The 132,001-nt window shown below is 43.6% G+C and overlaps 1 protein-coding gene across 2 annotated transcripts; it reads right to left on the bottom strand.

Annotated features, from left to right (window-relative positions):
- Positions 1-10,367: 10,367 nt before the first annotated feature.
- Positions 10,368-105,282, bottom strand: fndc3a (fibronectin type III domain containing 3A). 2 transcript variants are annotated; one of them, XM_080459893.1, is made up of 26 exons: positions 105,144-105,282; positions 99,623-99,766; positions 60,047-60,122; positions 40,722-40,798; positions 40,390-40,636; positions 39,798-40,097; positions 38,647-38,705; positions 35,736-35,902; positions 35,585-35,644; positions 35,360-35,498; positions 34,106-34,159; positions 33,770-33,894; positions 33,402-33,576; positions 32,208-32,294; positions 28,598-28,736; positions 24,901-24,969; positions 24,687-24,805; positions 23,547-23,652; positions 23,184-23,359; positions 22,972-23,085; positions 20,475-20,624; positions 18,490-18,839; positions 17,872-18,084; positions 17,513-17,679; positions 15,599-15,723; positions 10,368-12,645 (listed from the first exon to the last, which is right to left on the bottom strand). In XM_080459893.1, exons 2-26 carry the CDS (start codon positions 99,731-99,733, stop codon positions 12,319-12,321), a joined length of 3,732 nt encoding a protein of 1,243 aa, XP_080316019.1. In that variant the 5' UTR covers positions 99,734-99,766; positions 105,144-105,282; the 3' UTR covers positions 10,368-12,318. The 2 variants fall into 2 exon arrangements, with proteins under 2 accessions (XP_080316019.1, XP_080316020.1); XM_080459894.1 differs by having other exon boundaries at positions 99,623-99,763; positions 105,144-105,277.
- Between the last annotated feature and the right edge of the window lie 26,719 nt (positions 105,283-132,001).

The following is a 132,001-nucleotide window of genomic DNA, read 5'->3' as shown; positions in this document are numbered from 1 at the left end:
TACCCATAAACATCTACACACCTTAGACCTTATTCTAACTTATGGTTTGAATATAGAGCATCTGACCATCTCTGACATAGATTATTTAGCCTGGAAGGATAGCTTCAAAACGTATAAGAAAGCTCTGAGTAGAAGTAGAACTAATTACTACTCATCCTTAATAGAGGAAAACAAAAACAACCCCCGGTTTCTTTTCAGTACTGTAGCCAAACTGACCAAGAACCAAAATAGCGTTGAGCCCACCATTCCTATCAATATATGTAGTGAGGACTTCATGAAGTTCTTTCAAAATAAAATTACAACGCTTAGGGATAACATCCATCAAACCCTACCGTCCGTTAGCCCCATAACAGAGGAACTGGTTAAACCTAACAGTCATCTGGAATGCTTTCAGCAAATACAACTAGTCGAACTAAATTCCCTTATTTCTTCTGCTAAACCAACTACTAGCCTGTTGGACCCAATTCCTACTAGAATTCTGAAAGAGGCACTGCCACTAATCAATAATTCTATACTCGCAATTATTAACCAGTCTCTAACAATAGGCTATGTGCCACAATCCTTTAAACTAGCAGTTATTAAACCTCTCATTAAAAAGCCAAACTTAGACACAAGCCTTCTCTCAAACTACAGGCCGATCTCCAACCTTCCTTTCCTGTCAAAGGTTCTGGAGAAAGTAGTCGCTAAACAACTCCAGGATTACCTGCACGAGAATAATCTGTTAGAGGACTTTCAGTCCAGCTTCAGAATGAACCACAGTACAGAGACTGCACTGCTAAAAGTTACTAATGACCTTCTAATGGCCTCAGATAGAGGTCTTCTATCTGTTTTAGTTCTTCTGGACCTTAGTGCCGCATTTGATACTGTCGATCATAATATACTTTTAAGGAGATTAGAAGATGCCGTCGGCATTAAAAACTTAGCCTTAAACTGGTTTAAATCATATTTATCTGACCGGTTTCAATTTGTTCATGTAAATAACAAATCTTCAATGCATGAACGGGTCCTGTGTGGAGTACCACAAGGCTCCGTCCTCGGACCGATATTGTTTAATCTCTATATATTACCACTCGGAAATATTATTAGGAAACACAACATTAACTTTCATTGTTATGCAGATGATACTCAGCTATATTTATCAATTAAAGCCAATCAGGCCGACCAACTTGTTAAATTAGAGTCCTGCCTCAGTTAAGTCCTGGATGTCTATCAACTTCTTAATGCTCAACACATCCAAGACTGAGATTATAATCGTAGGTCCTAAAAAGCTCAGGGATAACTTTTCAGATTGTCTGATTACCTTAGATAATATTACCTTAACCTCTAACAGTGATATTAGGAACCTGGGTGTTATTTTTGATCAGGATCTGTCCTTTATTTCCCATGTTAAACATGTCTCCAGGACAGCCTTCTTCCATCTAAGGAATATTGCAAAAATTAGAAACTTCTTGTCCTTCAAAGATGCAGAAAAAATGATTCATGCCTTTGTGACTTCAAGATTAGATTATTGTAACTCCCTAATGTCAGGCTGTCCAAACTCCTCTGTTAGGATCTTACAGCTAGTGCAGAACGCTGCTGCACGTTTACTAACCAGAACTGGAAGAAGAGAGCACATCTCCCCAGTCTTAGCATCCTTACACTGGCTTCCAATTAAATCTAGAATAGAATTCAAGATCCTTCTGATCACATATAAAACTCTTCATCAGAAGGCTCCGTCCTATATGGAGAAACTTCTAGAAGTTTATCACCCTCCACGAGCCCTTCGCTCTGAGGATGCAGAACTGTTGGTAATCCCTAAAGTCCATCAAAGTAAAACAGGAGGCAGGAGTTTCAGCCATATGGCTCCTTTACTCTGGAATCAACTAGCAGCCTCGGTCCGAAGGGCCGACACCATTAGTTTATTTAAGAGTAGACTAAAAACCTTTCTCTTTGATAAAGCTTATCCTTAGGAATAAAATAGGACCACTAGGTTGAGCTGCTATAGGCCTGGACTGCTGAGGGGATTTTCTCTCTCCTGTTAAAGGGAGTAACTCTACATTTGGAGGTTCTGTTTCTTGTCTTTCTTTCTCTCTCTCTGTGTGTAACAACATTACTGTAGCCACCAGATACTGCCAGCGTCTTTTTTTCTCCCTGACAGGAGGGGAGCAGGATCCAGGGGATCAGACCCAAGACTCAGAGTGGAGTTACGACGGTCCTACTACCCGACCCCACCACAGCACCGTGACCCCACCGCAACGGCACGGCCCTTAAACTCCAGACTGAGATTGGTTCATCATCAGACCAACGCTCATCATAGACTTTTCTTAGTATTTGTACTTATCTGGCCTGTCTGCCACTCTCTCTCTCCCTCTTCTATTCCTCTCTCCCTGTCCTATCCCATGTACTTCTCCCCCCAACCGGTCAAGGCGGATGGCCGCCCTTCCAGAGTCTAGGGTCCGCTCCACGGTTTCTTGCTGAAGAGGGAGTTCTTATGAACTTCTCTCCATGCGAGGGAGTTTTTCCTGGCCACTGTTGCTTGTTACACCTGCTTGCTTTGGAAGGGTTTAGTTGGGTTCTGTTGTACTCTATCATTGTAAGAGCGCTTTGAGATGTTTGTTGATGTAATTTAGCGCTTTACAAATAAAATTGAATTGAAAAAAAAATTGAACTCTCAGCTCTGTGGGTTCACAGAGGTTAAAATAGCACTGCAGAGACTATGTCAGATGTATCTGTGAAGGTTTATAACCGTCGTGGTGTTAGTCTTGAAAAATTGCTCAACCCAGGTTAGTGGAGCTAAGTAAGGTGGTTCTACCTGTACTGAAGCTGCTTTACAAGAGGAGCTCATCTCCCTACGATCTCTTGTGAGATCTCTGACTACACACAGGGGTTATTTCTCTTAAACAATACTCGACAAAGTCTAAGGCATGCTAAGTGGTGTTAATAGAGCTGGATATGAGTTTACAGTGACTATATTTCCCTGAACGGTTCAACTCAAGCTTTGTAACTGCTCAGGTTGCCAAAGGAAGAAGCTAGCTGGTACTGGTTAGCGGGGTCCACTTTCGTGGTCCAGAACCGCTTTACCACGTATGCAACTAGGAGTATGTGCTGGTGTACAAAAGATGGCAGTGCCTTTGGGTCAGTGGGGACGCGCACCGGGGGGAGGTCTGCGAGTCCCGTGCGAAGATCGTGTGATAATTGCGGAAGACCTCAATGAATGCATCTCCTCGTTTCCGCGGTGTTAAAGCGTTAGCTTTAGCAGAATGTGGCTCGGTCTTGGACTCGAAACTTGAATAAGGTTCTTCTGGTCCAGACGTGGTCTGTTTACCTGAAGTGTCTGTATTCTCTAGTTGAGTCACCAGAGCGTACACAACCATGTCACCTTCGGTGCTCGGTTTTGTTCCATTGAGAACCTGTTCGAGGTAAACATGGCGAGCGCTGGTGATGGTTTTGGTTGTGACAATGAGGAGAGCAGTGTCGTGCGGGTCGTCACTGGTGAGGGACTACGGCAGGTTGTTAATGACAGGCACCATCAGTTCAAGGTGGTGACATGAACTGCCAGTTAACATCTCTAATGGTGGACATGCGGTCACTTTGGTCTGACCTTGTGTCAGATTTTGGACCTGCGGGTTGGCTGAACGATTGTTCAGCTCAAGAAGAGATGTGTCGCAGATCGTTTGGTCGAGATCTGGACTGTGAGGCGAGGAGGCGCGTGAATCAGGGACCTTGGTTAAGGTCTGAAGTGACTCTGCTGAAAGTGAGCGGTGGCTCGGAACTTTGACCAGGTCGGCGTTGGTGACAGATTTCTCTGACCAGGGCGACAAAGGTGCCTCGGGAACTGAGGTTCCATTGATGTGTGCACCCCCCACGATGTGGTGGGCGCACAAAGAAGTACTCATGTACAAAGAAGAACTCACGTCCTTCAGTGACAAGAGTAAAGAGAGGTGTGCTTGAAGCGGGTTTTGGCTTGTCACCTGCAGCGTTTGCTGGCTGTCAGGGAGCTTGGAACTGGATCGGTGTGGGTCGGACTTTGGAAGAGACCCAAATATTGGAAGGGAACCTCTGGACTGGATGGCAGCGACTCTGCTGTTGGAAGCTAGGTGGCCTGGTTCTGGGCCAAAGGGAGTCGGGCTGGTGACTTGGGACCAAAGGCGCCGTTGGTGGAAGTCAATCAGCACAGCCAGTCAGTTCAGGAGGTCCTGACCAATAAGCAGTTCCTCTGTGTTCAGAGAAGTGACGTAGATGGGATGCGTCACTGACATGTCCTGGAAAGCGACGTTGACCCAGACACGTTTAGTGATGGGTGACTCGTCCTGAGTGAAGCTTCTGATGTTCATGCTACACTCTTCCTCCTGAAGTGGCTTTCCTAGGTCACGCATGGTTCTAGCAACCTGTGTGAAGGTGGCTGAACACATGACGGTTATTTCTGACCCAGAATCAAGCAGGGCGAGGGTGTCGACACCCCCTACCACTACTGAGGTGTATAAGCAGTTGGCATAGCCAACGCTCACAAGATTACCCAAGAATGTCAGAGGGGGCCTCTCTGTTGGTTCTGGGGTTCTCTTTGACTTCCGGGATCTCCTCCTTCTCCTCCTTACAAAGTGGACTTTGTGTGCGGAGCGGAGGGGCATCCGGCCTAGTCATGCGGTCAGGGGCTGGGAGTCCGGTTCCTCGGGGGAGCCGGGTCCCTTCTGTCCAGGTCGGTTCAAGTCCTGCACCACCTGTTTGATGCAGGTTTTAATCCACTGTGGGACGTCTGCGTCCCAGTGGGTTTTGGTCTGACCTCGGCCTTGGTTGTTAGACTTACTACTGCGTTGGGAGTGGTGAGGTCTTGGCCTACCTGATCTCTTACCTCTGTGCGGTTGTCCACCTCGTGGTCGAGGTTGTGGACGTCTAACGGGCCCCCCATCCGCAGCAGGTGTGGGGGAGGGGATCTCGTGACCTACATGTGCCGGGTTCGTGTTTCCAGTCGCCTGCGTTCTCAGGATCCCGGCGTCACCATCATGGTTCTCACCTGAATGGTGGCGCAGCTCCCACACCATCTGCGTGCGTTTGCGGAGTTCTTTCATGGTGGGGTTTGTGGTCCTGCAGAACAGGGCGACATCGAACCGCACATTGCCGTGGAGGTTGTTGACGAAGAGGGACTTGAAAGTCTGGTCTTCGTCCAACCCCGGTGCATTGCGGCCTTGGAAGTAGGCGGCCCTTAGGCGCCCGTAATACTCTCTGGGAGGCTCCGCCCCCTTCTGAGGGATTGCAAGTGCACCAAGAGTCTTCCAGAGAAGCTTCAGCTTCTCCCGTGACGAAGGATGAGGCAGGTCGAGGAGGCAGCGTTCAACTTCCCGGAGGTAGTCCTCTATACTGACCTCCGTGAGTGTGTGGAGAGGGTCCACTCCTTCCGATTTCTTTGCGTCCTCATCTCCAACAACATCTCCTGGACAGAGAACATCACTGCAATCACCAAGAAGGCTGAGCAGCGGCTGCACTTCCTGAGAGTTCTCAAGAAGTACAACCTGGACTCCAACCTGCTGCTGACCTTCTACCGCTCATCTATCGAGAGCCTGCTGACATACTGTATTACAGTATGGTACGGCAGCGGCACCGTTGCAGACAGGGAGAGGCTCCAGAGAGTGGTAAAGGCAGCACAGAGGATCATCGGCTGCTCTCTCCCCTCCCTGATGGACATTTACACCTCACTAGAAGTAATTTATGAAAAATCTTAATTATTAATGGAAGTAAACGGCCATTTACTCATTAACAACTCCTAAAGTAATTGAGTAAAAAAAAGAATAAATTATCAAAAATAATTTATTAATAAAAAAAATAATTTGCATAAATTTGTTATATATGTATTAATAATCAATTGGGGCACCACCAGATAAACAGGAAATAGCTAATACCAAAATATCAGTCTCGTTTGTAAAAGGTTTATTTAAGTTAGTTATTATTTCTGAGTAAAATAAAACAATCTTAAATAGAATGGAAGGTGTGAGATCCGAGCACAGACTGTTACAAACCAGTGAATTGTCAACAATAAATACACAATAATCACCAAGAAGCGTTCAATTCTGCTAACAGGCCTTTATTAATAAAAATGTATTAATCCATAAAGAATTCTGAAATCATCTCATAAATCAACACATTCAAATAGCAAACGACATCTAACATGGAGATCTAATCTATTAAACAGCAAACACTATGTACAAAGAATGTGTGTGTGTGTGTGTGTGTGTGTGTGTGTGTGTGTGTGTGTGTGTGTGTGTGTGTGTGTGTGTGTGTGTGTGTGTGTGTGTGTGTGTGTGTGTGTGTGTGTGGATTGATGAGTGTGTAATGACCTCGAACGTCCACCAGGTGGAGGCAAACGTTGGCGAGTCAGTGTGGTGACCCCTTGACAATCATTCTCAGTAAGCCGAAGCTTCATGCTTGTGAGCAGAGATGGGTGGCGAAACTGGCTCCGAATGACTTTGGATTTAATTACATTCCTGGCCCTAAAAATGTAGTGGCAGAAGCCCTCAGCCGTGAGCCATTTGTGCGACCTAGTGTGCTGCAGCGCCTCACAAGAGTCCCTTATGGTGCGCTCCTGGAGGAAGCGAGAGCCTTGGACCTCGACTGTGTGCAGGACATTTTCCGTCTTTCCTGTGACCCACTGAGTCGACTGCAGGTGAACCATCCCTTGACTACAGCCCCAGACAACAGCGTAGCGGTGCCCCAGAATCATTCTATCTCTGCACATGCCGTGTCTGCTGTTCTGGAGCAGTCTTTGGATCGGGAGTGCCTACCTCCTCATGCCATGCTCTTACCTCAACTCAACCAGTCCATTCAACCACCTAAGCTGTCTGATTTCCAGCCTCTGTCCAAAGACGAGCTGATGGCCAGGCAACGTGCTGATCCCTGCTTGGGTCGCGTGCTTCATTTTGTGGAACGGCAGAGACGGCCATCAAGAGGAGAACGTCGACATGAGCCTATGGATTTTCTGCTGCTCCTCAGGCACTGGGAGAAGCTAACCATTAGAGCGGGCGGGCTGTATCGCACTTCTAAGGATGGTGTGACAAAGAGTAAAACTTACCAATACGTTGTACCCCCTGCTCTAAAAGGGAGCGTTCTCAAAGGTGTCCATGACGAGCTGGGTCATCAGGGGCAGAAGCGGACACTCTACCTGGTCAGACAGCGGTTCTATGGGCATGGAATGAGGGAGATGTGAAGGAGTATGTACGGTGCTGTCGTCGCTGTGTGTTCAGCAAGTCTCATGAACCTGAAGCCAGAGCACCACTTGAGAGTGTCAAGACCTCCAGGCCTCTTGAGTTGGTTTGCATAGACTTTTGGTCAGCGGAGGACTCTTCCAACAAGCCCCTTGATGTGCTTGTGGTGACTGATCATTTTACTAAACTGGCCCAGGCCTATCTCTGTCCCAACCAGTCGGCTGAAGTTGTTGCTCAGCAAATCTGGAACAACTTCTTTTACGTCTATGGCTTTCCAGAGCAGGTGCACTCAGACCAAGGGGCCAACTTTGAGAATCAGTTGATTGAAGAGTTGCCCCAGGTTGCTGGGGTGGAGAAATCCCATACAACTCCTTACCACCCCATGGGCAATGGCGCAGTTGAGAGGTTCAATCGCACACCTGGCAATATGGTCAGAGCGCTTCCACTCAAAGCCAAACACAGATGGCCACAGTGGTTGAAATCTCTCACCTTTTCCTATAATGCCACCGTCTATGAGACACAGGCTTTGCTCCTTTTCAGCTGATGTTTGTCAGGACCCCAAGGCTGCCTGTAGACCTGATTTTTGAATGTGTGCTTTTGAATGATCAGGTGGTGGATTATGATTCCTCTGTGCACCGCCTCAGGAAGGACTTGGCAGATGCTCTGAGGATTGCCCAAATCTCGACTGAGAAGCAACAGGAGAGACAAACTGACCTTTACAACCACAAGGTGAAAGGTGCACCGGTGGATGTTGGAGATAGAGTCCTTTTGGCCAACAAAGGAGAACGCGGAAAGAAGAAGCTTGCTGATCGCTGGGACAACCACCTCTACACTGTTGTTGAAAAATTTGACAACACTCATACCTTCAGGCTCAAGAACTGTGACACAGACCAAGAGAAAGTGGTCCACAGGAACCTTATTCTCCCCGTGAATTTCCTGCCTGTTCCTCTCAACCCAGAGAACTGTGGCTCCTTTGTTGATCTTCATTTAGCCTTTATTTATTCAGGAGAAAACACATTGAGATTAACAATCTCTTTTGCAAGTGTGTCCTGGTAGGTTTGTCAGTGATCTGACAAACTACCAGGTTCTGACGAGGGTGGACGAATCCTTGCTGGATATGGGCATTGAGGGCTCTTCTGTACTGCCTGGCTGTGGACCTGGAGACAGAACTGCATCATGAATCTCCCGACTACCTGCCACCTCTGGGGAGCAGTCGACTCCAGAGGTTGACGTTCCTGCTACTGATGACTTAGTGGAGGCTGTTGTTGCAACTGACGAGTCCAGTCTTCGTAGTTTGACTGTTGGTACAGTCTGTTCCGGAGACATGACTGACTCTCGACCTCCTGTCCTGACATCCTCGGTTGACACATTACCCTCTGGTGCCGGTTCTGCAGTTGCATCTCGGGCAGACCGCAATGGAGTCAGGGACAGAACACTAGGTGTGAGAACGAGGTGTGGAAGTGTTGTTAGACCTGTTGTTAGACTTATCCAAAACATGCACCAGAAAGTTCTTGCTGGTCACTGATGTTCGGTTCTGTGTTGACGTTTTGCATAGGTAAATGCATTTGAGTTTCTTCAACCTTGAGGAGGATTTGTTTTTTTTGTGTAATGACACCTGTGTGTGACTACTCATGTAGGTCTGGGTTGTTTATGGTGATACTGCATGCAATACTGATATTTGAGTTACCTAACATGTAAATGGGATTTTTCTTTCCTATGGGTGGTGGAAAGCTTTGCAACCCTTCCTCATTCGAATTCTTTGAGAATAGTCTTGTGACTGGAATACTTGGTATCAGCAATATTAGCAGTACTGTACACTTTTTTGAAAAAAAAAAAGGGTTTTATTTTACTACTTTTCCTCGTCTTGGTGTGGTGTTCTTGGTACATGGTATGTTTATATTTTATGTAATCTCACAGTCCAGTCGAATTTCTGTCTATTTTTGCTTTGTTTGTGTGGGCAAGTGGAGATCAGTGGGGGGAGGGGGTGTGTGTAATGGTTGTTTAGTGGTGATTCCACCTGCCATCATGTTATATTTTAGTTTTACATTTGGTTTATTATTTTTTTGTGGCCCTGTATAATAAGTTTTTCACCATTTTATTTTGTTTCTTTTTATTATGATTTCTAAGTTTTCAATTGGGCACTTGAATGCAACACTGGCGAGCCCCCTACAGACAGCACGGTGTATCCCGTGCAGCGTTAGTCTGCTACAGGGAGGGCTCATGGTAAGTTGGCTAAAACTAAGCTCCCATAAACTAACTTGTAAAAGTGGGAAAATTGTCTTTTATTTGCCACACTTGCTATGGTGTGTGCTATCCAACTGTTGCTGCTGTTTTGTGTTGATTTTGCTTGTGTTATATTGTGTAAGAAGTTGCTGTGTGGCTTTGCTACCTGATAATTTAACGACTAATGCTAGCGGCTAATGCTAGCGGCTAATGCTAGCGGCGTGGCCTTTGTCAGTGACTCTGTTAATTTTATTTTATTTCAGTTCATTCTATTCGTGGACTTGGCTGTGAGATCGTTGGTGAAAGTGTATTTTATTTGTTCTTCATCAGGTACCTGTACCTTGCTCATTAAAGATCTTCAATTCGACGCCGACGACTTGTTCTCAATAAACACAACGCACCAGAGAGTACGAAACCGCTACACTAAAATGCTAATTAATTAATTGCAAATTAATCACAGCTGTAACTGGTTGATTATATCATTACTTTAAATACAACATCCTTAAAAGGCTTTAAAGTTTAGTGTTATTGAGGTGAAGGTCCCGTAAACAAGAGGTTAGGGAAAAAGTCACCTAAAACTAACAGTCGCTAATGCAAACAACTACTTAGGGAATTGGACAGATGGAAGCTCCGTTTACACGTTTCAAGGGGGAAAGTATCATTTGAGAAACTTTTGTTTAAATGGTAACATTTTGAAAACGATGTCGTTAGCATGTTGTGTCACTCGGTCGCACATGTGCAGAACTATTTACTACGGCCGTGGTGCGCGTGTGCAGTAGCCGCATTTCAACCAGAGTGTTGCTGAAAAGGATGAGTCAAAACAGACAAACATGAAGAATTATAAATCTTTTATTGTGCATGGATCCTTTGTAGATATCATGGCTATACAGACACTTTTGATACATATCTATGATTATACATTTTTCCCATAACGAACATTGTAAAGTGATATGTCAGGTAGTATGTATAGTATAACAAATTTCTAATTTTGGAATGTACGGTGTATGAGGTAACTGCAAACATTAAAATTACATAAAAATGGTCTATTTTGTGCATTTTTTTTTTTTTTACTCATTTTTGTAGCATTTTGTTAATCCCCCCATCCAAAAGGTGGTGAGTCTGGGGTGAAGAGGTGTTAAAATGGCACAATCGCTATCAAAAATAGGAATTTGAACTCTCGAAATGACAAAGAGAAGAAGACATTTGCAGAATGTCTGGAGGACCAAATCATGTAATTATTCAGGACGTTTTTGCAAGGTACCTGTCATTTTTGTTTGAACTTCTTAACATTTGCAACAGCAGTTAGTTTGTTTTTTTTTCTTTTTTTAATCTGCCCAGAACCAAACAACACTACAGCACTGAAAACCTCAGCCCTCGCAATCTGTCACAAATACTCAACAGAGAGAGAGAGAGAGAGAGAGAGAGAGAGAGAGAGAGAGAGAGAGAGAGAGAGAGAGAGAGAGAGAGAGAGAGAGAGAAGTACATAACACATTTTTTTATCCGCCACTCGCGCGCCCTGATTCATGACTACTAAGGATTTATTATCTTCTGGTGCAGAGTATTAACTTATATTACTTCAGTATTATATAAAAAAATATACTTCACACATGTATGACCTGACAAAGGAAACAAAAACAAATCTCAATACATCGAACTACTTTCCATTTCTCGCACGATTACGTAGGTTTACTAGCATCAAATGAACGTTTGCAAAAGTAAAATGAAATAAAAGTTATTTTTAATTGTTTTATGAGCACTAAAAGAAAAACATCAAAACTTAAGAAATTAAAAAAACTGAAAAAAGTCTCCCGAGATTTTTTATTTTCCTCTCCAATTAAGGCCTTTGAAACAACTGGTACGTACTTTAATCACTCCCCTCCATTACTTTTTATTTCTTCATCTTTTTCTGCGGACAGATTCGCTGTTTCAGTGACACATCGTGTGATACGACAACTTTTAAAACACCCAAAAACACAAGTAGGGCTTGCACAATCTCAAAGTGTGTTTCTTTAAAATGCATCACAAGACCCAAGACCCAAGACGCAGTTGGTCCAGGTTTCTTTCACTAAGGTGTAAAAAAAATGTAATAATAAAAAAAAAAAATAATAATTAATTACTGGGTAAGAAAGTAAAACAGAAACATAGGAGAGCGCATACATTTTTTTTGTGCTGAACAACAATATCTCAGAGTAAAGCAGCTGCATGATTGTAAAAACAAGCTACAGTATAATTATATGATAGTAAAAATAATTAGAATTGACTGTTAGGTTGGTTTTTTGTTTGTTTTCTACCTTTAATGCCGAGCATTTCCCCCTCCAGCTCACGGATCCTCTTTACTGTACAAAAATATACTAACATTTTTCCAGTCCCAGTCATTTTTGCATCCTTAAACATTCTGAAAGTGCTAAATGAACGCTCTGATGTGGATCACCAACTCCGGCGTCGGGGAGGTTTTTTTTGGGGGTGGGGGTTTGAGTCCCTTCATGTGGCCCTTCCCAGCTGTGTGGCACACACGCACAAACACACATACACGGGCTAATTACACACCTACATACCATCTGTGGGGGGGTTTTTTTGGGCGGGGGGGGGGCACATCTATCAAAAACATACTGGACACATAATAAACGGAATATAAATAATGACTATTTCTATACAGTTGGTATATGCGCCATTTCCCTCAGTGAAACCCTCTCCCCGAAAACCCCCCAACATTGAACGCGACGCTTTCTCGGAGGATTATATCCCAAACTCGGGAGAGACAGGAAGGTGGAAATGAGAGATTACATCCAGCTCTCACTGACCGGCCCGTCCTCCTGCTCGGGCTTGGGCAAAACAGGAAGTACAAAACAAAACAAAAAAACCCATGAAGAGAGAAGGGGGAGAATATAAAGCTATAACCCTGAAGCTGGGTGGCGCAGGCTGCTCATTTGATGACAAAGTACTGGATGACAAAAGCGATGAGGATGGCGATGACCGCGAATACCATGAGGAGGAGGAAGGCGCACTGCTCGTCTGTCAGGCTCTGCCGGGCCCGGCCGGACTCAAAGCCGGTCCTGGGCCCTGAGCTGGCCATGCCAGAACTCAGGACCGCCGCATCGCTGCGTTGGGGCGACAGGGTCACTGTGGGGCTGTAGGGCCCGCTCAGCTCCGGCGCATCCTGGCACTGCCTGATGGCGCACACCCGGAAACGGTAGTCGCTGCTGGGCTGCAAGTTCTGCACGTGGAACAAGGTGGACGAACCTTTGTATGCCTGCAGAGGATGAGACGAGTGTAAAGGCACCTCCATGCTACCAAAGTCTGCGCGAGTATGCGCGTATCCGCGGGGCGCACACGATTGCATCCATACTCCATTCTTGGTTCACTTCCGTGAGCATTCAATAACGTAACGTTCCCGAAAATCTCTCTACTTCTGCTGCCCAGCGTTCTCCACCTTTCCTAAAGTACATTATGTTTCACTTCAGGAGTTCTGAGCCGTCTGGATATCTTTATTTGCTCTGAAATTGTGATTGTTCAGACGGGGAGACGGAGGATCTCGTCCGGTAGCTCTGGCGCATGCGCAGTCAGCGTGTACAGAGCCGCACATTTTGCAAGGTCACAAAATTTGGACTGCGCGCGGCCCACCGCCGCGGGGTCGGAGGGGTCACTCGTGCACGGGGGCGGATGATGATTTTGACGTCACTAGTGCCGCGCGTACGTGCGGAAACGCGTGGACATTGGTAGCATGAAGGGGCCTTGAGTCCAACACGGCTCCGTCACAATCACACTGAACTGTAAACTCATGGTGTGTTCCATTTTCTCATGATGGTTTTAAAATCAGTAAGGCAGAGCTGCCGGTTCTCGCACATGAAAAACAAAACTCACGTGAAACCTCATTAAATAAACTAATAATGAATCAACAACACTAACAATAAGCACTAATGTTAATCCACTAATCAGGTCTGATTCACTTCTACCACCAGATTTAAATAAAAAACTTCATAATGTTGATAAACAAGTTGATGGATATATTGGTTATGTAATCTCAAATAATCCCTTTTTTTTGGTTTTTGCTCTGTAAAGCACCTTTGAGTGTATAAAAAACACTATAAGTTTGATTATTATTATTCTTGTGCCTGCCTCTTTGAGGGGCGAGGTGCTAAGATTACTATTCTTTCGACAGCGTTTAATTTGATTATTTTTCTTCCGCCAGTACTTCGGAGCCAAGGAAAATAAATAAACAAAAAAGCTCACTTTTCAACGCCAGGTGGTGTTGCCATACTTTCAGCTGGAGACTTGATTTCACTTTTAAAACATTTGTGCTCAAGTGAAAACATTTTCTCGCTCAAACCCCAAACTTGTCTCAACTCGTCCAGGGGAGACGGAACATTGTTAAAACATGAGAAGCTCACTATGGGTCCATGAACTTTTTCCGAAGCTCACGGTGAAAAAAGTTTTCAACCAAGTGTCATGGTTCTCGAACCATTATCAGTTGTTGAGGACAAGCGCATCACATTGTGATACTGTTTGACCGGCAGCTCTGCTCATCAGCACTCAAGTGTGTGTGTGCCTCCTGCACGCACGCACGCACGCACGCACGCACGCACGCACGCACGCACGCACGCACGCACGCACGCACGCACGCACGCACGCACACACGCACACACGCACGCACACACACACACGTTAGTATCGCTGGGTAGCATACTTTTTAATGCTAGGCTAGTTAGCTTAGCAGATTAGCATGTGAGGTCAGGGACACCTGGGGAGTAACCTGTGTGATTTTCAGGTAGATAACATGTACTAGCCTAGCATGCTACTTAGCATGCTAACAAAATTTGTTCAATTGAGCTGATATTTGGGGGATGGCTTAAAGCGGCGGCTTGGTTTACGGATCAGTAGCTAATTAGCCCACTTTTGACCCCACCCTAGGGTTAGGGTTACAAGACCAACCCTTGCTAAAAAATGCTTATGTATATCATGTTCCAAGCTAACATGCTAACTCGCGCTATATGAATGTGCTGTAACGTCGGTCGACAGCAGGAGGCAGGCACAAAAAATTTCCTCTGGAATTTTCTGGTTATTATTATTATTATTATTGACGATTTCAAGTGAAAATGCTAAACTTAAAAACAAAATTTAACTTTCCGAAAATGCTCTGACTCCGTTGCTGCGTAAACGGACCCTGAGTCCCGTTTAAAATACTAAACATAGCCCGAGTGGGAGCAAACCTGCTGCCAGCTCACTGTGTGACCTACAGAGTGAGATACCAGCACTTAAAAGCATCATCATGAATGCAGGGAGCATCACAGGAATTGCCAATGAAGTGTCTGTTTACGTTCAGTCTGATGTTAAAAAGCCAGGCTGAACGAACGTTATTGAAATTGGCAGATTCCAGAAAATAAATGAATAAAGCCAATTCTTGGTTTTCTCGAGTGTCGGTCATAATGGGAATGTCTATCGATCCTCTTATTTCACGATTGTTTTGAAATGACCAGCCTATGTTTTGATTCACGAGGGGAGTTATGGCGCGGCCATCTGCCTGAGCCGTTCGGCCAGCTGACACACCCACAAGTTCTCAGAGACACTTTGTGAGGAGAATCTTTAAAAAAAAAGTGTCCCTCCAGAAACCAAATTGATATACGAGTTTGATTGGACTCAAGGGGCTAAATCACCTTTTCTACTTTTTAAACGATGTAGAAAGATAAGCACTGTGGGAGATGAAAGCCGGTTTTTAAAACAAGAAAAATTATTGAGCTGCAGACTCCAGCTTTCAAACAACAATCCTTAGAAATGGATGAATCCGAGGTGTTTTTTTTTTTTTTTTTAATGCCGGCCAGTGAGGCTGACAGAAAGACAAGGAAACAAACGAGACAGCCACCACATATTCCTACTTCCTGCTTCAATTGCCCTGTATGCTGTGGTGGGATTAGCATACGCCTGCTGTGGCCATTATTTCGTGTTAACATGGCTTGAGGCCGCTAAGAGGGATGCATGTCCTGGCAAGGGCCAGACACCTGGGATACCTCACAGATCAATGACCTTTACATAATGGGCAATTTAAAGCCAGCGGTGACTCATACAAGACCGGCACCAAAAACATTAAGGCCCCAGATCTCATCTGCATAAAAAGGCCGCGGGATGAATGGCAGGTCAGCCAGAGGCAATGGGGAAGGACATAAAATACAAAGTGGGAGCGCTAAACCTTCAGAGGATGGTATCAGTACCTGTTTGAACTCTGAATTTCCCATCATGCACTGCAGGGTGTAGATGACCGAGTCTCCCTTCATGGGCGGGAAGGCCTCCCATGTGACGTTGCAAGAGTTGTCGTCCAGACGCTCCACTTTAGGAACTGTGGGGTTAAAAACGGAGAGGTAGGGTTAAAATAAAGGTGTGTTCTGCAGAACAAATCAACCATCCATAGTTAGTGTGTTGTCCTCTATGTGTGCGTTCATTACAAAAACAAACAACAGCATCAACTCGTGGCCCAACATGAAAACTACATCAGTTTCAAAACGTTGCTGTAAAAACTTGAAACTTTTCTGAAAGGAAAACGCAAAACGATTCGTTTTCACATTGTGTAAATGGTGCAAAAGACATAACATAATTCCTTGTTGCCCTTTAAATTTTTAATCCTTCACACAAACATTGAAAAAAAACTAGAAAGTATAAAGTCACTTAATTCAAATAGTCCAACTTATTTTAATATATAAATATATATGTATATATAACATTAAAGAAAGATATCAAGCCTTTATGTTTTATGCCCAACAGTTTTGGTTTACATGCCATTAGCTGACATTTATTTTTCTGAAATTTATTGTATTGTGTTATTTCACATGTGTATTACAATTCAACACTATGTGGTTCTTTTAACAGGCTTTGATAAAAATGAAAAGAACAATATAAATTCTTCCTGTTTTTTCCCACCTGATTTCATAATCAACAGAATTAGAATACAATAAAACTGTGTTTTGGAAAATTCAAAGCTTGTTTATTTCATTGAAAACTATTTCCAACCAAAAAAATGTTTTTGAAAGGAGTCAAAAACTAAAAAGCAATCAATGATGTGAAGAAACAGCAGCCACATTATATTTCTCTGCCCCTCGATGCAAGACTTCAGCAGCTCAATCAATGACAACAGAAACGTCATTGCCAAGGGAATTTCTCTTCAATTCTTCAGCAACAATATCTTCATTTTCTAAGTTGTTCCACAAATCGCAAAGGTCTGTCAGGTCTCGTCTAACACTGGAGAGGTCAGAGGATGAAGAGAAAACACTTTGGATGAAACATCAAAAAAACATGAAACCTGTTAAAGTGCTTCACTCCGAGCCGAAGCTCCGGGGACCATTTGAATGTGGTGCTGCTATAGAAACCATTAGCTTTAATGCTTAAACAGATTTAGTATGAACAGTGACTCAGCTGAAGGATTAAGCGTTGGCTCGAGACAACTACATGAGACTTTTTCGCCCCATTAGCAGAGTACCATCACTGTGAGTCATGCTCTTCTTTAGGTGGGTGGCACTTTTAGCTAAAAACAATAAAGAAATATGTGGTTGGACTGAACTAGCAAAGTGCTCTGTAATCTAAAAAAAAAAATCTGAAAAAAATACTGTGACAGAGAAAGGCTTGAGTCCTTTTTGTCATTTATGGTTATTAGACTTGAAATGGTGAGAGTTCACTTCACGTTGCGTGGGAAGACAAACAGGGTTTAGTAACGCTGACAATCTGGCCCACGACTGCCTGTTTAAACGAAGGGAAGAAAAGACTATGTCCTCATTACTGACTTTAACGCCGAGGGTCAAACAAGCTGTGCAGATGCGGGCGAAGACCAGATCACACTGATCAACAACCCACTGCACTCCAGTCAACCTGCTGCCGCCGCACCGATTCCTCAAGCAGCGGGTCGCAGCGAAGGTTCAAAACCCAGAGTGGTTGTAAACAAGAACAACAAAAACAACAGCAGTGTTGGCGATGAGAGTGAGAGAGGAACTATAATAACCAAGGAAAGTAAAAGTTCAAAAGACAGAATATAGTTGAGAAAACGAAAGTAAAAAGGAGCAATAAGAAAGAATGGTGAGAAAGACAGCACGAAAGACAGACAGAGAGTGAGCGAGAGCGAGAGAGAGAGGCCAGTGTACCTTTGACGGGGGCTGGGGGAGAGCGCGTTGTGGTGAATGTGTAAACTTTGGAGAAGGGCCCTTCGCCCGCCTCATTAAAGGCCTGGATGCGGAACGTGTAAGAGGTAGACTCATTAAGCCTCTGGACTTTGTGTGTGTGGCACGGCCCTTTATACAAGGATAGAAATCTGCAATGAGAGGAATGGGGGGAAAAAAAAAGAGAAAGGATTTAATGAGCAAATGGTAAATATGACAAAAAGCAAATTGGACGAGAGACTCCTCAGTCAGGAAATACACTGTGGCAAGAAGCGGACCATGACTTCCTGTCTCCATATAAGGAAATACGTCTGCTGCATTAATTTCTGTGCGGGAACACTAACCTGCCGCTCCTGTCCCCCATCTGCAGCTGGTACTGGAGGGCGTCTGAGGTGGCAGATTTGGCTGGGCCCTCGCCCCACTTGAGCCTGAGGGTCTGGTGGCTGAAGGCGGTGCACTCAAGGCGCGGGGGCTGTGGAGGAAGGGGCTTCGTCTTCAGCTTAAAGGTGTGACTAAATGGGCCGGCGCCCAGGCTATTCAGGGCTTGGATTCGGATCCTGAGGGGAAAGAAGAAGAGATACATCAGAGAGCTGCAGGGACCAGCTTTTTTACCACTTATTTTTTCTTCTTTTAAAGGACAAGTTTAAATACTAATGTTATATATTTGTGTTTTGTTGATACTTTATTTTAACTGTAAATATTTCATCTATCTTGTGACATTCATCATTCAAACTGGACTTTGTTATAGATGTTCTGATACCTACAGAAAAACTGCAAAACAAACTATTTTCGATCACTTCGGTAAACACTGGCAGAATTGTGTTGACGAGTATCACATTTTTATCTATCGCGAGCTCTGAGAACGGACACATTTTGAAACTGTTGGCTCTGGTTCTTGTCTGGAAGGTTTAGAGTAGCTTTACGCAGACAAGCTGCCGCATCTACGATGAGGAAACGCTGACCTGTAGCTGGTGTCGGGCTGCAGATGCTGGATGATGTGTTTGGTGATGGGGCCGACGGCAACGGGCTGCCGCTCCCCGAGGTCGATCAGGTAAGACGTGATGGTGGAGCCGTGGTCACAGGGGGTATCCCAGCAGATCCCCAGGCAAGTGGAGGGCGAGTACACGGGCAGAGGCTGAGCATCGCCGCCTTCCTCCTCCTCTTCATCTTCGTCCCCCTCCACTGGATTCTCATACCTGTGCAGCTCTGACTCCTTCAGCATGTAGATGTTGCTGACGGCTGCAGGCACCGAGCAGGGCGTCTGGCACAGCACAGCCTCGCTAAAGGGTCCCACGCCGGCCACGTTCACCGCCTGCACGGGGATACGGCAGACGTCAGATCCCCATCGTGACGCGGTAGGACACGTGTGTAACATCCGAGTCTCACCACAAGGTGGTGTTATATGTATAAATTACATGTAAATACATGATAGAAACAAAACAAAAGGAGAATTATGGAAAATGCATGATAATTCCTGCCCGTTCACTGTGAAAATTAATTAGGCAGAAATGAAAATATATTAGGCAAAAATATCAGGAAGTATAATCAAATGCATGATGAATTAAAAAGCACAAATGCTTTCACTGATATCTTCCCACATTTGGAGAATACTTTAATTTCCTAATTGTACTTTATTCATTTCACACTCTTCATAATAATCATCTAAAAACAGCTGCACTGGCTGCCATGAAGTCACTTATCAAGGAACAATCATTACAGACACAGTAGTAATAAATAAGGTTTTATGAGTAATATCATTAATACTGAGGATAACATGAGCCTTTGTATGCATGAACCCACTTAAGGATTAAGCCTTCAAGATCAGGGCAACTAAGGAAAACCAGTTTTGTTTTTTTCTAATTTATGCCCACAAACCCACAAGGGGAATGTCCTTTGGCATTAATATGAAACGAGCTCTGGTTAAGAGAACGTGTGTAGCTTCAGAAACAAAATTGTTAAATTGACTTATTCTGCTTTGGGAGTCCCCTGGAAGTCTTCACAGAGTCCATCACACAAGATTAGTTTTAAAGATGAATGCTTTGTATTCATTCTGAGGAGATAACACGTTTCAAGTTTTTCCAGATAGCAAAGAATAAAGCAGCGAATGGCCTCAGCTTTAATAAAAGGGTGCTGTGTCAAATGTAAATCATGGCTCTGTACATTGGGGCGGTGTTGAGTCACTTTAGCGTTAGTATTTCAGTTCGTCTTTTTGCAACTAGCATGAAGATTTAAAGCCATTGTGGTGTTACTTTTCTTCATGTTTCTTTCAGTGCTTGACTCAATACACCATCTTGTGGTGATGTGGGATTTAGCAGGTTAGAAAACGGGTCCTTTGGGGACCTGTTTACACAACGATGTTCCAAGTGAAAACATTCTTTACGTTTTCATTTCGGAAAAGGTCCGTTTACACTGCAGTATTTTGAGAACGATGTGTTTCCATGGAAATGGCAGAAACGCTGCAAACCATGGAGTTCTCATGTTGGGCACTAATGGGTGCTGTGGTTGTTTTTGTTAATGAAATCACACACACACAATATGATATAAACATTAACACGGACATTCATATGGACAGATTGGATTGTTAATACAGGTGACTCTGAACTATCATGACACTCTGGAGGCCACCAAAATTGATAGTCCATCTGGTCGCACATGTGCAGAGAACTTATTTACTGCAGCCGTCGTGCACATGTCTACACGGTAACAAAGTCCAAATGTTTTCAAAAAGTTGCGTTTTTCCCCGTTTTCACAGGCGTTTTCGAAAAGTTCCATATTGGGATAGGTTTTCAAAAATCTTTGTTTTCAGTGGTTCTGAGGATTGTTGTCATGTAAACAGGTCCCCAAAAACGCAACAAGTTTTCAGTTTCCACTTGAAAACAATTTAAGTTCTATTATTTTATACATCCAGTGTGATCAGAAAGTAATCAAAGTGTTTGCGAATGCTCACCTGCACCCGACAGAAGTAGTGGGTTGCAGGCAGCAGGCCCTTCATTTCATGGCTGACACCTGCTCCGCTGTAGCAGACCTGCATGGAGCCCTCAGCTGCCCCCCACTCCAGACGAAACTCCGTCACCGGAGCCCCATTGCAACTAGGAGACTGCAAGACAAACACCAATAAGCAATCATCAGGAGCTAATAATCCTTTTTTACGTGTACAGTGGTGTGAAAGTGTTTGCCCCCTTCTTGATTTTTTACTTTTTTGCATATTTTCCATACTTAAATGTTTCAGATCATCAAACACATTTAAACAGTCAAGGATAATGCAAGTAAACACAAAATGCAGTTTTTAAATGAAGGGTTTTATTAATGAGGAAGAAAAGAATCAAAAGCATCATGGCCCTGTGTGAAAAAGGGTTTGCCCCCTAAACCTAATAACTGGTTGGGCCACCCTGAGCAGCAATTCTTGCAATCAAGCGTTTGTGATAACTTGAGTCTTTTACAATGCTGTGGAGGAATTCTGGCCCACTCATCTTTGCAGAATTGTTGTAATTCAGGAACATTGGAGGGTTTTCGAGCATGAACCGCCTTTTAAAGGTCATGCCACAGCATCTGAATAGTATTGCGTCAGGACATTGACTCGGCTACTCCAATGTATTCACTTTGTTTTTCTTCAGCCATTCAGTGGACTTGCTGATGTGTATTGGATCATTGTCCTGATGTAGAACCCAAGTTCGCTTCAGATTGAGGTCACGAACAGATGGCCGGACATTCTTCTTCAGGATATTTTGGTAGACAGCAGAATTCATGCTTCCATTTATCACGGCAAGTCTTCCAGTTCCTGAAGGAGCAAAACAGCCCCAGACCATCACACTGCCACCACCAGATTTTACTGTTGGTATGATGTTCTTTTTCTGAAGTGCGGTGTTACTTTTATGGCAGATGTAATGGGACAAAGACCTTCCAAAAAGTTCAACTTTTGTCTGGTCAGTCCACAGAATATTTTCCCAAAAGTCTTGAGGATCATCAAGATGTTTTCTGGCAAAAATGAGACAAGCAGTGGCTGTCGTCTTGGAACTCTGCCATGCAGACCATTTTTGCCCAGTCTCTTTCTCATGGTGGAGTCATAAACACTAGGCCTGTCGCGATAATCAATAAATCAATTATTTGCACGATAATTAAAAATGAGCTTGATAAGTTTGCCAGGCTCGATAATTTTTCATTTACCAAAGACGTCACTGTGAGCGGCGCTCATTCTGGTGTTAGTGAACGGCGCTCTCACAGTTTAATGTTGTTTAGAGAGTTGCCAGATTTCTGAACCTTCCAGTGGATAAACCCAGGTAAGGCACACCGTAAACGGGCCTTAACATATAGGGGGAAAACAGCCAATCTGGCAACAGCAGCCATCAGAGTGGCACTGCTGCATATGTCATCAAAAGGCGAAGCATCACGACAAAAACAAGTAGAAGACAGCAGCACCACCTCAGACTCTGCCTCCACCATTAATACTTCATCTTCGTATGGTTACCGTACTTTCCGGACGACAAGCCGCTACTTTTCTTTTTTACATGCTTTGAACCCTGCGGCGGACGACTCAGCTTTTTAAGGGTTAACAAGCTTCATGCTGCTGATAGTGAGTGATGCGTTCAGGTGCATCACGTAACTCCAAAGCTCGCAGCAAAATATTGAAAAAAAAAAGAATTATAAACTAGTTCATTTTTGGAACTATGAATTTATAACTATGAACTGAACGAGTTCATATTAAAATTTGTGAACCGAACTTTGAACTCGTTCATGTAGAAACTGAACTTTCCCAACACTGCCTGTCAATCACTCTTGTTTGGGGAGGCGAGGCACCTGGCACACCTGAGAGCAGCATGAGTCGTCGCTGCACTCTTGGGGTAATTTTGGTCGGCCGGCCACTCCTGGGAAAGTTCACCACTGTTCCGTGTTTTCGCCATTTGTGGATAATGGCTCTCAATGTGGTTCTCTGGAGTCCCAAAGCTTTAGAAATGGCTTTACAACCTTTTCCAGACTGATAGATTTCAATTACTTTTGTTTGTCATTTGTTCCTGAATTTCTTTGGATCTCGGCATGATGTCTATAGCTTAAGAAGATCTCTTGGTCTACTTCACTTTGTCAGATAGGTCCTATTTAAGTGATTTCTAGATTGAGAACAGGTGTGCAGTAATCAGGCCTGGGTGTGGCTACAGGAATTGAACTCATGTGTGATCAAGCACAGTTATGTTTTAACAGGAGCTGGGGGGCAAACCCTTTTTCACACAGGGCCATGTAGCTTTGGATTTTTTTCTTCCTCATTATTAAAACTCCTCATTTAAAAACTGCCTTTTGTGTTCACTTGTGTTATCTTTGACTAATGTCTAAATTTGTTTGATGATCTGAAACACTAAAGTGTGGAAAACATGCAACAAAGTAAGAAATCAGGAAGGGGGTAAACACTTTTTCACACCACTGTATGTGATTATGATTGTGTAAATGAGACTCACCTCCCAGCTTATTACAACACAGCTGGGGGATTTGCATGTGGTGGAGGGGGCCTTGCACTGCTCCGGGGCACCGGGACCAGTGGTGACTTCACAGCGCTCCGAGAGAGGACCGTACTATTTGACGCAAAACAAAAACATAAAAGCTGCTTAGTACAGCGGACCGAAAATATACAATCCATTCCTCATCAGGTAGTTTCAACAGTCTCTCTCACCCCAGCCTTGTTTGCTGCTTTGAGCCGGAAAGTGTAAATTTTCCCAGGCAATAAGCCTCCCACAGAGCAGTCCAGCTCTGTGCCCTGGTAAACCTCCCTGCTCTCCTCAGACTGCGGCCCACTCACTTCTACACTGTAGCAGGCCACCAGGCTTCCTCCGTCAACCTGAGGCGGACCTGGGAGACGAACGTCGACAAGAAGCATGAGTTTTCCAAAAAAGACAAAACACAAAAATACACAACACTAACAGCTAAGTGATCCAAACTGCATAATCAAAGCTCATCCCTTTGAGCTAATTTCAAGAGACAAACAATAAGCATAAACAGATGCATCCCACACAAATCTAAGAGAGGAATGACTCACCCCAGCGCAGTTGCACCTCCCTGGCTTTGGGCTTGCCCACCAGCCGTGGGGGTTGGCAGGGCCCTGGGGGCACTGCGGGAGTCTGGACCTGCAGTGTTTCTGACAGCTTGCAAAAGAAGACAACACACCAATTAAGACCCACAGAAAAAAACCCCAACAAATTGGCAATTTCTCTCCTTCCTCTCACACTGGGTACAGATTGTCATTTCATCTAGCTTATCAGGCTGATTCAGGGCATAACGGACCAGAGAGGAGACAAATGTGGGAACATTTTGTTCAAAGATGCACAATTACACGGAGAAATTCACTGTATTTTTCTGAGTGAATTTTCCGTGCAACAGAAAAAAAAATAGACTCAACTTCAATGACAAAAGGAAAATGTGAGTGTTATGTCACAATGTGCTGCACCGAAAAGCCGGAACTCGCTGCTGTGACTCATGTTTCTTTGCAAGCCTCGTCATGAATAAATGCATGCGCAAACAGCTGATGAAGAAATTAACAAAAGAGCGTCTGTGAACTGAACTAATTAAGAAAAACATCCTCTGACACAAGCAGCAAGGGTTAATTGATTAGCAGACTTTGTCTTGTACTTTGACACCGGCAAGCAGTCTAATCTCCCAACATGGGAGACTGACTGAATGACAATTTCCTATTAAAACTTGGCATAAATAGAAAGCATATCTAGCGTGATTTGTGTTGAAAAACAAGAAACAATCAGATTAACATGGGCTGCCCGCCCTGACAATTTCCGTTTAAGTAACAGCCGAGAAATGCATCAATAATATATGAGCCAACAGGAAAGCAGTACACAAAACTCAGGTTTTATATAGCTACGGTGTTGTGTGGACTGTAGGAGACAACGTAGGAATACAGTCTGCATAGCAGATTTTCCAGAAAATTAAAAAAAAAAAAAAAAAAAGAGCACAGGCAATATTATGATCTAGGACAGAGGTTTTAATATTAATAGAAATTGTGGTATTTCTGTGGGTGTATATTCAAAACCAGGTGTGATTTTGTGTTTCCTTCCTCCCTGCAACCCAACAATATTGTTACTGATCAAACTCTTTGAATTCCTGCGGCGAAAACACAAGGCTGTGTGCACAGCCGTGTGTGCACGTGGACTGACGCGGAATGACTCACCGGGCTCTGTCCCCCCTCGCTGATGCAGTAAACTCGCGTCTGGTAGGAGCAGCCTGGCTTCAAACTCTCACACACATGCTCTGTCGCCGGCCCCGAGTACACCAGCCCCCACGACAAGCCTGAGCACAAAATACATCAATTAGCTCAATAAAAAGGTGCTTTTCAGTGTCCGAGGCATAACTCTCTGCAGTTTAATTCTAACCTTGTGACTTACCACTTAAGCCCTCAGACAGCTCCACAACGTATTTCGTGACTTCTGCTCCACCGTTCTCTTTTGGGGGCTCTGAAATTTAAGTACAGATAAAATCATTGTCATTACACGAGAAACATGAGTAAGTTCAGCTTAAACCGTTTGAATAAACCGTCGGCTTGGAACCAATTAAGTTAATCAATTGAAAATTATTTTTCATCAAGTAGACATGTATTTCTTGTCAAGTTAGGTTTGATAAAGGAGGTTAATTACAACCAACTAAAAGCGCCGTCTCCACGGCAATGATTTCAAGTGAAAATGCAAAACCTTCGTCAGATTTGGGGCTTGTTAACATGACGACAATGCTCAGAGCCCCTGAAAACACAAATAAAGTAGAACCTCTAATGAGCGGACCTGGTAAGAGCGGACACCCTGTAGTGGGCCGACACGTCACTGTGCACGGACACATATCTAACTGTTAACACAGCTTAATGAGCAACAACCTGCCTGACGAGGACAACGGACAGGTTTTCCTGGCAAATTTCAAGCTGAGCGGACATTAAGGCCCTGTTTACACGACAATGTTTCACGTGACAACACCTAATCCGCTAAAAAAAAGGAGTGTGTTTACACTGCAGCAGCGGCCACAGAGACAGCGATGTAGTTAGTATGCCAGGCCACTGGTGGGCGCCGTTGCTTGATTTTGTAATGAAACTACACAGACGTGTGCAGAGAACAAAACACTATAAACGTGAAGAAAATGGAGAGAACCCGACATCCGCATGGACTGATGACGCATCGGATGCTATCAGGGGAGAGTCTCAACTATTAAACTACTGATCTGGACGATAAAACTAGAATATGGACCGCGGGTCGTACCACTACGCCACCGCCATGTTTGTTTACAACTGAATGAGCAGGAGGGAGGGAGAGATGTGCATGCGCAGTAACAGGCTCTGTAGCCTCCATCAGTCTCTGCAGGAGGGATTTTCCCTGTGAAAGAATCTTTCCACCTTGGGAGCCGGATTAAAAACTTTGCGGATACAGTGCATCCGCACACTGGTGCCGTGTAAACGGACCCCCCAAAAGTGAAGAAAGTTTTGTGGATACACTCAAATTCATTGTCGTGTAAACGGGGCCTAAAACGGCATAAACACTTGGGCTGGACCCGATAATTCGAATATTCAGACGTTGTGGTGGTGTCAAGAGATTAGTTTTGACATCTGAATAATCGCGGCTTCCCCGCAGCACGCTGTTGCTGTGAAGCTCCTCTCCGTCAGGCCCTCTATGCTTTCCGCATTACGCGTGCGTGGGCTGTGGGTGCTACACGATTGCATCCATACTACACTACAGGCTCACTTCTGTGCGCGTTCCATAACGTAACGTAACAATCCCGAAAATATCTCCACTTCTGCTGCCTGGCGTTGTCCACCGTTCGTAAAGTAGTTTGTGTTTCACTTCAGGAGTTCTGAGCCATCTGGTTCTTTATTTGCTTTTATATTGTGATTGTTCAGACAGGAGGAGGATGATCTTGGAGGAAGATAGTGCATGCGCAGTGGGTGCACAGGTCGCACGGTCACAAAATTTGGGCTGTGCGTTTGACCTCAGAGGGGTCGGCGCGGACCCTAAGATCACAGGGGCGGATGACGATTTTGACGTCAAGTGCGAACATGCAGATGCAGAAAGAATGGATGGGCCTTTAGTTTCCCTTTCAGCAGAGAACATAAGGCCCATGAGCCAAAACCGACCCGCAAGAGGCTCCAATCTGGTCTGACAAACCCACCAAGCAAGGAGGTTTTAAAGGATTTATCCAAGTTTTATTTTGACATTTCATTATATTTTGCACCAGAATGTTTCATTAAAATTGACTTTATGTTGAGCTTGTAATCATTTTCAGTACTAACTGTTTGAGCTTGCAAAAATATAGACAATTTCATTACATACAGTGTGACCACATGACCACAACAAAGAAAAACTTTCAAGTGTAAATTTAAAGGTTATTATAGCAATGTTTTACCAGTCTGGTCAACTCAAGATGAAACTGGACTGTATGTGGTCCCTGAAGTAAATTGAATCTTATTTAATTATTATTTTGTGTTCATCTTATATACGTGTGTGTGTATATACGTTCAATATCAACTGGTCCTACAATTTGTCCTTGTGACCCGTCCCTCCGAAGAGAGGACACCTGTCTTCACGGGACACTTGTCCTTGGATTTTTGGGCGTCCCTACATCAGAGGCTTTAATGTACTCCAAAAACCTAAAGTTTAGGAACAAATCACGTCTCTGCTCATCGTTGATCCAAGGCCCTGTTTATGCCACAATGTCTTCGAGTGAAAACGCAAAATTTTTCTTGCATGTTGAGGGTCCATTTACCTGATGTTAGGAGCCACTAAAAACAGAAACTTCTCCACTATGGGAACGGGGGAATGCAAGACTTTCTCGTTACTTTTTCCTAACCTGCTGTTTACAGGAGCTTTGGCTCGTTCATCCTAAACTAACTATGGGTCAGTTTATATGGCAACAATTTCAAGTGAAAACACAAAACTTTTTTTGCGTTTTGGATTCTGTTCACTTGTTTCAATAGAAAAACAGCAACTAATAGTGGCCATACATGGAATCTACCTTGTTTTCAGCGTTTCTGCCCTTTCCATGTGAATGGAAATCATTTTCAAAACGTGAAACTTTTCTGAAACAAAAACAATGAGTCTTCCATTGTAACCTTGTCGTGTGAACGGGGCCTGAAATGCATTAAGGGGATCATTTGAAATGAGATGGGCATCGTTAATCATTGTTAGGGCTGCAAAGGTTTCATCCTGACTATTGGCTATTTTAATTTTTTTTAATTGGTTTAAAGCAGACTCAGTAAAAGGATAAATCTCAATTGCTAATAGGATCAAGTATGCTTCACATAACCATGACCCTTCTCATTAAATGTGAAATAAATTATTAAGTTTTGGAAATTGCCATGTGGCCCGCAGACCGCCAGCTACCCAAGTGTGAAATAAATAAAGTGATACAAGTGAAGTAATCCATTCTCATTTTTATGCCTTTCTTAATCGGTTTGTTTTACTGTATTTCATAATCTTAATTGCTTAAGACTCTTAATCACCTTGTTTCAGTGTATTTCCTTGTAAAGCACTGTGAATTGCCTCATGTCCAAACGGTGCTGTAGAAACAAATTTGCCTCATTTCAAGCAATTTATTGTGCTAGATGCTAAATATTCACAACAAAAACATATACTCCATCAATGAAGTTAATACAGTTAAATAAATACGATGAAACAGATTAGCATACTATAAAAAGCCGAGTGATTCAATGACTTAACTTCCTGCATCTTAAAAATGTGTCTGATTGTTTGTTGAGTAGGTGAAACATGCAAACACTAAAGAAATTGGACTTTGTGACCTTTAATGTCATTTTCTTCTGGAACTCAATTTGCTGCAAAAGGAAAATGTCTTCATAAGTGGGAGTTTTTATTTATTTTTTGATACGTTCAGAAATTGGACTTGGATACCAAGTACAGCCGTCCAGTGGGGATATCGCTGAAGTCAGGACAGCCTGAGAACCGCCACTCATTTATTTTACAGACTACACGGGACATCATTCACCTCAGCCACAACGAAGCAGCGCTAAATGAGAAAAGTTATACTGCACTTTCCAGACTGTCAGCTGGATGAAGAAGTGTAAAGTTTTAATAGGAGAGATGACAAACTCACCCCAGACTATCTTGAAGCTGTTGGGGAGGACTCTGCCTCTGACGACGGGCCTGCAGGGGCAGCTGGGTCTGTCTGGGTTCGTAATGAACTCCACCACTTGGCTGGGGTTACTCTTCCCCTCCGAGTTGTAAGCCGCCACCTGGAAGAAGTGCAAAACACAAGCAGTGAGGAATCCTATGATTCATATTATCATTAAACCCTTTGTCAAAACTGATGCATTCAGAACTTTTGCAGATGAGCAACATATTGTATATCTCTTTAAACTCGAGACAAAATTCCTACTGGGCCTTGCATTTTTTCACATTTACTGTGCATAACATCTTTATCCTTTAATTTCTCTACAGTGAACATTTTTTTCCAGTGTGAATATTAACTGTAAGAAGCAGTGCTATAATTTTATATTGTACAATGATAATGAAAGCCTCCTATTCATTCTTAATGTTGCTGTGGGCCATTAACGAGTGGGGAAATGTACGTTTAAATTATAGTCTTCGGTAAACGAGCCCTCCATAGACTCACACGATTATACAAAAGTCAAGAACACATTATACAAAAATTCTTAATTCTTCAAACACATTTCAACTAAAGTGTTTGCCACAACAAGCGCTTCAATAACAGAATGAGCCAATGAGCCAAAAAGATTTAGTGCGTTTGGATTTCATTGCGTTGTGAAAATGCGGCACATCTAAGGAGCATCCTTCAACGCGAGGTTACACGACACCGTGCCTTCCCACACAATGTGCAGCCGGATGATAGGAAATCCATCTCCAACCACACGTCTTACTTGGTTTGATTAAAGCAGTACTCATCAAACGGCTGCAGGGGATATTCTTTCAGGTATGCACGCATTACTATGTATGCATTAATATAATTCCACGTTCTTGGGGCAGTGGGCTACGGTTACTGTCACTGACTGCAGGAAAATAACAGGTACGTTAAACACTCACTTCCTTCAAGGCATGAAACTGCAGATTATAAATGCGATCTAAAAAGGTTTTTTGGGGGGTTTTCTTTTTTTAAATCCTTTAATGCTGTAGTTTTCACATCAATCAAAAAGGAATAAATATGAGTATTTTAACATTCATTAGAAATTCACAAGCATTTTTTTTGCAGACATTAATATTCACCAAACAACAATTAGTCAGTATTTAGGGCAGGATGGCAGGACATGAAAAATCCAAATGTTGTGGCTGTGTTCAATATAGCAGATGTCACCTGGTGCAAAATTTGAGATTAGATTACATTTTAATGGTTTTAGGACAGCAGTGAAGATGTGGGGTGGCGCATACATCTCACAAAATGTCAAAGTCAGAGCAGGCCTTCCAAAAAACAGCCGGGTTGATGAATACCCTGGAAACTGACCCATTAAGTTAACTTTGAAATGAGTCCAGTTCTGTGTTATGCTGGCATCCCACTGGACCAATTCAATGCAGCCTGAACGACGTTTTCAACACAATCTACTTGCACCTGGTCGTGGCTTTGTTTCTATTGACATGCGTTAGGATGTTTTTGATGATGTGGTTCAGCCAGGCCAACATTTACTGCGTTAAAGTCCGACCCAAGTCTGACTCGCTTTCGACCCTGCTGCATTTCCACCGTGGACACACCATGAGGGGTTAGGGCAGGGGTGTCAAACATAAGACCCATGAGACAAAACTGGCCAGCAAGAGGTTCCACTCCGGCCCAGCAAAGCACCAAGCAAATTGTAAACATTTCAAAGAAAACACAGATATTGTAAAAAAAATTTCTTGCGAGTAGTGGACACAACACTGAGACCCAAGCTGAGGTTGCGGTGATGCTGCCATGAAAGATAGCAAACTAGCATTAGCCTCAAAGCCATGCTGTCAGGGTGAGTTTGTAAAAACATGCCTAATGCAAGTAGGAGAAGTTTTTTTTGAAATTTCACTGCACTTTGCACAAGAAGGTTTCAATAATATTTGCTTTATGTTGGGATTGTAGTAATTTTTTGTAGTATTTGTTTGGTTTTGCAAAACTATAGACATTTCCATCGTGTATACTCTGCACCACAACAAAGACATTTTATATTACAAGGTCATTATGTTTTACTGGTCCGGCCCACTCAAGATGATTTTGTCTGTTTATGGCCCCTGAACTAAAATGTGTTTGACACCCTCGGTTCAGGGTTTGTGTATAAGAAGAAATGTTTTAAACAATCAGCTCGGGTTTCAGCATGTTTCCAAATGACTTTGGCACATATTCTGTGCAGAGAGGCATCAAACTTCTCACAGTAGAAATGATGGACTGCCCACTCTACCAACTGAGATGCAGCTGCCGGTTAGATTTTCTTTAATGAATCAAACCATCAATTACCATATTCTAGATTTTCATAAAGATCCTGATTAACATGCATACTGTACAGACTATGTTACTTACCCTATAGCAATTTTCCCAACTAATTTAGTTTTATTAGACTTTTTAATCAAGCTTAATTTTTTGTGAAGTGGTTTCTGTCAATAACATGTAAAATACATTTACATGCACGCACCCACACACCTGTGGAATCACAGGATTGCCAAAATTAAAAGGAAATAAATGTGGAAAATAAAGAGAATCAATATTACAAAAAATATACAAAGGTAGTCATATTCTTTTTCTGTCTTGTCTTTTCTTATTCCATTTTGTCAATGCTTCTCCTGTTTTGTCTTTGTCTTTTCCATTTGATTTTTGTCATTGGCTTTACTCGATGAGTCAAGCCGTCTGGAAAAGACAAAAGCAATACATTGCAAATCAGCAAGGGCTGTGGGCGGGTCTTTCTGTTCAGGTGACTAGTCGATACCTGATCACATAATTCCTGCTTGCAGTGGCTATGTAGTAGCAGGAAGTAGACGCATATGCACGTTTATTTGACGTAAAAGAGGGAAAGTTAAATATGACGGACGTGGACGAATTGAGAAGAGGCTAATACATAGCCACGGTATATCCAGCCTTAGTCACACAGCGAATACATGTTTCCTCTCAAGTCCCAAATGCCGTCACTCGTTCATCGGTAAGAAAAGTGGACACGCCCACATTACACCAAAAAGCAACATAACCAGAGAATTCTTAATCAAACAAAATACTTTTGTTACCAAAACAAAGAAATGACATTTACAATATTGTACAAGAAATAAATGTGTTAAAGGAAAAATAAATTAAATACTTCAAACTTATTCTTAATGCAACAGTGCCATCTATTGGCATGAACAGAAATTGCTCAACACGACGTCCTTCAAGCAGGAACATTGTGATCAGGTATAGTCACCTGAACAGAAAGACCCGCCCACAGCCCTTGCTGATTTGCATTGTATTGTTTTTGTCTTTTCGAGACGGCTTGGCTCATCGAGTAAAGGCAATGACAAAAAGCAAATACAAAAGACAAAGACAAAACAGGAGAAGCATTGACAAAATGGAATAAGCAAAGACAAGGTAGAAAAGAATATGACTACCTTTGTATATTTTTTGTATTATTGATTCTCTTTATATTTCCACATTTATTTCATTTTAATTTTGGCACTCCTGTGATTCCATAGACAGTCACCCTCCGCTTCAAACCAAAATGAAAACTCTGGATCTCCACTTGTTGCTGCAGACACCACAGAAGCTGCCGTACCCTGAATTTGTACTTGGTGCTCCTGTGGAGATTCCTGACCGTGCAGGAAAGCTCGTCGCCGTCGTAGCTTGGCTGGAAGCCATATCCCTGGGACAATGACAAATGACGAGTGGAGAAAAGAATACAGTGGTGTGACAATGACTTACAAGACAACCATTGTGGGCCAGAAAACAAAGTGGTCTGCAAAAGAAACAGCTGCAGAAGATAGAGGGGTTTTTGTGTTCCCTGACAGGGATGACGTCTACAGGTAGCTGCTCAAGGTGCTGCAGGCAGCGGAGACAATAGCTACAAATGTCAGGAGCAGAACTGTTTTTTGGGGCTATTTATTTAGAACCTGTTTATATAGCAATGATTTTAAGTAAGAACACAAAACCTTTGTTTCGTTTTGGGTGTCTGTTTACATGACAACAATGCCTGGAGCCACTGAAAATGCAAGTTCCAACACGAGCTCAATCACTGTGTAGGCAACGGAAGTATTGCTATTTTGCATGTGCACCACAACCACAGTAAATAGTTCTGCCTGCACATGCACGAGTAGATAAGACAATAACAACGATACTTGTCTCTAAAATGTCATGACTCCCAGTCCATAATCTCCTCGGACTTTGTAGTTTTATAGTTGACAGTCACCGTAATAACAACCCAACTTGGTCGTCTGTCCATAAGCCTGTTCATGTACTCGCCATTGTAGAGTTTCAAACTGTTTCATTCTCTGCGCATGTGAGTGGCTTCATTACAAAAACAATGAACACCACCCACTAGTGGTCTGGTCTGCTAACTACATCCTTTTCAGCATTACTGCCATTGTAAATGAAAATTGTTTTCAGAACGTTGCTGTGTAATTACGAAATAACATTGCATTTTTACTCTAAAACTCCTCCCTGTCAAGTTTTTGTTTTTAGCCCTGTATATATTAATTACCGTATCTAAATTTACTCTGCCATATTGATATTTTAACGTCTATTTATTTAGTGTGCTTTTCTGTGAGGAGCTAATACAAGCATTTCTACCTGTGAATAATGAATTATTCCTATTCTATTTTAGCTGTGTTGGAACAAAAAAAAACAACAAACTGAACAGGATCATTATAAATTGGAAAATTTCGTGTGAAAACTGCCATTTGCTACAACTTATTTGTCTATTAATACAGTTCAGTCTTAAATGAGCCTTTTCTATGTAAGCACAGAGACATACCGAGCCTTCCTCTTCCATTTCCAATATATAGTAGATGTCATCCTCCTTTGGAGAGCTACTTGGTCTCTGCCACTTTACACATAGCCAGGTCACTCCTGCCATCTCCAGCTCTGGAGGGAAGGGTGGCAATGGCACACTGCATGAGGTGAACAGGTCCACCACTTCACTGAACTCGCTGGGGGGGTGAGAGAGAGAGAGAGAGAGAGAGAGAGACAGAGAGAGACAGAGAGAGAGAGAGAGAGAGAGAGAGAGAGAGAGAGAGATGCACATATACAAGCAGACGGAGACAGTGAATGGAAGAAAAAGTAACATAAACAGACAACAGGGAGGAGGCCATCCGGGTGATGGTCGAGCATTTGCGCGCCTACCTTGCTCCCATGTCATTTTTAGCTGCAAGGCGGAAGGAGTATCTGGAAGCTGGGGAAAGCTTGGTCACTCTGTACTGCTTCTGAGGTCCATAGTAGCACTGTTCATACAGACCGGTGCCCTTCCCCTTAACAGAAAGGATATGTTAAGCACAACAACCCACAGCGGGGGAACTCACATGAAAGCGTATTAAGAGTAGGGATGCACCAATACTGCATAGAGTACTTGTAATCGGGGTGGGGGATCCCCAATAAAACCCAGCGAGTAATACGTGATGCCATGCGTCAGTAATATCGGTACATCCCTAATCAAAAGTGAGAAAGTTGTATTAAAGTTACCTCGTCCCACTGGAGATTGTAGTTTTGAATTTTGGAACCGTTGTCACATGGAGGCTGTAAATGAACCATGCTGTTTAGTTTTACTACAGTCTCATTCTCATAAATATCTGCATTTCACTGTGCTGAACCAGTGCTAAACAATCTGATAATTACCACCAACACCACAAGTGTGATCATCAACGCTGCTCAGTAAAAACCTTTTATAGTGCCCTGAAGAATGAAAACTATAACAGCGAGACTGTTAATATAGGCACTTTCAAAAATCATAAATACGGTGAATGTAATTTATATTTTTATTATACAGTATGTAGTATAATTAACATTGACTTACAATAAAATGCATTATTTGACATGACTCAAATTGGATTTTCTGTGCTGTTTTATGTGCATCAAACACAAACTTTCTTATATGCAAACAATTATGAACAGACTTACACTGACTAGCCGTAAATTTAATTATATAATATTCAAAATATAAATGTGCTAAAATTGGGCTGAAATTACTAATCAATGATATTGAAGTTAAACAGGATTCTTGTACAAAATTTCTGGGTATTTTAGTTGATGAGACACGGACAAGTGGGAAAACCACACAGAATATCTGCAACAAAGTGATCAAGTCCTCTGATATTATGAGGAGCGACATCATTTATGGCATGTTTACATGACAACGATTTCCAGTCAAAATGGAAAACTTTCATTGAGTCGGGTGTCTAGTTACATTTTAACAGCAGATACACTGCTACTGTGCAAGCACACCAAAAATGTGACACAAATGAAAGCTGAGCAGTTCTGGATTGTTAATGGAAGTGGATCATTCAAACAAATGAAAGAAATCCTTCACAAACAACTCATAATTAATATTTATGACAGTTAATTGTGCATGATTGCTTGATTACATTGCAAATCATCATGTATTCAGTATGATTGATTTGAGAGAAACAGGAAGAAACAGTAAAGTCAGTGAACAGAAAAAATGTTGAATTATCATTGGTCTCTTTGCCAGCTAGATGCTTTTGAACTTGGTGTCCTTTCAGTCATTCTCTGTTAAATGTGTGCAGGTGTTATGGTGGCGAACACTAACAATATTCACGAAATACAACTATCCTTCACAAAAGACAACCAAGGTCTAAATGTTTGCCTGTAAACAGAACATTTCTATAAAACCTGAGATAACATGGCGTCCAACCCATTAAACAGTGGCTGTAAATCTCAGCTCCATCAATCACCCTGCTACGCTTTCTGTTTTCTTACCTTCCACTGGAGGACAAGGGTGTTTTTGGTCCCACTGGCCTTCCTGGGAGGATTGGGAGGATCTGGCTCACAGCTTAAAGTGGTAAAGCTCACAGCCTCGGAAGGGCTTCCCTGTAAACAGTTACACATCGCCTGGACCCTGAGGGGAGAAAACATGTGTACAGAATACTCTTCTGTGTCTGGACATTGTAGCAGAAACCCGAGCTGGTAGAGGGGTGTGCTAACCGGACGTGATAGTCTGTTGCTGGTCGAAGGTCTTCTAAAGTTGCACTTAATTCTTCCCCGCTGCGGCCAAAAGGTAATAAAAGAACACACATTTTCAGGCAACTGCTATTGTAAACCAACTGTAATGCAGAAACTTGTTGCTTGTACTCACCAGTAAATACTCTGGTACTTCCCATCTTTGCCACTAACTGAGATAGAGACCTCAAAGCTGAAGGGTTCTGGGGGCCTGCTGTTGTCCTCCACACTGCCATTCTCACTCTCGGGCCTGGTGGGAATGCTCCAGCTGACGACTGCTCCCCTGGCTTCAATATCAGACACCTGTTAAAAAAAAAAACAAAAAAAAAAAAAAAAAACCAAAACATCAGTTACAAATATCCAACAATCAAAACACTGAAATCACAAATGTATTAATCTTCGCAATACATTAATAGTCTATAAATGTATTGATATTGGAGCGGACTGATCAGCGAAGAAGGTCTTCACACAGTCAAAATAATTCCAACTCTTTGAATTTTCAGCTTTGGTTTCTTACAAGTCAAAGTCAAATTTATTAGCAATACTTCAATATGTACAGGACATACAGAGTTTTGAAATGCCGTTTCTCTCTGGCCCGTGGTGTAAACATAAAAGCATAATAAATAAATAAAAACAGCAAAATAAAAACAGCAAACAGCAGCAAAACAGGTCCCTGACTTAATTTCCTATGTAAAAGAGGGTGATAGGGTACAGTGTAGAAAGATGGATGGTGGATATTTGGGGGAGTCCAGGGTGTGTGTGAGTGTTTGAGTGTGTGTCTGTCAAGATCCAGCTTTCTTGTGTGAGAGAGGCAAAGGGGGCAGAGCAGGGAGGGAGTTGAGTGTCCTGACAGCTTGGTGGATGGAGACCTCAAAGTGGCAAAGATGGGAAGCAGTACAAACTATTTTTGTTCCATTTGGACAATGTGGGGGTCTGCGTGATGTCATCATCTCATAATAAACTAGTTCTATCTTTAAAACCTCAGAATCACTTTACTAATCCCTGGGGAAATTCTTTAGCAACGCAGCACAAAGAGCACAAAGAGAATGTTTTCAGCTCTAACACAGCTACAACCATTGGAACCATTTTCAGGGAGTTTTGCGGAGTGTAGGATCATTGTTTTGATGCTGCGGTCAGTGCTGTTCTCCTCGGCGAGCTGGCGGTGACGTCTGGCGGCAGAGCGACCGCCTCGCTGTACAACGGCTTTGCAAACAATCACGTCAATGCTTTGAGTGTAAAATCCATCCAAACAGCAACATGTTGTCATGAAAAGTTGGATAGCACAGTGCTACTTCCCTAGCCTGCTCGCTGGCTGCAAACTGTGGAATGGATTTAATGACTCATTACTCTTCGTCTCATTGAGACCCGCCTCCCTTCAGGAAATCCAGTCCACAGTTTGCAGCGAGCGAGCAGAGCAGCAGCAGGGAAATACTTGTGGAGTCATTTCAGTAACAGTGAAGCACAGACGAGGCTTCATGGATCAGAAATCTCCACAGGTTGGTTTGGAAATGTCTGTCTTTGCGCCGGAATATTCGCTGTGTTGTGATGACGTCGCACCCGTACACGCGCGGCCCCAAGGCAATCTCACTCTGAGAACGCAACCGAGTCAAAGCGTATAAAATTTAATACCTGATAGAATCGCGATTAAGACTTTTTTAATACTTTTAAGGACGTTAATTTTCCCACAATTGATTTATCAACTTTTAATACTTTTTAGGACCCCGCGGACACCTTGTTTATCTATCTTTCCAAATGATATTATCTGAGCTCAAAGAAACTCAATATTCATTTAGACTACTACTCTGCACTCAAACATACTTTGCAGAGTTTAGTTCAAAATAAATAAATATTCTAAAGTGAAAACGCATTTTGGTTCAGAACCAATTCACGTTTACACAGCAACATTCTGAAAACGATGTCCTTTTACATGGCAACAGGAGAAACACTGAAAACGATGTCCTTTTACATGGCAACAGGAGAAACACTGAAAACGATGTCCTTTTACATGGCAACAGGAGAAACACTGAAAACGATGTAGTTGGCATTCCAGGATACTCGTGGGTGCCGTTTGCCTTTGTAATGACACCTCATACATGTGCGTACAGAGAACAATACTCTATAAACCAAACAGACGACCAAGTTAGATTGTTATTACAATGACTCTCAACCATAAAACTACCGAATACCAGGAGAATATAGACCGGGAGTTATGACACACAGTAGAACTATTCATGTGGTGCACATTCAGAGTAGCAGTGCTTACACAGACTACATGGCGATGGAGCTTGAGCGCTCTTTTGAAAAGTTTCACCTTGGGAGAAGCTTCCAAAAAGTTGCATTTTCAGTGGCTCCGAGCACCGTTGTCGCATAAATGGACCCCCAAAACGCAACAAAAGTTTTGAGTTGTCCACTTGTAATCGTTGTTGTGTAAACGGGCCCTAAAAGTATGTACATCTTTATATGATCAATTCCTAAAGTGTAAGCTTTAATGTTGTGTTTTGGAGCTAAACAATATTTTCTGGGAGCCACAGAGGGGGGAGATTAACCATTAATTTAAAAATCAGCACTTCTTTTGCAATGAAATAAGAGGCTTAAACCAACTGCGAGCAAAGATGCTTGGTTGCACATTAGAGCAGGAGTGGGCATTCCTTGTCCTCGAGGGCCACAGTCCTGCATGTTTTCAATGTTTCAATGCTCAAACACACTTGAGTTATCATGACGAGGCTCAGCAGACAGCTTGATAATTACCCAATAATTGCTGTCAGCTGTGTTGATGTGAGGACACAATGAAACCGTGCAGGACTGCGGCCCTCGAGGACCAGGAATGCCCACCCCTGCATTAGAGGATTGAAATCCTCATATTGATGCTCATCAACAAGTCTGACTCCATCAACAAGATATCAAATAAAAATTCATCATGAGTGGACACAGTAGGATTTTTACGTTGTTTTCGTGTGTACATAGATACTGTTACAAGGCCCAGAAAGCCATCACTCCATGCAAACGGTACTCATTCGACAGAGAGGAACAGAAAGGTGAATACCAACCACTGGTTTACTGGTGGTGCTCAGCAGGGCTTGCAGGGCCTGAGCCTCCTTGTCCAGCTCTGAGGGGAGAGAAAAAAAGCAAAAAGAAATATACATTAATGACATTTCAAGGTAAGGCGTGCAACAAATAGTGCAAGTTCCTATATGAATTGGTGATAATGACAAAATTTTGGCTGCCGCCTTGTTTTCCTAGATTTTAAGAGTATTATATTTCTATCAAAAGAAATCGGAATACAAATTTTCATTTTCCCCATCGTTTGAGTCAGACTTTGAACCATCCAGTTATTTTGGACATGACAGGAAAAACAACTGACCTTGAGAAATACTTTAAGATACAGTATTTTAGTAAAAGTGATTAAAACAAAATTTAAACCACAATTATCACAAAAATGTTTTTAAAAATGTTTGAAACATTTAGTCCCCAAGTTAAAAGTGTTAAAAAAAAAGAAAAAAAAGAAGCCCAATACAACCAATATATCTAAATTTATTCAAAATTTTGAAATTTTGAAAAGCAATCCTACAGATTACATGTGTAGCTTTTATTTTATTTGAGTGGCAGGCAAAATTTTGAAGATTACATCACTAGTCGGCACACTCTGGGGCACCGTTTACACGAAAACATTTCAAGTGAAAACACTTTTTTTTTTGTTTTTGTTTTTGTGTCAGAACATTTTAAAAATCATGTCCGTTTACACAGAAACAGCAAAAAAACTGAAAACAATATAGTTTGCATGCTGGGCCACTCGTGGGTTCACATATGGAGTCGCAGCATTTCCACCGTTTACATGGAGACAGGCCCAGAGCGTTTCCACAAACTCTAATTATCATCTGTTGACAAGACAATGCAGACTGAGAATTTTTTCCCCACCTTGGAAGCCGTTCTCAAAAAGTAATGTTTTCATTGGCTCCGAGCACTGCTGTTGTAAAAACGCTTTTTCACTTGAAATTGTCGCCATTTAAACAGGCCCTAACGTATGATCTTCCTTCTGTAAGACGGTCATTTCTGTCAGCACCTAAAAAGCATGAACTGTTTTTCGTAACCACAAAAATAAGAAAAACATTTTTCTTTTTTTTTCCAGAACAGTGCTATCCTCCTCTAATGACTTCTCACCCGTTCACCCTAATGAAGGTCTGCTCTTTAATTTCCTCACCTCCTGACTCTCCATATTTACCCCTGCCCGAATGCTTGTCGGTGCAGGCTATTGCATGTCTGAGCTGTCCCCGCTCTGCTTCGAGCCCTTTCCCGCCGATGCCGTTCTGAATGTCTAACGTTGGGGGGCTGCTGCAAGTCTTCTTTGGTGATGGGGGGGGACTGTCCTTCACTTGCACTCCCCCTCCGCCTCCCTGACGCTCCTTCAGTTTCTTTTGCAGACGTTCATGCGTTTTACTAGCTCTGTCATCTCTGTGAACAAATTGTGGCCGTCCATGTTGGGCGTGCGAATCTGCAGAGACTGGAAAGGCAAGAAAGCAACACTTGTGAGGTTGCAACGATACACACAGGATTGAAAAAAAATATATAAAGAACTACTAAAACATCTGTCTGCAGGCCAGAGAAGCAGGTCAATATCACAGGTTATTATGAGTAAGATGTACAAACACATAGGGCTGTGGAGCAGATCATGAAGCTGAAAGACTAAACAGTTTGATTCACTTGTGTAACCAGACTGTGCGATACAGTGCTGAGAACAAACAAATAATATCTAGATAGAACAATGTGGCCCAGACAAGGTTGTTGCAACTCACCCTGCTCCGAGTAGATATGAGCTGGATGGTACTGGGAGATGTACTGAGAGCTCATGTCTGCCACGCCCCCTGCCATGCCTGTGTACAGGTGAGGTGGAGGGGGCATCATGGCAGGGTGGGGGATGAAGGCAGGCAAGTGGGCATGGGGTGGAGGTGGAGGATGGTGGAGAGGGGAGTGACCCCCTGGGTGGAACTCTGGCTGCTGAGGTAAAACCAGAACCCGCCGCACTCCGTTCTCTTCTATGATCTGGAAGAAGGCAGGAGAAAGAGCCTGTAAAACACTGCTTTGTATATCAGAAAGCACTGGGCAAGAAACTGAAATGTATGATTACCTGTGAAACGTATCCAGGAGGCACATAGATTGGAGGCACTGAACCATTTGGAGACATCATGGGAACCTGAGCAGGACCTGTGAAGAGATGATAACCAAAATTGAACATATTCCCTCGGGACAAGCAGCTGCTCCATCCATGAGTAAATATGTAGAAAATACCAGAGCTGTACGCACGTCTAAGGCCTTGTTTATACAACAACGTTTCAAGTGAAAACACAAAGTTTTTTCATTTTCGTTTCAGAAAAGCCTCACATTTACATGGCAATGTTCTGAAAACGACATTTTTCAAAAGTTCCACCTTGGGAGCAGTTTTGAAAAAGTTGGATTTTCAGTGGCACCAAGCACTGTTGTTGTATAAACAGACACCCAAAACTCAACGAAAGGTTTGTGTTTTCACTTAAAATATTTGCCATTTAAACGGGCCCTAAAACTCAATTCATACTCTGAACGAACGCCTATGAGGACGATGCCACATAGGATTACAAACCAGAGAGGTAACAAGTTCAAAACACATGAAAACACTGTGCAGACCTTAACTGATTGAGAACTTTGCACCTGATCAGAGAAGGTACCACCGTTCTCATAAACAGTATCAGTACCGGATCAACTTACATGGAGCTGGCGATGCAGCTAATCCAATAATCGTCTACAAGCAGTTATTACAACCAGGGTACTGGAGTGCTCGATGTGATCCCAGCTGAGCACGGGAGAAGCAGAGTACAATCCAGGAATCACCCAATAGCCTCAAATGCAAGTTTATGGACTGTTGGAAAAAACCCATGCATGGAAAGGGAGACCATGCAAATTGCACAGAGACGGGTCTCCAAGCCTAACCTGGACTCAAACTAACTTTATAGCTATAAGGCGAGAGTATTTCCTAACCTCTGTTATTTTCATTTTACTCAACTACAACAAACAGCCTATCTTTAGTTATCCCAGAAACATCTCCACAAAATTCATCCACACTGAAAATCCCTTTCAGTAGAAGAGGGTGTTTAAAAAAAATGCAAGAAGAGCACTTAAGAAAAGTGCTGAGAAAAAGTTTTCTGCTCTGTTGTAGGGGCCAGCATAATGGCTTAGCTCAGCTCAGAGAAGTGACGGCTCAGCAGAAAGCCTATCTGAGAGAAAGAGAGAGCGACCTCCGAGCCAAGTTTGCACATTCACACATTTGTCTACTTACAAAACTCAAGACAGACACACTGGAGCTCCCAACATCAGATGTGATGCAGGACAGGAAGAAAAAAACTAAACTATTCAATACTAAACTTTCCGGAAACTGCTTGATGGAGAGCTGTCCATCATTTTTGTCTGAAGTGGATGAAAAACTTCTAAACCGACAGCCAGGCTCTAAGAACGGACAGACTGGTGTGTGTGTGTGTGTGTGTGTGTGTGTGTGTGTGTGTGTGTGTGTGTGTGTGTGTGTGTGTGTGTGTGTGTGTGTGTGTACCCTCAAAACAGCACCACCCACTGACACTGACCTTTGGATCGACCTAGTTTTCTGCATTGATCGGTTTTCTAATGTGATTTGATTCACAAAAGAGTCACGAGTATTGATAAACACTAAATGCTTCACTAAAAAACATTAATATTTCATTTCCTTTTTGAACTTAACCATTAAAGCGTGAATTAAAACTGGGCAAAAAAATCGATTTAATCGATTTATCGCATTCTGTTCTACCAATCCTTCTGGGTTTCCGCTGTTGCTGAACGGACTGAACACAGGCAGTATTTTTACTGCTAAAGCCAGTTTAAGTAGCAGCAGCTCCATTTCACTGCACAGTTTAAGTCAGCGAGCCTCCAGACGTCATTTGGGCGTTCAATCTTCAAAAAATACGGCCAAAAAAATAGCGCACAGCTTGCTCAAAGCCGTCTAACTTATGTGTACAGTCGAACCTCGGAAGAAGGAGCCGGTAAAAGCAAACACATATTCAAGCACGGAGAGGTTTTAACTGTTAACGCACCTTAATGAGGGACAGCCTCCCGCAGCAAGGTGCTGCTGTGAAGTTTACTTCAGTCAAACATAAGGCTCGTGGACCAAAACCGGCCGCAAAAACCTCCAATCCAGCCCCAGAAACCACCAAGCAAGTGGTTATATACAGGGCTTGACATTAAGGATTTTGAAAAGGCATAAACGACACATTCTGGAAATGCTCGGGCTCCATCTCGAGTGGACAGCAGGAGCTCTGCTACAGCGAATGAGTGAGTAGATCAGAGGTGTCAAAGCTCGGTCCTGGAGGGCTCAGCCTACCAGATTGTCAGCGGCGGAGTTCGTGCCTGCGCCTGTCAATGACGTCACACACATTATGATCTACAGCAACTCCATACAAACAAACTACATTACGGGCTGGATCGATCGATAGATAGATAAGATAGATAAACTTTTTCGTAAGAATTATACCTTTGTCACTACGTCCAATATTATGATATTGTGTATGTATTTGGAAATATAATGAAAACAGTCACTTATCTCTACATTATATCTTTACATTCCTTCTCATTCATGTCGCCACCATATTTATCTTCCGTCTTGGAAAACACTCAGTTTATTGTTTCACCTGCTTGAGATATGAGAAACAGACTAAATGTCACTGTCACCTATTACAGGTCTTTACAGCATTAAGTGGGCAAAAAAAGGACATTTCATAAAATCAGACGAAGCGCCACCAGACACATTCTGCCTCTAAACCCTCCTGAAGTTAAACCAGACGGATCACTGCTGCTTCAGGACATTCAGAGGCATAAAACCACTCGTAGCGTCCTGTTCACCTCACACAGCCATGTTAGCTTTTCACGGAGCTACGAAGCTAACTGTGAAAGCTAATGTTAGCTTCATACTGTGACGGGAGAAACTTGCAGCCAGTAAAAATGCGAAACGCCATCATAGCCAATCATAATGTGAAACGTCATCACCATGCGCGGGTTTAAGCCCCGCCCTGGAAAGCTCTGGTAGCTCAGGCACATGCGCAAGCCCCGCCCCGGACAGATCTGGTAGCCCGGACAGATCTGGTACCTACACCGGCATCCTGCAGGGTTTAACTATCTCCCAGTTAGAGCACACCTGACTGTAATGAAGGGCTCGTTATTGGGCTTTCTCACAACCTTGGTGATGACATCATCACTACATTCAGGTATGCTGAAGCAGGGAGAGAAATAAAACATGCAGGACACTGGCCCTCCAGGGCCAAGTTTGGACACACCTGGAGTAGATGGACAATAACAACAATGGCGGTCTCCAGAGTGTCATGCCTCCCAGTCCACATTCTCCTGGCACTTGGTAGTTTTATAGTTCAGTCGCCTGCAAAAGGGATCCCACTTGGTTGTTTGTCCATACGAATGCTCGTGTACTCGCCTTTGTTAATGTTATTGCTTGGTTTCATTACAAAAAAAACAATAGTACCTACTCATGGCCTTGCATGCTTACTACATCGTTTTCATTGTTTCTGTCATTGCCATGACAATGGACACCTTTTTCAGTACGTTGCTGTGTAAAGGCAAAAACCTTTTTGAAACGAAAACACAGAAACAAAGTGTTTTCACTTGAAATGTTGTCGTGTAAACAGGGCCTTAGAAGTAGACTGGACCACAATTGTAGACCAATTAGGACAAAAAGTCAAGAAACGCCAAAGCGTCCACATAGTTTTTCTTGCATGTATAAATGCTGAAGTCCAGCTTAAAATATCTCATCAGAGTAATAGTACATATATTAACAGGAATATAGTCTAATCAAACAGTTCTCTAATGGAGCTTCCCTTCATGAAGTTTACAAACATCACAATACAAGCTATTCAAAAAAGTTGATGGTGCTCATGATTGGCTCATCCCATTTACATCGATTGTACACAACGTAATAAAAACATCTCTTCTGGTATACGGTACCATTCAACAGCATCATAAACTGGGACCTCTGTAAAACACACATTCATGAAGTCAGGATTTATAGTAGGCAGCTGCTGCTGTAGCTTTAACTAAAAGTAATCAACCAAAAAATAACTAAAGTCTGAGTCAACTGCTGTACTAACCAGCTCCAAGCAGCTGCCAAGTTTTCATGACATGATGTTGCGTTCCAGCATGCAAATAAATTCAGTGAAATGTCAACTGAGTGAAAAATGAGAGCGAGAAAGACGGACATACAGAGAGAGAAGTAAACAGTATGCAGGTGAATGAGATATAACCTAAATTCGCCCTGTATTTGTTATTTTCATCGGTGTATATATAAATTCATGAATGGATCCATTGCTGGAAGGTTTAATGAATAGAACTGCATCCTACACACATCTGCTGTCTCGTATTATGTACTTGAATGCCATCACATGTCTCGTCTCACTGACCCAGACTACCACTTTATTAGGCCCCGTTTACACGACAACAAATACCAGTGCATCCGCAAAACTTTCTTCACTTTTGGGGGGTCTGTTTACACAGCACCAGTGTGCGAACCCACTCTATCCGCAAAGGTTTTAATCAGGGTCCCAAGGTGGAAAGATTCTTTCATGGTCACTATTCCCTCCTGCAGAGACTGCGGAAGGCTACAGAGCCTGTTACTGCACATGAGCATCTCTCCCCCTCCCTCCTGCTCATTCAGTTGTAAACAAACATGGCGGCCCCGTAGTGGTATGACTCGCAGTCCGTATTCTAGTTTTATTGTCCATATCAGTAGTTTAATAGTTGAGACTCACCCTTGAAAGCATCTGATGTGTTATCAGTCCATACGGATGTCGGGTGCTCTCCATTTTCTTCACGTTTATAGTGTATTGCTTGATTTTGTAATGAAACTATACAGACGTGTGTGCCGAGAGCAACAGCACCCTCCAGTTGCCCGGCATACTAACTACATCGTTGTCTCGGTGTCTGCTGCTGCAGTGTAAACACACTCCTTTTTTTAAACGGATTAGGTGTTGTCAAGTAAAACGTTGTCGTGTAAACAGGGCCTTAGAAATCCTGTCATTACCATATGCATCGACAACATCCACACAGCAAGCCCTAAGCATGTAGACGCAGGACACCCGACGATACCTGATAATAAACTTCCCTGCATAACACAGACAACCCACAGACCTCTTCTATGGAAACCAAAAGGGCAAATAGGCAGTGAGTCATTTACATACCAAGGAACACAGGGTCAGCGAGGACAAAAATCTCCACACAGGAAGCATGGGAGAGCTCCGGCTGAATGAAGGCAGTCACTCAGCCGTCATTGATTTCAGATTACCTTATAATTTGAGTGGGAGTTCAGAGTGTGTACTGTTCACTCTACTCACTTGAAAGACAAATAAATTATCTTGTGTTTATGCCACATAGTGCTCAGCTGTGCACCTGCCTAATGACTGATTAAGGCAATTCTAGCTGGTGGCACTGAGGTGGACTAATACGAATACTGATGAATCACATTAGCGTTTTATATGTTGTCCATTGAGAGTGGATGGCTTTGTGCGAATCAATGGGGTGGGGGGTGTGTGTGGGGGGGTGTGTGTGTGTGGGGGGGGGGGGGGGGGTAAGAAGACAGAGAAAACACGGCGAGAGAGGTGGGATGAGGAACCCTTTACACTATTGGAAGAGAAAGGGTGGAGAATGAGTGGGGGGTAAAAACGCCCACACTTGCGTCAATTTGACGCACGAGTGCTGACAGAAATCAGATTTTGAAAAAAAAAAAAAAGGGGGGGGGGGGGCATTCCCTTTCTCCCCCTCCTAAGTCACCTGGAGCATTGGTTTTGCCGACGTGGCCGTCGAGTGCCAGCCTTCCAGAGGGAAAAATCCAAGGGGAGATGTATCAAAGGCCAGGTTCGCATGCGCACATGCGTACACAGATGCGCGAAGGTGGCCAGGCCACCTTGAGCACCCACTTGTTTTACTTGTGTCTGAAAATAGAAATCATAATAAAAACAGTCTGGTGGGACTTCACACAGTGCTCCTGAGGCATACTGCAAACAGTGGAAACTTGGCAGACGTGACGCTGAAAAGAATGGCAACGATCCAAGGAAACTGTCAGGTTTAATCAGATGCCCAATGAACCCTCGATTAGTTAGGGAGGATAAAAAAGAAGCAGAAAAGACGGGCTGGACGGAGGCTGTCTGGGTTCGGAGAAGGGTGTTAAAAAATCAAGGAAAGCACGTTGGTAGGAATGACAGCAATGAGATGCAGAGGAGATGCAGCAGGTTCATATGGGAGCCCTCAATACACTCCTGGTGGCCACATGAAGCCTATAAAGATGGAGTAGGCTTGATTATTAATTAGGGCTAATAAACTGTCTCCATCGATAAATAAAGATGGGAGAAAGGGTAGGCAAGGGAATCTGAGCAGACAGACTGACACAGAATCGTAATTAAAGCTAAGCAGTGGAATGAGGCCATGTACTGAGCTGTCAATAAAACAGGGAAAGTGGCAATTATGGTTTCAAGCTATGACCTTGATTTCTGGTGATAACGGTGGCGAACAGTGCTTGTCTGAACGATGAGACATTTTTCTTGGAGGCAAAAAATACATTCTATCAATTAAATTTGCAAAAGAAAAAAAAAATGTAGCATCATATTAGTAGATTACAGAAGTGTGTGTGTGTGTGTGTGTGTGTGTGTGTGTGTGTGTGTGTGTGTGTGTGTGTGTGTGTGTGTGTGTGTGTGTGTGTGTGTGTGTGTGTGTGTGTGTGTTCGTTCTCGGCCAAGCAGCACCTCCAAAACATGCCCATTAGCATCAAACCACCACCGATCCAGCCAGATGGAGGAGGAGGAAACAGCTTTTCTGTGTTGTTGTGTGTGCAAACCGGAGCCTGAGGAAGGAAGCGGTATGGTAAACAACGGAAAGGTTTATTAAGAATAGTTGTTTTTCCTCAGGTATGGGTAAACTTTGACTGAATTCCTAATATATGGCATCCACATTAGGCTCCCAGTCCCACCAGTGACAATGACGTTTACAAGAGGGGAGGGAATCGGTAACCTTCATGCTTGCGCCTATTACAGAACATTACACGCTGCAGCTGCTTTGAGCCAGATGAAACCAGAACAAGAGAAGGGCTGTGGCTACAAGGGACAGGTTTCTTTATTTGACTCTGTTGAAGAAATAAAAGTACCTCCAAAACTATAATTTTGATCCCATCAGAACAAGCTAAACTTACAAAGCCCAAGATGATCATTTGTGTCAATGAAAAAAACATTTAACTGGGCATGCAATCATCCAGGAGCACACATCACACCTTACACAAAATGAGAAGAAAAGTAGAATTCTCTAGGACTCTTCCCTCTCATATTCTATACAACCTTTTTACCCTTTTCTCCCTCTCCCCTGGTGTCATCGCAGCTCAGGGAGAATGAGTCACAAGCTCAGTCATTCTTAGAGCTACTCACTGCAGAAGCTGTGAATGAACCGTCTGCACGCACATGTCTGTGTACATGTCCTTGAAGTTAGGTGGAGGAGGTATAAAAAGAAAGTGCCAGCGTGTCTAATCTTTGCGGAGAAATTATGAAAACCATATGTGAAGGGCTTTGGTTTGAGGAGAGGGTGCCATGGGTGAGGAAACACATTGAAACGGGCCACACGTGTGTACTTGTGTTTTAATGTGTGATTCAGTGTGGAACCACTATTTAAGTAACAGACTGACCACTGGCAGCTCAAGACCTGCAACCACCAAAAGTCCTGGGGCTAAAAAGCTTTTCATGATAGTACTTTGCAACTACTGGGATCAAATTGTAGCTGGTGAGTAGACAAAGGGCTTTGGGTAAACAGTGGTTAGGACTCAAAAAAAGGTATTAGAAGAGATACAGTTTCAACAAACTGGGATAAATAAACAAGATATATAGTTTTAGTGAGCCAACATTAGTATTTTTCCAATTCGAGATGCTCATTCCTTTCTGCTGATAATCGCCGAATTTGAACCTGACCACTGAAAAGTAGCCCCTTGAATCCTGGCTGCATACACATTATTTATAGATTTTATTGCTTATCGTAGAGTCAGTGTGAAAAATACATTCTTGCTATCCAGATCTTCGACTGTTGTAGGTTGGAATCTTGAATTTATCCAGTTTCTTTTTCCAGTAACTTTACTGTGTCTCAGGAATTTTAAAGAGATGGCCCCTTCTAAATAATTTATGTCTGAAGGTGCTCCAACAATCATACAGTGCAATAAAATAGCTTGTCAGATGATGAGATGGATCCGGAAACCCCACAGGCAAAAAGACTTTCCGATGTGTGGAAATGTGGCGCTGTGTCCAATCCTTTTTGCAACTTGCGAAATGGGTATGAAAGTCAGATCGTCAGTTTACAAACTGTTCAGTCAATGAGGGATGAGAATGTAGTCTGGATTAACTACCCTTTTAAGACCTTTTATTTTCAAAACAAGTAACTGTGTCAATTACGAAGAGGTGGACACTCCTGGTGCCCGAGGGCCATAGTCCCACATGTTTTCAATGTCCTGCTACTACAACACACCTGATATTTTGATTTCTAAATTATTGTGTAGAAGTTTGGGGCAATAACTATAAAAGTTCATTACACCCCCTTGTTATACTCCAAAAACGGGCTGTACGAATTATACACAAAGTAGGATATTGTGATCACACTAATATATTATTTTTGCAGTCTAAAATGTTAAATTGCATGATTTAGTTGAATTCTCTACTGCCAACTTCTGTTTAAAGCTAACAAAAATGTGCTACCTGCAAGAATACAAATGCTTTTTGCACGCACAGAAGGGGGATATAACCTGAGGGGGTGTGATAACTTTAAGGTTCAAGCAGTGTCTTCCACTCGGAAAAGTATGTGTGTGTCTGTATGTGGAGTTAAACTCTGGAACAAAATGGGAGTAGAGCACAAACAATGTCCAAATATTCATCAGTTCAAATCAAGATATAAAAAAATGGTATGGTCAAAATACCAGAAGGAGGAAATGGGTACTTGACTGCTAATGGGTGTTACAAAGTGATGTATACTTTAAAGGTCAGATCTAGCTAATGATGAAGTCTATTGTTGTTGTTACTATTATACTATTGCAGTTGTTATTGTTATTGGTATCATTATTATTATCATTATGGTTGTTATTATTGTAAGAGGATATAACATATAATTCAGTTAACAAGAAATAACTAAGTGATTATATTGTATTAGTAATATCTTACATTATATAATAAACTATATGTCTTGGCTGTTTTTGTTGTTGTTTTATTTTTCCGTTTTATCTTATCAATTTTTTGGGGTTTGTTTGTTTTCTTTATTTTTATTAATGATAGCTATTAATAAGGTACTGTGTCATATTAGTATAAGAATTGATTAGGTGGAGTAATTGTTATTGCCATTGTTATTGCGATTGCTGTTGTGCTATTATCATTATTTTAACAGCCCAGGATTAATGCCTGACAATCTATATATTATTCTTAGAATCAAAATTAATAGATCCAGACAGCGGTATTGCTATCAATGCTGACGGTAATACAAAGGAATTAAATTCTTAGAAGTAAAACATGCACATATCCATGCACTCCGCATTCAACATAACCCATAGTACAGGGCAGACATGTGGGGGCCGGCAGCTCGAGGAAAGCCTCTTCTGGCAGCAGACTCCTAAATCTTGTCTCTTTTAATGCATAGTATAGGACACCTAACAAATGAGGATCCGGTTGCTCGGGGGCTGCACCCCTCTGGCAGCAGGTCCAGACACAGGAAAGAAAAAAGAAGAGCCCCGACTCCTTCTTAACACACATCATCAAGACTAATCTGGTTATCATGAGCATCAATCAGTCTGCGATTATTGTCCCTTCATGAATGAATGTGGAGTATGTCAGGTATTATTCAAACACTTTGATACAGAGAAATGTTATATGGGCTGTAATGGTGTAATGGTGATGGTGAATAACAGTAATACCAACATGGCAATAAAAATAGGTATAGGAAACAAAATTATTCAATTGTTATAAGGTGTAACACACTATGAATGTTGACTTAATGTAATGCATTGTTGCATCTGTTAATATGTAACCAACTTCATTGTTAATCGTTTTGTAAGATAAGAACTAAAACAGTGTTATTGTAGCAGCCACATTATCATTATTATTTAAGTTTATGAACAGGGGTGGGAGTTAATAAGCTTGTCTTCTTCCCACTCCTTTTCGAGCTAGAGTGTTGATTATTATTTTTTCTTTTATTGTATTTTTCCATCCATCCATCCATCCATTTTCTTCCGCTTATCCGGGGCCGGGTCGCGGGGGCAGCAGTCTAAGCAAGGAAGCCCAGACTTCCCTCGCCCCAGACACGTCCTCCAGCTCCTCCGGTGGGACCCCAAGGCGTTCCCAGGCCAGCCGAAAGACATAGTCTCTCCAGCGTGTCCTAGGTCTGCCCCGAGGCCTCCTACCGGAGGGACATGCCCGGAACACCTCCCGAGGGAGGCGTCCATGGGGCATCCGAAACAGATGCCCAAGCCACCTCAGCTGGCTCCTCTCGATGCGGAGGAGCAGCGGCTCTACTCCGAGCTCCTCCCTGGTGACTGAGCTCCTCACCCTATCTCTAAGGGTGCGCCCAGCCACTCTACGGAGGAAACTCATTTCAGCCGCTTGTATCCGGGATCTCGTTCTTTCGGTCATGACCCAAAGCTCATGACCATAGGTGAGGGTAGGAATGAAGATCGACTGGTAAATCGAGAGCCTCGCCTTTTGGCTTAGCTCCTTCTTCACCACGACGGACCGATACAGCGACCGCATAACTGCAGACGCTGCACCGATCCGCCTGTCGATCTCACGCTCCATCTTCCCCCCACTCGTGAACAAGACCCCGAGATACTTGAACTCCTCCACTTGGGACAAGGGCTCTCCACCGACCTGAAGGGGGCAAGCCACCTTTTTCCGGTCGAGAACCATGGCCTCGGATTTAGAGGTGCTGATCCTCATCCCAGTTGCGTCACACTCGGCTGCGAACCGCGCCAGTGCACGCTGAAGGTCCAGGTTTGATGAAGCCACCAGGACCACATCGTCTGCAAAAAGCAGAGACGAGATCCTGTGGTCCCCAAACCAGACCCCCTCCGGTCCCTGGCTGTGCCTAGAAATTCTGTCCATAAAAGTTATGAACAGAACCGGTGACAAAGGACAGCCCTGCCGGAGGCCAACGTGCACTGGGAACAGGTCCGACTTACTGCCGGCAATGCGAACCAAACTCCTGCTCCGGGCGTACAGGGACCGGACAGCCCTTAGCAAAGGGTCCCGGACTCCATACTCCCGGAGCAACCCCACAGGACGTCTCGAGGGACACAGTCGAACGCCTTCTCCAGGTCCACAAAACACATGTGGACTGATTGGGCGAACTCCCATGAACCCTCGAGTAGCCGGTGGAGGGTATAGAGCTGGTCCAGTGTTCCACGACCTGGACGAAAACCGCATTGTTCCTCTTGGATCCGAGGTTCGACTAACGGCCGGATCCTCCTCTCCAGTACCCTGGAATAAACTTTCCCAGGGAGGCTGAGGAGTGTGATCCCCCTGTAGTTGGAACACACCCTCCGATCCCCCTTCTTAAAAAGAGGGACTACCACCCCGGTCTGCCACTCCAGAGGCACTGTCCCCGATCGCCACGCAATGTTGCAGAGACGTGTCAGCCACGACAGTCCCTGCACATCCAGAGACTTAAGGAACTCAGGGCGAATCTCATCCACTCCCGGTGCCTTGCCACCGAGGAGCTTAGCAACTACCTCGGTGACTTCAGCCCGGGTAATGGACGAGTCTACCTCTGAGAACCCAGCCTCTGCTTCCTCAGCGGAAGACGTAATGGTGGGATTGAGGAGGTCCTCGAAGTATTCCTTCCACCGCCCGACGACATCTCCAGTTGAGGTCAACAGCTCCCCACCTCCACTGTAAACGGTGTTGGTGAAAAACTGCTTCCCCCTCCTGAGGCGCCGGACGGTTTGCCAGAATTTCCTCGGGGCCGACCGATAGTCCTCCTCCATGGCCTCCCCGAACTCCTCCCAGGCCCGAGTTTTTGCCTCCACCACGGCCCAGGCTGCGGCCCGCCTGGCCTGCCGGTACCCGTCAGCTGCCTCAGGAGTCCTATGAGCTAACAGCGCCCGATAGGACTCCTTCTTCAGCTTGACGACATCCCTTACTTCCGGTGTCCACCAACGAGCCCCAACCCCAGGTATTGTATTTTTTTTTCTGGCTTTTTTTTTGCCTGTGTTGTGTAGCTCGAAATAAAAATAAAGAATAAAAAAAAAAAAAAAAAAAAAAAAATTGTTGTGAAGTTCTACAGGAAGCTTTCTTGCAAGCTACTTAACACATATAGGTGTGTTGGAGCAGGACAACCATTAACAGAACCAGGACAAGTGATTAGCTATGCACAATATTTGTAACGAAGAGGGAACAAAGAGAAACCATTGAAAAATGTGTGATACCCTGCATTTTCCCCCAGAGATAACCAGGTCTTCACAGTCTCAAGAATTCTCAGTTATGGATATGGCTTTGATCAATTTTTGAAAGATAACTCCAATATGCCTCTCAGGACACTCGCATTTTTTTAAAAAAGGTTAAAAACTCACCGTTTTAATAAGGCGTTTAACTGATTTTTATAGATGTGTATATATATATATATATATATATATATATATATATATATATATTTATTTATTTTTATCTACTTAGGTTTTAACTGAATCTTTTATCTCCAATGATTCCTCTCAGGGGTCGCTACACTGTTGGTGGCCACGTTCCCCACTGGTGGGGCGTTACCGTGGGTTCCCCCGTCCCAGGCACCTGGTTGATCCCCCACGTATGTTGTGGGACTTGCCGGTCTGCCCGGCAGTGCACTGTGGGGCAGTGCCGCCTGTGGTTAGAAGCTGTGCCACTCCCAATGTGGACGGCACCAAAATGTGGCCTTTCCTCACCTTAAGTCCTCAGTGCCCTGCCATGTCTGTGTGTGTGTGTGTGTGTGTGTGTGTGTGTGTGTGTGTGTGTGTGTGTGTGTGTGTGTGTGTGTGTGTGTGTGTGTGTGTGTGTGTGTGTGTGTGTGTGTGTGTGTGTGTGTGTGTGTGTGTGTGTGTTGATTTCATCTATTGTATTTTTGCACTGTTTTTAAATCATGTTAAGCACTTTGTTTTACATTAAGTGTACAAAAAAGTGCTATACAACTAAAGTTGATTGATTGATTGATACACCAGTGGTGCCAAATACATTTTAGATGAGAGGCTTAGTTGTGATGATGAGATGTCTATATATTTGCAAAATCAAACAACTACTACGAAAAATTACTAAATTGTCAACATGAAGCCAATGTTGTGCCAAAGCCAATGATTTTACGAACTCACCCTGACAGCACAGGTTTGAGGCCAGTTTGATAGCATTAAGGTAGCTAACTTTCATGGCAGAATCAACGATATTTCAGCTTCAGCTCTCAGTGTTGTGTTGTATCTGCTACTCTTGAGAAATTTGTTTAAAATATCAATGTTTTCTTCTATCTATCAAGGTTTTTACAATTTGCTTGGTGGTTTGGCGGGCTGGATGGGAGTCTCTTGCAGGCTGGTTTTGGCCCGCGGGCCTTATGCTTGACACCCCTGCAATAAACCTACAGACCATGTAGAAATCCCCGTTTTTCACCCAAAGACGTCAGAACAAAGCACATCCTGCCTGCTAAGCTTTCGGTAAACAAGACATGACAGTCACAACTTCCACAGACATAAAAAATAATGAACACATTTGCAGCACCATTGGGAATTAGACGAGGTGTGTCAGCGCTGTGGCATCTGACGCGAGAGATACGTAGATACAGACTGAGCGGGGTAGCATGAAGTATGTGCTCACGCTCTTTGTCTGATGCCTGAATGGCTGCCTTGACTTCAGTGGTGGATGCGCATCTGTATCAGGCTCAATAACCCCGGTGGAACCAGACAATGCTTTATGCCATCAAGCAGAGACTGAATCATCTAAAGTGGTGGTGAATCACCACAGGTTAAGTTAGATAAAGAAGTGGATCTAATGAACCCAGTGGTCCTGATGCTGACTTGTTTCATCAGTCACCGAGCTTATCAGGTGGCTACAGATGACTGTGATACAGCCTTCACATCTTGTCCGCGGTGGTAAATGCCAAGAAAGTCCAACCTGAGGAGTGCTTCGGTTTGGGTCAGGTCCACTCGCAAACAAACCTTTCCTTAAAGCAAGACAGATCACCAGCAGAGGGGTGCTAAATGCTTACTATAATTAGCTTCCTTCGCCAAAGGTCCCTCCTTTAAGGAAGACATTAAAAAAAAAAGACAAGTGTCTTCTATTAACTGCATTTTACAAGATTGTCTATGCCTATTAAGCCGGCTGTCATGCCCTAATACGTAGCAATTGCACACATCCAGCTGCTAAAAATACATGATTATTGGATACACAAACAGAAGCGGGATACAACAAATCCTTGTAAATATGTTCAAACCAGAACCCTGTGCCTTGTGTAATGTTGTATTACTGCCCTGTCAGTACACAGCTGGGTTAAAGACAGAAGCATACACATGCACAGCAGACACTCCTCTGAACTAGGGATGGAGCTATTCCAATCCAGTATCGGTATCGGGTTCCGATACCAACGTAATTCACGAATTGGAAATTTCCGATCCAACCTGCAGATTTCCAATCCATGAAGCCTCGTCTGTGCTTTACTCTGCTGAAATGACTCCACAAGTGTTTCCCTGCCAGCTGCTCTACTCGCTGGCTGCAAAATGTGGACTGGATTTCCTGAACAGAGGCGGGTCTCAATTAGGTCTTTTCTGACAAAAACAACCAGGAGATAGTTCAGGGCCGGTGCCAGGTCAAGTTCTTAAATGAGCACCGCCAAAGAACCGGTTCTTTTTTCACCGTTAACGGAACCAAGTGAGAGCCACGTCATTGCGTCATTCCAAAACTTGATACGTCACTGATTTCAACAATTTAGCGCTGACAGCGCTCACACAAGAACGAGGAGACGGACCGTATTCATCGGTTTAGTCCGGGTCGCTCCATCTAGTTTGGCCTGAACCTCAGATGCAGACCAAAGAGCGAGAAAACATTGCGTCTCTTTGTATCTCTATTGGTGTTTTTTCACGTGCGTCTTGTTTTAGTCCGGAGCCCCGGAGTGGTCATAGAGAGAAAAAAATAAAATAACGCGTGAATGAGTTTGGGACTTATTTTTCAACATTACATTAATTCTGCTCCTTTCACTTTATTTCTGGATGTGTCTGAATCAAATGCTTCAACATCGGAGAAGAATAGAGGTGTAGAATGATAGAACACAGCTCTACAGCAGTTTCCAATGGCAACCTACGTAAACACGCTGATTAAAGTTCTCTTTCATATGAAGCGCCATTAAAAGGCTCACTTTATGGCAAAATTTTTTTAACTTTCATTTACAGTAGTATGTAGTTCTCTGGGTTAGAAAATAATATTGGGGCATCTCATAGCGGAGCACAATGCAGCCACACACTGCATTGTGCAGCGGCTGCGTTGCCTCAGCCTGCGATCATAAAGCAAAACAAGACCTGGACGTGAAATTAGTTACAATGATGTTACCATGAAAAGCGTGAAAAAAACCACAATGAAAATCTGCTTCTAAATTCTGTCTGACGTAGCTGACTGACAGCGGACGAGCACGGCAGCACTCTCGAGGGCCACCAGCTCTGCCTTCGCGGATTAAATTACCTCGTTCCCCAGTATTATTAACTTCAGGGAGCGACTTATTATATCCTTCCCACTCGTTATTTTAATTTTTTTCTCTGTGACCACTCCGGGGCTCCGTGTTCGATGTAGTTTTCCGAAAGTTGGTTCAACCTCGCTTCCGCCTTGTAGGTAGCGATAAGTCCAGCGATAACTCCGCCCCCAGCTGATGATGCGCCTGGCTCCGCTTTGACCCAGCAACAATGTGGGGCCAGCATAGCACCAGTTTAGCCCCCATTTGGCCGGGGCTTTGGCAGTGGAAAGAAAGCACTGCAGCTATCCAACTTTTCATGACAACATGTCCGCTGTTTGGATATATTTTTCGCTCAAAACACCTCAAAGCAACACATCGACATGGATGTTTGCAAAGCCGTTGTACAGTGAGGCGGCCGCTCTGCCGCCAGAAATCACAGTTTTAAAATGCCAGCTCGCCAAGGAAAACAGCATCAAAATGATGAACAGCTTGCTCCTCCACTGTAGCAGGCAAGTCACACCTCTGGGAAGCTGCGTCCTACTCCACGCAAAACTCCCTGAAAATAGTCCCAATCATTTGTGCTGCATTAGTGCTGGAAAAATTGCAGTTTGTGCTGCGTTGCTAAAGAATTTTCCCCAGGGATTAAAAAAGTGATTCTGAGGTTTTAAAGATATAACAAGTTTATAATGAGATGATGACGTCACACAGACCCCCTCATTGTCCAAACTGAAAAAAAATTGTTTGTACCATTTCCTTTTCTGACCTTATACTAACCTCAAGTTGTCTTTTGAGAGAATACATGTATACATTCGTGCATTTCATACTTGCCTGTAGACAGGAGTTTATTACAGCCTCATATAAAAAACGATAATAGTAATATTAAAACAAACAGAGTTCCGGTATCGGAATAGTATTGGTATCGGCAGATATCCAAATTCGGGGATCGGGATCGGAAATGAAAAAGCGTAGATCGGTGCGTCCCTAATAAGAACAGAGATAGTCTGCAACAAACCGTATATGCATACATGCACGCATGCCCGCACGCACGCACGCACAAACAAACACGCGCTTCTTTCTCCCTCCTTGCACTGCAAGCGGTGAGTCATCCCTCTATTCACGTCACAGAGAGATGAGTGCATCCTGTGACAGGCCAGTTAGGAGCAGTCACACTGATCTATGTGGCACCTCTCAGCTTCTTGTTTGTCCTCTGATGGGAAAACTATGTATGCTTACTCCCTTTAAGGAAGGTTTACTCAGCTTTTAGTGGGGGGATGGGTGGGTGTCCGTGTGGGAGCCAGTCGGTAGGGAGTAGAGCCCCCGCAAGGAACAAACTAACTGTATGATGGCTTCCTGCCTGGGCTGCATCACCTTCCATCACACTTTGTGCTCCTTTGTCATCTAAATCTGGATACCTGAGGATGTGTATTGTCTCATTGTTATTTATATACGCCACAGGGTATAAACGAAGGCTCCAGAAATACCAGTCTTTTCTATCACTGAGAGTAAACAGTCTATATATAGCTCATTAACAATATCGAGTGCCTCCCTTTGCTTCAGGGTCCAAAAGAGATCTTCAATGTGAACCCCCTCATTTTCTTAACATATTTAATGTACAATTTTAGGGGGAATATAAAAAGTGGCTTGGAGGTCACACGAATGTCAATACAGTACAAGATGTCCTGTGTGGCAAGCCATAAACAAAGCAAATAATTTTCAGATCAATGATTTCCCAAGCTACAGCCATTTTTCAGAATCGTTTGCAATTACAGTTACACAACTCTGCCTCAAACAACTACTCTAGCAGTCCTCAGTGCACGCAGTGAGCAACGCATCACAGCTCCACTTCATTGTTGCCGTCACAAAACCAGCGCAATCACAAACAATTGTGGCAAAGGAAATGACTGCCATCAGGATAAATAATGTGTAACACATCTTACTCAAACAGCCACTTTGCATTCTAACTCGTCCACTGAACACTAATTACAGCGCACTTTACTTTAAATTAATTTTATCACCTGTCAAATTAAAAAGCATGAATGTGACACGTCAGGGGAAAAACAATGGAAGAGGTGTCACATACTTCAATATGGGAAGTGATGTAAAGAGAGCAGAACTCTTCTGAGCACGCAATGGCAGACATACTAGTACAATAACAAAAGGATTCTCTCAAAAGTGACATTTTCACCTGGTTTTAAAGCATTTTGATGGCTCTTCTTCAATCTTTCATTTACGTTATGTTTCTATATAGATATTTGTTTTTGTGACCGTGTTTTGTGGTTACCCTGCTTTTTAAACAGCAACCATGTTACCATATATACAGATTAGTTCCCTAAATCCTTGTAAATCAAATAATGGGGGAGGTGTTATGTCCTTGATCAAAGTAGAGCTTACATCTTGAGTTGAGCTAACAGAATCTGAGGCTTCAGTAGCCTTTTAAAGATTGCTCTTTACGTTACCATCCCCACACCATGGACAAGAAAACACTGCAGGAAAAAAAGAAAAGGAGGAAAACCACTTGACTTAATTATCTCTGACTGCTGATGCCTCTTACTCGGTAAAAAAAAAAAGAAAGAAAGGAAAAAGTTACACCTACAGTTTTTTTAACAGAAGGAGCAGAAGAGAAAACTTGCTCATTTTGTCCCACTTCTAACAGACTGGAAGCAGGTTCAAAGCCCACAGCAGACAGGAGGAATGATTACTGCAAACAAAGCATGTCTCCATGCACATACAGGCATGTGAGGACTGTTTGGAGACAGACTGTGCATCCATTTTCCGAGTCTGTGTAATGCGAATCAATGGGATTAGACATGATCAGCTCAGTGCCTCCTAAAAAGCTTCTAATTTTGTTAGAAAATAAATTAAAATACTGCATAACCAATTCTTTCAAGCTATACCATTCTCTTGATTGGCTTGAACCATAAGAGGTAATTAAGTCACTAAGGAGGCTGAGAGCTGTGAGACATGACTGCCATCCTTTCTGTAAAGAGAGAGCATTGCATCCTGGCCAACACCCTGCTTTTCAATGCAGACACATTATAAAAGATTCTGATTTCCTCCAGGTGAGAGTGACTGCTGGCAACTGTCGAAGACACTTAACAACATCGGCATCTCTCTTTTCAGAGAGTCAAAAATGCTCAAATGTGCTTTAAACACAGTTGGATATTTTTACAGATGAGCAAATTATCCATTCGATTTAACAGCCCAAATGGATTTCACAAGGAACGTAACAAAACTACTTATGCATAAAAGCAATTTTTGCACTTAACATTGGTTTGATTATTCCGTTGCCAACAACACAGAGAGAGCTCTTCAGTGCAGTGCATTTCCACGGAAAGGTGACAAATCGGAAGCTTTGTGTCGCTTGTATTTTCATTTAACAGACAATACTGACCACTTAATTAAACTTTGATCCATGGGACTTGTTGGTTTTCAAACTTAATTCTAAATGCCATGTTCTTTAATATGTAGAAGGACAATTTCAAAATATGTCCAGAGAATTCACTGTACAGAGACGATTAGATGTTGCTGTCTTTACAGACTTGGTTTAATTATGTGGAAAAACAAATATTGTGCCTTTAAAGGCCACATCTACAAGTTTTTTAACCAATGCATTATGGCTTACTCATTCAATGCAAGTTAAATGCATTCCAGGAGATTTCACATAACATGCATTTAAATTAATAATCATATTTGAAATATATACATGCCAAAGTATAAAAGCATCCTTACCTGTAATACACTGATACTGACCATCCTCTCTTCGAATAGTGAAGGCCTCACCTGGGTTTACCTGCACCAGGATTACCTGTAAGAAACAAAGATCGGTGTATTAGAAATGCTAATTTTCTCAGGGCTGGTGAGTCACAGTAAAATATTAACATCATGACACGAAGACAAATGCCAGTTAGAAACTGTTTCTCTGGAAAATAATTACGACAATTGCTTTAAAAAATATATATTATTACTCCAGAAGCGCTTCCTGCTAAATTTAGTAATTAAACCGGTGCTGCCAGCAGATGAGTTGTTTCTTTCAGCCTTTTTGATCATGAATACTACAAATACAATGAAAATGAAATAGTTCACTGAAGATTTAAAATTGCCAAAATGAAGGAAACAATTTAGATTTGATTCGAGCGAGAATTAAATCAAGGAACTGGAATCGAAAGCTCTCCGCACACACTCCCAAACAGGCGTAGCTAGGTATTTGTTGCCTGGCACTGTGTGTGGGCACGATTTACCTCACTCTTGTGGAAGTCGCTGTCATAGAATCTACACTCCTCTGGCAAAGGGCTCTGCCTGTGGCTCTCTTCAAGCACTGAAATCATCAGCACCTCCATCTCTGACACTGCTCCCATTCATGTGCTCAGCAGAGAGTGGAAGGAGTTCTTTGACTGCCACACACCGAGTCTCATATGTTCATACAAACCCACACAAGTCGCGTCAGCAGTAAGTGAAGATGATGGTGGGAGGGGCCAGGGAGGTCTAATTGAGTCAAAGTCTGGGCACTTCTCAGCCGGGTGCAAGCATGTGTGCGCTGTACAATCCCTTCAGTGTGAAATTGACACCCCTCCTCAGATTATTTCTCTTTGTTTGATTTCACACTGAACACAACAGTTAAAATCAATACTTTGACATTTACTACACATTATTGAAAATCAAAAGGAAGAGAATTCTGCTTCCAAAAGGACCTTACTGCTACTTACTGTTGCCCGCATTGCTTTTTCTCATTCAGGCGTCACTATTCTCACAGTCACTGAGAGGAAAAGAAGCTCCAGGGTCTATTGGATCCACCACCATTTCACCCAACCCTCCTGAGAAATCACATGACCTGCGACACTAACACATCTGGCTGGGCTGGGTTTTTACACCCTCCATTTTCAACTCCTGCATAAAGTCCAGGAAGAAACTGAAGAGATGCGTGGCAAAAGCAGAGGCTCGGTCTCTCGCGCTGGATGTCGTCTTCACGGAAAGTGTGTCGCGAGTCTCATGTTTGCTTAGCCAGGTTCAGCCTGATCTACTCCGAAAGCGGCACTCTCTGCAGCAGGCGGCTTGTTCACTGCTTCCTCTGGCTCCAGCGCAGCTTGCCCACCGTCGGTATCCACAGCAACCCCTTCAACAAATAAGCCACGGCAATGTTGGCGCTAAACAGTCACAGAAGGGATTGAAACCTTATCAGCAGTGGCCACTCTCCGGAAAAAGGAGGCGGATGTGTCCGAGAAAACAGGACCAAAAAAATGAGTTTGGGTGATGCCTCAGTTTGCTTTTCAGTTTCCTTCTCGCCTCTGCCGCTGACTGTGTGCCAGCTCAGTTAACGTCTGCTGTGCTCCATTTCAATAGCATTCCATCAGGATTTGATCATAGCACAGCTGAGACGCCGAAGGTATAAGGGGTCCACAGCAAGGGGAGTCCTTTGTTCTGTCTTTTTGACAACAACAACAATGGCGTGAGGGAGCTGAGCGACCCACGCAGCTTCTGAGGCTGACATATACGACTACGCTACAGTGCATCTCTCCCTCCCTCCCTCCCTCCCTTCTTCCCTCCCTGCTGTCCTTCCCCCTCACACTCTCCCTGGCTCCCTCTCCCATTCACAGAACAACATGCAATGCATCCTCTCTGAATACTCCGATCAATGCAAGGGGAGATGAGGTGGTGGGAGTTCAATTGCAGAGCTCCAGCGCTGGTGACAATCGCAGCCAGTTCTCTGCCATCTTCAAAGATCACAAAGCAGCGCATCTACGGTCAAAACAGAGACATTATTTGTGCTGTGAAGAAATAAACACAGCTTGGAAGTAGTCACTGCTTCAGTAACATTTGTCCTTATTTATTCAAAATGGATCATTCCTTAAAGCGACAGCGCTGATCACTCGATCTGCGTGGGTCAAGTTAACAGATACTCTGCGTCAGAGATACGACTGAGTAGAAAGTACATCAAGATAGTGTTTGTTTTATTTTGGGCAAAGTGTAGAAAAAGAATTTCTTTAATTGAATGTAGATACAAGCATTAATCATTAAACATGCAAGCTTAAGAGGAATTAAAGAAAATCATTTCATAGGAGTACAAAAATTATGTCAAGAGTTCAAACTTGTAGTAATTATGTTCTTCATAGAAAGAAAAAAAATTTGTTGGTCTGCTGTGTTTTTTTTATGCTAATCTGTTATAGTCCAAAGCATGGACTTTTATCAAAGTGTCTGTTTAAACGACAACAATGCTCAAAGCCACTGTAAACGCTACTTTTTGGGAACGGCTCCCAAGGTGGAGCTTTCCAAAAATACTCAGGCTCCGTCACCGTGTAGACAGGGAAAAGCAACACTTTCTGGAAAGGCTCGGGTTCCGTCTTCTTGTAGACAGCAGAAACACTGCACATGTGCACCATAGCTATAGTAAAACAGTTCTTGCGTGGATTCACGAGTAGATTGACAATAACAATTGCGTCCTCCAGAGTGTCATGACTCCCAGTCCATATAGCAATCCAATAGTACTGACGTTGTCCCTCAATACAGATGTCCGTGTACTTGAATTGTTGATGGTTATAGCGTATTGTTCTCTGTGTGCATGTGTGTGTGATTTCATTACAAATACAAACAGCACCCACTCGTGGCCCAACATGAAAACTACATCGTTTTGAGTGTTTCTGCTGTTGCCGTGTTAACAGACATAATTTTCATAACGTTGCCATGTAAACGAGAAACCTTTGAAACAAAAACAACGTAAAAAAAACTATGCGTTTTCACTTGAAACGTGAACATAAAATGTGACTTTCCGATTCCTCCAACTAAAAATGTAACTGTCATTCAAGTAAAAGCACACAGCTCGACATGATGGTTATGTGTATTTTTGGCAGTTTAATCCAACAACAACCAAATAACACAACAAATTGTACATTGACAAGTGCAAAGTATTGATATTCCAACCCGTAATATCATTTGGAAAAAGTGGACTCTTTAAAACAACTAAAGTAGCTTCTCATTCAAAAGATAATTCCATTAGTAAACAAATAAAAGCTATGTGTTTCGTGTCAAGACCATTTTGCTCTTGAAGAAGCAACATTACATTGTGCTGGGCAATGAAGAGACACATTTTTGAAGCCAATCGTAATGTTTAGTATTTTTTTTTGCTTTTTAGCCTTGAGAGCATTAGAGAGATAAAGTTTCCTCCCAGAGGCTAAAAAACACACAGTTGAGGTTCAACAGTGGCTCTGAATTTGCAGGAAGGAGCGGATGCGTGTGCGATCGTCTTTTTCTTTGTTCACCCGTGATGACCGGTAGGTACCCTTATAGCCTGCAGATCGGTTTAAGCCCCCCTGTTGGGTTGAGTTGGACAAAGCAATATTGAACAAGGAGGGGTGGATAAAACAAGAAAATGTGTAGCAGCTCTAGCTGGCAGTTCAAAGGGAATACACAAAAATGAAAAAATATCCATCCATCGTCCTCTGCTTATCCGGGGCCGGGTCACAGAGGAAGCAGTCTAAGGGATGCCCAGACTTCCTTCGCCCCAGACACTTCCTTCAGCTCTTCTGGTGGGAACCCAAAGCGTTCCCACGCCAGCCGAGAGACATAGTCTCTCCAGTGTGTCCTAGGTCTGCCCGAGACCTCCTATCGAAGGGACATGCCTGGAACACCTCCATAGGAAGGCGTCTGGGGGGCATCCGAAAAAGATGCCAGAGCCACCTTAGCTGGCTCATCTTGATGTGGAGGAAGCAGCGGCTCTACTCCGAGCTCCTCCCTGGTGACTGAGCTCCTCACCCTATCTCTAAGGGTGCGCCCATCCACCTTACGGAGGAAACTCATTTCAGCCGCTTGTAACCGGGATCTTGTTCTTTCGGTCATGGCCCAAAGCTCATGACCATAGGTGAGGGTAGGAACGAAGATCGACCGGCAAATCGAGAGCCTCACCTTTTGGCTTAGCACCTTCTTCACCACGATGGACCGATACAGTGACCGCATAACTGCAGATGCTGCACCGATCCGCCTGTCGATCTCGCGCTCCATCTTCCCCTCACTCATGAACAAGACCCTGAGATACTTGAACTCCTCCACTTGGGGCAAGGCATCTCTACTGACCTGAAGGGGGCAAGCCACCTTTGTCCGGTAGAGAACCATGGCCTTGAATTTAGAGGTGCTGATCTGCATCCCAGTTACTTCACACTCAGCTGTGAACCGTGCCAGTGCACGCTGAAGGTCCAGGTTTGATGAAGCCAACAGGACCACATCATCTGCAAAGAGCAGCGACGAGATCCTGTGGTCCCCAAACCGGACCCCCTCCGGTCCCTGGCTGCGCCTACAAATTCTGTCCATAAACGGTATGAACAGAAAGTGACGGTGACAAAAGACATTCCTGCCGTAGGCCAGCGTGCACTGGGAACAGGTCCGACTTACTGCCGGCAATGCGAACCAAACTCCTGCTCCGGGCGTACAGGGACCGGACAGCCCTAAATAAAGGGCCCCGGACTCCATACTCCCTGAGCACCCCCCACAGGACGTCCCGAGGGACACGGTCGAACGCCTTCTCCAGATCCACAAAACACATATGGACTGGTTGGGCGAACTCCCATGAGCCCTCGAGCACCCGTTGGAGAGTATAGAGCTGGTCCAGTGTTCCGCGACCAGGACGAAAACCGCATTGTTCATCTTGGATCTGAGGTTCAACTAACGGCCGGATCCTCCTCTCCAGTACCCTGGAATAGACTTTCCCGGGGAGGCTGAAGAGTGTGATACCCCTGTAGTTGGAACACAGCCTCCGGTCCCCCTTCTTAAAAAGAGGGACCACCACCCTGGTCTGCCACTCCAGAGGCACTGTCCCCGACCGCCACGCAATGTTGCAGAGACGTGTCAGCCATGACAGTCCCTGCACATCCAGAGACTTAAGGAACTCAGGGCGAATCTCATACACTCCCGGTGCCTTGCCACCGAGGAGCTTAGCAACTACCTCGGTGACTTCAGCTTGGGTAATGGACGAGTCTACCTCTGAGAACCCAGCCTCTGCTTCCTCAGCAGGAAGACGTGATGGTGGGATTGAGGAGATCCTCGAAGTATTCCTTCCACCGCCGGATGACATCTCCAGTTGAGGTCAACAGCTCCTCACCTCCACTGCAAACAGTGTAGGTGAAAACCTGCTTCCCTCTCCAGACATGCCAGACGGTTTGCCAGAATTTCCTCCAGGCCGACCGATAGTCCTCTTCCATAGCCTCCCTGAACTCTTCCCAGACCCGAGTTTTTGCCTCCACCACGGCCCGGGCTGCGGTACCTGTCAGTTGCCTCGGGAGTCCTATGGGCTAACAACGCCCGCTAGGACTCCTTCTTCAGATTGACGGCATCCCTTACTTCCGGTCTTCACCACCGGGTTTGGGGGTTGCCGCCACGATAGGCACCAGAGACCCTGCGACCACAGCTCTGAGCAGATGCTTCGACAATGGAGGTGAAGAACATGGTCCACTCGGACTCCATGTCTCCAACCTCCCCCGGGATCCGTGAGAAGCTCTCCTGGAAGTGGGAGTAGAAGACTGTGCGGACAGAGGGCTCGACCAGGCGTTCCCAACAGACGCTCATGACACGTTTGGGCCTGCCGAGTCTGTCCGGCCGTCCTCCCAGTCCACCGCATGCAACTAACCACCAGGTGGTGATCAGTTGACAGCTCTGCCCCTCTCTTCACCCTAGCACAGAAGTCCAATAACAGAACACCGCTTGGTTTCAGATCGGGGAGGCCGTTCCTCCCAATCACTGCTTCCAAGTTTCGCTGTCATTGCCCACGTGGGCATTGAAGTCCCCCAGTAGAACAATGGCGTCCCCAGTTGGAGCACTGTCCAGCACCCATCCCAGGGACTCCAAGAAGGTCGGGACTTCTCACTGCTGTCAGGTCCATAGGCCGAGACAACAATAATGAAAGAATAATTATGAAATATTTATAAATATTGAAAGAATAAGTAGCTGCAATTAGTGTGTTAACCCTCCTATCTATTAGTTCTAAGAGGGAGGAGAGCTACTCCCTACAATGGTTTTAACACAGCAAGTAGACAAAGTGACACTGTGAGATTTTATCATTTAAGAGTGAAACTCATATTCTGAGAGCTGCATCTGGTGAATAGAAAAATAACTCCAACATCCCCCTGAAGCAGCAATGTTCACATTTCCACTAATGCAAGATGCAGGTCAAGTACAAGCATTAATTAATGTCCGGTCGTCATCCTGTGATGACTTCATTTGGAAATGGAAAAACTCTGTAAAAGTGCTCCACTACAGTAAAAGGTTACTTTTCATACAGATGACTAAGCACTGTAATGTGCAATGGTTTCCTGGTGTTATTCATAACATAGGTTTAACAGTAACGGAGGGAAGAAGCCGTGGATTAAGAGAACCGGAACGATCAGAAAATCAGATACACAGTCTGTCCAAAGGTTAAACAATATATCTTGTTCCAACCACTGTAAAGATTAGCATCCATGTACGAGCAATGACCCAATGCAAAGAGACTGAGGATGAGTTAGCACACAGTGTCTGACAGGTGGCCACTGCTGTTTTATTACCTTGGAGAATGAGCCTGCTCTGTGCGTTCATGGCTGCTGGCTCTGACGTTTCTCGGCCGCTGATGACTCAGTTCGGGTTTCTCACTATTTGTTCCTCTTAATTGTTTACTGTGCGTTGATGTGCCGTAGCAGCTGGGCAGACAGGAAACAGGAGCCAAATGACACAGGGAAAATCCTGCCAGTGTCAGAACTAGCCAGGAGCTAACGCAGTCTCCCTGCAGCTGATGGCATACATTTGCGTGTGCAACAATGATTCAAAGCAATTTGATGATGCTCCACCCTCCAGGATCCTGGCGCATGTTGCATAAGGGAATAGTAGGAGGGAAAAACAGGGAGGGTAAAAAAAAAAAGAAGAAAAAAAAAGGAGGTGTTCATGATATTGCGTGTTCTTGTAAATGATTATCCTCATAATAGTAGTCACAAAGGAGAGAATCTGCCTCATCTTTTTTTATCAGAGGACCGCTTCCACATATTTTCTCAGTATTTCCCCATGAATTTATAAACAGTCTCCAGCCATTACTGACTCGTGCAGACTCGAAGCTGTGCATATGAATAGTGAATTTAAAAGATATCCAGATGCTGCCTTCAAGGCTCTTGAGGACCAACTGCTTGCTGGGTTTGACCGCATCGAGCCTACATTATATCGATGGGCTGTGAACACAACATTGTTGGAGTGCAAAATGATCAGAAAATTGTCTCCTTGGTTCTTATATCAAGGTCATTACATGCTGCCATGTTGTCATGAAGAAATATAAAGAATTAAAAATAATTAAATGAACTTGAGTAACATAACGATGACCTGTATGCTCTTACGAATGAAATACATAAAATGAAACCTGTCCATTAGTACCAATGCAACTCATCCATAATGACTTTAAGCATTACAGTCAGCAGAGCACCATTGCAACATAAAGCTTTCCCTGAGCGGCACACACATCACATAAACACAGCTTCTCTCTGTCAATTCATCAAAAGGACCATGAGGTGTAACCAGTGATCCTGGCAACGCGTTAATTAGTAAATCTCATATGACCATTTTTTCAGGACCGAGTGACGTGTTACTATTTCTAAACCAGTAATCAGATTAACGTTACTTCTCCAAGTCACTGTGTGTTACTATTGTAGCATCCAGCAGGACGAGTTTCTTGTCTGTAAAGCCGTTTGATTATTAAACAGAACCGGGCGCTCCTTTGTTCTCGTCCAAACAGACACGCACACACACACAGTGCTCAGCACGCTCACCTGACCCGCCCCCTTCTCCACTCTCAGCCAATCACAGGCCAATTCGCTCCAACACAGGTTCGCTCAGGTGACACAAACAAATCAAAACTAACAAACATAATCATTAAACCATATCATTGCAACAAGAACACAACTGCAGAGCTGTTACACTATTTTTGTAATTTCCCTGAGTAAAATGATATATTGTGCCCCCCCCCCCTTTTTTTTTTTTCAATCAATCAAGTCTTTCATTGATTGATTTGTCCCTGGGGGGAGCAATTAAAAGGTATCTTAGAGCAGGCAGTGCAAATAAATAAATAGATAAATAGTGCAACAACAGACAACAACTACATCAAGGGGTAAATAAATACCATTATAAGTAAAAGTATGATAATGAAACAGAGTCAGATGAAAATACAACAAAGAATGAAGGTCAAAGGTTAAAATATCTATCAGCAGGAGGCCAGGCAGTGATGAGCAGTTTTTGGCTAAACCAGTTGTCATTTTCATGTTGAGACGATGGGGGGTGTTGTCGGCAGCTGCTCAAAGTAACTGAAAAAGTAACTTTTAATCTAAATTAGTTACTTTTGAAGACAAGTAATCGGTAAAGTAAGATACTTTTTAAGGAGTAACTAATAATCATTAATCGGATTATTTTTTCAAGATCACTGTGGCAACACTGGTTGTAACAGTACTGACTGTTCATATCTTTAAGATTTAAATGCGACAATATCCCAAAACACTGACAAACTGCTCCTTCCTGACAAACAATATGTTTTAGAAAAGGGCAACATGATGAGTCAGTGTTTGTCAAAACCCAGAACAAACAAAGGCAGAAACCTCTGAAGACTGAATTATAAATGGCAACTGCAGTTTTTGCACGGCAATGCTGAAAATATTGTTGTTGAATGGTGTTCTGCTAAAATTAGACAGCATTGAGACAATACGTGGACTAGCGAGGAGCAGTCACCAACACCGTGTTGCGCCTTAAGATTCGATTCAACTCCTCCAAGCATTTTCTCCGACACCAGGAACAATGATCAGGCCATAAAACAGCAGGGAGGAAGCCAAAGACCCCAGGAAGTCTCCAACCCCCAGGTTGGCAACCAATGAAAATGGTCGAACCCGACTCGGACACCACAGGGGTCCGAAATTCAAGCTTGGTGAGACTCCTTTCCAACCAACTGTCCCCTGCTTCTCAATCCGAGAGGGACGGAAGAGAGAGCACAAAAGTGGAACATATGATCAAACCTAGTTGAGCCCACTGGACGAGCAGGACACAGTTTGGACTACTTCTTCTCTTTTCCCTTTTCCTTTTATTTGGGGATTCTGGAGACGCGAAGTCTGTCCCGACATCCACTTAGAACTCTGGCGCTCAGAACCGGGCCAACGAAACAGCCGGTTCATTTTTACAGTAGGTGAGACCGCTTCGCTCAGAGACCGCCCTCGTGCATGTGCGCGCGACGTACCTCTTGTTTATCTGGCCGCTAAGCAACCGCAGCCCCAGAAAAAGTGAGTCAAACGCCTCTAGTGGTCGCGTGGGTCATTGCAATTACTCTTGACGTCTGCCTGGTGGATGCATCAAGTCATTGCGCTCTCCCTCTTCGTGCCCTAGTGGTTGTCACGGTTACCACACTGACCCGCCAACGTCTGCCTCCACCTGGTGGACATTCGAGGTCATAACACCCACTCACATTGACCCGCCAAAGTCTGCCTCCACCTGGTGGACATTAGAGGTCATTACACCCATTCACCCTCAACACACACAACAACGCCTGTTAGCTGAATTGAACGATTCTTGGTGATTGTGTATTAATTGTTGACAATTCACTGGTTTGGAAAAGTTTGTGCTCGGATCTCACACCTTCCCTTTTATTTAGGTTTGTTATATTTTTAAACAGAAATAGTAACTAACTTAAATATACCTTTTACAGACGAGACTGATATTTTGGTATTAGCTATTTCCAGTTTATCTGGTGGTGACCCACATTTTATTATAAATAAATAAATAAATTCATGCAAATTAATAATTTTTCATTAATAAATAATTTTTGATAATTTATTAACTTTTAAGTAATTACTCAATTACTCATTAATTACTTCCAGTGATTTATTACTTTCAGTAATCTATTACTTACAGTAATTTAACGCTAATAACCAACCATAAATCCCAACAACAGCAATGCACCAATTTAAAGGGACAAACTTGTGAACAAGCTGGATAGCTCTGCAAAGGATGGGCCGAGCCATAACCAGTCCATTCATTTCTACGAACTCAAGCTTAATCTTTAAAATTGTGGTACATTGAGAACATTTTGTATATCTAAGAAAAAGGTGTCTTCAAACATTCCGGGAGGGGCTTTGTTACTCCTATAATCTGCTAAACCACTGATCAAATTCATGCTGTGACCTCTCTATGGCATCAAACATTATTCCCATCTCTAAATTCTGAACAGCAAGTTTCGAAATGGCAGTGGTTTATCCAACAAGGTAACTTTTTCCATAACCTCAGTTTTGTACAGTATATACTTTGACACTTTTAAAAGCTGCAATGACATGCTAGCTTGGCCCTGCAACTTGAGATTGAGCTTTTTCAGCTGTAGGGTATTGTCGATTAGAAAAAGTAGACCTAGAAGCCCATCCTGCTCTCCGGTTCAGGATGGGAAATATCCCTCAGATGTTTTGAGTCTTCCTGACGAAGTACTTCAGTGAGGTATAGATCACCACCATATGCTGCTTCAACGCGTGTTATAAAACCTTGAATGTGTTGGAATTGATGCATTTCATGACGACAGATTCTTGACAAACGCCTGCTGGTAAGCAATGTGTGTACCTTCCATCCATCCATCCATTTTCTTCCTCTTATCTGGGGCCGGGGCGCGGAGGCAGCAGTCTAAGGGATGCCCAGACTTCCTTCGCCCCAGACACTTCCTTCAGCTCTTCTGGTGGGACCCCAAAGCGTTCCCACGCCAGCCGACAGACATAGTCTCTCCAGCGTGTCCTAGGTCTGCCCCGAGGCCTCCAAGCGGAAGGACATGCCCAGAACACCTCCCTAGGGAGGTGTCCGGGGGGCATCCGAAACAGATGCCCGAGTCACTTCAGCTGGCTCATCTTGATGTGGAGGAGCAGCTACGAACTGCGCCAGTGCAGGCTGAAGGTCCAGGTTTGATGAAGCCAACAGGACCACATCATCTGCAAAGAGCAGCGACGAGATCCTGTGGTCCCCAAACCGGACCTCCTCCGGTCCCTGGCTGTGCCTAGAAATTCAGTCCATAAAAGGTATGAACAGAACCGGTGACAAAGGACAGCCCTGCCGGAGGCCAACGTGCACTGGGAACAGGTTTGACTTACTGCCGGCAATGCGACCCAAACTCCTGCTCCGGGCATAGAGGGACCGGACAGCCCTTAACAAAGGGTCCTGTACTCCATACTCCCTGAGCACCTCCCACAGGACGTCCCAAGGGACACAGTCGAACGCCTTCTCCAGATCCACAAAACACATGTGGACTGGTTGGGCGAACTCCCATGAACCCTCGAGCACCCGTTGGAGAGTATAGAGCTGGTCCAGTGTGCCGCGACCAGGACAAAAACCGCATTGTTCCTCTTGGATCCGAGGTTCGACTAACGGCCGGATCCTCCTCTCCAGTACCCTGGAATAGACTTTCCCGGGGAGGCTGCTCCCCCTTGAACTGCTACCTTATCTTGGTGGGGGAGTTTTCAGTACCCGAATGATCCTAGGAGCTACGTTGTCGGGGGGCTTGCCCCCGAGTAGGGTCTCCCAAGGCAAACTGGTCCTAGGTGACGAGTCAGACCAAAAACAGTTCAACAAGCCCCTATGAACAAACACCTAAAGAAGAAAGTGACGTCGCCCGGTAAGGCACGGCCGGGGCCTCACCCTGGAGCCGGGCCTGGGGTTGGGGTTGGGGCTCGTATGCCAGCGCCTGGTGGCCGGGCCTTTGCCCACGGGGCCCGGCCGGGCCCAGCCTGAAGGGACGACGCGGGCCCCTCTTTCTCTCCCACCTGTGAGCCCACCACCCACAGAGGCAACCGTAGGGGTCGGGTGCAATGTGGATTGGGTGGCAGGGGCCTCGAAGACCTGATCCCCGGACACAGAATCTGGCTTTTTGTGGGACGTGTACCTTCCTACTTCAAATTTCTTACAACTCATGCTACCAGTTTGTTTCTCCTGCCTGATATTGAAGACGTCCGTGTCGTTATCCCTGCAAGTGGCTTCCAACATAACTAAGTTTTGTCTGCTGCAGAAAAAAGCTGCATTGTCCGCATTGAGTTCGTCCTTAGAGATATGTCTGTCAATGCAACATGGTCATTAACACACCAAGAACATAATCTAGGAGTCATTAATGTTGGCGCACACCTCAAAGCCTCATATGACACTGCATATTTTTGCTTTGTTACATTGTTGTGTTGCAAATGTCACTGAATACCTCCGGCCAACCCTGCTACTGTACGGGCTGGCAAATAAATACTTCTGCATATACAATCAAGGTTTGCAACCTGCAGCTTGAAGTCTTTAAGAAACTCTCCTTCAATAAATGGCTTTCCCGCATAGACTTTTATCTCACTCACCACAAAATTTGCTTCAAGCTGCGACCCAGTTTGCGTTAATGAAAGAGATTTTACAGCGTCAGAATGCCTGTATTTAATGGTACACCTCGTTTCCTGTTGCCATCTCTGAGGCACTTTGAATACGACACTGGCTTTTTTTACCAGAAATAAGTTATATATTTCTTTAGAAATTTGATTTTCTCTCCACAGATGAGACAGGTGGCATTACCACTGAAGTCAGCATACAATAATTCATCACCCACTCTCCTGAAACCATCTGCGGTCACCATGTTTGTTATTGTCCATCTACTTGCACATGTGCAGAAGAACGATTTCCTACAGCCATGATGCACATGAGCAGTAGCAGCGTTTCTGCGTTTTCATAAAGTTCCCCCTTGGGAGCAGTTTCCAAAAGGTTGCATTTTCAGGGACTCCCAAGCACAGGTGTCATGTAAATGGACACCGGAAACCCAACAAAAGTTTTTTTTCGTTTTCACTTGAAATCATTACCTTGTAAATGAGACCTCAGAAGTAGCCAGCCGATCACTTTATCACTGATCACACGTCATGTAATGAGTATTGCCAATTGCCTGATTGATTGAAAGAGTTATTTTAAATTATTTATTAAATCATCAACACGTGAAGTCTTTCTCATGGTTTTCACAGGATTGATTACAGACCTGGACAATATCCCTCCCAGGCGCCACATAGTCCTTGTTACTGCTTTCATGACAGATGAAAGAAGTCATTATTCAAGTGTATGTTAGTTTGTACTTGATAACAGTGCCCATCTTCTCTGCATTGCGCACATCCCTTATCTGTCTGCTTATTTACTGAAATCAAACAAAGTCTTGGGCTCAGTTTGTGGAACAGATCACGAAGTTCAAGGATAATAAATAGACTCGAAATTACCAGACAAAATACAGAAAAATAGAATAACTTGAGCAATGCAGATCAGGTACTCCAGCTTTCTGAAATCAGGGAACATACTGCCTTAGGGTTGTTCGGTATACCGGTACTGTATTGGTATCGCGGTACTGACACCTTTAAAACGATACTATACTGGGCCCAGCCGATATCTTTTTTTTTTTTTACGTCGCCGTGGAGCGTCACTGTGTTGTAATTTGCACAGAGGAGTCTCTCTGTGGGGGAAGTGTTGGCCGGTTTTTCTGACTTTCATTCACTTAGGATTTTGTAGACGTGTGAGCGTGGCAAATGACCGGGGATCCCTCTAGGAGAGCCATCGTTGACCGAGGGTGCGCGCGAGATATCGACAGCTTTTTACACAATCGTTGGGGGGGGGGGATTACAGGATGTTTTTGACAATCGAAAGTGCGGAAAACAGCGCTCCGGTTACTCTGAGATGGGGTACGCGAGCGCTCAGGAGATCCGCAACTGAATAGCGCTTCATACTCGACCTTATTTACCAACAACATTCCTGGACGGTGCTCAGAGCAGGTGAGCGGTGCTCAGAACAGGTGAGCGGCTAAACCCAACTACTGGATGGAAAGAACCGGATTCCTAAACCGAAAAGGTGATTGCCTTCCAGTTTCTCTCTGTTTGTGCTCTGTTTTAGCTCCTATTAGCTCCTGTCTCGTCATGGCTTCCCCCTCCTCTCCTCCTATTTTTTCCTGCTCCAAATGTCAGATGTTTAGCTACACCTCGACCTCAGTTACTGACACAGGGACCTGTGAAAAGTGTAGCTTTATTGTAGCACTTGAGGCGAAGCTGAGACAGCTTGAGGAACGTCTCCTCTCTGTCGAGCTTAGGGCTAGCCCTGTAGCTAGTAGGCAGCCGCCAGGTTTAGCTGGAGCGGAGCGTTCTAGCTTAGCAGCGCAGGTAGCTGCTAACTTTAGCCCCCCTCAGTGGCCCCCGAGCAGCCGGGGGAACAGGGTGGTTGGGTGACTGCCAGGGGTAAACGTAGCAGCAAGAAGTCTACCGGACACCCCCGCTACACCCCGCAGGCCTCCGTCAGTGTCTCCAATATGTTTGCCCCACTCAGCAGCACGCTGGTTGAGAAGGACACGCTGGTTATTGGCTCCTCTATAGTGAGACACGTTAACCTAGGACAACCAGCGGCCTCAGTTAGCTGCCTGCCTGGGGCCAGAGCAGGCGACATTGAGTCCCAGCTAAAGCTAATGACCAAGAGTAAACGGCGATTTAAACGGATTGTAATCCACTGCGGTGGAAACGACGTTCGCCTGAAGAAGTCTGAGGTCCTCAAAGCTAACGTAGAGTCAGTGTGCACATACGCGCGGACCATTTCAGACGAAGTAGTTTTCTCTGGCCCCCTCCCAAACCTCATCAGTGACGAGATGTTTAGCCGCACGTCATCTTTTAACCGCTGGCTGTCAGGGTGGTGTCCCAGTAACTCGGTAGGCTTCATTAATAATTGGAAGTCCTTCTGGGGCAAGCCTGGTCTCATCAGGAGGGACGGCATCCATCCCACGTTGGATGGAGCCCACCTCTTATCTAGAAACATAGTTAAAAGCTTAGCTCCTCCATCCTGACGCACCGAGATTGGGGACCAGGCAACAGAGTCGCAGTCCTACACGCCTCTCTGAGTTTCCCTCTCGGCAGTCACCAACCATAGCTAACTTAGTTAAACATCCCATAGAGACTGTGTCTACCCCTCGGACCACCACAAGTATAAAACTATCTAAACCTAGGAAAACAACTTCTAATGACTACAAAAACTTAATCCGTATCAAGTGTGAAACTAGACAAAATCAAGACAAAAAAATTAAATGTGGTTTCCTAAACATTAGATCTTTATCATCCAAAGCTCTTCTAGTCAATGATCTGATAACCGAACACAACATTGATCTCTTTGGATTAACAGAAACCTGGCTACGTAAAGATGAGTATGTTAGTCTAAATGAAGCCTCCCCTCCAAGTCATATTAACACTCAAATAGCTCGTGAAAGTGGTCGAGGAGGGGGCGTGGCAGCCATCTATAACTCTGTTACTAATTAATATTAACCCAAAATCCAACTTTAGTTCTTTTGAGAGTCTGAGCATGACCATGCGACACCCGTCAAATAAAATAGTAAATTCTGTAGAATTTGTAATCATTTATCGTCCTCCTGGACCTTATTCAACTTTTTTAACTGAATTCTCTGAATTTTTGTCAGATCTAGCCCTGACTAAAGATAAGGTTATCATGGTAGGAGACTTCAATGTTCATGTTGACGTAGAAAATGATAGTTTCAATGCCAGCTTTAAATCTACACTTGACTCTAGGTTTCTCTCAGGTAGTAGACGGGCCTACCCATAAACATCTCCACACCCTATACCTTATTCTAACTTATGGTTTGAATATAGAGCATCTGACCATCTCTCCTCACAATGATTTCCTGTCAGATCACTTCTTAATAACCTTTGACTTTGTTCTAAATAGTTATAAACCTCCGGCTAAAGCCGTGTTAACCAGGTCTCTCTCTGATAACATAGTAACTCAATTCAAGGAAAGAATTCCCTCTGCTATAGAATCAGTAGTGAATCTTCCTGACACGTATACTGTTGCTAGCTCAGATATTGAATACCTAACAAACAGTCTGATAGATATGCTAAAAACAACGCTAGACGACATAGCTCCTCAAAAAATTATAATGAAAAAACAGGAAAAGTCATCCCCATGGTTTAACTCATCAACCCGCGCGCGAGCTTAAACAACGCTCCCGTAGATTAGAAAGAACTTGGCGTTCAACAAAAACAGACCTAGATTATTTAGCCTGGAAGGATAGCTTCAAAACTTATAAGAAAGCTCTGAGTAGAAGTAGAACTAATTACTACTCATCCTTAATAGAGGAAAACAAAAACAATCCTCGGTTTCTTTTCAGTACTGTAGCCAAACTGACCAAGAACCAAAATAGCGTCGAGCCCACCATTCCTATCAATATATGTAGTGAGGACTTCATGAAGTTCTTTCAAAATAAAATGACAAGACTTAGGGATAACATCCATCAAACCCTACCGTCCGTTAGCCCCATAACAGAGGAACTGGTTAAACCTAACAGTCATCTGGAATGCTTTCAGCAAATACAACTAGTCAAACTAAATTCCCTTATTTCTTCTGCTAAACCAACTACTAGCCTGTTGGACCCAATTCCTACTAGAATTCTGAAAGAGGCACTGCCACTAATCAATAATTCTATACTCGCAATTATTAACCAGTCTCTAACAATAGGCTATGTGCCACAATCCTTTAAACTAGCAGTTATTAAACCTCTCATTAAAAAGCCAAACTTAGACACAAGCCTTCTCTCAAACTACAGGCCGATCTCCAACCTTCCTTTCCTGTCAAAGGTTCTGGAGAAAGTAGTCGCTAAACAACTCCAGGATTACCTGCACGAGAATAATCTGTTAGAGGACTTTCAGTCCGGCTTCAGAATGAACCACAGTACAGAGACTGCACTGCTAAAAGTTACTAATGACCTTCTAATGGCCTCAGATAGAGGTCTTCTATCTGTTTTAGTTCTTCTGGACCTTAGTGCCGCATTTGATACTGTCGATCATAATATACTTTTAAGGAGATTAGAAGATGCCGTCGGCATTAAAAACTTAGCCTTAAACTGGTTTAAATCATATTTATCTGACCGGTTTCAATTTGTTCATGTAAATAACAAATCTTCAATGCATGAACGGGTCCTGTGTGGAGTACCACAAGGCTCCGTCCTCGGACCGATATTGTTTAATCTCTATGTTACCACTCGGAAATATTATTAGGAAACACAACATTAACTTTCATTGTTATGCAGATGATACTCAGCTATATTTATCAATTAAAGCCAATCAAGCCGACCAACTTGTTAAATTAGAGTCCTGCCTCAGGGACGTTAAGTCCTGGATGTCTATCAACTTCTTAATGCTCAACACATCCAAGACTGAGGTTATAATCGTAGGTCCTAAAACGCTCAGGGATAACTTTTCAGATAGTCTGATTACCTTAGATAATATTACCTTAACCTCTAACAGTGATATCAGGAACCTGGGTGTTATTTTTGATCAGGATCTGTCCTTTATTTCCCATGTTAAACATGTCTCCAGGACAGCCTTCTTCCATCTAAGGAATATTGCAAAAATTTGAAACTTCTTGTCCTTCAAAGATGCAGAAAAAATTATTCATGCCTTTGTGACTTCAAGATTAGATTATTGTAACTCCCTAATGTCAGGCTGTCCAAACTCCTCTGTTAGATCTTACAGCTAGTGCAGAACGCTGCTGCACGTTTACTAACCAGAACTGGAAGAAGAGAGCACATCTCCCCAGTCTTAGCATCCTTACACTGGCTTCCAATTAAATCTAGAATAGAATTCAAGATCCTTCTGATCACATATAAAACTCTTCATCAGAAGGCTCCGTCCTATATCGAGAAACTTCTAGAAGTTTATCACCCTCCACGAGCCCTTCGCTCTGAGGATGCAGGACTGTTGGTAATCCCTAAAGTCCATCAAAGTAAAACAGGAGGCAGGAGTTTCAGCCATATGGCTCCTTTACTCTGGAATCAACAAGCAGCCTCGGTCCGAAAGGCCGACACCATTAGTTTATTTAAGAGTAGACTAAAAACCTTCCTCTTTGATAAAGCTTATCATTAGGAATAAAATAGGACCACTAAGTTGAGCTGCTATAGGCCTAGACTGCTGAGGGGATTTTCTCTCTCCCGTTAAAGGGAGTAACTCTACATTTGGAGGTTCTGTTTCTTGTCTTTCTTTCTTTCTTTCTGTCTGTGTAACAACATTACTGTAGCCACCAGATACTGCCGCCGTCTTTTTTCTCCCTGACAGGAGGGGAGCAGGATCCAGAGGATCAGACCCAAGACTCACAGAGTGGAGTTACGACGGTCCTACTATCCGACCCCACCACAGCACCGGGACCCCACCGCAACGGCACGGCCCTTAAACTCCAGACTGAGATTGGTTCATCATCAGACCAACGCTCATCATAGACTTTTCTTAGTATTTGTATTTATCTCGCCTGTCTGCCACTCTCTCTCTCCCTCTTCTATTCCTCTCTCTCCCTGTCCTATTCCATGTACTTCTCCCCCCAAACGGTCAAGGCGGATGGCCGCTCTTCCAGAGTCTAGGGTCCGCCCCACGGTTTCTTCCTGAAGAGGGAGTTCTTATGAACTTCTCTCCATGCGAGGGAGTTTTTCCTGGCCACTGTTGCTTGTTACACCTGCTTGCTTTGGAAAGGTTTAGTTGGGTTCTGTTGTACTCTATCATTGAAAGAGCGCTTTGAGATGTTTGTTGATGTGATTTAGCCCTTTACAAATAAAATTGAATTGAACTGGACACAACCTCAAAATAAAAGTGAAAGAGGAATAAAAGAGAGCGAGAAAGAGACAGAAGGAAAACAACGGCTGCCGCTACATCCACAAGGCCAAAACTTAGAACGTAGAAACGTAGAAAAAACAGGTGCACTAAGTGCTATATGGAAGTACTTTGGTTTCAAAACAAATGAGCACGGTGTGAGCCATTTACACCAAAGCACCACTGTGCAAAGTGTTTGAGAACATGTCTGGCAAAGGATGAAAACACTACTAACTTGGCTAAACACCTGAAGGACAAGCACCCAGACCTGCATAAGGAGTTCAAAGAACGACAGGTTCTTATATACTTATACTTATATACCCATGAAAAAGTAGCTCTGGAAAAAAAATTAAGCTAATATAAAAATTTGTATTATAAATATAAGAAATAATATAAAAGAATATAATTTGAAAATATTTTAGCCATTTCATGTTATAAAGATTACTGCATGGTAACATACCACTTAAAGACATTGGTCCTACTTAAGACAGGCTGCATCTAATGACATTTTTTGTGTTCTCTTTTTATTTGGAAAAGTACCGAAAAGTATTGAATGACATAGTGGTATCGATACCAAAATGTTGGTATCGTGACACTATACTGCCTTTACATAAGAAACAGATTAATTAGTATTGAACAGAATTGGGATGCATTACTGCTCAACCCTCCACAGAAGTCGTTACTCAGTTTTTAAGGTGGCCCCTTGGAAAAATGTATTCCCACACCACAATATGACTGCCAATTTCTTTTCTATGCAAAAAAAGGAAATAAATAAGTCATAAATTGGTTCATATCTAGAATTAATGTGCGTTTTGAATTTTGGTCCAGTAATAATGCTGTGGTGTATGGGGCTAGCTGGGAAGAAAGTGTCCTCCTCAGTCACACACTGCCCACCTCCTCACAGCAGTTGACAAACAGTGGGCTCGCTGACAGATAAACAGATTTATCAACGGCCGACCAGGAAACAAACAAACAGTGTTGCATTTTTGTCACAACGTCCCAAAGCCTCTGGCGACCTGTGAGGGAAACATGTCCAGGACTGCACCTCCTTTGTCTGGCTGCAGCATACAAGGCCACTGCTGAAGTCAGCTGAATGCAGTTATGTTGTACAATCCTCCAGTGACATGAAACAGCCACCAGCTCACGCTCACAGATATTCTGTTTCTCTTTTTTCAAACCACTTGTGTTAAAATGAAAAAATATACATGACAAGCAAACAAAAGAAACACAATGCCAACCCAACAAATCACTTTCTCTTATTCCATACAGCCTTCAAATGTGCCACGTATAATTGAAAGAACTTGTAATTGTACATATTTCCCAAAAGGCCTCATAAATCCTTGGAAGGATTTCTAACAGAAATTGCACAGCAAGATGTCTGTGACAGGGGTTGATACTAATCCCTCACAATCTGCCAGGTAAGAAAAACAGACCTAAAAATCCATCAAAACAAAGCAACGCAAAAAACACAAGCACAAAGGTAATGGAAACATTAAATGGCAGGTGTAATGGCAAACACTGTTAAATAAAAGGAGAGAAAATACACATATCCATCAGCCACAGCGAAGTACATGAGCCATTAGCCAAGCTTAAACATTGACAGAAGCAGACTGATTCATCTGTTCCCCATTTAGAAACAAACCAAAAGAGAGTGAGGAAAAACTCAAGACAGGGCTTAAATGGAAGGAAGCAGTTAATCATACTGTTGCCAAAGTCGTCTCTTAAAAGAAATCATCTCAGGTAATGACCAAAAGACAAATGCTTTCTTTCTAACTCATTGGTCAGGACATTAATGCAAAGCCAAGATCAGGTTGAAGAATAAAGTGTCTTTCCAGCTTAGCAAACCAGAGGTCAGAAATGGAGGGGTCAGCCACCGCTGTGAGTCCTCTTCGCCGTCACCACAGTCCTGCTTCACTCTGTCAGGACCCAGATGCCTCCAGTGGTTCTCTGCAGCTCCTCAGACACACAGCACACATGAGCTGTGGGTTAAGTCGCAGCATCATTCAAGAAAAAGGGCAGAAAAAAGTGAATCATTGTGGCAATTGGCACACATATTGTTGGGAGACATCTGTATTGAAACCCAAAAAGACGACAGACACATTGCAACTACTTGTTCAGAAACACCTTGAACACTACTTCGACTTGAAAGTCAACAGCAGAAAAAGCCAATCTCCCGCTACGAAATTGCGACCAACTCCTTCCTTCTGTGAGAAATAAGGCTTTTTATTTGCAAGGACGTCGGAAAGGGTGCTTAGAATGTACAGTCCCTGAAAATGCAGCGAACAGTATTCAGTTCTGTGAATAATAAATACATATATCACACTCTGCTCAAAGGTCGCCCGGTGCACCACCTCCTTCAGTCATGACAGTTGGTGTAGTGGCAGACGACAGTTCTTTTAGAGCTGAACGTTTGATTAAAAAAAAAAATACAATAAAAACTCCTTTGTGATTTTTGTTCTTATAATTCAAAGCTTCTGTTACCCATAAAACATTACAGCTACCCACATTTTTACATAAAACTGGATAAGCGATAATTTTGTTCCTTAAAAGAAATTATACAGTAGAACCTCTGATGAGGGGACCCAGTAAGAGCGGACACGCTGTACTGGGCACATCGCTGAGCACGGACACATATTCAACTGTTAACACTAGGGATGTCCCGATCACACTTTTTTGCCCCCAATACCGATCCGATTTTTCAGAATAGAGTTTTGGCTGATACAGATACTTTCCCGATCCGATACTTACATTGCTATTGCAAATATACTCAATAGTCTATTTTTGGAGCAACTAAGATGTCTGAAGCTAAAAGCATTATTGGCAGAAGCTTTGTTTAGCTAGAAATTATTGTAAAACTCACTTATTGAATCAAAATTCTTCTCAGAATGACTTAAAGGAGACATATCATGCTTTTAAATCCTTCCTTTTTACATATAAATCATACAGTTGTGGTCTATATAAAGCGCAACTGCAATGCTTGGGTCTGAATTCCTCATTATTATAGCTCCACAGGCCCCTTTTCAACCCCTTTTCTGATGTGCTTCTGAGAGCAACTCGTTTTGGGGCGGTCTCTTCAAATGCAAATGAGACACTTCATACCCCGCCTCCTCTCCAGGTTGCAGAGGTGACACTCGGTTCAACGCCACCCTGTTCGGCCATCTTTGTAGTTTGATAGAACAGATACAATTATCTAGCGGCGCAGAAACTTTATATTCACACATTATTTACAAAATGTCAACAACGGAAGATTTGTCCATCCAGCCATACAGGTTCGAGCCAGAGTCGGACCTGGCGGAGCGAGATGAAAATGACGATGATGCACCTGAAGAACAACGTCTTCATATGGATGTAACGCAATGGTGTGTTACTATATTCATACTAACTTCTCCATCCATGCCCACTACTACAATACTGCCTGTATTACAACGACTATTTAACACAGAAGTTACATTATAATCTAAAACGAGCACACAGCGCTAACATATGAAGACGGTGCAACTGCTAATGCTAACAAAACAATGACAGGGACGTCTTATCATCACACTTTTTAGCGTTATATACAGCTTACCGAAGTGCTCTGTTCGTCATCCCCATAGATAGAAGGAACTGACTGCTCAATCAGACGAAGTCTTTCGGCAAATCCTTCTTTATACTGGCGGAGGTTGCTGAAGCAGTCATTCTTAAAGTGATTCGCGCACACAAAAATGATCTTACCCACAGATGTGGGTACATTTCTGTGAAAAATAAAACTCAACCAGGCACTTCGAAAAAGTTCTGATGCTGGGAGACGGTGTAACGAAGCTTGTGGGTTACTACATCCAACAACCGAACATTTCGACTTATCCTCTCGTAACTTCGGTTGGACTACAAAATCGCAGCGAGAAACAAAAATGGGGGATTGCTCGAAGTGTCGATGTCCTAATTTGGCAGTTCCGCTGCGAATACTGTGACGTCATTGTTCAAAAAAACGTAATAGAGAATAGAAAAATCGAAACCGATCGCAAAATATGACCAAAACAGAATATAAAGATATCAACGGAGCACCTGAAGAGACTACTTTGAACTTTTCTGTACTTCTAAACACTCTAAATATACAACAAAATGCATTTAAGGGCTAAAAAAGTGGATTTAGCATGATATGTCCCCTTTAAGAACTTATTTAAACTTTATTCAGTCATAACAAAAATAAACCAATTACACTCTGCATTCTTGTATCTCTTATTTATGTTAACTTAAACAACTTCACCTGGATTTTGTGGCAAATCAAAAAAAATTAAAAATGAAACCCAGTGAATCAGTTTGACTAACATATAAACTATAAAAACTACTACATAAACAGTATTCAGTAAAATCAATCAGAAGATCCCAATTCCCAATTGCCTTTAGGGGCGCTGTGACTCACCAAACACAACAAAAACGCAGAATAAGACAGACCACATAGAAATTTAGAAGTAGACTGCACATAAACACATAAAACACTATATGTCACTCTAGTTTTATAGGTCTATGGCCTCGCTCCGCCTGCTTCTAGCTTCTGCAGCTCGACCGGAGCTTGTAGTCCCTGATTGTTGGAGGGGGGCGATTATGTCATCTTTTTTCCACAGATGATCGTCTTTGCTGAGCGTACTCGACTAACATGTTTACTTTTTAGATATCTTATAAAAAATGTGTTGTGTTAAACGAAGCTCTGGTGCTCCACCTCTCGGGACTGTGGTGAAGCAAATAGTACAACTGGCCGCTGGACTGGTTTTGTTGTCAACCTTAAAATACCTCCAGACTGCTGACATTTGATCCACTTTTTTTTTTTTTAAGATCGGCCGGGTGATCGGCTGGATTTGCCGATTCCCGATCAGTCACAAATCACCAATATCGGCCCCGATCCAATATCTACCAATCTGATCGGGACATCCCTAGTTAACACACTTTAACGAGCGAACAACCTGCCTGACGCGGACATTAAACAGGTTTTCCAGGCAAATTTCAAGTGGAGCGGAAACTGAAACAGCCAAAATACTACAAGTTTCAATGTCTGTGTTTGAGATGTCCTCCGCCATCTTGGATTCCTTCTTAGTCTTCTTCTTCTACTATGAATTTGGCAGACTAAATGCATCCCTGGCATAGTACTGCCATCTACTGGATGTTAAAATCTTGGATTTCTCTGCCTTGACGGCAAGTGGATGCAGGGAGAGATCAGACGAAGATTACCTAGTGCATACGGGAAGCGCCGAATTCTATCTGGCTTCAGTTAATTACTAATTTTCATTTCCGCGGCAAAATACAGTACTGTATCAGGGAAACAACTGTAGATTTGCCCGCCGTGATCCTCCAAATGCAAGTACAGTAACTATCAACCCTTAATAAATCATTCATGCTGGGGCTAATATGACTTGATACTATGATAACTTAAAAAAACCAATTCATCGTAAGTTGGGGGTGAAAGAGTGTTTTACTGCATTCAAGATTGAATTAAACCGTTTTACTGCATTTCTGTGTATTATACATGGTGTGTAGGATTGATAACTATGTTCAGCTCATGGGGTTTAGTCATGTTTTATTAGTTACTGATGCATTCATGATCTCTGGCCATTAGCTTTCAAGGCGAAACGATCTATAATTAGCTATGTATGCCAAGTGACTCTGCAACTTTATGACTATTATCAGCTCATTATGGCCACACCAATATACAACAGGAGCAACAACAAAAGAAACATCCTAACGATGGAGCAACTGGTCCACGTCATCCAGATGCTGGACAACGAGAAGACTTGTCGGGCTGTTGCCGGCATCATCGGATGTGGGAGAACCCAGATCAATAGAATCAGCCAGCAGCATGAGGCTATCATGTCTGAGTGGATGGAGGGGACGGCCAGGGTGGATCAAAAGTATGTCAAGCGCAGTGAGACCATCTATATCAGGGGTGTCAAACGTACGGCCCGCGGGCCGGAACCGGCCCGCCAGTGGGTTCAGTCCGGCCCACGGGATAAATATGCATCATTAAAGAAGAATAAACTTCATTTTCTTTAAAATTTGCAGTTCCTATATTGTCCGCTAGGGGCGCTGTGTTTGAGTCAGTTCTATCGCTTTACCTGCTTTTTCTGTTGACTCTGGCACCCTCTTCAGTGAAATGTCTTTGTCAAAAAAGAGAAAAGTGGACACAGAGTGTCGGATTTTTCAAGAAAAATGGACCTCTTCCTATATGTTCACGGAGGTGAATGGTAAACCCGTGTGCCTGGTGTGCATGCAGCAAGTTTCGGTGCTTAAGGAATACAATATTCGGCGCCACTATGAATCTCAGCATGGTGAAAAATACAACAGCTTGCACGGAGAACTGAGAAAACAGAAGGTAAATGAAATGCTGGTGGGTCTGTGGAAACAGCAATCTGTTTTCACCCGGAGCCGAGAGGTCAGTGATGCTGCGGTGAAAGCCAGCTACGTAATTGCTAGCCATATAGCATGAGCGTCAAAGCCGTACTGTGACGGGGAGTTCGTCAAAAACTGTATGCTGAAGGCTGCCAAAATTGTGTGTCCTGAGAAGCGACAAGCTTTTGCCAATATTAGCTTGACAAGAAATACCGTGGCAGACAGGATTTCGGAACTATCGGCAGATTTGGACCGCCAACTGAAACGCAAAGGGGAGTCATTTCTGGCATTTTCTATTGCAATTGATGAGAGTACTGATATTACGGACGTCGCTCAACTGGCCATATTCATTCGTGGAGTTGACGAGACTTTGACTGTCACAGAAGAGTTTCTCGAGTTGGTGCTTATGACCAACACCACAACAGCTGAGGACATTTTCCGCTCCGTTGTTGGAGCACTGGACAGAGTCGGTGCTCCCGCGGTCCCGCGCCGTAAGCCTGGCTACTGATGGTGCGCCGTCAATGATCGGGAAAAAGGCAGGTGTTGTGACAAAGTTCAGAGAGAAAGTACAAGCCGCAAATGGAGGAGGTGATTTTTGGACATTTCATTGCATTTTGCATCAGGAGGCATTATGTTGCAAGTCGCTAAAAATGGATCACGTCATGGAGGTGGTCGTCCGAACTGTTAATTTCATCCGAGCCAGAGTTCTCAATCATCGTCAGTTTGACAGCTTTCTCAGTGACTGTAACATTACCCATGGTCTGCCATACCACACTGAAGTAAGATGGTTAAGCAGAGGTGCTGTGCTGAAGCGCTTCTTTGATCTACGTGGGGAAATCGGACAATTCATGGAGAAAAAAGGAAAACCTGTTAAGGAATTACAGTGCCCACTTTGGCTGCAGGACCATGCATTTATGGTTGATATTACAGAGCACTTGAATAATCTGAACAAAATGTTGCAAGGACACAAAAAAATTGTAACACAGTATTATGACAGCATACGTGCATTCAAGTTAAAGCTCACGTTATGGGAGACGCAGATGGCAAGCGGTGACCCTGCTCATTTTCCCTGTCTCAGAGATGTGTGCGCCGCAAGCGTTAATCCTGACGTGACATAGTACAAAGACAAGATTTCAGGGTTGCTGAGGGAGTTTGAGAAGCGATTTCAGGTCTTTAGCGAACTTGAGACAGAATTTGCAGTTTTTCGCTCACCATTCACAGTCAGAGCTTCTGATGTGCCCGTTGACATGCAACTTGAAATCATTGATTTGCAGTGTGATGTAGAATTGAAGGACAAATTTGCTTCTGTGGGCTTGGACACATTTTACAAGTATCTCCTACCAGGCTATCCTAAATTGACAGCACTGGCTGCAAAAATGTTGTCCATGTTTGGGACTACCTACCTTTGTGAGCAGGTCTTCTCAGAAATGAACATTAATAAAACAAAGCTTCGCTCAAAGCTCACACATAAGCACATAAATGAGATTCTGAAACTGGCTGCTTCTCAGGACATGATGCCTGATATTGATGCACTTGTGCAGGCTAAAAGATGCCAAGTTTCAGGGGCAAATACTGAGCAAGACTAAATCCTATGGAATGCTGCTTTCAACATTGCACTATAAAAATAAACAGCTTTTAATATTTGCTGTTGTAATTGCTGTGAAAGTCAGTGCTAGTCAGTAACAGATTTACAACAGAAGAGTTTTGTTGAGTAAAATGTTATTTCCTATGCATGCCATATATGTGAGTTTTTTTTTACATGTATACATTTTATGCATTAACAAGGAAGGGGACAAATTTACTTTATCAAATGTCTGTTTAAAACAGCTGCCACTTAAGATTTCAAGTGTGTAGAGTCAGTTCATGTGTTCAGAATTGCTTCCCAGATGTGGAAAATGGATTTTAAATCATTTCTAAATTTGTATGTGTTTGATGTATTTTAACATGCAGGACAGTGGGTTTAAGTTCCACAAAACTGTGAATAAATGTTTTGCAACATTGTACAATCACTGATCAGTTTTTATGCATAATGCACTTGAATAAATGTTAAAGTGAGTAAAAGTGTTGTTGAAATTGCACATACTTTTCTTAAAAACTCTTAGGTTGTTCATAATATATTTAGTAAAAGGGACATTTTTTCAGTTCCAATACCTTAATTTGGATATCTGCCAATATCGAGTCCATTTCGATACCAGAGCTCCGTTTGCTTTAATATTAGCATTATTGTTGATTTTATATGAGACTAATAAACTCCTCTCTACAGGCAAGTATGGAATGTACAAATGTATGCATGTATTCTGCCAAAAGGCAACTTGAGGTTAGTGTAAGGTCAGAAATGGAAGCAGTAAAAAACATTATTGTTCCATTTGTGTCCATGTGATGTCATCATCTCATAATAAACTTGTTATATCTTTAAAACCACAGAATCACTTTATTAATCCCAGGGGAAACTATTTAGCAATGCAGCACAAACAGCAGTGTTTCCAGCTCTAACACAGCACAAATGATTGGGAATATTTTCACAGAGTTTTACGTGGAGCAGGGGTAAGCTTCACAGAGGTGTGAATCGCCTACTACAGAGTGGAGGAGCTGCTTTTCATTTTTTTGATGCCGTGGTCAGTGCTGTTCTCGGCGAGCTGGTGATATAAAACGGTGGTGGCAGAGCGGCTGCCTTGCTGTACAATGGCTTTGCAAACATTGCATGTTGCTGTGTTGCTTTGCGGTGTTTTGAGCGGACGTCCAAACAGCGGACATGTTGTCATGAAAAGTTGGATAGCACAGTGCTGCTACGTTAGCCTGCTAGCTAGCAGCAAACTGGAATGGATTTTCTTGCTCATTACTCCGCGTCTCATTGAGACCCTCCTCTGTTCGGGAAATCCATTCCACATTTTGCAGCCAGCGAGCAGAGCAGCCACCAGGGGAACACTTGTGGAGTCATTTCAGAAGACAGTAAAGCACAGACGCGGCTTTATGAATCGGAAATCTCAGCAGGTTGGATCTGAAATTTCCGATTCTTGAATAACGTTGGTATCGGAACCCGATACCGATACTGGCTCGGATCGGCCCCATCCCCAGTGGAGTCTTTTTGTCGTTTGGATTTTTTCTTGCATAAATAGCAAATAGTTTTAACCCATTTTATTTTGTTCCTCGTTGACAACTATGGTGCCCAACCACACCTTGAGCAGAGCAACGGTTTTCCTGCCACCTAACACCATCTTAAGGTAACAATGAAAACAAAATTTCCTTTTGAGTAGGAGTTCATAGTAATTGTCTCTTGAAAAAACTACAACCTAAGTTTACATTTTTATGACCCCTGTAAGTCTGAATCCCATTTAAAAACCTTTTACTTCCCTTGATTGCTTGTTTTATATTTCAGACTGCAGCCCTGTGATGCAAGGATTATCCAGGCAGTGAAGGCCAACTACCGGAAGCGCCTTCTGCGCCACATCCTTTCAGAGATGGGCGAAGCCAACAGCCTTCAGCAGCTCACCCGGAGCGTAACGATCAGGGATGCCATATCCTGGCTTGACATCTGTTGGGACCTTCTGCAGCCAGTGACCATTCATCGTTGCTTCACCAAATGTGGGTTCCCTACCCCACTAGACCAGCACTCCAGCGTGACCAGCCTTTCACCAGCGATCAGCACTGCTCCAGCACTGTTGCCGCCATCTCCAACTCTCAGGACTTCCTTCAGACTGCTTCGGAGTTGGAATGCGAGTTAGGACCCAACTTCAGGCGGCTCATGGGAGAAGTTTCCTGTGAGAACTTCCTTAACAAGGACTCTGATGACAATGAGAGAACCAATGACTGGGAGCAGGAGAGTATCCAGCAAAGGGAGTCCCCACCCCTGACAGCAAGGATGATGATGAGGAGCCTAAGCCAGAGCCCAAGTCCCTGCCACGGCTCACCATCAATGCCAGGACCTCACTCACCAACAGCCGCGAAGCCGGGGTGAGCGTATCCTGAGGATTTCCCATGAGCTCGTCTCTGCCGTCGAGGACTACCGACGACAGCAGGCCAGGACATCAGTGGTGTAGTCGTATATCACAGACTTCTTTGCTCCACAGTAGGTGGTGCAACATGGTGTAAGGGTGTTTTTTTCAGGTTACTGTATGTTACTGTAAAGATTGCTGTGTAAATAAGTTCTGGTACTATGTTCAGTGTGATAATGTTTCTGTTTTTATGTTATCTATGAGAATGGTTCTCATTACAGTATAGTCCAAATGCTGTGTTTTGCAGGTTACGTTCTTTTTAGGTTTTCGTTTGAAAAAAACTGTATAGTAATTATATTTATTGTTGTATTATATCGTCTTGTTTCCAACTGTGAACATTTTAATACAGTACATTTTATCATATTTTAGATCTTTTTTTAACATTTTGGGACATTTATGATGTACTGTACTGAACAAACTTATTTCATTTCGAATTTTATATTTATTTTCTATATTCATTTTATACATTATAGTATATAAATACACGGTACCTGTATTTCTATTTAATTTAATTTTGCACAGTAATTATTTTGTATATATGTCTTTATATACAGTATAGACCAAAAGTTTGGACACACCTTCTCATTCAAAGAGTTTTCTTTATTTTCATGACTATTGACATTGTAGATTCACACTGAAGGCATCAAAACTATGAATTAACACATGTGGAAATATGTACTTAACAAAAAAGTGTAAAACAACTGAAAACACGCCTTATATTCTAGGTTCTTCAAAGTAGCCACCTTTTGCTCTGATTACTGCTATGGACACACTCTGCATTCTCTTGATGAGCTTCAAGAGGTAGTCACCTGAAAGGGTTTTCACTTCACAGGTGTGCCCTGTCAGGTTTAATAAGTGGGATTTCTTGCCTTATAAATGGGGTTGGGACCATCAGTTGTGTTGTGCAGAAGTCAGGTGGATACACAGCTGATAGTCCTACTGAATAGACTGTTAGAATTGGTATTATGGCAAGAAAAAAGCAGCTAAGTAAAGAAAAACGAGTGGCCATCATTACTTTAAGAAATGAAGGTCAGTCAGTCCGAAAAATTGGGAAAACTTTGAAAGTGTCCCCAAGTGCATTCGCAAAAACCATCAAGCGCTACAAAGAAACTGGCTCACATGAGGACCGCCCCAGGAAAGGAAGACCAAGAGTCACCTCTGCTGCGGAGGATAAGTTCATCCGAGTCACCAGCCTCAGAAATCGCAGGTTAACAGCAGCTCAGATTAGAGACCAGGTCAATGCCACACAGAGTTCTAGCAGCAGACACATCTCTAGAACAACTGTTAAGAGAAGACTGTGTGAATCAGGCCTTCATGGTAGAATAGGTGCTAGGAAACCACTGCTAAGGACAGGCAACAAGCAGAAGAGACTTGTTTGGGCTAAAGAACACAAGGAATGGACATTAGACCAGTGGAAATCTGTGCTTTGGTCTGATGAGTCCAAATTTGAGATCTTTGGTTCCAACCACCGTGTCTTTGTGCGACGCAGAAAAGGTGAACGGATGGACTCTACATGCCTGGTTCCCACCGTGAAGCATGGAGGAGGAGGTGTGATGGTGTGGGGGTGCTTTGCTGGTGACACTGTTGGGGATTTATTCAAAACTGAAGGCATACTGAACCAGCATGGCTACCACAGCATCTTGCAGCGGCATGCTATTCCATCCGGTTTGCGTTTAGTTGGACCATCATTTATTTTTCAACAGGACAATGACCCCAAACACACCTCCAGGCTGTGTAAGGGCTATTTGACCAAGAAGGAGAGTGATGGGGTGCTGCGCCAGATGACCTGGCCTCCACAGTCACCGGACCTGAACCCAATGGAGATGGTTTGGGGTGAGCTGGACCGCAGAGTGAAGGCAAAAGGGCCAACAAGTGCTAAGCATCTCTGGGAACTCCTTCAAGACTGTTGGAAGACCATTTCAGGTGACTACCTCTTGAAGCTCATCAAGAGTATGCCAAGAGTGTGCGAAGCAGTAATCAGAGCAAAAGGTGGCTACTTTGAAGAACCTAGAATATAAGGCGTGTTTTCAGTTGTTTCACACTTTTTTGTTAAGTATATAATTCCACATGTGTTAGTTCATAGTTTTGATGCCTTCAGTGTGAATCTACAATTTTCATAGTCATGAAAATAAAGAAAACTCTTTGAATGAGAAGGTGTGTCCAAACTTTTGGTCTATACTGTATATATTCAGTTATGTTCTCTTAAATTAAAGCAAAGTGTTTCTTCCATAACATACAGACCTTTTCCACAAATTTGAATCTCATGGAAAAGTTTAACTTTTTGAATGGCATTATGGAAATAAATAAACTTTCATGGATTACAGATTCAGGGCCCACAATTCAAACGATTCCAAGTATTTATTTGTTTATTTTTGACATAATTTGCTGCTCTGCTGCAACAGGGAAACACTTGCGGAGTCATTTCGGCAACAGTGAAGCAGACGAGGCTTCATGGATCAGAAATCTCCGCAGGTTGGATTGGAAATTTCCGATCCGTGAGTTACATTGATATAGGTACCCAAACCCGGATCAGATAGGCCCCATCCCTAAAAACCACTAGCCTGTTCGGGCAAGGTGGGCAGATGATTCACTTGCCCAAGCAAAGCTTTTACTAGCCCCGGACGTTCAGACAAGCCTTAATGTCGAGCCCTGAGATAGACAACAAGTCTAGAGTGTCGTGACTCCCAGTCCATATTCTCCTGGGACGCGGTACTTTTAAAGTTGAGTCACTGTAATAGCAAGCCAATTAGTTTTTCTGTCCATAGTAATGTCCATGTGCTTGCCATTATTAATAATTACAAGGTATTGGCTTCTGAACGTATGTTTGTGTGGTTTCTTTACAGCCACGAGTGACCCAAGAATAAAATTGCATGGTTTTCAGTGTTTCTGTTGTTTCCCTGCAGATGGACATCATTTTCAGATTGTTGCGGTGTAAATGTGAAACTTTGTGTCACAGTGGGAGAATTACTACGAGATGCAGTCGCCAACAACCAGTAGAAATGTAGCTGTCTTTTCTTCCCCAAACAATTTATAAGAAAGGCTGCCGATCCCCCCTTCAATGTTTGATTTGCTAAAACATTACAGTGAGGACAAACCCTGGTGAACACGGCCACTCTCATGTACACACAAAAGCAGAAGGCTTTATATTAAAAGCAACAGACAGTTTTATAGGTTTGCTTGAGGTTGTAGAAAATGTCTAATTACGCCTTGCTTTGACATGTGTAAAATCAATATTGACAACCTCCGGGCAAACAAGAGTGTGTAGCACCTCCCCACAGAGGGAGGACCAACATCAGGAATGACTACATGACAGCAACATGTCGTTTGGAAAAATACAGATACATCATATTCGATTTTCAGTGTATTTCAGCTATCATATGCACACATGAAGAGGTCTAAGTAGCAGGGTGGTAATGCTATAAGCCAGGAAACCACTGCAGGAGTTTATTCATTCAGCTCTCATAAAGCAGAGTGAACAATGACATGGAGCATGGCCATGCAATCAGGCAACGTTTGTGGGAGGTGGTAATGTAACTGAATTCCATGAGAACAGTTCCCTCACAGCACGGCGCAACCAGCAAAATCTGACCTCTAATGTGAACAAAGTTTGATTCAGGAGAGCATTTGTGTTACCAGGATGAACTACCTCAGAGTGAGGAGATGGCTAAGAAAATAGTGCAGGTGGTTCCATGACATTCGTTCAGACGTCAAGGGAACTTATGCAAATGGAACTAGTGAAAATTAACATGACGGGGAAAATCTCCCAGGCTGATTAGGTCAAGTTCACCCTGTAAGGGACAAATCAACTCCCGTCTTGTGCATATAGCGGAAAAACAGCCTTCAAAACCTTAACCTGTCAGCAACAAACACCTGTTAGTTATGAAATATCTCCTGTGAATAACCAAAGTGAGGACTCTCTGTCCTGTCCTCTTGTTTCAGTACTTACATGAATGAAAACTATATCTGCATATTGTTTCACTTCAAAACCGCCCCAGGTTTCACAAAAGGCAGACCTGGTTATATAAGGCAGCTGTGTGTCACATGAAACCAATTTACTACCACAGAACAGAAGAAATAAATCCTTAAAATACAGCCAGTTCTGAAATACCACAAATGCACTTATTCTATTGCTTTAGGACGTTCCTGATTAAAATCAAATTAAAATATAAAATGTCCTTTAAACTAATTCAAATTGATGGGTTTTTTCATCCAATGTCATGTCAACAGGATGGTTTCAAACCGTTTTTGGATTAATTATTTTCTCCACACACAAGCCTATGGTTGGCTCTACATCCAACATACACAATGTGCATAAGAATAAAATGTCCTAATTTCACTGATTAAGTTAATGCCCTCAGTGCATAATAAAGCATCAAGATTCTTGTAGTTCAACATGCAGTTCAGTGTTTGGCATATAGCATCACAAATATACCAAAAAAAAAAAGAAAACACAGGAAAGGCCATATTTGTTCTCCAGTAACTAAATTGTGTGTAGTGTAAAAGCAGCTCAACAACTGCACACTTAAGCCCCGTTTGCACAGCAACAATTTCAATTGAAAAGCAAAAGTTTTGCTTTGTTTTGAGTGTCCGTTCACATGACGATGCTGCTCAGGGCCACTGAAAATGCAACTTTTTGGAAACAGCTACCAAGTTGGAACTTTTTTTTTTTGATTTACATTTTTTTATTATTTTTCCATGAAATAAGCATTGATATATATATACATATCAATGCTTGTATAAAACTCTACAAAAACAATCCCACACACCCCACCCAACAGAACAAACAGAGGGAGACCATTGACTCATTCTATATGGCTTCGCTACTAAAAAAAAACAAAAGAAAAACCTGAGGTTCTTTTTTATAGTTGTGGATACACCTTCATCCCTTCCTCATGCAATCATCATTGCAATGTATCTGCCCCATTTCTGTTTATATTTGTGCACCTTATTTGTGATCCTGTAAGACATGTTTTCATATGCAGCAACCTTTGACAGTTCAGCAGTCCATTCATCAAATGGGGGAGTTCCAGGGGATTTATAGTGTCTGAGCAGAATTTGTTTTCCAATCATGATCACAGTCTGTGTCCAGTCCTTGAGTGCATTAGGCAAGTTCAGCAAAACCTTTGAGTGTCCAAGAACATACAATGATGAACAGAAATCAAAGTGTACACCTGATACATTTTGTATAAAATTATGTATTCTCATCCAAAATGATTGGATTTGTGGACAAGACCACAGCACATGTATTAAAGTACCATCACAGTGTTTACATTTCTAACATAGTGTTGAATCTAGCAACGCCATTCTAAATAATCTACTTGGTGTCCAATTAAAGCGGTGTAATATTTTAAACTGCATTAGTCTCACTCTTGGGTCTCTGGATAAAGAACGACCATTAGCACATATTTTTGCCCAATCCTGGTCATCAAAAGAAATCCCTAAATCTTTTTCCCATACCCATTTCACAGAGGCCATGTTTTTATTCTCACCAAGGCTGAACAGCTCTTAATATTTTGAAGCCTCCTGCCCAAAGCATGACAAATCTGAAAATATTTCCACATGTGGTTCCTGCCCAGCCCATATTGTTGTGATAGATCCTCGAATAATTTAATTATATTCCCACTGTACAGGTCCCCCATAGTGCCAATCCCTTTATCCGACCATTCGGTCCACAAGAAGGAAACTTTACTAACACAAACTTTTGGATTCAGCCAAATATTCGATGTACAATTTAGATAAGGGTCAACATCTACAATCTTCAAAAAAAAATGTCCACATCCCCTGAAGATGTGATATAATAGGGTGGAATTTGTCACCCTTCCTAATTTTACTTGACAGTTTATTAATGCTAAAGGTGCTGCTGCAGATTGCTCTATGGAGTGCCATGGTGGGGCCCTTTCTGGAGGCAATGCCCAATGTGCAAGGTGTCTCAAGTTGTATGTGTAGTAATAAAAGAGTAATCTTGGAAGTCCCAGGCCCCCTCTTTCTACAGGCTGTTGAAGTTTCCCAAGATGCATTCGTGGGCGCTTACCATCTTTGCAAATAATATCAAATTTTTTGAAATATCTTCGAGGTACCTGTAGGGGGACAGAATGTAGCAGATAGTTGAGTTTTGGAATTGAATTCATTTTAAGTGTATTAACCTTACCCCAGAGAGACAAGGACAATGATGACCAACGTTTCACATCCACAGAGATTTTTTTGCATCAGTGGGTCAAAGTTCACTTTAATAAGATCATCCAGATGAGGAGGAAACAGAATGCCAAGATATTGTAAACCCCACCTAGGCCAGGAAAAATTACCCTCCTGAAACAATGCTGTGGGACAAAACTTTGTCAATGGCAGGGCCTCTGATTTTGCCCAGTTAACTTTATACACTAAAAATTTGAACAATGAGTTAATTATATTAAGCACTGAAGGAATAGATACCCGAGGATCAGATACAAACAGCAAAATATCGTCCGCGTATAACATCAATTTATGAATAGATCCCTCAATGTCAATTCCGCAAAAGTTCTCATCCTGTCGGATCGCTGCTGCTCGTGGTTCTAATGCTAAGCAAAACAATCCTGGGCTGAGTGGTGAGCCTTGGCGGGTTCCCCTGCTTAGTCTAAAGTAAGGAGAAATGTATCCATTTGTTTGAACTGCGGCCTCTGGTTGATAGTATAATAATTGTATCCACCTGATAAATATCCTGTCAAATCCCAAAATTTCCAGTAATTTAAACATATACCCTCACTCGCCCCGATCAAAAGCTTTTTCAGCATCAAGCGAAATAGCAGCCATTGGAGAGTCCAAGTCTGAAACTGCCCACATAACATCAATAAACCTTCTTATATTGTCTGTTGAGTTTTGTTTATTAATGAACCCCACCTGGTCTCTATGTATTAGAGAGGTTGATAACTTTGTCCAATCGATTGGCTAAAATCTTTGACAATATCTTGGCATTCAGAGATATCAGAGAAATAGGCCGATAATTTTTGCACTCATTTGGGTTTCTTTTCACAATGAGTGTAATCAGAGCTGGAGATAGCGTTTGAGGTAGTTCAAATGATTCCATGTACATATCATACATCTCGGTCACATAACATTTAAAAAATTCTGCCGTATACCCATCAGGGCCTGGAGCTTTATCATTTGGTAAGCCTTTAATAACCCTCACTATTTCCTCCTGAGTTATTGGTGAATCAAGATCTTTCTTTTGTTCTTCGGATAATTTTGGTAGGTCTAATTTTTCAAAAAAATCCTTTCATATTCTCATCATCATTACTACAGTCCGACATATACAGCTTCCAATAGAAATCTTTAAACGCATTATTAATATCAATAGATTTACTGAGGAGGTCTACTCCTGGGTCTCGGATTGCAGGAATCAGTGAAGATAGATCCCTCTCTCTTAAGCTGTGAGCCAATAATTTCAAATTGGAACTTTTTAATCACACTCGGGCTTCGCCGATGTGTAGAGGGGGAAAAAATAGCACTTTCTGGAAACGCATGGGACTCGTCTCCTCGTGCACGATGGAAATGCTGCTACTGCGCATGCTGTGGTAAATAGTTCTTCTGCACATGTGCGAGTAAATGGTCAATAACAACAATGGCAGCCTCCAGAGTAGCATGACTCCTGGTCAATTTTCTTCTCATTGTATAACGGAGTCCCCGGGAATAGCAATCCAACTAGGTCATCTGTCAATACGAATGTCAATGTACTCTCCGCTGTTAATGTTTGTCAGATATTGGTCAATTCTCCCGTGTGTGTGGTTTCGTTATAAAAACAACCAATAGCCCCCACTAGTGGCCCAATATGTTAACTGTATTGTTTTCAGTGTTTCTGCCGTTTCCGTGTAAACGGACATCATTTTGAGAATGCTGCCGCGTGAACATGAACATTTTCTGAAATGAGAACGCAAAAATAATGTGTTTTCACTTCAACACAGAAGCACTATTTCTCACAAATCCCCACAGTTGTAATTGCAAGTAGGGAAGCACCGATCTACGTTTTTTCACTTCCGATCCGATCCTGAGCTGTGAATTTGGATATCTGCCGATACCAATATTATTCGATACCAGAGCTGTTTGGCCGCCTCCCTGTACAACTGCTTTGCTAACATTGCACGTTGCTGTGTTGCTTTGCGGTGTTTTGAGCGTATTGCACAAACAGCGGACATGAAAAGTTTGATAGCACAGTGCTGCCAAGTTAGCCTGCTAGCTGGCTGCAAACTGTGGAATGGATTTCCTAACTTAGTACTCCGTGCAGGGCTCGACATTAAGGCTTGTCTGAACATCCGGGACTCGTAAAATATTGCTTAGGGATGGGGCCGATTCCGATCTGGGATTGGGTTCCAATACCAACGTAATTCACGGATGAGAAATTTCCGATTCAACCTCTGGAGTTTTCTGATCCATGAAGCCTCTACTGCTTCACTGTTGTTGAAATGACTCCACAAGCGTATCCTTGCCACTGCTCTGTTCACTGGTTGCAAACTATGGACTGGATTTCCTGAAGGGGGGGGGTCTCAATGAGCCGTGAAGTAATGAGTCAGGACGTCCATTCCACAGTTTGCAGCCAGCGAGCAGGCTAGGGAAGTAGCAGTGTGGCTAGCCAACTTCTCATGACAACATGTTGCTGTTTGGATGGATTTTACACTCAAAACACCACAAAGCAACACAGCAATGTGGATGTTTGCAAAGCCGTAGTACAGCGAGGTGGCGCTCTGCAGCCAGACGTCACCATTTTAAAACTCCAGCTCGCTGAGGAGAACGGCGCTGACCGCAGCATCAAAACAATGAAAAGCAGCTCCTCTGCTGTAGCAGTCAATTCACACCTCCGTGAAGTTGCGTCCTACTCCACGCTAAACTCCCTGAAAATAGTCCCAATGGTTGGAGCTGCGTTAGAGCTGGAAACATTCTGTTTGTACTGCGTTGCTAAGTAATTTCCCCAGGGATTAGTAAAGTTATTCTGAGGTTTTAAAGATAGAACTAGTTTATTCTGAGATGATGACATCACGCAGCCCCCCCACATTGTCCAAATGGAACAAAAATAGTTTGTACTGCTTCCTTTTCTGACCTTATACTAATCCCAAGTTGCCTTTTGAGAGAATACATGCATACATTTCTACATTTCACACTTGCCTGTAGAGAGGAGTTTACTACAGCCTCATATAAAAACAACAATAATGATAAAAATAAAGCAAACGGAGCTGTGGTATCAAAATCGTATCAGCAGATATCCAAATTTGGGTATCGGGATCAGATTGGAAGTGAAAAAACGTGAATTGGTGCATCCGTACTGCAATGTAGATGAGCAAGTCCCTGAAGCTGTCCCTCGATCAGACACCTGAAATAAGAACATGTGAATGTTCATCAATTGTGCTTCAATACTTGTTTTCAAAATATTTTAGTGACAACAAACTGGATCCACATTTTGTCCGTTTTTGTTCTACATCACTGTACTCTGTCATGCATCAGTTTTGTGTCTTTTTATTGGTGTACTCTAGTTACTGAATGTCATTTAATGTATGATACTAGAATTTATTTTTTGTCTAAAACTAGTCATTAATTCTCAGTATGCACAAGAATTTAATTCTTCCCTTTAAATCATTAATGCAGTACTTGTACAGTATATAATACAGACAGTTGTTGTCAACTATTCTAAGGTAATTGAAATGACTCTGTTAATGTGTAAATAACTTAAATATCTAAATTAACTCCGATAGGCTGAATGTCTAAATGTTTCAGTACTATTTCAGAATCTGCATGGATACTCTCATGGAAAGAATTGTAAATTGTAAAAATAATTTGTGAAATCCTATTATGTTTGTCAAGTTAGTTTTCATTGGAGTCAAATATACCTCAAGTTTATTCAAAAAAACTATTACAGAAACATTTTACAATGTATTTATTGGTAGAATGCATACATTACCCAAGATTATAAATTTCCATTAAACTTTGGGCAAGAAACAATTTGTCCGTGCAAGTAAAAGGTTATTCAAAATTCTTAATGTCAAGCCCTGCCACGTCTCATTGAGACCCGCCTCACTTCATGAAATCCAGTCCACATTTTGCAGCCAGCGAGCAGAGCAGCTGGCAGGGAAACACTTGTGAAGTCATTTCAGCAGTCAGTAAAGCACAGACGTGGCTCATAGATCGGAAATCTCCGCAGGTTGGATCGAAATTTCCGATCTGTGAATTTCATTGGTAATGGAACCCGATACCGAATCGGACCCATCCCTATTTGCAAGGCCGCTTTGTGAGAAGGGAGCTTGGCAAAAACAGACTTAAAGCAGTGAGTGTGACTAATAGAAGCAAGACATGAGAAGGGCAGAAGGGTCGAAGCGTACCTGCTGGGGGCCCTCCCCATTGACCATGGCTGGAGGTGGTGGTGAGGCCAGGATTGGGAGTTCAGGGCTGAGAAGCTGGCCAGACTCCAGAGGTGGCGTGTGGTCTGCCATGTCTCCTTCATTCACACCACTGAAGAGGTACTGCTGCAACAAAGAGACCATGCTCAGTGGACACGAAGAGAGTACACCAGACATCTTCATCTCCAGTCAGTACAGTCAATTCATCAATGCTGATTTGTACATTTAAACACATGACCATGGGCACAAATCAAGGCCAATCTCAGGCCAGCTGAACCATTACCGTCTGACCACAGAGGTCTGTACTAACGACAAGTGAATTCTGGATTACTTGAAGATGCCTCATTTATTCAAATCAAATCTGCTGCGTGATACACCACAATAACATTCTAAGCTTCCTCTTGCTGCTGAAATGTAATATAACTAATTAAAACAAGGCTTTTTTTTTACTCTCGTTGCTTAATTCAAGCCAATCAAGATATATATTAAATGCCTAGCATGAGGGAAACAATCACTGAAAATATGACTTTTCCCTCTCCCCCCTCGACAGGGGCAGTGGTGCTGTGAGAATCACATAATTGGACATCTCCAGCACCTTCAACACCATTCAGCCCTCGCTTCTGGGACACAAACTAACGGAGATGGGGGCTCGATAATTTTTCATGACCTGTGAGCGGCCCTCATTCTGGTGTTGGTGAACGGCACCCTCACAGTTTAATGTTGTTTAGAGAGTTGCCAGATTTCTGAACCTTCCAGTGGATAAACCCAGGTAAGGCACACCGTAAACGGGCCTTAACATATAGGGGGAAAACAGCCAATCTGGCAACAGCAGCCATCAGAGTGGCACCGCTGCATACGTCATCAAAAGGTGAAGCATCACGACAAAAACAAGTAGAAGACAGCAGCACCACCTCAGACTCTGCCTCCACCATTAATACTTCATCTTCGTATGGTTACCGTACTTTCCGGACGACAAGCCGCTACTTTTCTTTTTTACATGCTTTGAACCCTGCGGCGGACAACTCGGCTTTTTAAGGGTTAACAAGCTTCATGCTGCTGATAGTGAGTGATGCGTTCAGGTGCATCACGTAACTTCAAAGCTTGCAGGAACATATTGAAAAAAAAAAAACGAATTATGAACTAGTTTATTTTTGGAACTATGAATTTCTAACTATGAACTGAACGAGTTCATATTAAAATTTGTGAACCGAACTTTGAACTGGTTCATGTAGAAACTAAACTTTCTCAACACTGCCTGTCAATCACTCTTGTGTGGGGAGTGGGGCACCTGGCACACCTGAGAGCAGCATGAGAGCCCGTGAGGTGAGGAGTGGAGTGAATGGAGGGAGAGAGAGAGAGGTTGTTTTGATTATTTATTTTGGATACTTACAATGTCTTTTTCAAAATACAATTCCAATTTTAAATATTCTTCAATAAAAGTTTATCTTTAAAAGGGTATACTTGCATTATTATACCATTATTAATATATTAGTGGAAAAATGGTATCAGAACGGCAATATTATCGTTTATCGCAAATAATTTTGTGGGACAATTTATCGTCGAGCAAAATTTGTTATCGTGACAGGCCTAATAATGGACTATCTGAGAGGCAGATCCCAGTATGTTTGACCGGGGGACTGCAGGTCCGACACTGCGGTCAGAAGCACCGGAGCACCACAGGGGACTGTGCTTTCTCCCGTCCTGTTCACCCTTACACATCCAACTTCAAATACAACTCGGGAGTCCTGCCACGTGCAGAAGTTCACCGCCCCCACACTGCGGTTGTGGGGTGTATAAGTGGTGGACAGGAGGGCGAGTACAGGAAAGTGATCCAGGACTTTGTCACATGGAGTAACTCCAACCACCTGCGCCTCAACACCACCAAGACCAAAGAAATGCTGGTGGACTTCAGGAGATTGAATTCGCGACCTATACCTGTCACCATCAAGGGGGGACATTGTGGACATTGCTAAGACTTACAAATACCTGGGAGTACGGTTGGATGACAGACTGGACTGCAAACACAGATTCCCTGAGCAGGAAAGCACAGAGCTGTAAGTACTTCCTCAGAAGGCTGGCGTCCTTGAACATCTGTAAAAAGCTTCTGCAGATGTTTTACCACTCTGTAGTGGTGAGCTCCCTCTTCTATGCTGCTGTGTGCTGGGGTGCAGCATCAAGAAAAAGGACACCACACATCTGGACAAAATAGTGAGGAAGGCAGGCTCTGTGGTGGGCACAGAACTGGACAGTCCAACATCTGTGTCTGAACGAGGGGCGCTGGACAGGCTCCTGTCAATCATGGACAACCCACTGCATCCACTGTACAGCACCATCTCCAGGCAAAGGGGCAGCTTCAGTGACAGGTTGCTGTCGCTTTCTTGTTCCACTGACAGACTGAGGAAAGCTTTACTCCCTCTTGCCATGAGGCTGTTTAACTCCTCCAAGGGAGTTATAAGTTAAAAAACTCTGGACAAGGGTACTAGAGGGGACCCTAGTACCCATTGGTACCAGACCCTATTGTATATAAAGCTTTGTTTTCTTTATTCCTGTGCAAACCAGTTCTGTTAATGCTGCTGAAACTGTGAATTTCCCCACAGGGATGAATAAAGTATATATCTATCTATCTCTATCTATCTTTTGACGTAATGGGTGGAAATGAGATGCGGCCATAAAGTAATTTCGATTGTTTTATGATCATCAAATGAGAATTGTAACCTCCATACAAACATCCTAAAAAGAAATACAAACCCATGTTGTTTTAGAGCATACCAAGAAGTGGTCAACAGTGTTTTGTTTTTGTTATTAAAATCTTAATTTTCTTTATGAGAAAACACAGTCTCCCTTTCTTACTGACCCGTATGCACCTGAGTGAGACAATGCAAGAAAAAAAAAGTAACGGTCAATCGATCCAGGAGAATAAAACTAAACATGCCACAAAGGGAGAGGAAAGAGCACATTGCAATATGATGGTGCAGGATAACTGTCAGCTGACACGCATCAGAAAAATGCTGGGGATGGGTGAAGGTGTGGATATTATCTCTGACTAGAGCTGAGTGAAGTTCAAAGTGTCTTCTTACATAAACGCAAACTTCCAAAACCTGAGAACTTAGAAATCACGTGCGTCAATCAGCATATGAACACAAATTCATGTTCAGTCCAGCAGTGAAGAAATGGATGTCGCTTCCATACATGTTAGGTTTCCCTCAATGTTTCCCCTTACTAAGATAAATTGTCTCTCATCACTTCTCAGACATTTCTTCAAAAGTGCAGTTTGCTTGATAGAAGGATTGCAACTGCACAATTATCAGAAGAGGAAAAAAACATTTGTAAAACCCTTTTTTTTTTTAATTTCTCATGTTCTTTACAGTCTAGATGGGTTTCCAGTAGTTGTGCTTGTTGATTCCTCCTTTTTTTTTTTTTTTCAGAATCACATTGCATTTAATTTGGTTCAACAGATCATTTACATTGTAAGAAATTACTTTTACCTCACCACTAGCCAAACTCCCACTGTCTGTGTTTTTTGAACAGAAAGAACCAAATCAATACACTGAAATACAAACTAATAATACATAAACATTAGAGCTGCACAGAGCCACAGCTGTAGAAAAAAAAACCTTTGAACTTGAACAAAGAAAAAGATTTAAAAAAAGAAAGAAAAGACATGTCTACTACCCAACCAGCAAGAATATTTACTAAATAATTATTTGTTTTACAAGACTGCAGTGAAATATAATGTCAAAACACTGCACACTTATTACATTAAAAACATAGTCTTTCAAAAACCACAGAGCAGACTGAGAGAAATGCAACATGTGTCCTTGAACCTAATTACACTCAAGCGCATGCGTCCCTAAACCTTGTAGTGATCTGGCTTATCTGTTTGCTTTAGCTCCTCCTTTCCTTAAGCTTAAACAGCAAAGTCAGTTTACAGTGGTCAATGAACTCGATTTGAGGGAACTATTGCTTTAGTAGGGGGCCCTACATGAAATTAGTATGCCTTGGAGGTCTTAATCAAATGTCATGCAGGTCCTTTGTCCCTCAATGAGATGATGAATAATCTACTGAGATATACTGTTTTTTCGTAAACCCACATTAAAGTTTGAAAATACTTGGTTTCATTATATAATAAAGAGATAACAAAAGGCCCCCAGCTAGCTCAGTTGAGACTTGCAATCTCAAGGTAGTGGGTTTGTGTCCCACGCCGGCCGCCACCTTCCTGTGGTGCAATGTGATCTGGGTGACAGCGCTCAGACTGCCACCCCCGTGACCCGAAATGGATAAGCAGGAGAAGATGGATGGATAACAAATGGACATACTAATGGCAAGCATCTTGCTGTAAAACATCAATTGTTCAGGGATATTATGAGGTTCAAAGAAGTATTTGAATTCTAGGCACCATGTCTTATATTTTCAAGGTCTTTCCGAGAGAGAGTTTTCACATATATCAGTCTAGTGGGGGAAAAAAATAAAAACCTCCAGCTGACTCCAATGTTGAAGTCCGAGACATGAGTGCGCAGCTTCTCCTTTTCCAGCACAATAAACAACAATATCTCAACCAAAATGTCTGCAAACATCTGTTGCTGTCCTTACCATGGAGCATATTTGTTTGTGGCTGAAGGAGCAACAGACTGGGACGTGGCAGCTGTTTTTCAGTTGCAGTTTTGATAACAAAGGATACTCTTTGCACTGCTGAATGAAACGTTTTTTTCCCCCTCACACACAAACCCCCGATTCAGATCGAATCATCATGACGTGGATCATCAGAGAACATTTTGGTGGAAACATGTTCACTATTTAAGCTTTTGTTTGGGGGGGGGGGACTCTGCACTCTGGGAAATGTATTACTCTTAATGGCAGGCATCTGCAAAAAGTCTATAAAAGCTGGCCAGCCATTAAAGGGCATGCAGAGATGATTTGAGGCTAAAACCAACACCAACAGATCACCCAGGTACAGAATGAACTCGTTTAAAGTTACCACGTCACACAATAATTGAGGTTTGTAGAAGAAAATGTGAGCCAGTTTGACAGCGTTAGCTGCACAAGTGTTTACTCTGGCTACAGGTGTTTTGTGTGTGCGTGTGCGTGTGTACGTGTGTGTGTACGTGTACAACATTATGTCACTGCTGCTCGTTATCTAAGTGCAAAATAACCCCGCAATGTAGATATCGAAACTCAGTAACCCGTCAGATTATTTACAGACAAACTGGAAGTGTTGCAACAGATCGGGGTGATCATGAAGGCGCAGCTCGCATTACTCACAGTCAGGTTGACACGGCAGCAACAGCAGCGGCGGTCTGGATGCACACTAATGTCTCCTTCACAGCTCTTCCTCGCCAACAAAATAGTCAACCCCGACGACTTCCCGCAACGCCTGACACCGACAACTCGCTCGCTACCGCGATGAACTCCAGACAAGGTAAAAACGTCACATTACTAGCGTTAGCTCCTGTCGATGCTACCTGGCTAACAGTTAGCAAGATGATGTGCTTTTTTTTTTTTTTACCTTTTCTCCTCGTATAGTGACCGACGACGGCGTCTTGAGAACACACCCAGGACGGGCCGAAGTGAGAAAGGCGAGCGGCCGTGACGACGACAAGTCTCGATAATGTCAGCCTAACTAGGTTTTATCGAGATAACTTTCCATCCAACCCCGTTCCTCGCAGAAAAGGCAGGAATTTCGCCATCGCTCACAGGACTGACTGCGCATGCGTATTAGAGCAACTCTAGACTGATCCCAAATTCCACGATAGCGGCGAGCGGCGTGCACAAATCTGGAAAAATACCCCGTTTGACCAGTTCTACTGTCGCTACAACTCCCCGCATCATCTTTATAAAATTCTATGAATTTGACGTCTTTCAGGAAGACCTTTTGGTTCGCGTTTCGTCTACCGCGACGCGTCAAGTAGCGCCTTTTTCCTCTATACAAACACTTCTAATCTGCCGATGTAATCACACAATAATATACCGTGATCAGATTTCTTTTAAAAAAATCACAAAGCATCCGTTTCACCTAGCACCATGTGCCTGTAAACTGAAGTGTTCGTGGAGTTCATTAATTTTTATTGCAGTGAGAATAAATGTATTAAAGGGATCAGGAAGTAAATTTAATGGATTAAAAGGTGTAGAAAATAATTTGATGGAACAGAGCAAATCAGTTCAGTTTTATTCATGTGGCATCAATTGCAACACATTTTGGCATTTTACATTGAAACATACAAAGTGGAACCTGACATTTCCAAATGAGTCAACATTGATGGCGTTTTTAAGAGAAAAGAAGCGGGGAAAGTCCCTTTTGACATTGAAGAACTGAAGTTATTTCCCTGCCCCATCTGGTTGCCTTTCTGGGAGGCTTTAGGCATTTCCCACTGATTACATTACAGTGAAGCCAAACAGTGTAGTTGTGCCCACTTCCAATCAAAATGCAATAAAAAAAAATTCAAAATGAAGCAGTTTCTCAGGACAGCTTTGTATAATCTCGGATATGAACAGACATTTTCATAAATTTTCATATAGTTTACTGTTTTTCCATGGCTACTATAACTTTTGTATATTACAACTACTTATATACATACAGTACAGATGCATAATTGTTTTATCAGATCCACAAATGTTGCATGGAAAGCTTATTGAGCTTTCGTCAAATAAAAATTCTCCTAATGATCCAGGCACATGGAATCAGATGTGCATTTGAAATCAGTTATGTATTTGAAATAAACCACATTTAATTTTCTGAGTCACCAAAACATCAGAATTGGTTCAACTAAGCAACAAAATACATTTTAGGAGCACGTTTGAAAACAACAGCTCTCCAAATGTCACTCACAATGGAGAAACATTTTCAAAAATTCTACAGAAAGATAAAATACAAATCAGCACGCAAACAACTAATAATGACTACAAATGTCAGAAAAGATATACATATAGTGTGGCTACAAGCTGAATGTGCACAGGTGACTGTTCTCAATATGTTTCACCACTGGAATTAGATTGAATATAAAACATAAAGATAGTTTGTTGCCCATGAAAACAGAAATGTAATTTAAACTGAGATGATTTGGTGTGGTTGTTAAATAAAGCCCTATTTCCACTGCACAAAAAGTGCAGTGATGGAATCGGGATTGTCTGGTACAGTTCGGCTTTGCACCGCAAAAATTGTGGATGGTTCAAAGGTTTACGCTTTTCCATCACCCTTCCATTGGGGTACTTAAGACAATTGAATGGGTCTGATTTTGAGGAACCATCTGCTGATTGGTCAGTGATTTACTACTTGATCTCAATATGTCGGCTGTATGAATCATCTATTGTTAACATTAACAGTTGTTTTTGCAGCACAACTTTCATGTTGGTCCCAAAAGAACAGAAGTGAGGCAGGGACAGAGACTGGGACTCAGGAGCAGTCGCTACGGTGGTAACCGAACTGGGATCGGAGCTCAGAAGCAGCCGCAGATGTCGGTTGGCCTGCTCGGAGCAGCTCCGGTGCAATACCGAGTCCGCTCGTTGTCTCACGTTGAGTCGCTGGCCGGTGTTGCAACGTCACATATCTGCGGAGCTCACAACCCCGCCTACATTTTAACCATACTCTCTGCAGTGGAAACGCTCTGGGTATGCTTTGCCATACCACTCCGAACTGCTCCGTTCGGTCCTTGCACTTTTTGTGCCGTAGAAACGGGGCTTAAGTGTCCATAGGATCTTGAAAACTTTCAACACTAACAGGTGCAACGGCTCAGACAAGCTTTTCCTTGGCTCCACCTGCTGGATCGCATGAGTAACGACAAAACAATTGATCTATAAAATGGGCAGAAATACAGTATTCAGACGACCTTTTAGCTCATGTCGCTCTGCAGTTGGTTCTGTATTTTCTGCCAAAGATTATCATTCATTCATTTTCTTCCGCTAATCCGTTTCCGGGTCGCGGGGGTGACAGTCTGAGCACAGTCACCCAGATCACAATGCACCATTTAAGAACCTTCCTGCAGGTGGTGAGCCCACGGGAAGGTGGCGCCCGGCGTGGGACACAAACCCGCTACCCTGAGATTGTGAGTCTCATGCTCTACCAACTGAGCTAGCCGGAGGACTGCCAAAGATTAGTCCAAAGAAATTAAAGAAGAGAAGGACTGAGGAACCTACAAGTGAGTGCCAATTTAACACAAAAAAAGAGGACATTTACAGAATTTAACTTCAGACTTAATTCTACTCATTTTGGTCTTGAAATTAACAATGGATTGTGTCAAAATATTTAATACGTTGTTTTTTTTACCCTGTTCAGGGTAACATGTTACATGGTTACACTTATAGACTTATAATCACTCCAAAACTAGTTAAAAAATTACACTCTTGAGTATATTAATATGTCTTTTCATTTATTGTTATTTTCTTACACATTCATCATATATTTTACTAAATTGCAGAGGTCTCACCTATCTAATGAAAATGAAATCAAGCATACTAGGACATGCTAACAGCATTTATCATAACATCTCACATAGCAGTGTCATATAATTAACAAAGGAATTACAATCTCAGTGCAGTGCCATGCTCAACAGAGAACTAAGTCATTTACTTCAGATGACTTCTTCAAGTTTCTGTGGTGTTGGAGTTTGTCTACACCAGGAGTGTCAAACTAAAATACACAGTGGGCCAAAATGTAAAACTTGGACAAAGTCGTGGGCCAACATTGATATTTATTGCATAATCTTCTTCCAGATAACAATAAACGTTTTCATAAAGGTCCAAACTAGTTTTGCTTTACTTTACATTGAATTTGGAACAAGCAAAGTTCAATGCTATACATAGAGTATACAACTTAATATTGCAGAAATGCAAAATAGCATTTCAAATAAAATAACACAACAATGGCATTCATTTCTTAAATAAAATTCAAATAAAGATCATATGCCTTTTTTTTTTGCAACCTTCTGATTTAAATGTAAACAATGACCTTTATCCACAGGCTAATAATAATTTTAAAAATAAAATAATAATAAACCAAATAACTAATAATAATATCTTTCAATGAACGTGCAACCATTCAAACCCATTCCTAAAAGTAGCACAAAAAAGTGCATAAAGAAAACATTAATTGTAGCTCAGTTTGCTACACACTGATCTACTCTGATGTGTTCAAGCCAGATACCTGGCATCTCCTTTTGGACGCAAGTTCCTCAATGTCTGGGCTCAGGCTCTGAGCTGAGGAAATCCTGAGGATCGAGCAAAGGTGTTCATCAGTCAGACGTCTCCTGTGAGATGTTTTCGTCATCTTCATCAAAGAGAATAGCTGCTCACATAGCTCAGTGCTGCCGAACAAGGAGAGCATCTGAGCTGCTTGGGTGAGGAGCTGCGGCATTGTGTCAGGGATGAAATGTGGAAATTGTGCAGTGCCCACCGCATCATACTTTGACTTCAGTGTGTCACTACACTGGAGTTCAATCAGCTCCATTTGGAGGTTGGTTGGTGCGTTTTCCACGTCAACTGCAAACGGATTGCTGAGCAGTTCAAACCTACATTTCTGGACATCAAAATCGGAAAATCGCCGGCCAAACTCAGCACCGAGTACACCGAGTTTTTCAGCAAACTGTGCACATACATAGGAACATGGTAGTAGAGATCTGTGTTTGCATGGTTTGGCAGCAGGGAAAATGGCCTGGGTTTTGTAGCATCTGATTCTCCCACAGGCACAATTTAGTTTTGAAAGCCCTCACTGCAGCGTACATGTCTGTGATGATACACCCTCGCCCCTGAAGCTACAAGTTCAGCACATCGAGTCGGCTCGAGATGTCACACAAAAAGGCGAGCTCACACAGAAACTTTTGCTCCCGAAGATCTGCAGTGTCTTTCCCTTTGCTTCGAGAAACTGACATATTTCCGCATGCAGCTCAAAACATCTGTTCAGTACTTTTCCTCGGCTTCACCATCTCACCTCTGTGTGATACGGCACGTCTGTGTATTCCGGAAGACACTCCTCCAGAAAAGATTGGAACTGGCGGTGATTCAGACTTTTGGCTCTTATAAAGTTAACTACTGGTGCTACTGTGGTCATAAACATGTTCCATCTTTGCTGTGATAACCAGTTTGCTCACCTGCACAGTTCTCCTCTCGCATCTTTTCCTGAACCCTGCCCACAAGTCCACTCTTTTGACCACGCATCGCTAGTGCAACATCTGTTGTTAATCCCACCAGTTTATCCAATGGCAGCTTAATTTCAGTTAGACATTTGTAAACCTCTTCAAAGATTTCCTTTCCGGTGGTTTTGCCATACATTGATTTTAATCCCAAAAGTTCCTCCGTAACACACAGATTTGAGTCCACTTCACATATGCTACAAATTTTTTTCCTTTTTCCATCAACTGCTATAGATTAGTGGCGAGATCACATGTGCGATCAGCAACTGTGTTTCTGCTCAGGCTCACATTTGAAAATGCTTTTTCTCTGGACACACGAGGTCACAAACTTTCATTATGTACTTTTACACAAACTCTGCCTCATTGAAGGGTCGGGCTGATTTTGCGATCTCTACTGCCACAATAGAACTAGCCTTTACAGCAGCTTCACTTTGTGATGTGGCTTTTTTGAACATAGTCTGTTGTGAAACCAAACTTCTTTTCATCTCTTCTTCTTTCTGGCATCTTTGAGTTCTGTCTAGGTCCTTGTACTTGTCATGATGTTTTGTATCATAGTGTCGTCTAATGTTGTACTCCTTGATTATAGCCATGTTGGCTCCACATACAAGACAAACAGGTCTGTCTTTTATATATGTAAACAGATATTCTGCCTCCGTCCTGTCCAGAAAGTTCCTGTTGTCTGCCTTTCTTTTCTTCATTTTTGGGAGGGGTGGCACGGTGCCACACTGGGGACGCTATGACTGCTGTCAACAGAGGAGAGGCTGCTTGTGGAAAGCTCCAAAACACCAGCAGAGCATTCTGGGATTTTAAGTATTAAGGTGGTCTGTGCACAGACACCATTGGAGGCTTCCAATGGTGTGTCAATGGGTGAATGTGATGAGCTATGTAAAGCGCTTTGGGGCTGCTGTCAGCGAAAAGGCGCTATATAAGTTAGTCCATGGTTCATGTTCAGTTCTAGGAAGCACAAGTACACTGGAAGGTACATCTAGGTAGATTTTATCTGAATAAACTCTGAGTATTTATAAGGTCCAGAGCTAAGTGGATTGAAGAGGGAGAAAAAAACCCTCATCATATTCCATATTCAATTTTTAAAAATTCACTCATGATGAATGGGGAAGAATGCTTAGAGCCAAAAAGTATAGCGAAGGAGATCATGAATTTCTTTAGATATCTGTATGTATCTTCTTATTCTAAACAAAATGCTGAATTACTTTTCATTTAGATAGAGGATCTGATTCCTGTAAATGATGAAAACTTTAGAAATGTTTGTGAGGATGAGGATTTGAAAATTGAAGAATTCAATGTATCATCATAAAGACAGCCTCTGACTGATCTCCAGGCTCACATGGAATACCTACAAACATCCACAAACATTTCTGAATCTGCTATTTGAGGCAATAATGTATTACTGGAAAGGAATTATTGACAATGAAATGAGGCAGAATTATTTCAATCATCCTGAAATAATGGTATATGCTTTTATTCTATTTGTCATGTTTCCTTACCTTCAGGACAAAATAAGAAAAGTGTCTCTTCTAACTCCACTCTAAATTCTGCTTTACATTTACATTTCACATCACTGCACCTGTGTCATTTTATATCCCAAAATGTTGGTGAGCCATGTAACAAAAGTTTATTCTGTATACACTTGCTGCGTACATTATTGACAAAGTTGTCTAGCTCTATCTGAGCCTATTTCAGCAAGACACTGCAGCTTTAACCATAGTGAAGCCTCGGGGTCACAGTTCAGCTACTGAACTGATCTGCCTCCTTCATTCATTCAGTGACAATGTGTGGTGCATTAAGCAAAACAAACGACAAGAATGGAGAATAACTGTAGTTTCTTCAGCAGGGAATGAGGAAATGTCCATGACAAATCTTCAACATTTACCCATGGCAACAGAATAAAATCATCCATAAATCATGTCATTGTTCTTTATTTTATATACAAGCACAGGGTACTTTAATAGAGAAAACCCAACAAATCCACATGAGCAAGCGTGAGCGACAGTGGAAAGGAAAAACTCCCTGTAACAGGAAGAAACCTGCAGAAACCCGACTCAGAGGTGGAGGCTTTCTGCTGGTCGGTTGGGGTGAGGGGATAGAGGAGAGGACAGACAGACAGATAAGAGAGAAATCCACTCTGTGAAGACTGATCAGGACAGGAGGCTTCAATCCACCTTCAGCTCCATTGTCAGACATCCGGCAGGGAGGTTGAGAGCACAGACTACAGGAGAGAAAGGCAAATGTTAGTGACATGTAATAGTGGTGAATAAAAACGGAAAGAAGCTCAGTTTAGGTCCTCCAGCAGTCTTAACCTCTGGCAGCTTAACTAGGAAATGGTCTAAGGTGTCCTGAAGCAGCTCTCACTGTAAACTTTAATAGAAAAGTCTTCATCCTAACCTTATAAGTAGAGACTGTGTCAGACTCTTTAACCGAAACTGGGATCTGGTTCCACATCAGAGGAACCTGAAAGCTGAAAGCTCTGCCTCCATTCTACTTATAGAAAACCGAGGAACCTCCAGTAAGCCAGCACTCTGAGAACCAAGAGTTCTTCTGGGGAGATATGGGACTAGCAGTTCTTTAAAGCCTCGTTTCCACAGTGCCCCTTGGTGCCGGTGCCGGTCGGGTGGGGTCTGCTATCTGTATCTGTCGGTTGTGAAAACCAATGAAAATATGCAGCAGCAGCAAAGTTACAGTTTGATTAAAGTCAAAACTGTCTGGGAATTATGGTTCCTGTGATTTAACAATATTAATCAGCCAACTGGAAACAAGATGCGGAATCAGTTGACATATTACTTTGACAATGTGATCATCAAACAACTGTTAAAGTTGGGATCTCAAGTGATCTCATTTAAAGACACAGCATCCAACACAAAGAGTAAAGATAGAATAAATATCTCAGCCAAGTGGTTCAGTCCTTTCTGCCATACTACATACATCTATTGTATAACTGCACTAACTATTGTTGTAGTACCTTGTGCTCTCATTTGTTATGTTACAGCCACAGCTGGATGACTCATCCAGATGTTTTGGGATTTTAAGGCACAACCAACATGCAGCCAGCCTTTACAAAGTTTACACTGCTTCCATTCCAGCATTTCTGTGTCTGGATAAAAAATCCTGCAAAACAAGAGAGGTATTCACATTGTCTTTGATTGGTTATTTCATTTAAAATAAAATAAATTCAATAAAAATATCGACAAAAAACATCTTAATGTGAATGGATGAAAGGGAGAGAAGCTCAATCTTATAGTGATCTGCCTCCTACACACACACACACTCATTATGAACCAATGGCTGGAGACAAAGCAACACGCCAAGGTTTGTGGGATAAAGTGGCTTGTGTCACTGGCCAGGTGTTCCCTCTTACCTCTTGACAGCTAGTTTCCTACCAAGGAGCCAACACAGGAAGCAAACAGGGTCAGACAGACAGTGTGGGTGGACGCATCTACGACTACTTACAAACCTGCTCTATGCTCAAGCATGTGGCGCTCGATGCCTCTGGAAGACGGTCTGGGATGTTCTGCTTGTGTTGCTCCTCTGGGGTTCAGAGGGTATACATGTGAGTGTGTGAGGGAACAAGCTTGTCTTTGTGGCAAATAAAAGAGAGAGCACATGCGTTGAAGCTGTGTTTACTTCACTAAAGAGGATGTTTTCTACCTCAGCGGTGCCTCATCTAATCTCTGCCAGTGCGCAACATGCGCCATCTAATGGACAGCATAGGGATTACACTTTACTCAAAAGAGCTTGTATTTGAAGCAAATGAGTACATCAAAATAAAATAAAAATAAGTTTTATGGGGTGTCTGTTTTCAGTCCACCTTTTAACATAACTAAATTCAAGCCTCTGCACTTCCAATGATCCAATGATGATCTCTGAAAAAAATCCAAGTCAATCATCATAATTTATATTTGTAATAACTGTCTGTTCACTTTACTGTGTCGATTTCACTGCCGCCTTCATTTTATTTAAGTTTTTGTAATTCTCTTAATGTATTATATTCTTAGCTTGTATATGTGTACCTAAATTATTTCTTGAATATTGTATATTTTTAGCGTGTGAAATTCTCTTTTAAATGTGGGTGTGAAGAGAAATGCAATTTCAGTTCTCTATGTGTGGCACAGACGGACATAAACATTTAACTTTATTGACAAACATCTAAATGATTCATTCCAGCATGTTATACATTTGATTTTAATTCTCTCTCATAACCATTAATAGTTTTCTCATGTGAATGCACTGACAAAAATGATTTCACCACAATTCCCTCACACATACTCAGCTTGTTATAACTCCAAACAGAGAGGTGTAACTATATTAATCAGCAATAAAATACAATACTCTTAAAGACTCATAAGACTCGTAAAGACACAATCACAGACCCAGAGGGAAGATCAATAATTATTCACTTCTCTCTTCAGAACATAGAGATGTGTATCGCAAACATCTCTGGCCCAAATGTTGATGACCTCTCCTTCTATCACTTCTTCACCACCCTCTCAACACACTCTGACAAAACACTTATAGTAAGAGGAGACCTCAACATAGCCCTCAATCCACAAGTAGACAGAGTTAGTAAAGCAGCAAACACCCGACACTGGGAATCTACAGACATAGTCCAACAGTACATGAGTGACTATGGCCTTTGCGACGCTTTGCGCACCTCTCATCCCACTCTTAAAGAGTACACCTTCTACTCAGCAGTGCACCAATCCTATTCACGCTTAGATTACTTTCTGGTGAGTAAATCAGTGATTAAAGACACCTCGGACACACAGATTCACCCCATTACTATCAGTGACCATGCACCTGTCACTATGACAGTTACTAATAGAACAATCATCCCTCCTATCAGACAATGGAGATTTAACACATCACTGCTCAAGGATCCAGACTTCCTCACATTCTTTAAAAAACAATGGACAATCTTTTTAGAAACAAATGACCTGCCTGGTATCTCTCCCTGTGTCCTCTGGGAGACGACTAAAGTTGTCATGAGAGGTAAAATCATTTCTTATTCCTCATACAAGTCCAAAAGGGAAAAAATAAAGGAGAAAGAACTGGAAGATAAAATCAAAATCATGGCGACAGCTCATGCTGCCTGCAAAGTCGACCGCCTTGTGATGGAACTAAGGAAATTAAAAATGGATTTGAATAAAATAATTGAACATAAAACACAATTTCAACTGCAGAGACTACGCTGGGAGAACTTTGAACATGGTAATAAATCAGGCAAACTTTTAGCCAATCAGTTAAAACGAAATAAAGAAAAATGTACAATCCCCTCAGTCCAAACTCAAAATGGTAAACTCACATTTAACCCTCAATAAATAAACAATACTTTCAGAGAATTTTACAAAACATTTTACTCTTCACAAATTGACCCTTCACAATCTGAAATAGAGAGCTTTCTGAGCACAGTTGACCGACCAAAATTAAAAGAAGAACAGATCCAAGGCCTAGAAGCTTCCATCTCAGTAGAACTGCATGAAGCTCTCCAGCACATGCCTGATGGTAAAGCTCCAGGACCTGATGGATACCCCACTGAATTTTACAAAGAATTATGGTCTTTACTCTCACCTACTTTTTTTCCGAATAATTGAGGAAATTAAAGAATCTTCAACTCTCCCTCAACATATGAACTGTGCAAATATCAGTCTTCTTCTAAAACCAGATAAAGATCCCACACTACCATCTAGCTATTGCCCGATATCACTAATCAATGTAGATCTTAAAATAATTAGTAAAACATTAGCAAGCAGACTGGAAAAAATCACACCCCACATCATACACCCAGATCAAACTGGGTTTATTAAAGGACGACACTCCACTAACAATACACGTAGATTAATAATCTTATAGACCACTGGCACCACAATAAACAAAAGGCCATTATCACCTCCTTAGATGCAGAAAAAGCCTTTGATAGGGTGAATTGGAAATTCCTACTCACGACACAACAAAAATTTGGATTTAGAGAAAATTACCTCTCCTGGATAAAAATACTGTCCACCTCACCCAGTGCCTGTTAAAACCAATGACCAAATGTCCTCAAGGTTCAATCTTGAGAGAGGCACCAGACAGGGGTGTCCACTCTCAGCATCTCTCTTTGCAATCTTTATCGAACCACTAGCAGCAGCCATCAGACAGAACAATAACATAAAAGGAATACGAACAGCAAATGTAACACATAAAATATGTCTCTATGCAGATGATGTGCTACTTTTCCTGCAAAACGCACAGACTTCTCTTCCAGAAACAATAGGGTTAATAGACAGATTCTCCTCAATCTCAGAATATTCTATAAATTGGAACAAATCAGTTGTCTTGCCTCTCAACTCTACATTTCAGCACACACCTAACACCCCACTAAAACCAGGGAACATCAAATACCTCTGCATTAACATCTCAGCCAAACTCTCAGACTTGGTGCACTTAAACTACACCCCCCTTATTGAAACATTGGAGGAGGACCTCACCCGATGGAGGACAATCCCTATTTCACTTATGGGGGGAGTAGCAACAATCAAAATGATGGTCCTGCCTGAAATTAACTACATCTTCTCAATGATCCCAACAAAACCACCAAAAATCTGGTTTAACACTCTTGATTCTCTTGTCTCAAAATTCTTATGGAAAAACAAACCATTGCACCTTGAGGGAGGTTCTCCCAAGCAGAATGAAGTGGGTGTGTCGGTGACGTGCGGGGGTGTGTTGGTGTTGGGAAGGGTCAAAAGAGGAAGTGCTGTGACGCACAGGGAAAGATGTTTGACAGGTGAACTGTCATGTGGCTGGAGGCAATAAAGAAAGCTGACTCGACTCCTTCGTCCGTCTCATCTTTCCCAGCCTCCACATTGGTGACCCTGACATTTGAACATGTCTATTGAAACCAGCAGCGGTGCAATCGCCGGCGGCGCAGGAGCCAGAGCTCCCGCGGTGTACGCCGCTGCTGTCAAACTGCCGGAGTTTTGGCAACACGATCCGGAGCCGTGGTTCCAGCATATCGAGGCTCAGTTCCATCTACGAGTGGTAACGGTAGACGACACGAAATACTTCCACGTCGTCGTCACTGCGCTGGATTCTTCCACCACCCGCAGAGTTATGGGGCTGCTTCGGGACCCGCCGGCGCACGGAAAATACACCGCGCTCAAAATTCAGCTCCTCCGGCTGTTCCAGCTGTCCGACGCCGAGCGAGCGGAGCGCCTTCTGTCTCTCAACGGCTTGGGAGACAGCAAACCCACGGAGCTGATGGAGAACATGTTGGCGCTGAGGGGATCAGGTGACGCTGAGTTCCTCTTCATCCAGCTGTTCCTGCGTCAACTACCTGCTCAGGTGCGCACCGCTCTGGCCAGCTCTTCGCTCGTGCGCACTAAAGACTATCGTGGGTTGGCGGAAGAGGCTGACAGGATCCTGCTCGCGTCGCGGTCGTACGGAGTGCAAACAGTTCTGCCGGCGCAGCTTGGAAACCAGCCTGAGGAGGAACCGCAGGCGGCGGTCGGGGCAGTTACGGATCGATTCAAGAAAAACGTCCAGCTGTGTTTCTTCCACCGGCGTTTCGGGAGTAGAGCCCAGCGCTGCACGCCGCCCTGCTCCTTCTCTGTGCAGGGAACACCGGGAAGCTGCTGTTTATTAAAGACACTGTATCCGGGAGGCGTTTCCTCGTGGATACCGGAGCGCAGCGGAGCATCATCCCCGCCTCCTTCACCAGGTTCGTGACTGTGGGATTCAATGGCCGTCAGTTCGGATGGGATTTTGTGATGGCTGCTGTTTCCGTGCCCATCCTGGGAGCAGACTTCCTGTGCGCTCACAGACTATTAGTGGACATGTCGAATCACCGCCTGGTGGACGCTGTCTCGTTCTCCTCTTACTCCTGCACTTTGGGGAAGGGGGAGGCGGTGTCCCTCGCCAATATCTTAGCTTCAGGGGATGTGTACCAGCAGCTTCTGGCTGAGTTTCCCGAACTGACGGTCCCTACCTTCTCAGCCTCCATTGTCAAGCATGGAGTGGAACATTATATCCCCATGACTGGGCCGCCGGTGTTTGCTCGCCCTCGCCGGCTGGATGCGGCTAAGCTGGCAATCGCTAAAGAAGAGTTTGCCATTATGGAACGGCTTGGGATTGTGCGGCGCTCTGACAGGACCTGGGCCTCACCTTTGCACATGGTTCCGAAATCAGATGGAAGATGGAGGCCTTGTGGGGATTTCCGGCGCCTCAACAATATTACCGCACATGATCGGTACCCCGTTCCACACATCCAAGACTTTTCCGTCCACCTGACAGGAAAAGTGATTTTTTTCCAAGGTGGATTTGGAAAGAGGCTACCACCAGGTACCAGTTCATCCGCAGCATGTGCCCAAAACTGCAGTGATCACGCCATTTGGACTTTTTGAGTTTTTGCGGATGCCGTTTGGACTAAAAGGTGCAGCACAAACATTCCAGCGCTTGATGGACTCCGTGTTAAGGGGACTGCCTTTCCTGTTCATATATCTGGATGACATCCTAGTGGCCAGCGCCTCACCTGCAGAGCACCTGTTACACCTGCGGCAGCTTTTTGAGAGGCTTAATGAGCATGGGCTGATTGTGAACCCAGCTAAGTGTTGCTTTGGACTATCAGAAATTGAGTTTCTGGGCCACCATGTATCCTCACGGGGAGTGGTGCCCTTACCGGCTAAGGTGGAAGCGATCACTGCCTTTCCACGTCCGAGAACCATAAAGTCACTGCAGGAATTCCTGGGCATGGTGAACTTTTATAACCGCTTCATCGCACACGCAGCTCACCTGATGCGTCCCTTGTATGAAGTTCTGAGGGGCAAGAAGGCCAAGCAGGACGTGGACTGGTCCCCAGAAAGGATCCTGGCTTTCCAGAAGGCCAAGGTTGCACTCTCCAACACTGCCATGCTCGCCCACCCATCTCCAACCGCACCGGTAGCGCTCACCACCGATGCCTCGGACTACGCAGTGGGGGCAGTATGTGAACAGTGGGTGGCTGGAGCCTGGCAGCCTCTAGCATTCTTCAGCAAACAACTGCGTGACAATGAGAGGAAGTACAGCACGTTTGACAGAGAACTCTTGGCTCTTTTCCTCGCCATACATCACTTTAGGTTTCTCTTGGAAGGCCGGCAGTTTACTGCTTTTGTGGACCATAAGCCCCTCACCTTCGCCATGTCCAAGACCTCGGAGCCCTGGTCTGGGCGGCAGCAGCGCCACCTCTCTGCCATTTCAGAGTTCACCACAGACATTCGGCATGTAGCTGGAAAAAACAATGCTGTGGCCGACTGCCTCTCCCGGGCACACGTGAACTCTGTGCACCTTGGAGTGGACTATGCTGCCATGGCCAGCGACCAGCTGACTGACTGTGACATCCAGGCCTACAGGACAGCCGCCACAGGCTGCAGGATGTGGTCTTCCATGACAGTGGGACCACACTCCTCTGTGACGTGTCTACCGGACAGCCCCGCCCCATGGTACCTGCTGCCTGGCGACGGCAGGTTTTTGATGCGGTTCATGCTCTATCGCATCCGGGTGTAAGAGCATCCGTGAAGCTGGTGGGGGCAAAGTTTGTCTGGCCGGGCCTCAAGAAGGACGTCTGGAGCTGGGCGGCCTCCTGTGTGGCGTGTCAACGGTCCAAGGTACACCGTCACACCAAAGCCCCCCTGGAGCCATTCCTTATCCCTGAGAGGAGGTTCGATCATGTGCATCTGGACTTGGTGGGTCCACTTCCTCCCTCTCAAGGCTTCACTCACCTCCTCACTATGGTGGACAGGACCACTAGGTGGCCGGAGGTGGTTCCTCTGGCATCGACGACGTCTGCGGAGGTGGCACGCACCTACATATCCACCTGGGTGGCCCGGTTCGGCACGCCGTCGGACGTCACTTCGGACACAGGCTCCCAGTTCACCTCGGAGCTGTGGACAGAGGTGGCTAAAGGCCTGGGGGTGCAGCTACACCGGACGACGGCTTTCAACCCTCAAGCCAATGGACTGTGTGAGCGTTTCCATCGCACGATGAAGGCCGCTCTCCGAGCCACCCTCACTGACAGCAACTGGGTCGACCGACTGCCGTGGGTCATGTTGGGCCTGCGATCTGCCCCGAAGGAAGATCTCCACTCGTCATCTGCAGAGCTGGTGTTTGGTCAGCCTCTGCGGGTCCCCGGAGAGTTCCTGCCAGAACCATCAGAACCATCAGAACCCTGGTTGGTTACAGCAAGGCGGCCAGTCTTCAAGGAGCCGGGCCGCATGTTCGACCCGGTTCCAGCTCATCACTGCCTGCCCCGGTCCTATGTCCCGAAGAACCTGATGGCAGCCGAATATGTATTTATTCGACATGACGCTCATCGTTCCCCACTTCAGCCGCCATATGACGGCCCGTTTCACGTCCTCGAGGCAGGGCCGAAAAACTTTGTGGTGGATATGGGAGGTAGGCATGTCCGGGTTTCAGTGGACCGTCTGAAACCTGCCCATGTCATGCCAGAGCAGCCAGTGGAAGTGGCGCAACCCCCGAGACGTGGGCGCCCCCCTAAGTCATCAGCTCCTGCAATGTCCCCTGCACCTGCCTTAACCCCGGTGCCGGTACTTGCACCTACTCCATTGGAGGTGCAACGCAGCCGTTATGGTCGGGTGCTAAGACCTCCCAAAAGGGACTAAATAAAGAGAAAAAACAAACAAACAAGCAAACATTTTTTTTGTTGTTGCGTATTTTAGTTTTTTTGATAGTAGCACCATTCTGATTGTTCGGGGGGAGGGGCCTGTGTGGTGTGCACCTTGAGGGAGGTTCTCCCAAGCAGAATGAAGTGGGTGTGTGAGTCAGTGAAGCTATCTGGAATATCTTCAGCTTAAGTCAATAATACAAACTAAGTTTGAGCTGAACTTACCTCAGACAGTGACAAACCTCCTGAAGATCTCAGCAGCTAAACCACTTTCGAAAATTATCTCAATCTTATCAGGTTCAAATATCTCAATATTCCTTCCCACCTTCAAATGGGAAGAAGATCTCAACATCAACAGAGACCCAACGTTTTGGTGCCTCCCCCTTTCTGGTGGGGGTGCCCACTGCGGCGCCAGGGGTGGGTCCTGCCTCTGTCCCCCTCCCCCGGGTGGGGCGGGCTGGCCCCTGCTGCCGAGCTCAATAGGGCGCAATTGGGAACAGTAGGGTGGTGCCTAGGGTGGGGGGGTCCAGGCTACTTAACTGCGGTCTGGGTCCTCCCCCGACTTTGCACCACCCACCGCTCCTTCCCTATTCGCTGTTGGATTAGTGGAGGATGGGATATCGCGGTGGGCCGGGCGGGGCCCGGCTGGCGGCCTGGGGGGCGAGATGCATTACCCCCCCCCCCAAGTGTGTGAGTGTGTGAGCGTGTGAGCATATGAGGGTATGAGTGTGTGAGCGTGTGAGCGAGTGTGTCTGTGTCTGTTTGTGTCTGTGTGTCTCTGTCTGAGTCTGTGTTTGTGTCGGGGTGGGGGTGGGGGTGGGCGTCTGTGGGGGGGGGGGGGGGGGGGGGGGTGGGTGTATCTATCAAGATCGGGGGGAGAATCATGGGGCGGGAAAGTGGGGGGTGGGTTATGAGGCTCCTGGGGGTGGAGAGTTGACTGTCCTCCAACCAGGCCTGTTCGGGCCTTCGCTTTTCCTGGTCCGGGGGCGGGATGGGTCGGGGTGCGGCGGCTGGGGCCATCTCTGCCTTGCCGGGTTGGGGGGGGGCGTTGGGTGAGCTGGCTCCTGGGGGTGCGGCGGGCTTCGCCACCAAGGTGGGGGGGGCTCTCGGCCCGCTCGGCCCGGGGGCCCTGCTCCAGCCTTTTCTCGGCTTGGCGGCTTGGGTCGGGGCCTGGGGCCCTGTGCCCTTTATCCTTGTCCCGTGGGCTCCTCTTACCTGGGGGGGATTCCTCTCTGCATTCTCCATCTGGTGCTTTCTGGGCGGGGGCGTGGCTCTCTGGGGTGGTTTGCTGGGGCCTCCCCAGGCCTGGGGGGCTGCTGTCCGCCGGGGTAGCGGTGTCCGGGCCCAATGGCCTCGGGCCCCGGGGTGTCGCTACGGGTCCCCCCACAACAGTTCCGGCAACACCCAGTGGACAAACCACACACATACACACACACACACACACACTTCCACTCCTCACAAAAGGTGCTTCTGAAGTTGCTTGTTCTCTGTCATCATTTGCTCAAACTCTCAAAATCATGTTCCTCTTTTGTTGTTGCTTCTTTGTTAATTCATGTTCCTGCTTCATGTTACTGTCTAGATAGAGCTGCTCAGGCTGGTTTAATCTAATAACAGTTGTAAAGTATTTGGATCAGTGTGATAACTGCAAATAATATGTATGTATGTTATCCCCTCCCCCTCCCCCTCAACTTCTCTTCTCTTCTCTCTCTTCTCTTCTCTTCTCTCTCTCTCTGTGCGTCCCCCCCCGGTCGTGTACGGCAGCCATGCCAACTTCTAGTAAAAGCAGCAACAGGAGGAGACTCCAGGTCTCTCCCTATTGCAAGAGCAAAAACTGTTCTGACTCCGAAGGCTCTCAATCACATCATATGGTTGGCCCAAGCTGCCGAACAGGACAAGGGCAAAAAATAAATAAAAAATACGAAGTTGAGAAGCTGTCAATGTTCATCATTCTGCATGTGTAACTGTCCCGGTACACAGCAGCAAGACCACCCCCACGACGACAGGGGCAGGGCAAGCCGAGAGCTGCACATCCTGCAGGGCGCAGCTCGTTCAGGTGGATAAACTCTCCATCTCTTTGCCACGTCTCAATGAGAAACATAAAGTCCAGTTTTTCTCGGGTGAACAACTCGTTTAGCGAGAAAGATTTATTTGCTATGGAACGAGCATTCAGGAGTCCAATACGACTCGAGGCAGATGACATCGTTGTGTTTGTGCCAGCTGAGCGCAGTGGGATTGGCCTCAACCAACTTCCGCGGTCACGTGACTCCCAGCTGTACCGGCTTGTCGGCCTGTTTGTCGATGTAAGCATGAAGCTCCTGGGTAATCCCGATGGTCTGGCGGCTCGGCTACAGGACTGCAGCTCTGGGCTGTCAGAGAGCAACAGAGGGGACATGTTTCCAAGCACGTCCTGCTGGAGAGGGACCAGACGCAGCCACCTGTAGCTTCTGTTTGGACGAGAGAAGCCACGCGGTAGACGTGCCAACAGCAAGTATTCTGGGGAGGTGGGCGTGCACACAAACGGTGGTGGAAATGCGTGTTTGTAGCTGCCCCAGTCCTTAAACAGACGCTCCATTGAGTCCTTTATGTTGAACAGAGAGTCACAGTCGTAGGTTCGGACAGCGTGGGCACAATCACCGAGCATTAAGGCTGGCATGACCACATAACTCATGGCAAAAAGTACAAATAGCTCGCAGCATAGCAGCAGTCGAGCAGCGGCACGCACACACACAGGCGCCATCTTGGATTATTTGGTGATGCTGTTCGGACTCATGAATGCCCCAGCGGTTTTTCAAGCTCTAATGAACGATGTACTCAGAGACATGTTAAATCAATTTGTTTTTGTTTATCTAGATGATATTTTAATCTTTCTCAGACTCGCCAGGAACATGTGCAGCATGTGAAGCTTGTTCTCCAGAGACTATTAGAGAACCGGTTATTTGTGAAAGAAGAGAAGTGCCAAATCCATACCTCCTCAGTGCCGTTCCTTGGCTTTGTGATTGAGAGGGGGCAACTGCGTGCTGACCCGGCCAAGATTCAGGCTGTGGCGGAGTGGCCTGTCCCCTCTACAAGAAAACAGTTGCAACAGTTTTTGGGTTTTGCAAACTTTTACAGGAGGTTTATTTGGGACTACAGCAAAGTAGCCAGCCCTTTACTAAAGCTGACATCTGTGAAAGTACCCTTTTCATGGACTGTGGATGCACAAGGTGCCTTTGACAGGCTAAAGACTCTCTTTTCCACTGCCCCAGTACTGTCGCATCCTGACCCAGACCGTCCGTTCGTCCTGGAGGTGGACACTTCAGACATTGGTTGTAGGGGCAGTTCTCTCCCAACGCACTGCTCCAGATGAGAAACTCCACCCATGTGCCTTTTTCTCCCGGCGACTATCACCGGGAGAGAGGAACTATGATGTGGGCAACCGAGAACTGTTAGCGGTGGTTTTGGCACTTCAGGAGTGGAGGCACTGGTTGGAGGACTCCACACACCCATTCGTAGTATGGACAGACCATAAGAACCTTGCTTACCTTCACTCTGCCCGCAGACTCAACTCCCGTCAGGCCCGCTGGGCACTCTTCCTGGAAAGATTTTGGTTCACCATCACCTATCGCCCTGGCTCCAGGAATATTAAGGTGGATGCACTTTCTCGACAGTTTGCCCCTTCGGAGGAGGAGTCCGTCCCCCAGGCCATTCTTCCCCCTTCCTGTGTTGTGGCCGTTGCCCAGTTGGAAATTGAGGCGCTGGTCCAGGAGGCTCAACCCACCACAGGTACCCCTGAAGGTTGTCCAGAAGAATGCCTATTTGTTTCCCTGGCTCTTAGGACACAAGTTCTACAGTAGGGGCATAATTCCAAGCTGGCCTGCCACCCGGGGTTCTACCGTACCCTGGCCCCTCCTGCATCAGCGATTCTGGTGGCCCTCCATCTCAGCTGATACCAGAGCCTACACGTTGCTGCCTGTTCGGTCTGCGCCCAAAGTAAGGCTCTCACAAAGCTCCAGCGGGTCACTTCTGACCCCTACCGGTCCCGCATCGCCCTTGGTCCCACATCGCAGTTGATTTTGTGACCGACCTCCCTCCGTCAGACGGTAACACAGTGATCCTCACGATTGTGGACAGATTCTCCAAGTCCGCACACTTTGTCCCCTTGCCTAAACTACCCTCGGCTCTGGAAACTGCTTCTCTGACTCACCATGTTTTTCGTCTCCATGGAATCCCACAGGACATAGTTTCTGATCGTGGTCCCCAGTTTTCCTCCCGTGTCTGGAAAGCGTTCTGTCTGACTCTGGGTGTCTCTGCAAGTTTGTCCTCAGTAGGGATTGGAATTGATAAGATTTTTCCGATTCCGGTTCCATTTTCGATTCTGTTTAACGGTTCAATTCTTTATCAATTCTCTTATCAATTTTTGTATTATTATTATTATTATTATTATTATTATTATTATTATTATTATTATTATTATTATTATTAATATTATTAATATTATTTTTAAAAAGGAGAATTAACAGGTAGATTACTAGGGGTGGGAATTGATAAGATTTTATCAATTCTTCTAACAATTCCTGAGTATTGTTTTGAGGGGGAAAAAGTAGTTTTACTACTGTAGTCTTCTGCACCAAAAGGAACAATTTAATTTTTTCCTAAAATGAAACTTGAATTATAATTTGTCCCTTAAAAAAGAACAGTCAAATGTGTATTTGCCTTCATTGGATGCCCCCTGGAATTTACACTTTTTCAAATTTTGCGCTGTTGACAAGTTAACCCTCTCTGGGAGGTCGGAGACTGGAGAGGAATGAGGAAGTGACGTAGCAGGAGGAACGAGTTCTCTCGGTCTGCAGGGAATTCTGTTTTCATGTTGTGTTGGTGCTTTTTGTGAGGGGATTTTCAACACAGAATTATCTAATACATAGACATACAGTAGTAGACCTCTACTAGATTGTGTATGTCTACACAGTAGACATACTCTAATAGAGCGTTAAATACTGTGACAACTAGGGGCTCACACACATAGTGAAGATCTACTAGCATATGTCTACGCTGTCGGCTCGTTGGAGCAGACATTCACTACACAGGACTGATTGACGGTGGAGTTCATTTATTAAAAGTCCCTCATTAGGAGGAGAGAACACGGAGAGAACATGAAAACTCCACACAGAAAGGCTCCTGCCGGGATTTGCACCTAGACTTTTTTTTTTTTTTTTTAACTTGGACCTTGTGGCTGTGAGGCGAGAGGCTGTGGACTCTGTGGATTCAGGATGTGGTGAGTGGAACATGTATTAACGTGTATTATTTATGTATGTATGTACATGTATTATTTAGTCGTTTATCATCTCCCACTTTACACGCTTATTCCTCTCCATGTTGTCTCGTGGTTGAAGGGCGTCTGCGTCGCAGTGTGACGTCATGCAACGTACCGCAACTTGACTTGACGTCGTGCTGGAAAATGAATCGTTAAGAAGAATCGAACACATATAAGGTGTACGATCCCGATGGAATTGATCAATTGGAACCGGTTCTAAGTCAGAATTGGTTTTCGATTCCCATCCCTAGTCCTCAGGACCCTCCGCTGTTTCACCGCTCAGCACCCAGCCTCCTGGTCCTCAAATCTGCCCTGGGTTGAAATTGCCCACAACTCTCTAGTTTGCTCCTCCACAGGTATGTCCCCTTTTATGGTGGATCATGGTTTCCAACCTCCCCTCTTTCCCGAGCAAGATTTACAAAGTGCTGTTCCCTCTGTTCAAGAACACTTGGGTCGTGCACGCAGAGTGTGCCGCGAAGCTCGCGCAGTGCTTCTTTGCTCCTCAGCCCGAAATCAAAGGTTGTCAGACAGACACAGATCCGACGCACCAAATTACCAATCGGGTCAAAGGGTGTGGCTATCCACCAAGGACCTTCCCCTTCAGGTTGAGTCACGGAAACTCGCCCAAAGGTTCATAGGGCCCTACGTAATTGAGAGGATTATAAAGCCATGTGCAATAAGACTGAAGATCCCTGCCTCTCTCAAAGTACAATCATGTGTCACTACTCAAGCCTGTCTCCACGAGCCCTCTGAGCCCTCCTTCCAATCCCCCTCCTCCCCCCCGGGTTGTGGATGGCCACACCGCATTCACAGTCCGTCGCCTCCTGGATGTTTGTCGTCGTGGATGTGGTTTCCAGTTCTTGGTGGACTGGGAGGGATATGGACCTGAGGACCGGTCCTGGATCCCACGATCCCTGATCTTGGACAATACATTGCTCACAGACTTTTACACCAAATACCCGGACAAGCCAGGTAGGACGCCAGGTGGCGTCCATTAAGGGGGGGGGGTACTGTGATGTGATGTTCTCTCCCCTTCTCTTAGTGACGCACTCTCCGGGGACAACCACACACCTAAGGCTGATCATAATCGGCCGGATTATTGTCGATCGTCCTGTGTGGTCCCGGTGTCGCCTCCCGTTTCGTCTCCGACGCTTGCTGCTTGCTGCTTGCTACTTGCTGCTTGCTGCTTGCGCTTCAGTTTTTGTTGTTTCAGCTGCACTCCGGCTCGCTTTGTGTTTTGCGGAGTAATAAACTGTTCCCTTTTACTCCGATTATCCATCTGTGCTTTTGGGTTCCTTGTTTCGACATCACACCACCTTTATCATACAAGTTCATTATTACCGTTTTTTTTAATGTAATGGTTTTTGTTTTTCCACATGAAGTTGAATAGCATCTTGTCAATGTCTTTAGAGACCTTTTTGTTAACATGGAGATAAAGCAGCATATGTGAGTCGAGAAAGTACTTCAGCTTTGGACAATAATATTCTACCTCTTAATGATAAATCTCTTTGCAGCCATTGATTCAGTTTGTTTTGGGTTTTATCGATAACAGAGTCACAGTTCTGATTGCATCTGGCTTCTCTATCCTTTGTAATGACGATTCCCAAATAAGTTAAATAGTCTTTTACCACTATGTTACAAATTGAAGGGATGTCACAATACTTCAGGGGAAGCAGTTCACATTTCTTTTTGTTCAGGTAAAGGCCAGATGCAAAAATGATTTTCTGATAAAGACTTATACCAGTAGCGATCAATTAATGAAATAACAATTTTACACACGTTGTCATGTTTTAGTATGGAGCTGTTCAGTTTCCAGTATGAACTTCTACGGTGACTATCATTGAGCTGGCATAGGTAGGCAAGATGTCGCCACCGTGTAATGGCTGCCGTCTGCCTGCTCTGACAGCTCTTCTGAATCTGTTGTTTATCGCTGCATTGTTTGGATATTTGTGCCAAAATGTCACTACGTTACTGGTTTATAACCGTCAGGCACTTATGGACCTAAATCGATCGCATGAGGTGTGTCTGAACCTCAACTTTAAGGACCATCGATCCAGACGTCCTCCACACTTGGCCTCGATACCTGCTTACCTGCTGCGCTCACCTGTTCCACGGGGGAAGTGGACCAAGAGGCGGGGTAGATGCAGCGGTTTTCTGGTGAGGATGAAGGTGTATCGGAGGTCAAATCCCGGGACTGCTCCTGACTACCAGGAAGCACATGGACTACGGTGGATCCAGCCTGTGGCTCCCGTGCGTCTGGATACTGGCCTGCGTCATCTACTGCTGGCAGTGCTGCTGCACAGACGCCGTTCCCGGCACCACGGTGTGGACTACGGATGCCTTCGGTCGCTGCGCCGTGGCTCTCCACTGGCTAATGAGGAAGTGACTCTATGCTCGTGCCTTCAGAACTCTCGATCGCTAGCAAACAAAGCTCATCTTCTGAGGGACGTCTTTATGTCCTGCAAGCTGGATTTGATGGGCCTCTCAGAGACCTGGCAGCGAGAGAATGAGTACGTTCATCTTAACGAGCTGTGCCCTCCGGACTGCTCCGTGTTTGGGACTCCTCGGTTCATGCGTCGTGGAGGCGGTATGGCGCTCGTGTACCGTGATACCTTCTCCTGCAGACTGATTGACACAAACATTTTCAACTCCTTTGAGCTTCAGATGTGTAAGGTTGGAATCGAACACTCTTTTCACTGTGTTTCACTGTGTCTTTTTGTTTATTTCTTGATGAATTTACTGAGTTCGTGTCATCTATTGTTAAGCTGGAGAGTGTATTAATTATTGGTGATTTTAACCTCCATATTGATAACCGCTCTGGTCCGATGGCAGCCGAGTTTGTGTCTCTTATGGATTCTTTTCACTTTGAGCAGCATGTATCAGTTTCAACACACTCGAATGGTCATACTTTAGATTTGGTCTTTTCTTTTGGTTTAAAAATTGACCAACTAAGTTTTGAAGATCTGCAAATAAACGACCACTGCTGTGTTTTATTCAATTTGTCGTTCACACTGGCGCCCCATACGTCCAATGTGAAAAAGCAGAGACGCATTCTTATTGAAGCTGCAATTACGGAGTTTTCTGCCTCGTTTGATCCAACTACCTTTGCTCGCTGTGATGATGTTGACACATTTATGACAAACTTCAATAGTTATAGTTTGTCTGTTTTGGACACAGTAGCACCAACTAAAAACACTCTTGGCCCTCATAAAAAACCTTGTCCATGGATGAATGAAGCCATTTCTCGCTGTAGGAAAAGGTGGAACGTTTGTGGAAAGCCACTAAATTAGAGGTGCACAGACTCCATCTTAAAGACAAGATAATGGAGTTAAATAAAAAAATAAAACACGCCCACTCTGCATATTTCTCAAATCTTGTTTTAAGTAATAGGAAAAACCCCAAAGTCTTGTTCGATACTATTGAAAACCTTGTTGCCCCCCCACTGTCCCACGCACCTGTGCACACTCAGGATGACTGTAACAAGTTTTTGAAATTCTTTGTTAACAAAGTAGAAAACATTAGTGCCAGTATCGCTCCTCCTTTGACAAGCTTGTGCACTACACCAGCTCCTGTGTGCTCATGGTCCTCCTTCACTCCTGTCAACCTACAGGATGTTCAGGAGTTAGTGGGAAAAAAGGAAATCATCATCGAGCCCTGTGGACATTGTTCCTACTCCACTGCTCTTAAACATTTTTGATGTTGCAAATCTAACTTCCCTTCATTTCAAAAGTCATGGAAAAAGTCAAAGCTAAACAGCTACCCTCATTCATGGAACAACATGATTTCTATGATAAATATCAATCTGGTTTTAGGTCAATCCACTCCACTGAAACTGCTCTTGTGAAAGTTTCTAGTGACGTGATGATGGCTGCTGACTCTGGTCGATACCCGGTTTTGGTTTTACTTGACTTGGCAGCTGCTTTTGATTCTGTATATCACAGTATATTGATTGATTGACTTCAATCTGAGTTGGGGTTTTCTGGTGCGGTTCTCCAGTGGTTCACTTCTTATATAAATGGAAGAACTTTTAATGTTGCGTTTAATGATGTAATGTCGAATGTGTCCGACCTGTCTTGTGGCCCCGGGCTCTGTTCTGGGGCCTGTTTTGTTTTTATTGTACCTGATGCCTCTTGGTCGGCTCATTCGTTGTTTTAAAAATGTATTGTATCATTTCTATGCAGATGATATTCAGTGATACTGCTCGTTCAATGATTCAGAGTTTTACTTTTTATCTGAATTTCTGGAATGTGTATCTGTTATCAAAAACTGTCTGGCATCGAATTAACTGCAGATAAACTCTGACAAACTCTAATCATTGCTCCTGATAAAAAGATCCCTCTGATCAAAAACTCCCTCTGTGCTCTGGGTGCATCTGTTAAACCAGCCTCTGAAACCTTGGGGTTGTTTTTGATCAGTCAATGGCTTTAGAGGATCACTGTTGTCAACTGATCAAAAACTGTAGTTATCATCTGAGAAATATCGAATAAAATAAGAAATATATTGTCAAAATCAGATCTCCAAATGATCATTCACACGTTCATCTCTTCACGTATTGACTATTGTAACTCTGTTTTCACCTGTTTTAACAAGTCAACTGTAAAGAAACTTGAGATGGTTCAGAATGCTGCTGCCAGACTTTTGACAGGTGCACCCAGAACAGCCCAAATTTTAGTCTTGACCTTCCATGCGTTGCATGGTCAGGCCCCTCAATACATCACTCACTTGATGTGCTCCTACACTTCAGGGCGCACCCTTAGGTCCTCAGGCCAGGGTCTCTTAAAGATCCAAGAGACCCATTTGAAAACCGGGGGTGACCTGGCGTTCCAGGCGGTAGCCCCCAGACTCTGGAATAATCTGCACCAGTCCCTTCATGAGCTTGTCTGTGTGGACTCTTTTAAAAAGCATCTGAAGACTGCGCTTTTCAGAAAGGCTTTTAGTTAAAGTGCCTTTTAACTTTAATTTTTTTCTATTATGTGGCTTCTGATGTTTTAAAGTCACATATGTTTTATTATCCACTGTGTGATGTTGCTGCTAAAAAAGATAGATACATTTTAAGTGTTAAAGATTACAGTCTGAAAAAAAGAATAATGAACCTCCTTTCATTTCTCTCTCTATTTAAAATTTTTTTTTTTTAATATGCAAATATATGTTGTTTTTTTTCCTCTTCCCAACTGTTATCTCCTCCTCCAATAGTCACAGAACACACCTTCTTGTTGCTTTGGCCTCAGAATATGTTGAGGTAGTTGTTGAAACATTTCTGTGCTCAGAGTTATGTTTTCAATGAACCCTCAGTTTGTCATCTTGGAGGCTTCACAAGAACTTTGACATGAAGTGGCCATTTGAAGCCGATCAAGCTGCTCTGAACGTACCTCCTTTCCATCGATGACACAGGTACCTGCAAAATGTGCTTTTTTCCCTTCTTTCTCGGCTTTGATCATGGGCCATAGCCTGTTCCGTATGGCTTTATCATCAGCAGTGAAGTCTTCAGAGAACCTCAGCTTGTTATTTTTCAGGTACTCACTTGTTCTTGCCGTCCTCCACAGAAGGTCTCTGGTAGATCTGTTTGTGAAGCGGATGAGAGTCGTCCTGGGCTTGTTTCATGTTCCCTGGTATCTGCCCAGGCCATGAACAATATCAAAGTCATCCATAATCTTCTGCTAAGATTCTGGCACAGCACAACAGATGTTGCTAACTTTGGCCTTGATATCTTCTGGCTGACCATCAGGGACACCATGAAGTCTGAGGATCCATCTCCGTCCCTATCTTTCACATTCATTGAGCCTACGATGCAGTTCTGTTATTTGTTGGTCATTTCTTTCACTGATGGTTTTGACCTCTTGCATATCTGTTTTTAGTGACTCAACTTCTGTAAATGCAAAGTCAATGGACTTTTTCAGGGCTTCAATGCTCATCCAGGTTATCTGCCCAGTGATTGATTGCAGTTACAATATTGTTTTGTAGTTCTTCTAATGATAGCTCTGCTTTTTGTTTTTTATCTCTTGGCTTGGCCGGGGTATCAGGAGCAGAATCTGGCAGAGGTAGAAAGTCAACAGAGTCATCTTGGTTCCCTGCACCAGCTTCACAGAGAGCATAATCATGGTCCATGTTAGCAGCAGCGGTGGCGGTGGCAGCGGCGGCAGCAGCAGCAGTGACTGGAGAGCTTGCTGGTGTCTTTTGATGATCTCGATGCGCTCTGAAATCAATACCTTCTTGGAGGACAGGGTGTTTCTTGTGTCTGCGCTTCATCCTCCCTTGTACGTTTCACCAGGTGTTCGTTTATGTGAGCAGAGGATGAGGCTCCACAT

This window comes from Lipophrys pholis (assembly GCF_963383615.2).
Source record: "Lipophrys pholis genome assembly, chromosome: 3".
NCBI lineage: Eukaryota > Metazoa > Chordata > Actinopteri > Blenniiformes > Blenniidae > Lipophrys > Lipophrys pholis.
The sequence above is the reverse complement of the archived record's forward strand: the minus strand, read 5'-3'. Positions and strand labels throughout refer to the sequence as shown.

Excerpts from the sequence above, each read along its gene's own strand:
- fndc3a (XM_080459893.1), bottom strand. The coding sequence starts at position 99,733 with ATGGCAGACCACACGCCACCTCTGGAGTCTGGCCAGCTTCTCAGCCCT. Across the intron at positions 35,903-38,646 it reads GCACCACCAGTAAACCAGTG|GTGTCTGATATTGAAGCCAG; the intron begins GTTGGTATTCAC and ends TTTTTTTAACAG. Across the intron at positions 34,160-35,359 it reads CCCTTGTCCTCCAGTGGAAG|CCTCCATGTGACAACGGTTC; the intron begins GTAAGAAAACAG and ends GTTCATTTACAG.